Source organism: Micromys minutus (assembly GCF_963924665.1).
Source record: "Micromys minutus genome assembly, chromosome: 24".
NCBI classification, from domain to species: Eukaryota; Metazoa; Chordata; class Mammalia; order Rodentia; family Muridae; genus Micromys; species Micromys minutus.
Window position 1 is genome coordinate 34470434 of NC_137959.1, and position 126244 is coordinate 34596677.

Sequence of the window (126244 nt, forward strand, 5' to 3'; positions counted from 1 at the left end):
TGCTTTGTTTTATTATTTCACTTGGGGATGTTCTTTGCTGGCTGTGTTCATAACCCACTAGCCAAGCTCCTGCGCTGGCCAGTTGCTTGCAGCTGGCTCTGTCACACGGCAGACCATGTTGATTTAAGGATGAGAGAGAGGTGTGTAGACAATGAGGCATTCCCTTGCTTGAGTGTCACACTCAGAAATCCCATGATGATCTTAAGTGGCAGGGCCATAGAGACCCTTAGACTGCAGTAAAAGGGGTAGTCCGAGATGACACCTTCAGACACCCAGAACTGTAAAATGCCTTCTAGGAGGCATGATGACGTATGCCTGTAATCCTGGTATGTTATAGGGGGGTGCCAATGGATCAGGAGTCCAAAGTCACCCTTGACTATACAGTCAGAGTTCCAGGCCTGCCAGGAGTTCCAAAACACTGTACCTCAAAAACCAAAAGCAGGGGCCTTCGCTAAGCCAGTAGAGTTCTGGCCCAGCATGCACAAAGCCCTAGGTCTGATGAGCATGGCCCCACATAAACTGGGCATGGTGGCATATAACTATAATTCAGCACACGGGAGGTGGAGGCAGGGAATCAGAAGTTCAGAGTCACCCTCAGCTACACAGAAAGTTCAAGGCTGGCCTAGGCTACAGGAGCCCTCCTCTCAAACAAAACCCAATAAAACCAAAACAAACAATAGCAGAAAAGAACAGAAAGCGTTTTCCATTGGTTGGTCAGTTCCACAGGGCAGATGTGTTCACTGCAGGAGAGCTGCTCGCCCTCCTAAATAAGACTGGGACAAAGGACAGCGACATTCCTGTCCCCTCAGTCAGTTCAGCCATTCCTCTCACTGAGGGAGGGTACCCACTGAGGTCTCAGGTCATACTGATGGCCTCAGGGCCTGGGGACAGTTTGAATATAGAACATTCCACACATAACTTCTGCTAGAAAAACTGGACAGACTGTGATTCGTGTTGGCATCTGCAAATCTGAAATTCATTTATCCAGGTCAGGGACCATTTATTTTGCATCTAACAAGCCGGGACCTGCTATAGCATCTTTCTAACATATGGGCTGTTGATGACCCATCTCTGTACATCTGTCAGGGCTGTCAGCAAGGGGAGGCCAACTCGGCAGGATTCACACCACCGACTAGCACAAGTTCGATCACAGCTGTTCTGGGAAGGGGCACTTGGCCTGGCCCCGTCTCCTCAGCATCCCCAGTCAGCCCCTAAACCTGCTTCTCTTTCCTTCTCTCCCTCTCTCTGTGTAAGAGCGCGCACACGCACACTCATGTGTACACCCACGCTGTGAAGAGACTAGAGGTTGACATTTGTTATCTTCCTCAGTTTCTTCCCACCTTATTTTTTTGGGACAGTCTCACTGAACTTGCCAACTTAAGACTGCCTAGCCACTGGGCTCCAGAGATTGTTTGACCGTCCCTGTCTGTCATGCTTGGGACCCAGATATGAGCTGTCTTACCTGGTTTTTACATTAGTGTTGGGGCCAACTTCAGGTCCTTATGGTTATCCACTGAGCTCAGATGTGCTTTTTAAAATTTAAAATTTATTTTCATGCTATGTGTATGGGTGTTTTATCTGTTTGCTATGCATGTGCATTACATACATGGCTGGGGCCTGCAGAGGCCAGGAGTGGGCACAGAATCCTCTGGAACTAGTTACAGATGGTTGTTAGCCTCTATGTGGGTGCTGGGAATTAGATCTGTGTCTTCTGAACAGCAGCAAGTGCTGATAAGCCATCTCTCTAGACCCTCAAATCTGCTTTTTAGAGAGGGAGGGAGAGAGAGAGAGAGAGAGAGAGAGAGAGAGAGAGAGAGAGAGAGAGAGAGAGAGAGGGAGGGAGGGAGAGAGGGAAGGAGGGAGGGAGGGAGGGAGGGAGGGAGAGAGAGAGTGTGCAACTTGATAGTTCACTTTTCTTTTAGGTTTTAAAGACATGGTTTCTTTATGTAGCCCTGGCTGTCCTGGAACTTGCCATGTAGACCAGGCTGGTCTCAAACTCAGAGTGAGTCACTTTTCAGTGGCCTTTTCAGTACTAAGATGTGCCACTATACCTTGCTACCTTTTTTGTGTATTTTTGTTTTTTTCAGGACAAGGTTTCTCTATGTAGTCCTAGCTGTCCTGGAACTGTCAACCACACTGGCCTCAAACTCAGAGATCTGTCTGCCTCTTCTTGTCCTCCCTGGTGCACTGGGATTAAAGGCATGCACTGCCATCAGCTGGCTCCTTGCTATCTTTAACAATTTTAAAACTTTTATAAATTGAGGCGAAATTCACAGAATAGAAAACTATTTGATCCTGGGGATCAAAGTTCCTTGTCATGTAGCATTCTCATGATGATGAACACGAACATGTGCTTTCAACCATCATAACAGGGATCTCCTTAGGTCTTTTCTTGTCTGCTCTGTGCAAGGCCCCTGTGTACTGAGGCACATACACGAGGTTCCACTTGCTCTACTGAATCACAGACCATTGCTTCTTTCACCGTAGTCCATCCTTTGGCTGAGCCCTGGGTAGTGGAGTTCGGAAAAGAAAATTTAAATATATTCACTGTGGTACATTACCTACTTCCAGTCAAGGTACCTGAACTCTCTCCCCACGTCTCTGTCTCCATTTCTTTTTCGTTTCCTGAGTGCTAAGATTATAGGCATAGGCCACCACAGCCAATTCTGTCCTTTTTCCTAAAAGCAGATGAAAGTGAGGTCTCTGTGAAACATATACTTCCTGTACCAGGAGGAAGGATCCGTTCTTATTGCCAGTCTAGACTAAGTCTGGACAAACCCTTAGCCTTCCCCCACTCTCCACCCAACTCTACCTAGCCCAGGCTCCTCTGCCTTGACACATGGTCATAATTTAATCTCGCTGCAATTTAATACGTAAGCACTCACCTCTAAGCACTCTCTTGGGTGCTTTTTCTCGTTTATCTGTATTTGCCAGCTGTCTTCCCATTTCTTGTGAGGTCTTCCATATCCATGTAAAAACAGCACCAAAAACCTGAATGTGCTTTCTTTCCCCCCTTTAAATCTATTCTACTTTAGTTCCACAGGTTTAGCTGCAGACCCTGAAGGTAGAGGACAAAGTTCTCAGTTTCCAGGTTTTTATGATTATCAGGAATCCTGGCTTCTTGTGCCACTGCTGGTGTTTGTTAGGGATTAGAACCAAGAGTCACAGGCACTTGGGCATCGCTGAAGTGTTCTTTACAGTAGAGTTAACTGACATCCCCTTAATCTTGGCCTTTTTAGGAGGGGCCAGGTACATAGCTGCTGGAACGCAGGGCCTGGAGGGAGTATCTCAGTGGCAGTATCAGGTGGGTAGAGCAGAGTTAATACTCTTTCCTAGCAACCTTTTGAATCCGAGGACCCTAAGGCTGGAAGCAGGATGCAGCTGCACTGGAAGATGCTCTCAGCTTGTCAGTCTCATCCTCCCTGGAGCCAGGCAACACCCAGAAGTGAAGGAGCCCTCTTACCCTTAGCATAGCAGAGTTCTGATAGGAGCAAACCTGGCTACCAGTTAGCCCAGGCAAAAGACTGAGGATCTCAACAAAACACCTCCTCAGCAGGGTCTCAGATGCTGGCCTGGCGGGGGAGGCCCCAGGGCAGTGACTCCTACATTCTTGACTTTGCTGTGTCAGCAGCCAGTTCCCTTCACTCCAGACATTTCTATATTCAGAGTTTCTTGGTCCCCTGACACTTTTCCTTTCTCAGTAGGAATTTCCCCACACCCACAACATGGCTGCAGGAGCCAAACAGTGCCAAGAGGCTGTTCAGTGTGCTCTGAAGCCATATGATGTATAATGTTCTGATCAGTTCCCTGATGACTTCAGGCAAATTTCCTCCTTTGGAAAACGGGGCATTGCTAAAAGGTCATGCACAAATATATGTGTATGCATGTGTTGGAGCAGGAGACAGAGATAATAGTAAGGCACCATCAATGACTTGTTGATGACACTGGGTCTTTCTGGCCTGCTGCAAACTATCAGCTATGTCTTACCAGCACACCTATGCCCTTCTAGCTCTCATGAAGAACTTGTACCAAAAGGCAGAAGAATACTACATACTCTCCGGAGTGTGCTAGAGCCTTCTACTGTGTCCTGCCTTGCCAGACACCACAGCTACCAAATTACACACATTCAGTTTGCCACTGGAACCACAAGACAGCACAGTATCTGGAGAGCCTGTCACACCGTCTTCTCAGTCCTGTGTCCGGAAGCACCCTGGCTCCACTTCTCTCCAAAGATGTCCTGGTCCTCAGTGGTGCTGGCCATTTGGCTCACTGGCTGCATGGTACAGCTCTCATTCTAGACAGACCTGGCTAAGTGCTGGCTAGGGCCTCAGTGTCTTTCTTCCTCCTTGGCTGTGCATACCACACTCAAGGTTACTTCTTAATGTGTCCCAGTAAGGCCCTAGAGACCTTATGCAGAATTCTTAATTGGAGCACTGAGTTCCTCACAAAATAGGCAAGCAGAGTTCAGAACGAGGTTTGTTTTATTCTTGACCTCCTATTACTTTAGGGCACTCTTCCCTCCCAGTGGAGGGCACCAGATATTTGGAATTCTGATACACCCATTGGGGACATAGAGAAGACAAAGTACTGATAGGCCAGGGCAGGGATAACTCAGCTCCTGAAAGAGTCTCTGCTCCACCTGAGTGCTCTTAAACCTCTATAACAAATAGGGCCAGGGTGAGAGGCCCAGAACATGGGACCATTAGACCCACAAAGGGTACCAAACCATCCATAAACATGAACTCAACCTTTACACATTCATACAAACATTTCCTTAACAATTCCTAATTCCTGAATAAAGGGCACCACCTCCTATGGGAACCAAGTTCTGCCATTGTTCAAATAAACTGTCAGAAAAGTTTATTTATTTATTTTTGGGTGGGGAGAGGGGTTCTCCACTGAGGAAGGCCAGGTATTGGCCGAGATGGCTTAGTTCTTTGAAACTGAGGCAGGGCAGCTAACAATGTTGCTGAGAAAGGAATTCCCACTAAGATCCCTGATGTGCTTACATATGAGCAGATACTGACCAAGAGAAAACACTTAGTGACCCGTGTCTGCCTCGGGTGTCCCCATTGGTGCCCAGCTCTGTGGTTCTCACCTCTACTTTGCAGTCACCACACTGTGTGTGGCCAGGCAGAGCCGAGAGACTCCTGGCTCCTCGGTTCACACCTGTGAGAAATAGTCGCTAGTTTAAAGAACAGCCATGTCCACTTTAGGCAGTCTGTCTTGCTGGAAGTTTCTCTGTCCCCCATTCTGACTCTTCTCCTGCAGGCCCGAGAGATGGCTTCATGTTGGGAGGACTGTTCTCTCTCCTCCGGCTCAGCTTGAAATATTTCAAAATCTTTCCTTATACAGAACATAATTTTGTGTCTCTTGGACAACTTTAGAAAATGTTTTATTAGGAAAAATTGAAATCCATATCCAAGTTAAGAATAACATTGTATATACCCCTCTCCCAGGCTCAGTAACTATCAAACACATGGTCATCTGCTTTCATCTTCAACCCCCTTACCCTCCTGGGACAGCTTTAGAAAGACTGTCAGCTTCCGAGAGGGGCTGGAAACACTACATGCATACACCTGCAGCCTCCCCTGCAGCCAGAGTCCTGTGATGACCCAGGTCTGCTGTGAGGCCACCTTTAGTCTTACTGATGCCAACACACACTGGTACACACACTTTAATTTGTGCATGTAACTAAGTCAGTCAAACTGGTATCACCTGGGTCACATGTACCTAGCTGGGAGTAGACACACCCAGGAGAAACAGCATTTTTTAGAGAGCACTGAATACAGGCCACCAATGGAAAAGACTATTGTGAGGGCTGCCAGGGCTGATGCCCATAAGTGAGTCTCAGTGACCCACGGACTCCTTAATCCCGTAGGCCTTTGCTAAGAGGAAGACCCAAGTTACCATGCGTGCATGGCCCTTTATCCGAAGGATTGCAGGACATCTGCATATATGGGCAGTTGACTCATGAGCTGTTCATACTATGGCTACTGAGATGGGATGCTGGAGTACGCAGAACTGCAAGACAATTATCAAGCCAGGGCATGGGTGACACACCAGACAGACTGCAGGCGGGCCCGTCTTACAGGTATGGAGGTCCTACCCTAATGGGATGCTGGCTGGTTCTGGCTGAATGACTTCCTTCCTCACCCAAGTCTCAGCAGAGGCTATCGGTCTATCGTGATGCCAACTTGGTATGCTCCGTGTCACCTGTACAGTCCTTTGCAGATGGATGTGGACAGACCATGAGTTCAAATGTAGCTTGTAACTTCCTACACAGGAAGTCCACTGTGACCTAGTGTTCTTTGGTCTTAGGCTGATGTGACTCACACCAACCACAGCCCAGAAAACAAAGCTGTGGTAAGGCCACAGAGCTGTATCTGAGCAGGAAACAGAATTCAGTCTTTGAGGCCCACTCTCTCCCCATTCCCATGCCCTTGGAACAGGGGATAGAATTTAATGATATAGTGGCCTGGGCGGCTCGTTACTTATTCTTCTCTTCAATACTTCCTAAGCAGGAAGTTTGAGTTGTGAAGTCTAAGGAGTATAAAGAACACGGGGTCTTTGGCATCCTCCCTATCCCCATTTCTCACTCCCCAGGCTGGGCTGGGCTGGGCTGGGCTGGAACTCTGTAGACCTCCCTCAGATTTGCAGCAGTTCCTGGTCAGTCTTCCAGGCGCTGGGATTCTAGGTGTGTGGCAGCAATACCGACAAGGACATCCCTTGACAAATACAAAACCCTGAAGAACTACAGAGGTAGAAAACACATAGCCACTCAGCATTAGTTTATCCCAATGTTCCCCACCTCACATATGAGAGTCTCACACGAGAGAAAAGTTGAATGAACTGAGAACAAATGCCCAGAGACTCTGCCCAGCCCAGGAAGTCCCCTCGGGGCCTCTAGGAAAGGCTGATTTAGAGACTTGTGAGCATCAGACAGGTCTGAGATGTGACAGCTGGGCCTGGCTGGCCTTCACAGCAGAGCAAAGGGAGGGGCACAGCATCTTCACTTCACTAATCTCACAGAAGGCTTCTATTTGTTTATTTAAAGACAAATTTAAAAAAATGAATGAAACCAGGTGAGATTAAGATACATTAACCAAACTTCAACATAGAAAAAGGGACTTGCTGGAACACGACGAAGAACACTGAAAATACTTCAGACACAGAAGCGCTCACATTGTCAACAGATTTAAGCTACTACAAATTTCCCCCAGAACGTCAAGGTTTCATTTTGCTCAGCCTGAGATCCCGCTCAATTTCAAACTGCCTGTGGTCCACTCGATCCAGAAACGCTTTCCGTTCAATGTACCTGGATGAAGACAAAAGCAGCGTCAGTACAACCTGGCAGGAGGGGCCTCCTTTGCAGTTCCAACCCCAGGGGTGAGTCAGGTGACTACTCCAGACTTTCTCGCTCCATCCAGAGAAGGCCGAGATTCTGTTCAGACACGAGTGACTTTAAATTGGAAGAGGCTGGGGTTTTTGTTTTGAGACAGGGCCTCACTCTGTAGACCAGGCAGGCCTCTAACTCAAGAGATCCACCTGGCTCTGCCTCCCTAATGCTGGGTTGAAGGCACTAGCGCCCCAGGAGAGATGTCTTCACAGGAGAAAGTAAACAAGAGTTAGGAAGGCATTCACTGTTGTCACAGGACTTTAAGAACCGGAAACATAATGTCATCTTAGTCCATTCCTGATACTGGTAACACTGCCTGGGCAATTCTGGTCAAAGTTTGAATCTCCCTGAGCCTCACTGCCATCCACTGCAACAGGATGACATTGTATTTTCTGGCCTCAGCAGTATGTTGAGTTGGCAGGTAAAAGGACAAATTCTTTTTTTTTTTTTAAGATTTATTTATTTATTATATATAAGTGCAATGTAGCTGTCTTCAGACACACCAGAAGAGGGCATCAGATCTCATTCCAGATGGTTGTGAGCCACCATGTGGTTGCTGGGATTTGAACTCAAGATCTCTGGAAGAGCAGTCAGTGCTCTTAACTGCTGGGTCATCTCTCCAGTCCAAGCATATTCTTTTCAAAAAGATTTATATTGTGCTAATGTATTTCTGTGTATATGTGGGCATGTACGTGAGGAGGTCAGAGGACAACTAACTTGCAGGGGTTGCTTCTTTCCTTCCACCATGTGGGTCCTGGGGACTGAGAAGGCAGGTGGTCTCAGCTTTGCAGCAGGTGCCTTTGATTCTCTGAGCCATCTCACAAAGTTTTGTGTCTGTTTTTGTGTGCCTCAAAATGCACAACAAACAAACAAACAAACACCCCCTACCCCTGAAAATAGAAGAAACAGGGTAGAAAACTGAGTTGAATGTGGCAACATGCACCTTTAATCCCAGCCTGGTCTACAGAGTGAGTTCCAGGACCACGGAGGGCTGCTGTGGGAGTGGAAGCAGCTCAGGTTTGCAGGGCTACTTACACTGTTGCCTCTGCTCTTTCCCTGGGTATCTATTCAGTTTGGGCCAGGCTGCTTCTGCGGCATAAAAAGGTCCTTCCTGAATTCCTCTAAGCAACAAGACCTCTGCACCCACATCACACACAGGGTTTGCTTGGAAGCAGCTCTGGCTCTGCTCTGGCTCTCAGGCCAAGGTCAGAGATCTCTCTCGAGGTCTCCTTCAGTCTCCCAGACAGGGTGGGAGGGAGCCAGCCTACGCTGGCAAGCACGCTAGTCAGAAGGGAGCCTGGCTGCTTAATGAGACACAGCTGCATTTTAATGTACCTTTTCTTGCTGTAAAGTGTGCTGTGATTTGCTTTTGGGGAGGAACTCTCTGCTGCTAATTAATCTACTGAGCGAGCAAAATTGTCATTAGAAATGGGAGACATAATTGAATCCCTGCACTAATTTTTCTTTGTTGCACCATGGAAAATGTGCATCTGTCACTACAAGGTTATCACATTCACGGTGAGAATGTGACCAGCTCCAGGAGCCTGTGTTCCTCACTGAGTTCAGGCCCTGTTTGCCTGCCCTTCAGTACCCTGAAGCAAGCTTGGTCCATCCCATCTGCTTGCCAGCTGAGCCTGTGGCTTCTGATCTCCACACAAGACTGGTCAGAAAACAGTTCTCAGGCCAGAGGAGCTGAATTCGAATCTTGCCACACACTGTCTGTGCGGTATAAACTTAGTAGTTCTCAGTTTCCTAACGATATAAAAAAATGGAGGAAACAACAAAAAAGACATATACATATAGTGTTTGCACCCCCTCCTGTATTTTTATTTTGTGGAGACAGGGTTGCATGTGCTCCAGGCTGCATGCTTCTGCCTTTATCTTTGTAGTGGCTAAGATTATGTGTATGAACCCCTGTGCCTGTCTTATATGATGCCAGGGCTTTTGTACATACTAGGTAAACACTATACCAACTGAACCATATCCTCAGATCCCAAAATACTGTCTTAACAAAACAGCAAAAACATAACACCCAAACCCCAAAGCTGAAGCAAGGTCAATCCTCCTTCCTCAGATGGGCTGCTGTGAGGATAAAATGAAATAGTGTATTAATAATGCTTGGCATGGAACACGAGTTTAACAAAGTGGTAGCTAATACTGTCACTATGATTTTAGGCAGCCAGCTTCCATCAGGGTCCTGAGGACAGCAGATGGCCCAACTTGGGATGTGTGCCGTCTGAAACTAGTAATTACCATCTGGTCTGGATCAGGAATTAGGCTGTGGTGTTGAAACTGTCAATGAGGCCAGAATAGCTGGAACACACAATTATGCTGTGCTTGGGTTTGACACAAGTCTCTTGGGTCAGAGTTGTCATATTTAGTAAGTGAAAATAAAGAAGACCCAGTTAAATCTGAAATTCAGATTCCCTGGCAGAGAGCAGTGGCAGATAGTGTATGCTCCTTCAGATAAAGGCTAGAGTGGGGCCCTGGGAGAGGAGGTGTGGATACACAACACAATTTGGCAGCCTGAGGTCCTCAAGCATGGTTGCTTAGAAAATTAGCTGAGGGCCCACTGACTGTAATCAGTTGTCCCTTACCCTGCCTAACCTGGATTGGGACACATGGGAATCAGGGACTTGGTGGCAGGTGTGTCAACTGCCCTTGGAAGAGCTGGAAGAGAGGCAAACACAGGAGAGATGGTGCTCTGTAGGCATCATGTGTGGGTGTTTCTGAGCTTTCAGGCTATCTTCTGAGAGACCAGCATGGAGGAGAGATCCTTACATCGGATCCGGATGTTTACCAAGTAGGATACTAAAGGGACATAGGCAACAAGTTACAATCACAGATGCAACTCAGTTCTCCAAGGAAGTTCATTGAAGATAAAAATAGCCACTGGCAGCTACAAAGAGGATGCTGGGACAGCTTGGTCTATATGCAAGAGATAACGGCAGACAAACCTTCTACTACTGGTGCTTTTGGGTGAGATACTAATTTCTGACCTTTTGTGTTTGTTTTTTCCTTTTCTATAAAGTAGAAATAAAAAGGCAAATGCTCTTCTGTGGATGAAATGAAACTGCAGTGTGAGTGGCTATGGCTAAGGCTCTTGTTTCTCATTAATGTAATCACATCCATTACCTGCAAGGCTTCACATGGCTATTTGGAGTAGAGACTAAGACTGGAAATGCTCCCAAGGAAAGGCTGCTTTGAAGGCCACCTGAGGGTTCACCTACTTCAACTGGGCCACAGGGGCTTCCAGGAACTTTAATTGGGTTACAGTTCTAGAACAGACCCGCTGGCTGAAAAGTGCAAATGGGAATTATGGTCCTTGCTGTTTTTCTGGCCCGTGCCCAACCCTTAATCAGACGGACCCACGGGGAAATTTAGGGCTAAAGGGGTGTGTCATCTTCTCCTGCTACTATGCCTTTATGGCCCATTTAAGTAGCAGCAGAATTTTTACTTTTTTATTTATTTAATAAATTTAAAAATTTTACTTGTTTATACATAGAAGTACTCTATTTGCAGGTATTCAGCATGACAGAAGAGGGCATCAGATCCCATTGGTTGGGAGCCACCATGTGGTTGCTGGGAATTGAACTCAGGACCTCAGGAAGAGCAGTCAGTGTTCTTAACTGCTGAACCATCTCTCCAGCCCCTCTGTCTCTCTGTCTGTCTATAAAGGAAGGCTTTCTCTGTATAGCTCTGGCTGTCCAGGAACTTCCTATGTAGCCCAGGTTGGCCCCATACTCATAAAGATCAACCTGCCTCTGCCTCCCCAGTACTGGGATTAATGGTGTGGGCTACCACACCTGGCAAAGCAAGCAAATCTTTATCATCATTAACAAAATATGCTAATAGCATCAAAACCAAGGTGATATTCTAATCCTCCCTTTCAGAGCCAGGTTATACACAATAGACTCTAACATCTTTTTGAACTTCCCTGAGATTCAGAACATTGGCTAGGCAAGTGCAGGGAGCACTACCAGGGAAGAGGTCAGCACCTCTTGTCACAGAACCATGCCTGGGCCATGTCAGGCTGGCACTTAGTGCTGGTTCTCTGCATGTATTTGGTGACACACAAACAGCTCAGTATTGATCAACTTCAGCTCTTGGCAGGCAACAAAAGTACTAAGACTCAGCACATCCTGGGGTAGCCAACAGGGCAGGAGTCCTCCACTTTGGGAATGCAACTGAAAGATGCAAACTGCCAGGCCCAGGCTTGGCCCCGAAGCCAACATATCTCATGTCACTTCAAGGCAGTGATGGTCCTGAGAGACAGACTCTGACAATTCTGCAGAGAATGAAAAGCATTTTCGCAGTCCCTTCTTCATGTTGTTCAAATCACCAAATACTTGGTTCCCAAATCACTGAGCTCTGTGACCTTCAGCCTAACTGGTCACTGTGCACTGTATACACTGATCCTCTCTACTCGGGGCCTCTGCCTCAGCATCACTATTTGAAAAGCTCTGTTTTTGATGATGCCCATCGTCAGGAAATCTGTGTGGTTAGCAGAGATGGAGGAAGCCATGCTCAACACCTGAACAAAGTCAGCTAACAGGTTGATTGTCTCTGGGATAGCACTTCACTCTGCTGACTGAAAATGCTGTTCAAAAACCTATCCTCATCTGTCACGCTGGTCTTTCCCAATACTACCAGGCTGCAGAACAAAGCCGGGATATCTGTTAGCTGGTGTGTACCAGGATTTAGACACTGCAGTGGTGTGGTACCTGCTCTGAGGGCTTACTGCACACTAATAAAACCTAACAGTGGTGATGTGACTGAGGTGGTGGAGCTATTCCAGAGTGGCCTGAGCAGAGCCCTTAGCCTTCTTAGAGGAGGTACACTACAGAGGGAGGGGCTCTAAAGCTGGACTACAGCAAACAGCTGGAGAAGCAGACAGGTGGGCAGAAAAGGCCGTTTTGAGTCACTGGCAGAAAATGGTGGGTAAGTCTTAGAACTAGTATTTACTTGGGGAGGAAGAATAAAATAGCCGCCCAGGGCCCACACACCCAGGTTGAAGGGCTGGAGAAGTGAAAGCTCAGCCTGGGAGATTTGGGGAGATGACTCCCTCCAAGCTCTACTGCACATCACCGTGAGAGTATTCTTAACTAGGCTAGAACAGAAACGAATAAAGCACCCAGCATTCCAGCAAGGTCTGAGTCTGGGGATGATCAGTTATGGCAGGTGGGAGGCAAGAATTATAAGCAGAGGCCTGGGAGGAGGCAGGCATTTTGCCTATTTGCTCCATCCTGAGAGGCTTAGGAAAAGGTTCCCACTGTACAGGTGACTACCCTCGAGCCAGTGCCTGTCATCATTAGCTCTTTGTTGCTGTGAGGAAACACTGACTACAATGAACAGATAAACCGCAACAGCAGGTTTGTTTTACAAATGTGGGTCCATTATGGAGTAAGCCATAAGACACTCAGGGCAGGAACCCAGAGGCAGGACCTGAATCAGAGTGCTAGGATTAAAGATGTATTACACTGGGGCAGGGTGGGGTGGTGGGTGTGCAGGATTGAATAGGTATGGTCTCCACAGACTCTTGTGTTTGAACCGCTGGCCACAGGAAATGGCACTATTAGTAGGTGTGGCCTTGTTGGAGAAAGTGTGTCACTGTGGAGGTGGGCTGTGAGATTATATATGCTCAAACTAAGCCCACTGTGAGAGATAGTCTCCTTCTGCTACTATGAAACAAGATGTAGAACTCTCAGCTCCTTCAGAACCATGTCTGCCTGTGTGCTACCAAGCTTGCTGTCATGATGATAATGAGCTAAACCTCTGAAACTGTAAGCCACCCCCCATACCCCCTGGGTCACTTCACAGTAATAAAACCCTAACCGAAACAGCAGGCTAATGGTGTGGTTGGTGGCACAGGCTTTTAATCCTAGCATGCAGGAGGCAAAGAAAGGTGGATCTTTGAGTTTGAAGCCAGCCAGGTCTACAGGTAGAGCTCAAGAACGGTCAAGGCCACACAGAGAAACCCTGTCTGGAAAACAATAATTAAAAACCAAACCAAACCAATCAATCAACCAAACAAACAAACAAAAACAAGAGGAGGGCCTGTTTCCTTACACCTGGCATGATTTACCTTATTTTTAATTGTTTGTGTGTGTGTGTGTTTGTGAGTGCAGGTGCTCACGGAAGCCAAAGGAGGGTGAGCACCTGCTCTCTCTCTCTCTCTCTCTCTCTCTCTCTCTCAGTATCTTCATTAACCTCTAGTTGTTGCTATTGCTATTTTTGATTCTGACAGAAATAGAATTCTGTGCATTCTTTTTGTGATCCACTTCTTTCAAAACTGATCTATTGGTTTTTCCTGCTTTGACCTTCATTCAAGTAGAGTCACAGCCTACCACCTACTCTCTGTGACTCATCTGTGTCCATTCCCATTGCTAGACCATGGGACAGACAGATGATATTTGATGTCACTGTAACACTACTGACAGACCTTTGAGTTGTTCCTTGTGTTAGATGGTGTTCATATTGTTGGCACATACCTGCAGTTCTCCAGGGAATAAAGTTAAAAGTGAACTGAATTATGAATAGTATCGTTATTACAGACATGGCTAACTCTAAGAATCCTGAGCCGATCACAGTAAGTGGTGCTTCCCAGTTTAACGATCTACCTCTCTGATGTTTATCACACGAAGAGTCTGCCTTTTATTTATTTATTTTTTTTTAAATATTTTATGTATGTAAGTATACTGTTGCTGTCTTCAGACACTCCAGAAGAGGGCATCAGATCCCATTACAGATGGTTGTGAGCCACCATGTAGTTGCTGGGAATTGAAATAGGACCTTTTAACCACTGAGCCATCTCTCCAGCCCAAGTAGAAGTAATGCCCTTGTCTTAAAATCTACTTTGTATAACATGAATGTCAGAGGATCAGTTTTCTTTTGGTTAATTCTTGCAAAATCCATCTTTTTCTAACCTTTTTACTTGCAACATTTCTTCATTCCACACTTCACAATCTTTTTAAAACAGTAAATTATGGTTTGATATTTTAAAACTTAATCTGTTAATTTTTAACTTTTAGCTGGAACATTTAGTTTATTCACATTAAATAAAAATGTGAATGATCTGATGAATGCAGTATTAAATCTACCATCCTAAGTGCTGAAGTGATGGCTCAGCCAGTACTGCTATTGTTGAGGACCCAAATTCTGCACCTACCTACACTGGGTGGCTCACAACTGCCTGTAATTCCAGTTCCAGAGGATCTGAAACATGGGCACATTAATTAAAAATAAAACAAACCCCTAAATCTATCCATCCTATTTTTCTTGCTGTTCCCAGATTAGCCTAGAAACCAAGGATGGTCTTGAACTTCTGGTCCTTCTGCTTCCACCTCCACTCCAAGTCCAGTGTATGTGGTGCTGGGGACTGAACCAGTGCTTCATGCCCAATAGGCAGGCAAGCGCTCTACCAATGAACTATACCCATCTCAGTTTTCTCCTCACTTAGTAGACAACTTTAGTTTTTTTATTATTATTTTATGTGTTTTGCTTAAATGTATATTGAAAGAGGAAACTGATGGATGGCATGGCCCTCCAGTTCCCCACTCTCCTGGGTAGAGGAACTCCCAGTTCAAAGAAAAATGAACGAAGAAAGTGGCAGTTGTCATGGCCCTCCAGGCCTCTACCGCCCCCCCCCCCCCAAGTACAGGGATGCCTGTCCCAGTTCAAAGAACAATCACAGATGTACATTCGTATTGAATAACTGCACCCACACTTGTAGCCAATCAATCAGCCGGAAAATCAATACCCAATTCTGTTGTTCTCTCTTTTAAATTTAGAAAGACCCCTTGCAGTTTGGCCAATTCCCCCACACACTTTCCCAATCATGTAAGGCCAAGGCACAAATATTCCCACTTGTGGTTTGTTCCTTTATAAACCTGATACCTTGAGCCCGACCTCACGGCCATACCCCTATCTTGTTGCTCTAGTGTTTGCATCAGATCCCAAGTCCTTGGTGTTCTTCCCAGGGGTCTACTGAGTTGTGCATAACATTATCTGTGCACCATGTGTGCCAGGTGCCAGTGAAGGCCAGAAAAGGCATCAGATCCCTTGAGATTGGAGTTACAGACTGTTGAAAGCTGCCATGTAGGAGCTGAGACTTGAACCAGGTTTTCTAGAAGAACAGCCAGTGCTATTAACTCCTTACTGAGCCGTCATATTTCTAGCCCATCTTTAAAGGCCTTTTAAATCTTTTCTTTTCCTCTGTATTTATTAACACTCCCGAATCTCTAACAGCACCTCCTTTACTTTTGTCAGACCTCTATCTGCTTGAACACAGTGAATATTTGCAACCCACATAATCAATACTCAAGAGAGGCAATCCGGGGTAGAACACTCTGGCCCTTCTGCTATTTTAGATCCATGTGCAGAACTGAATAGCTGAAATAGTCTGGCCTGGATCTAGTGGTTAAACAACCTCATAATCTGTTTTTTTTAAAATAAAACATACTAGATAGTATCCAGGTTGATTTAAATAATATTAAGACACATTTAGAAAGAAATAATTCCAGGGCCAATGAATTGGCTCAATGTGTAGATATGCTTGCTGCCAAGCCTGATGACCTAAGTTCAATCCCTGGAACCCACTATGTAAGGAACAGCCTGAAACACATCACGTGTCCCCCCTCTTCATAAATAAATGTAAAAGAGCTGAATCACTCAATGAAACAACAACAACAACAACAACAACAACAAAAAAAAAAAAAAAAAAAAAAAAAAAGGAAAGCAAAATGCTCCCAGGTTGGTTCTCATTTTGAAGACTAAGAACTGGGTGTGGTGTGCATGCCTATAATTTCACTCAGCATAGGGAGGTTGAGGCAGGGGATTGTACAGGCTTGCTTGGGTCCACATAATGAAACTTCACCACAAGAAAAAGAAATACAACCCCCAAATTAGCCCCCTCCACTTGTTCTTATTATAACTTAGCATGTGCACCTGTTTATTATTTACCCACCCGTTTGTTTTGAGGCCAGGCTGGCCTCAAACCCAAACCTATCTACCCCTGTCTCCCAAATGCTGAGATTAAAGACTAATTAATAACTTGAATGACATGCACTTATTATGTGCACATCACATCCCTATTAGTAATACACATTCTGCATTATCTCCTAAGACCTGCACATCTGGAGTGAAGGTGTAAGATTTTTCCAACGTTACTAGCAAAGGAGCTGAGACAACTGCTATGGTGAAAGAGAAAATCTTACTGGTAAGGACGGGGTTGATGAAAGGCCTGGACATATAAAGGACCATGCACTGCCTCAGGCGTGAGAAATGCTGACCTGCCACAGGCCTCTGTTCCTTGTTTCTTTTGCACTCCCTAAACTTAATGAGCCCCATTTTTTTCTACTCACCCAAAACAAAACAAAATACCCCATGCATGAAAGCTGGATATGGTGGCTCTTGCCTGTGATGCCAGGACTTGAAGGACTGAGACAGGAGGATTGCCATGATTTGTGAGGCTGGACAAGGTTATAGAGTGATATCCTTTCTCAACAACCCCACAGGGAAAACAAACAAAATAAACATCATTTATGGCTTATGGAATCTTTTCTTTGTGCTATAGAGTGGATGGGAAATGGTACAGCAATGGCCTCTTACGTATCATACAGGCTGCAGCAAACTACCATGCTCAGGATCACAGTAACACAGTGGCACAAACTAGCACCAAGCTACTCATGATAATGTGACAGTGTCCTGGCACTCGAACTAACCCAGATTAGCTTAAGGCCAAGTGATTCAGATCAGGACAAGCCAGTCACGGTGAGCCAGACCCTGTCTTGTGAATAAGCCAGGCAACTTACATTTCACTGAAGCTGTAATTCACTAAGAGTCCTGGGAACACTGCTGCTCACGGATGGGATCTGCCTCATCTCAGAACAGAGAGAGCTTCACCAGTAACTGAAGCATGGGACACCCTATTTGCTTGAACAGTCTTCAAACAAACTGCTGCAGAGCTCTCAGGCGACGGAGGACAGACCCGCTTCTTACCCTTCTTTCCCTCGGTTATGGATGGCCAGTTCTTCACCAATTCCTTCTTCCTCCTTGAAGCTCTCCCAGTCCAGTTTGGATTTCTCAAGGGTGCTCATTTTCTGTTTTTTGGCTCCAATTTTCCCTAAAAGGCTGCTCATACCGCTTGGTCTTTTTATCCTATGGAAGAAAAATGAATGAGAACTGATTTGTACATCAACAGTGGTTTTATGTTGCTGATGGTGTGTTTGGCTTTTTTTTCCCCCTTTTCTTTTCTTTTTTAATTTTTGGATGAACATGAGAATCTTAGATTGAAGCCATTTATCTCAAAAGAAGCCATGCTTGTACCCAGGGCATTTTCCTTGCTGTGTGGCAACTACAGGCAGGGCATTACCCTAATATGCCTTCCCTACCTGAACATACACGAGTGCTCAGCTGAACAGCTGACAGGAAGCCCTCACCCTTCAGACCTCCTTGTGCTGTGCGGCAGGTCTCTGCTTGTAGGGAGGGAGGAGAACGGTGGGGTTCAGACAAGGCTTTGAAATCACACACACGCATAGGCTCAAATTCCAGCTCTGCCTCAGTGACTCAAGGCTAGCTGTTCAAGTGCATGTGCCTTGGTTTCTCAATCTGCACTGAATGCTTACTCATGGATGATGAGGAATTGTCCATGCAAATGGCCAAAAGAGCATCCGGCATAGGGTCAAGGTGCAGTTAACTGTTGGCCACTGTGAATCACTGTCCTTGTTTGTGCTTTGAAGCCCCAGGAGACTCTTCAACAGAGTAAGAAACAATTCCCAGTACATATGAGCAAGGAGTCACAGCACTGTACAAGGGCCTTTTAAAGGCAACTGCCTTTCAACTTCTGTAAGCTGGGGCCTGTGTTTTCCCAGGAGGTGGAGAACATCCTGAAAGCAGAGATCGTACAGCCTGTGCTCTACTTGCTGGTGATGCTATCTATCATGGGCTGTGGGAGAAACCCCGAATGCCAAATTCAAGTCTTGGCAGGCCAAATGTTTCCAGTCAATGCTAAATGAACAAGATAAGAGAAAGAGAAGCAGTTAGAGTTTGTAAGAAGATGAGGGAAGGGGAAGAAAGCATAGAAAGAACATGGTCTAAACAAACAAACAAACAAACAACCTATCTTTTGAGGGATGGGGCAGGAATGTGCAGACCAGAGGACAACTTTGTGGCCTTATTTCTCTTCCTCTATCTGGTAATCATCACTAGACTCAAAGGCTTGTGTTGTTGGGTGCCAAGAGCCTTTGCCCACCAAGCCATCTTGCCAGCCTGCTTTTTGGTTTTATAAGAGTTAATAAGTTCTCTGCTGGAAGAAACCAGAGGTTCCTTTCTGTTTCACAGAGATAGGCAAGAGTTGAGGTGCTCAAGCAGTGCTCACTAACAATGCCAGCTTACTCTCACAGTGCTTTCTCTGCCTCTGCCCATCTGACTTGGGTTTGGCCTGCTGTAGTTAGTGCAAGTTGCTGCAGGTATAGTAGTGGTCTGCTAGGCTAGTGCTGGGGGAGTGTTTCTGAGCTGATCTGGTAACATTCTAACCCATTCCTATGTCCTCAGCCAACAAGTCAGTGCTCACACTAGACATAAGACTTGGGAGTCATTCTCACTCTACCGACACTGGTCCAGAGGCTGTTAGCATCCCTGTCTAGGTCACACCCCCTAATACACTGGACTCACTAACTATTAAGATCAATTCTGAATGGCTAGGCAGGCATCACTGTCCTTATGTTGAGTTGGATAAATAAGCAAAGTTCAGAAAGGTTAAATAAAAATACAACAAAAGGTCAAAACAGCAGACAATACAGACTCAGGACAAAGTGGGACCTCAGGACTCAACTATCTCCAAGATGAGAAGCTGTTTGAGTTTTCCGTGAGCAATTTTGTTGTGCTTGAGATAATTCTGAATTAGACCAAACACACTGTATGCATATAAGGGGACACTGGTCCTTTGTGTGTGGCAGTACTGACCTTCTGTAATGACAAAGTTCATTGCAAAGTGGTAAATACTGTCCTGTTAAAGATATATGTGTTCCATGTTCTATTTGCTCTGTGCTCTCAGCAGGACTCACTGCTCTCTGTAGAAACTCTGCTGCTGCTTATCCTCTGTGAAGTCCTGGCTACTTGTCTGTTTAAGAAGCCTGGAAAGGAACTGAGGAAGCCCCTAATGAAGAGGTTGGAGAACTTGTCAGTAGGGTTGTGAGAAGGCACAAGACTGGCATTCCTTGCGACCTTTAACACTAGTTTCAATAACCAGGCAGGCACCCATGGAAGAGTTTTGGGTGAAAAGGTACTTAGAATCATCATATTATGCATTAATTACAATCATTCACAGAGACAGCAGCTCCACTGTGCTCGGGATTAGGAACACAAAAAAGCTATAAGGCCTGATCTTTGGCTATGATGAGAAAGAAGTTAGTAAAAAGAGTAACAAATAGGCAAACTATGACCATTCACTAAAAGACCCCAAAGAAGAAATTGCTGAGGGACTGTTTAATTTAACTTTGTTTCACACTTGGGTTAACCAAACTCCACTTTAGGGAGAAAGTAACCTGCCACAATCCACAGTGGTGGGTCTGGGACTAGTCCAGTGCTCCTCACACCAGCTGCTGTGCTTGACCTTACTGTATGAGAACACAGACCCTCTAGCTGCAAGCACACTCCAATTCCTTTTCTTTCTTTCTTTTCTTTGACTGACTTTTATTGGATATATTTTATTTACATTTCAAATGTTATCCCCTTTCCTGGATTCCCCTCCATATCCCTTATCCCACCACCCCTCCCCCTGCTTCTATGAGGGTGTTCACCCACCCACCCACCCACTCCCACCTGCCTCCCCATCCTGACATTTCCCTACACTGTAGCATCACGCCTTGGCAGGACCAAGGGCTTCTCCTCCTACTGTTGCCCAACAAGGCCATCCTCTGCTACATGTGCAGCTGGAGCCATGGGTCCATCCATGTGTACTCTTTGGATACACACTCTAATTTCTACTATTGCTCAGTCAGAGAGAAGTATCTACTTTCCCTGTTGTCCTGAAGCTCACTGTGTGCGGGATCCTTGCCTTCCCTTTTTTTACTTGAAACAGAATCTCACTGTGTAGCCTCAGCTAGCCTGGAACTTGCTAAGTACATACAGCTGACCTGGAACTCAAGAAAGCTACCTGCCTGTGCTAGGATTAAAGGTGTGAGCCACCACACCCTGCCATCTTACTCACCCAGTCTCACCCACAGGGAAGCAAAAGGCTTACTCACAGTGAAAGTGTTGGATGTTTAATTGACAGAGTCCCAGATTTGGCATAGTTACTCAACCAAACAAAAATTTCCCCTCACAACAAGAAGACTTAATAGTATGCTTGAAATGACAGAGTAGAAAAATTAATTCCAAAACTGGACCAGCAAGGACAAGACCTTGTTGGGAGCACTAGTGACCTTTCCTCATACAGAAACATACAGAGTTGGGCTCAAGTCTACACCTCTCATACCAAAACTGGCAGAACCACTAATACACAAATCATCTGCTACAAGACTGTTTGGCAGGTTTACTTTTTCCTTAGCGTCTGTCATCTGTTTACAAGGGAGGGGCACACACACGAACTACTTCCCAGGGTCATGCATAGGTCTGGCACCTTGTACAAATGTGAGGAAAACTCCAGCTGAGAATTTCCTGTTGAGGGCACCTCACAACTGAGTTGGGAAGCAGAAGCTTAGAAGGACGTTCAGACCCACCAGGAAAGGGCTCCTATCAGCAAACGGTGGTGAAGTTTCTCATCTTTACACTAGCACAGTGTTCCTCAGACAGACTGCCCTGTGGTTAGACAACCCAAGAGGAAGGGCGTTTGTTGGTGTGGTTGATTTCACACTGGTTTTCTCCCTGAGATAGGGCCATGCAATATAGTCTAGGCTGGCTTCAGATTTTTAAAATATGGGATTAGGGCTGGAGAGATGGCTCAGTGGTTAAGGGCACTGGCTTCTCTTCCAGAGGTCCTGAGTTCAATTCCCAGCAACCACGTGGTGGCTCACAGCCATCTGTAATGAGATATGATGCCCTCTTCTGGTGTGTCTGAAGACAGTGACAGTGTACTTACATATAATAAATAAATAAATCTTAAAAAAATAAAATATGTGATTATTTTGATGGCCAAAGTCCTGAACTTCTATCTCTTCAAAAAACAATGCTATAAGCCCCTTTCCATGTGCTAAGTGTGGCATCTGATCCGTCCTGCTGTGGTCTCAATACCAAAGAGACCAATGTAATTGTAGCTGGCTGGGGATCATTTAGAATAAAGAGCTCCCCCTAGGTAAGAGCCATCCATTTGCAGCCAGTAAGACATGAACTACCCTCCCCAAAGCAGCAAAAGTGCCTTAGCCACAGTCTCCTTTGGAGACAATTAACAGGACCTGGGTGTTCTCACGTGACAGCAACATGCCTGGCCTGCTGGATTCTCATCACGCTCCAGAGACAGCTAATGCCCCTCTCCTCGGTGCAGAGTAGTTTTCTGCTAATCTGTTCTGAGACCAACCAACTCAGTGGTTTGCGTCTACACAGAGTGATCTAGTTTTGTGCTCACTATCTTGCCTAGTATAGAGTTTTTGGATGGAGTCTCAGTTTGACCAAGTATTAGGAGACTGGGCCCCTTTTTGCTTCTTTCTTGGTACACACAGTGCATGTCATGCCTGGTTCACATATTTAATACAGAAGGATAAGTCAGGTGACAGAATGCTCCTGTGTTCAGCACTGAGTAAACAAGGCAGAATACTGCCAGCCTGGGTGCACAGTGAGACTCTTTTTCAAAACAAAAACAAAACCAAAAAAACCAACCAACCAACCAACCAACCAACAAACCCAAACAAACCCAGAAACAAAAACAAAAAAGCAAATGGATATGCTTTCCCAGCAAGAGTGTGAGCTGTAAGGAACGGACGGCTCTTTACCTTCCTGCTGTTCCCACTTCTGAGCAAGTTTATGACAGAGCACACCTTGGTTCTTCAGAAATCAAGATTCCACTAAGCTAGTGTTTCTGTTTGCATGTAAATGCTTAAAATATATAAAATAGACACTGATTTTAGCTTCAAAGCTGAGTTGTTGAATTTGCGTCTAACCAAACCCTAACTTGAATGAGACACATTCAAATTAATTAAGTAAAGACAGAATGTGACACACACCTATGATCCTAGCAGGACTCAGAGGGTCAAGGTGACAGTCTCCTATAGATGAGCTCCAAGCTAGTTTGGGATATACTAAGTGTGGGACAAGAGGGAGAAAAGGAGACAAAACTGGAGGGAGGGAAATCTCTAAATACATGCTTCAACATGGATAAACCATGTAAACACTACACTAAATGAAAGAAAAGGTCATGAGACTGCAGATTACATGATTCCATTTATATGAAATGTCCAGAACAGGCAAATCCGTGCAGACTAAAACATCACTAGGTTAAGAATTTCCATGACAGAGGGGAACGGAGAGCTGACAGTCATGGCGGCTGTTGTGGCTGGAATATGAACTACCCTCTCCACACCCCCTCCCCTAAAGGCGCAAGTACTAAAAAAGACTTAGTTTCCAGACTGGTGCTGTTGGCAGGTAAGTGGATCACTAACCTAATAACGGATCGATCTATTCATAGCTGATAGAGCTACTAGGAAATAGAGCCTAGTCAGAGGGAGAGGGTCACCAGAGGCATACTCTTCATTTACTTTGAAAAACCTGACACAGACCTGCTATGTTGCTCAGCCTGGACTCAAATTCATGTTCCTCCTGCTCAGCCTCTTGTGTGCTGGAATTACGGAGGTGTGCTTCTAGCTTCAGGCATGATTTTTCACAGTGTAATTTTGTCCCTGGACTTTTTCTTTCCTTTCCTTTTCTCTCTGCTTTCTAGCTACTGAGGTGAGCAGCTTGTGCCACCATGCCTTTCTGCCAGTGTGCTGGCTAACCTGACACAAGTTAGAGTTATTTTGAAAGAGGGAACCTCACTAGGAAATGTCCACACCAGACTATTGTGTGGGCAAGCCTATGGTACATTTTCTTAATTGATGGTTGATGTGGGAGGGCCCGGTTCACTGTGGAAAGTGCCATCCCAAGGCTGGTGGCCCTGGATGGGACAAGAAAGCAGGAGCAATTCAGTGAGTAGCACACCTCCATGGCTTCTGCCCCAGTTCCTGACTCCAGGTTCCTGCCCTAACTTCCTCCCTTGACATCCTTGGATGACTATGTTTTAGAAGTACAAAGGAAATAAACCCTTTCCTCCCTCGTTGGTTTTGGCAATAGATAACTAAGAGTGTTGGTGTCACATATCTGAAAGTAAGCTGACCACAGACTGAACTTCTGAAACCACGATGGAAAACACACAACTCCAAAATTAAATAAAGGGCCGGCAAGATGGTTCAATAGATAAAGGAGCTTACTGCTTGATCCCTGAACCTACGACAGTGGAAAGAAAGAACAGATCTATCACCCTGAGCACACACACAAAATACATAAATGTAAAACATTTTTTTACCTAGTAAACCTTTCCTTCTTGAGGCCATTTTTCTCAGGTATGCCACAGCAATGAAAGCTAACTAATCAGAGGGGTATGGGATTCCTTTCTGGGAATTCCCCCTGGGGTGTTCCATGGAAGCTGTGGGAAGACATGGCTCATTTTCCAGATTCTGATTCTAAAACTGTGCTGCCAGACACAAATCCTGAGAAGCTGCCAGAAGCCGGCTAGCTCTACTCTCAGTGGGGACAGTCTTCCTCAGTAAAGCTATTCTGGAAAATGTAACCTTTTCTCTATACACTGAACTTAATTTCTCATCATTCAGGGAAAATAAAAGAAATTATTTTTGATGTAAAAATGTTACTCAGATTCACAAAGTACCTTAAAATTGAATTATCATGTGGCTAATCAGAAGGCTTTCAGGCCAGGCATGGTGGCACATGTCTTTAATTCCAGCACTTAGAAGATAGAGGCAGGCAGGTCTCCATGAATTTTGGTCCAGCTAAGGCTACATAGTGAGATCCTGTCCCAAAAGTGAGTCAGCCAACCAACCAATCAGCCAGCCAACCAATCAGCCAGCCAGCCAGTCAGCCAACCAGCCAGTCAGCCAACCAGCCAAAGAAACAAAAGGCTGTCTGGCCCATGGTTTATAATGACACTCAATGATGGAAATGGGCATCAGTCTCTATTCATACTTCCCTGATCTCAATCTTCGATGCTAAGGAGGGCTGGGCTTGGCTAGTTCTTAGAAGGAAGCAACAGGAACCAATGTTAGTCAGCAGTTTTTGGTGCTTGCCCTCCACCCCCACACCATCACTTGTTTTTATAATATGAAGATAATTTAGAAAGGTCATGGGAAATGGTATAAAACTTTCCGGTTTGAAAATGTCAAAGTGAGAGACCAGCACTGTCATTATCTGAGTAAGTCTTACTTAGATTCACCAATTAACATTTTGCCACATGCCTTTTTAAAAAAGCACACATTTCCTTTGCGAAGATAGTATGGAGCTATTTCAAAGTAATAATCCTCACGCCACAGCACTTCTCAATACTCCAGTTTGCACATAAGACACTCCTACATAAACTCAACACCTCATTTCCACTCAAGAAACTTAATGCTGATATAGGCTCTAATGAGGCAACTTCTAAATTGTCAGTAGTGACAGTCCCTGGTCACAGCACATTTGGAGGTGTCTTAATCTCCTTTCAAACTTTCATCTCCAGCAGCCTTCTGTCTCCTGGCCTTGGTGTCATTATTAATTTTTAAGAGTCTACTCTGGCTGTCTCACAGACTGCAGCTCACTGGGTTTATCTGTCTCTCAGGGACAGATTGAGGTTAAACATTTTTGCTGAGGTCAGAACAGACAAGAGGTGTTAAGTATGGTTCTTATGGTCAGGGATGGCTGTAGCTACATTGCCTCCCTCTATTGAGGGTTAATGTTCTCAGAAGCCCACAAAATCCTGGTTGCTTATTTCTTCCAGTACCACATTTTGTAATGCCCAGCCACATCTAAACACACATGGTACAATGAACAGTACAGGATCCTATTAGAAGGATTAGCACACCGAAGATCTCCAGGATAACAGGCTCTGGCCTCTGAAACTCTGACACTCGTAAGGGCAGTACTAAAGGAATGGCAAAGGATAATGAGGTTACTAGCAGAGCCCTAGGCTGAACAGTACAGCAGTGAAGACAGAGGCTCTCAGGCCAATACAAGAGAAATATACCTCAGTGTATAAACCACGAGGGGGAAATGATGTGAAGTTGGTGGAAAGGCAGAGCCTGACTCTCAGATATCTGGGAAATTCAACTCCCAAATTTCCCTTGCCCATTCCAATGTAGCTCTACTCATTCCCAGGGAAAGATAATTCCACAGTCCTCCCAGACTCTGCTCCAGCAGCTTCCTTCCTGCAGTCATTCCCAAGGTGGGGGAAGGTGAGGGTAGGGGAGCCTCATGGTAAACAGGGCAAGGCATGCCACAGTTTCCTGGCAGTAAAAAAGGAAGGGAGAGGCGGAATCTCTGAGGGGAAATATCCAGTTCAATGGGAAGAAGATTGTGAGGAGCCGGGGTGCTGTCCCTGAGGCGCAGATCTCTGCTGCTTTCATTTGTATCATCACATTAAGCTGGACAATGACAAACTGACCAACACACCATTTTCACTTCTGAGATGGAATTAAATTATTAAGCACAGCTTCTAACAAAGATCATGATGACATTTTGCTTTATGCACAGTCCTGTGAACTCAGTGGAGGAAGACACAGCTCATTTTCCAGATACTGATTCCATATGGGCTGCCAACCAATCCGAACAGCAAAGCTAAGAGGAGTCCAGACAGACTCAGAATCTGGCAATTAAAAGGAAATGATCTCTCTCCAGGAACAGAGTGCCTAGCTTTCTGCTATGACCCTGCCAAGCCCATGAAGGTCAGACATGTGCTGGTCTGAGGGACAGAGAAATATACGCACACAATTATGACTCCTGTTAGGACAACAACATGGCTGAACACATCTCTCTAAACTAGCCAGGGTGAGAAGCAAAACAGAAAACTTATGTGTCTCAATGATGGGTTGCTTGTCTATCTGCTGAGTGAGGACTTGGCATATTTCCTAAGCCCTGGTGTTGTGCTTTTTCCAGTACTTTCAGCATTGCTTCCTCCCCCAACTCTGTCTCCTTACCACAAACTAACCCTGAGGAGGCTGAAGATATAGCTCAACTGACAAACAACTTGCCTAAAATGCAGAAAGCCCCAGGTTTAACTCCCAGTATCAAGTAAACCAAGCATGCCAGCTCATGCCTATAATCTTAACACTCAGGAAGTGGATGCAGAAAGATCAGAAGTTCAAGGTGTCCTTCAGCTACACTGAGTCTGAACTCAGCATGTGATATATGAAGGTCTCAAAACAGAGCACTGAACAACCAACACTGGCCAATATTTTAGAAGATAGGCTTAGTGGTGCATGCCCGTAACTTAGGGCTTGGGATACTGAGATGAGTAGGAGTTCAACACCAGATCCATCTATAAAGGCAGCTGGCTTGAGGCAGCGTGAGCTGCACTGGTCCTCAGTAAAAACAAAGAAAAACCCAGATGTCAACATGAGATAAATTTAAAACTCATAGGCATCTCCAAGGTTGAGGTCACGTCCAAATGTCAGGACATAAGGTGGTCTCCTTCAGTCCCGTACCATAGACACCTCATTTAAAACAGGCCAGTCTGCCTCTTATTAGGAACAGAAGGCACACTAACCAAATGGTATTAAATGAAACTTATATGACCTGGCTCATATACATGATACAGCAGCATTCTGTCTGGGGAGGAATGTGGCATGTGGTTTGTTTGTTTTTGAGACAGGGTTTCTCTGTGTAGCCCTGACTGTCCTGGAACTTGCTTTGTAGACCAGGTTGCTCTTGAACTCACAGAAATCGCCTGGTTCTGCCTCCAGAGTGCTGAGATTTAAGGTGTGAACTACAACCACACAGAGAGATGTCCTTTTATTTGATGAGCAAGCTTGGGACTGGCAAGAAAAAAATTTTCTTTTTCTCCCTCACTCCCCTCTTTCTCCCTACTTCCCTCTTTGCTGAACTCAAGAGTGGTTTTCATGGATGGTAGACACAGCCAGGCCATCTGTAAACCACAACATTGCTTCTTTAACGGATGGAAGAATTTTACTCATTGCATCAGTGACTCCCCTTCCCCCAAATTCCCATCTTTAACACAGAGAAAATGGTTGAACACAGCCTCTGACCTATCGTTACATGTTAAAGCAGCTTTGGGATAAACACATTAGATGGTTCTCTGGAGGCTCTGTATGATGGCTCCATTAGCATCCAGGCCTCTCAGTGCACCTGCTTTTGTATTTGTGGTCAAAACATCTCCAAAGGTGTCGACAATCACAGGCTGTCACTGGTTGATAGATAGGCCATCAAACAAAGCGAGCAGACCCACCAGACAACTAAGTCAACTAAGAGGCTGCTATAAAAGATTCAAGTGTGATTGACCCTGCTGTGGCAGCACATGCCTTGTATCTCTGTGAGTTGGTGGTCAGCCTGGCCTACAGAGCAAATCCCAGGAGGACCAGGGCTACACAGAAAAACCCTGTCTTGAAAACAAACAAATGAACAAACAAATAAGAAAGACAGAGCACTCAGTTTCCTGTTTGTCCCACGAACCTGCCGCATGCTCCGAGGAATGTGGCACCATACTCCCTTAATGAGTGTGGCTCTCAGGGCTTCTCATTACAACGCTTCAGTGCACCTTAAAGGAGCCTATGCCGGCTCCTCTTTCCTGGGGGACCAGTGGCTTTGTGCTATCTTCCCTCCCTGTCACCATGAGGCCGGGCTAGTAATTCTGCCATCGATGTTCTCACATTCCAGACAGGAAGAAGACTGAGCATGACCATTGACACGGTGACCTGAATGATACGGCTCAATGTGGGCACTCAAGAAAACCAGAACTCAACTCAAGCTTAGCTGCAATCACTCTGAACAAACATCTCCTGGGAAGGAAAATGATAGGAATCATCCAAATATAAGATACTATCCTTATGTTCTGAAACCAGCTAATACTTATTCTCAGAGAATACTTTACAGAGTCCATCCACTTAAGGCAAACAGTGTGGGCTTTTTTTTGGTGGTGGGGGGGGGAGTAGGTTCAAGATGTGGTGTCCCTGTGTAGCTCTGGCTGTCCTCAAACTCAGAGATCTGCCTGTCTCTGCCCTCAAAGTACTGGGATTAAAGGAGTGCACCATCATGGTCAGCACAATGGTTTTTGATATATTATTATAAACGAATTTTAGAATACTTTGTCATCACCACAAAAATCCTCATGGTGAGTGTGGATAGGATGGCACAATGCCTGAGAACTATTTGTATAGCAAAGTTCTAGGTGTTATCAATACTACCTTGGGTCTATGCTTTTAAAACACTGGTTACTGTGGCTTTGCAGCCAATGAAGAGAGTTATTTATCCCACCCCGAAATTACCATATATTTATTTGCACTCTAGACAAGTTAACTTCTTTGAATCTCAAGCAACCAGTTAGTAAAGTCAGAGTAATAATAACTACATTGAAGGGTGATAACTGACCCAGAGATATGACACTGATAAACTCTTTTATCTATGGAATGCCTTCAGTAAGCCAAACCCCTTGTGGGCCACTGGAGACAAGAGTTCTGCTTTAACCCAGTCTCAAGAGACAGATATAAAAACAAGCAGTTACTTTCTTAAAAAACTACACACAGGAAGTGCATCTGAGCAGGACAGGGACTGAAAAGATGAGGAAGGAAGACTGCGGAGAGGAAAGCAGTGTCTCATAAGGGCAAGAAGAAATGTGCCAGAAGCAACAGAAGGACAACGATCAAAAGCATCTATGGTCACATCACAATGCTCAGCACACTACAAAAAATATGGTTTTCCAAATGTATTCATGTGTCGTAAACAAGTGCACTCTAAAATACACACACACACACACACACACACAAATGCAAAATTTTTAAATATTTATTTTATGTATATGTGTGAGTCTGTTCACATTTTGAGTAGGTCTTGAGGGGCTCTAAAAGAAATTTTAGATCCCATTGGAACTGGACATTATAAATATATATACAGTTGTGAACCTGATATGGATGTTAGGTACCAAATTCTGGCCCCCAGAAGAGCAGTGATGAGACATCTCTCTAGTCCCCAGATTTAAACTGTTTAGTGGATTTGGGATCTAAGGAGTTGCCTGTTTTGCTTTTTAGAAGGTAAGCAAGGTTTATTTTACCCACCCACCTCCCAAAAAAACCCCTTGAATTTCAAACCAAGAAAAGTCTATTGTGTAACAGCCCCCCCCCAAACCCCAGAATAGAGTTTTATGTGAACTTGATCTGATTGTTTATTTCAGTTTCTTTAAAGATCTTTGGGAGCTTCTGACAGTGAACTTTTGGAAATTTTTTCTAACACTCAGTGGATGATGTCACTTCTAACACATACATACTGTCATGCTCTCAGGACACAGAAATACTCTATCATCAGTCTGGACTCTTCTGTCTAACTTGGTATAACACACCCAACTGCCCACTGCAGTCTCCAAGGCGATACTATTAGACGTGTCTATCTAAAACCTTCCCTATCTTAGCTGAAGTCCTATCTTTTGTTTCCTTGACCTCTACTTCATGTACCAGCCCATATGGGCCAGGTCTCAAGTCACCCCTTCAACCCAGGCTCCTCTCCTTTTAGGGTATCCTTTTGGTTAGCTTTCTAACCTTGCCTAAAGTCTTTGTTGGAGAGAACACTGACTATACAGTGAACACTTAGCTTTCACTCTCATGCTCCTGATCCATCCTTTCTCTTCATTTTCTATTTTCTCTACACTCTAAACTTTCCTGCAAAGCCTACAACTTACTTATACTTATGCAGTACATATTTACTTAAGCAGTATATATTTACTGCATATTTTCTTTTTATCTCCCTCTAGGAGTGGAAATTCCACAAGGGCTGAACCAACTTTTCCTTGCCCATTCCGTTGCTGAGGATCAAATCTATACTGTTAGGCACTTGAGATAAATACTACATTAACATGCTAGTCCCTTGTGAGTTTTGTTCAGATGTGACCTAAACACTTGGCACACTTCCCAGTCCTGCTATGTACTCAGTAAATATTTGTTAAAAGAACGTATGAATTTTGAGAAATAATATCAATTTTGTACATCATGCATAAACTCTCATAAGTGAAATGCATTTAAGAAAATCTCTAAATTGGTTAGGGCCTTTGTGGCTGTCCATCCTTAGCCATTTCCAGTGCAGCTGTGGACTGTGAATATGTAGAGGAAAACAATTTGTTTATTATAACATATGACAGACATTTCTGCATAGTTGTCAGCAGCTTGGAATTCACTGTGGCTGGCCTGCACCATCCTGAGGTCTGCAGAATGTTCTGACATCTTGTCATAAACTCTAATCCTAGATGCCTAGTTACAATCCCATAAATGACAATAACTAAAGAGGAAGAGTAGAAAGGAGGCTGATCAATCTTTTTCCTTCTTCTAGGACAGAATTTACAGAAAGTGAAAGAAATGTAGATTTATTTTATGTGAAAATAGAACTCTAATAACAATCATAAAACCAACTGATCAATTCCTTATTGTAGCAGGCCTTTTTCACTTTGACAACACAGCTGAACTACTTTTCTGGTGTGTGTTTTTTTGGAGGGGCAGTAGGGCTTGTGTGTGCTGAGGGTTAGTGTTGTATGTGGGTGTGTACATGACTGTGTTGCTAGCAATAGGACACTAAATAAGCATTCTGTCCCCAACAATGTGTCCTCCAGCCTTTGGGAAGCATGGTTATTTTCAATGTTACATATAACTTGATGAGTATAATTGGACCAATTAGCTAACTCAATACTTAGACGACTGCATAATTTCTTGTCAGACTCTGCCAGAAAGAATCACTCAAGTTTATAGATTTGCTACAGGCAAAAGACAGCTTCAGAAAATTGAGCATTTCCTCCAGCTATGCCCAGTAATATCAAAGTGAGAGATTCATACAAACATTAGCTTCCTATTCTGTGGGGATTTAAGCTGTATACACAGCAGAACAAAAAAGGCATGACACTAGCTAGGAAGAGGTGCAAAAAGAAACTGATGTTTCTCACTGGTAGGGATCCTAGTTCCCACTAAGGGTCTCAGGGATAAAAAGTCTGAAAAACTTCCTAAGATCCAGGCATGGTGGCTCAGATCTGTGATCCTAGTCCTTGTTAGACTAAACATGGAGAATTACCACGACTTAGAGGCTAGGCAAGCTACACAGCAAAACCCTGTCTCAAAAACAAACAAGAGGACAAAAAGAAACCTTCAGAGGAGGAGGGGTAAAATGAGGTCATACAGAAAGACCCCCAAATTCTGACTTGCTCTGCACTCTCAAGAGCAGCCCTGGAAGCTGGAAGACCGATGCTAGCACATTATCTCCCCACCACTCTGAAGGGGGGATGGCACTTCCCATTCCACACACTTCAGCTCTCACAGGCCTGTTGCTAAAGAAGACACTAGAAGAGTAGATCACAACCCGAAAGATAAACCTAAAAAGAGGAAGTAACAGGCAGGCGAATAGAACAAAGACTAAAGAACTGAAGAGGAAAAACTTGAGGGGAAACCAAAGTATTTAAGAAAGATGGACAGATTACAGAATGTAAGGGCTAGGATTATGGCTTGATCAGAATACTTGCCTAGCATTTGTGGAGACCTGTTACTCCATCATAAAAAAAAAAAAAAAAAGGCGCTAAAATATCCAATGAAGGAGAATATAAGTCTATAGCAAGTATAGAGTAGAAATTAGTAGAAACTTGTCTTCAGGCAGAAGATTGAACATTGAAGAAACTGAAACAGAAAACCAACCAATAAAACGTACATTATTTATTAAAAGAAATACCCTTTAGGTACTGAGCAACACTCACACAAAGACTGTTATGAAGAAAAGGTGCTGAGGGAGGAAGCTAGTACAATATCCAACCTCCTTGTCTCAAACATGAGGAGCAGGCAGCTGCTTACTTTTTCTACTTTGAAAACAGATCCAGGGCCTTCTACATACTAAACATTCATTCCACCCAATGAGCTACATCCAGCCAAGTTGGAGCTTCTTAAAAACTAGAAGAAAATAATGTGTAAAACTTCTAAAACAAGAAATGGCACTATGAAAGCACATTATTTTAAAATATGGAAGAAAACACATTCATACACAGGAAGCAACAAGTTTTAATTAAGTGACTGTCTCTAGGAAGCAGAAGCCAGGTTTTGATCACGTGACTGGTATGGTATAATTTGGCTTTTCAAACTATACATTTGTATGATTTTGATTTAAAAAAATATCAGTGGGAGCTAGGGAGGTGGCTCCACTGTTAAGAATATTTAATGTTCTTTCCAGTAACCATCTTCCAGGCACTCATCCTTACCTTGCCTATAACTTCAACCCCAGAAGATCCTATGCCTTCTAACCTATACAGGAATCTACACATGCATAGTACATACTTGTATACGAATGCATGCACACACACACACACACACACACACACACACACACACACACACACACACACACACACACTCCGAGTGTGTGTAGAGTTTGTGGCACAGACTTTCAGTTTTAGTACTCAAAATGCAGAGACAGGTAATTGTTATCTATAAGGCTAGCCCAGGCTATTCATAGAGTTCCAGGCTAGCCAGGACTACATAGTCCTACCTATATTAAATAATATAAATTTTTAAAAAATCATTGATAGTCAATTTTGATTAGCCTTAATGCCTCCTTTTGGGGAGAAGATGTTGCAGTGTGCCTCAATGGTGTAGCATATGCCAGGTATACATGAGTTCAATTTAGCATCCACCTAAAGAGGAAAATCCCGGGAGTCTGCCCCATGTGTCTTCCTCATCTTCCTAATTTGAGGCTGACTTTTCTCTTCTCCTGCTGCAGTACTCAGTGCCCCGCTTGCTCTTACTAAACACCATGCTTACGGATCTGCAATTCTCTCCACAGCATCAAAGTTCCCAAATGAAGCTGCTTTCACGGCATCTGTGCATCTTACTGCTCAGTTAGTTCATTTGTTCATTCACAATGCCCTGTATCCCTTCCCACTGTGCCAGCAGCCATCCTGAAGCCAGGGACACAGTGTACCCAGGTTCCTGTTCTTGGGAGCTCTGGCTCCTCACATTGCATGATAAACAGAATACCAAGAACTTCTACTGCCTGCTTCTCCCTCCAACACTGATACATATTGTTTAGTGTTCCTGAGAAGTCTAAGAACCACCCCAAAGGTGGCTGTGTGGATGAAGGCTGCCAAGTGTGTTTCATTCTTAGAATCCATACAGTAGAAGAAAACTGACCCCATAAGTTGTCCTATTACCTTCATGTGTGTGCATACAAGTAGAAACATTCTCAAAAGAGACCCCTCTAGGGACCCTTTCTTCTTCCCTAAAACACCCTTTAGGAGAAAGGCCCAGCCTCTACACATCACCAGGGATACACTAAGGGGTGAGGACAGCATTTAAGCATACTCTTTGCTGAAGCACAAGTAGTTACCTAAACATTAAAGCTGAATGAACATCAGCTGAACTGGCCATAACTGGGTGTGGTCACTAAGCAAGAAGCAAGTTTTAAAAACAATGAATGTCTAGACTTAAGATTTGGGAGTGGCCAGGATGGATAGCTCATCTTCTATATCTGGCTGTGAATCCCCTTTTCAGGCAAAATTTACTTAATTTATTGCTCTTTCTCCATTAAAAAGTAGATGAAGTAAACTCTCATTGAGTACAGCACTGGAATGAAAAACGTAGAATGTTCTTTCAGTACCTGACAGAAAAGGTTTTACAGAATCCCACTTCTTGGTAGATGACTGGATACTCAATAACTGATAACCAGAGAACAAAGGGTAAATTATCTGTGACAATGACTCTCCCTCTACAACTAATGAGGTCCACTCCAAGTACACTGTATCCAAGCAGCACACTTTTGCTCTTATTTTGAAGGCTGCCTCTCAGACAGGCCATCCAGTCTCCAGGAAAAAAAAATTAAACAAATTCCAGCTGTGAGAACACAAAGCTGGTCTTGTTGACCAGGGCTACTTCAGTGGGCAATGCTGGAGCACCATTCGGCAGCTACGAGGGCTGCTCCAGGAGGTAGGAGCTTGCAAATACAACTCACCACTGATGTGATGATTCACTCCTGTACTACCAGCATTTAGGAGGCTGAGGCAGGATGATCAATCTAAGGCCAGCCTTAGCTCCATAGTGAAACTCCATCTCAAAACAAAAGGAGAAGGAAATGTCAAAGGAGCAGTACTGTGTGGTCTCTGTGCCAGTATTGACCCAATGGAGGCCAAATAGACTGTACCCCAAGTCAGGCACTGATGGCAAGGCAGAAGGGTGATGAATCTTGAGTCTTTTCTCTATACCCTCCACCCCCATACTGAGACTTATATACAGGAAAACAGGCTGGCACTCACTCAGTCTACCACAGAACACTTCCATTCTGAAAATTTCTCTGACACTTTCCTATCTCCAGCAATCACTCTTCTGACTCCTTTCATATGTTTTACCTCACTTTGAACTACATGGACATAGGGCAATGTGGTGTCTATCCTTGTGCCGTTGCTGTCTTTCACCAGTACAACGCTCTTCAGACGCAGGAGTGACGCTAGTAAAAAGTCCTCACTGCCACACTTTGCTGATCCATCCTCCCAACCCTGGACACCTAGACTATTTGCACTTTTACACTATTAGGAATAAAATAGTGTAAGTAAAATAGAATGGTTACACGAAGTCTTTAAAATCCATACATTCTTACTTCTTTTGAATGAAAACAGAAGCAGAATTTAGTGTGGACTAGGTGCACATTAAACCTAACAACAACACCCAACAGTTCTCTAAACTCTCCTAAGTGCTTGGCTCTTCTGTATCCGCACCAACATTTGGTTTTCCTCATCTCATCAACTAACATGGAGGGTGACTTTCAGTTCCTTAAAATCTCTTAATGATGAACATATTTTTGTGTACTTAGTTATCTATCTTCTTTTATAAAGTCTATCAATTTTTATTTAAAACATTGGGTTAAATTATGCAGTCAAATTATATATGCATAGATATGTATGCATATAGCAAAATATCTCCAGTAAAAATTTCCTGTCTTTCTGTGCCTACTTATGTTCTTAGTAATATTTCTTGATTAGCAGGAGACATATCAATACGGCTACTGGATCAACATAAGAGGGAATCAATAACAATGTCACAGACTTAAAGAGCACATTGGGGCCAGTGAGACAGCTCACTTGCTGTGCAAAGTGGCACCCTTATTTTGATCCCCAGAACCCACATAAGGTTGGACAGAGAGAACTGCGTCTACCACATTGTGCCCTGACCTCTATACATATTGTGGCATGTGAGTACACACATGTGTGCGCATACCAATAATACAACTTAAAAAAGGAAAAGGAGGGCTGGAGAGATGGCTCAGTGGTTAAGAGCGCTGGCTGTTCTTCCAGAGGTCCTGAGTTCAATTCCCAGCAACCACATGGTGGCTCACAGCCATCTGTAATGAGATCTGATGCCCTCTTCTTGTGTCTGAAGACAGCTACAGTGTACTCATATACATAAATAAATAAATCTAAAAGAAAAGGAGTACTTTTCTTTATATTTAGAAGTAAATTGTAAAATACAGATGGTATATATCTCTATGCATATACTCAGCGCTCAGAAGAGGTTGGTAGATCCAGGTTAGCCTGCACCATAAAGACAGTCTCAATGACCCACCCCACAAAAGGAAAACTGTCTAAGGAAACTCAGAACATTATATTAATCCCACTGCCTATGTACAAACTAGTTCTAAAAAGTTAAATCTTGATGTTGCCTCTTTCAGATACATGCTGTGTTTGCTTCAGGAATAAAAAACAAATGAACAACAACAAAACCAAAAAGAAAAACAAAAAACAAAACCCCAAAAACCACAGGTGATGGCTACATGGGGGCACGTCTCTGTCAAACAGGGATCAAGAATTGAAGTTTTGAAATGCTATTGAGACTGCTGCCAAACCACAGTGGCAGGGTTTTAAAGCCAGAAAAAGAGAAGAAAGGAAACACTTAAAAGCTTTCACACCACACTGATTCTAATCTCCAACACTGCTCCTCTCACACACAAGCTGATTATGCATAAGGATGAAAGTTATGGAGGTTAGAGAAAGGTGTGACCATGACAAGGCTTCTGGGCTACACTTCTAATTCAACTGCTGTGTGGACTGCCCCCTCCCTGGAGAAAGCATGTGTGCACATGTTCCCCTTCTGTAGCCGAGGTACCAATTTACCTCAAGAGACATTGAGAGCTTTATTCATAATTCAGGCTTCACAAGAACCTGTGTGGAACAGAAGTACTGGATTATCAGTTAACTCATGATCCTCTGGGAAAGCCTAGAGCTGCTGGCTCCCCACAATGTGTGCAGCACCTGTCACCTCTTTATAGCATTGTATCCACTCAAGACCCTCCTCCCCACTTAATCCCAACAAAATCCTTTAAAACAACAAGATGAATACAAAGACCGGAAGAGGATGACACTGAGGACAGAACTGTCACTGTAACCTCACCTGTACAGAGAAACTTGCAGTACCACTGGCATTTCTAATACCATGAGGTAAAGGCCCAAGACAGTCTACAAGGTTGACTGAGGTAAGCAGAAGTCAAAGCAAAGGCACAATAAATCTCTTGCCTTTTCTACTACTTATGTTCACTATGGGCTAGAGGCGCAGCTCAGAGGTTGAGTCCTTGCTGATCATGAGAACCAGAGTTCAGATCCCAACAAACATCTCTAACTTCAGTTCAAAAGGATCTAATGACCCCTTCTGGCCTTGGCAAGTACCCAGTGCCTATACACATACATAGATGTGCACGTGCAAACACATACACACATAACATAAATCGAGAGAGAATATCTCAGTTCAACAAACTGAAGTCTGCAGACATAATTTTAAAATGAGCAAAAAAATAACCTAGTAAAACATCACCAACCTGTTCCTGACAGAGCCCTTTCACCCAAATATTCTCATTTCTTCAAAGGTTAAATGTTTTATTATATTTATTTCTCTTACTGTGTAGTATGTGCATATACTTGCATGTTTTGGGTGGAACCCAGAGGACAATTTTCAGAAGGAAGTTCTCTCCTCTACCATATGGCTCTAAGGGATCAAACGTAGGTCATAAGGCTGGATGGCAATCACTTACAGTCTGTTCCCCACCAATACACAACAGACAGCCTCCCTCCTTTAAAGGTGAATGCCACTTTTATGGCACAGAAGGACTGTAATTTATCCTGCTTACCACTGCTGAGGAAAAGGGGATGGTGTGGTAGAGTCAAGTCACCGAGAAAAGATGTTTCAATGTACAGGTGGCCTACAATAAACAAAGACCTTGAAAAAGCAGTTTATTCCTTATGACCTGAATCTGAGGGTTTGGGGATGGAGAGATGGCTCTGTGGATAAGAGCACCAGCTGTCCTTCTAGGGGACCTGGGTTTGATTCCAAGCACCCATCTAGTGGCTCACAATTGTCAGTAATTCTAGTTCCAAAGGATCTAACACCTATTTCTGGGCTCTATAGGCACTGTGTACACATGGTACGTGGTATTTGGATACAATGCAAACAAAACCCCCACACACATAAAACAAAACAAAATCTGGGGAGTGGGGGATGTTTTGTTTCATTGTCTTTTGGCTTTTTTGGTGGTTTTTTTTTTTTTTTTTTTTTTTTTTTTTTTTTTTCTTGAGACAAGGTTTTCTTTGTGTAGCAGCCCTGGCTGTCCTTGAACTCACTCTAGACTAGGCTGGCCTCAAACTCACAGAGATCCACTTGCCTCTGCCTTCCAAGTGCTGGGATTAAAGGTATGCACCACCACACCTGGCTTTACTTTTTATTTTATTTTGCAAAGATGCTAAAATTATGTTAGAGAAAAAGACAGTCTTCAACAAATAATGAGAGGAACCTGGGCATTTACACACAGTAGAATCAGTTCTTATGTCTCACCCTGTACAAAAAGCAATCCCATAGAGACCAAAGACCTTTATGTAGGAAACTTATAAAACATTAGCATATAAAAACACAACTCAAAAAACTAAATAGCAAGGAATCAAAAAATCCAGTCAAACAGGATAATGGAATGAACAGTTCTCAGGAGATGATATGTAAGCAGCACAAACCATGAAACAAGCAAGCACTTATTAAGCCCTAACCCACCTTTACCACCTTGAACTGTGCAATTCGGTGGCTTGTTAGTGTAGTCTCAGTGAATATATTCATCTCCCCAAAGGAACCCCCCCATCCCTCCCACTTCCTTCCCTGACCCCTCCTCCAGCTAGAACTGCCTGCACAGCTGAGGGTAATCTTATGCTCCTGATCCACCCATTCAAGTGCTAGGACGGCAAGTGACCACCACCACGTCTGGCTCTTCCTATGCTGGGAACTTTTCCTCTTGTGGAGTTCCTGCTTCTCTCTGCTTTCCCACAGCTCATACTGGCTGGAGATTGGGACTTCTGAGATAATATTCCTTACTCTGTTTCTTTTTAATCATTCTTACCATTCCTTTATGCATTATTATTTTTTTATACAAGGTCCCATGTATTCCATATTGGCTTCAAACTTGCTAGATAGCCTAGTGCTATGCTGTGCTAGTCTTGGTATTCTCAAAGATTTAGGTTTGATCATAAACCTAAATACTGCACAGTAAAAAAAACAAATAAAAGAAAAAAATGGAATGAAAATTTTCACTGCAAACGGAGTAAAAATTCAAATAAGAAATCCAAGGCATAGAAGCCCACTTCTCTGCCACATGGATTCTTTTCTCATTTCTGGCTCTCATTTGCTCAATAAGAGTTAACTCATAAATTAGAGGAATGTTGTTTCAGCTTTACAGAAAGCTTTTAAGGACAGGGTCAGTGCAAGGACCAGATTTTTCATGAATTCATTAACAAGACAGGTCACTGTAGCCTCAGGGTTCATTCATCAGCAGGAAAAGCTCTGCTGGTAATGGCTAGTTGCTTCCTGTACATCTTGAAACGCACAGCAGAGCCCTGGTCTCCATTGTGAGTCTGCTTCCTGACTGGGAAGGAAAGAAAATACTTTCATGATGACTATTCTTTTCTTAGGCTGGTGTTACATTTGGCCAAAAGACATCATGGGCAAGGACAGGGCTTCTACCCCCCCTCCGTCCTCGGGTACTTTCTAATGCTCCCCTTTCCAGTTAATCGTGTTCTGATGATGCTTGTCTTTAATGAACTGTGTACATGCTGACAGCCATCATTAGGAAATGTCTGCACTAACTCCCCCTGTTGCCCTGGCGTCAGCTCCTATTCTCTGCTTGCCACTCTTGACCCTCCTATTCCCACTTCAATGTGAGATTCAAGGCTAATAAGGAAACCCAATAGGTTTTCCTATAACATTCAGAAATGCTTTGTTTTATAATGTCGAACCTCAGCATCTAACGTGAGAAAACCATTCAAAATTGCACATGCTGTCAAGAGAAAGCCAGGTGTTTCTCTCTGAAGTAAGAGACTGGCAGATTGACCAAGGGCTCCAAAACACAACTCCTAGACAAGCCTCTTGGTGCTGGATAGGACACAGAGAGCATGGTGCTGACACTCAGGCAGGAAGGTTTCTCTCAACTTTATATCCATAGCAGTTTGGGCAGGAAATGGGAGACAGGGTGGCTGTGGGAAAACTGACCAACAATACTCATACTTTTCCGAGCTTTGGACTCAGCATTTCTGGAGAAGGCAGAGTTCTTTCCTCTTCCCACTTTTCATTTACCCTCACTGCTAAGATCCTCTTTGCATGCTCAGTTTATTTCTCAAGTGGTCAAATAAAAAGGTACCATGGATCCATGGCAAACAGCTCTGGCTAGAAGAATCAAATGTTTCAATCTTGCATCTCTGCTTTGGCTCTTGAACTTGCTGAGGTTCATTTCCCTACAAATTAAAAAAGGTCAGTTCCCCCAGTCTGTTTTACATCTAAAGTCCTGTGGCCTTTAACTGACAGACATTCTAGCTTAGAGCTTTAAGGTGTACCCTGTCCTTTGGTGTCCCAGCCCACAGCATAATGGTTCCACTCTCCAGCATGCTGCAACGACTGCCACCCCTCCTCTGGATCCGTGGATAGAAGGTTTAGAGTTTACGGCCCTTGGCTGACAGCAGACGTTGAGAAAGGTCAGGCAGACCACTCCGTGAATGAAGTGTTAGCTGTGGAAGTGTAAGGACTAGAGTCTGGATCTCAGGACCTGAGTAAAGGCTGGCAGGTGTGGCTGTATTTTAATCCATGAGGATCAGATTACCGATCTCAGAGCAAACTGCCTCGCTAGACTAGATCAAATTAGCAAACCCCAGGTTCAAAATAGATCTTGCCTCATTAAAGTGGAGAGCATCTGAAGAAGCTACTTAATGTCCACTTTGCATCATCACATGTACACATATGTCCATGCGCTCTCACACACATGACCATGCACATATGCACATAAATACACATGTGTAGATGCTTAATTTTAAAAAAGACACAGAGAAAAGTAGTGCTTTCTTACTTATTATATAGAACACCCTAGGCGTCCTGAGAAACTGCTCTTCACTAGGGTGACTGCCCTTCTGGCCCTTCTTTTTCCATGAAGAACAGCTGCAACTTTGGTGCTCTTAACAGCTTTAGCAGCAGCAGCAGCAGCTTATTTTACTACCAGCTGATGCAGAGACTACAGGACTGGCAGGAACTCACTGCTCTCATCACTTTCCATCCCTGCTGGTGGCCAAAGAACAGGGTTAAGACTCCTGCCTGGCTCCTCCTGTACAGCACAGCCCCCTGTGACCCTTAAATACAGTTCCTTGTGTTGTGGTGTCTTCCAACTATAAAATTATTTTTGTTGCTACTTCATAACTGTATTCTTGCTACTGTTATAAACTGTAATATAAATATCTGGTATGCAGGATACCTGGTATATGACCCTTGTAGAAGGGTCACGCAACCCCAAAGGGGTCCAAACCCATGGGTTTGAGGACTCCTGCTCTAGAGGGTAGGTATCTGGGTTGAAAGTCAAGAGCCCCTTTTCATCCTGGAACAAAACAGATTGCATTTCGATGTCTGTCATTGGTTTGCACAGAAGGAAACACCCCCACCCTAAGCATAACAGTACAATAATTAGGAGAACAAGAACGGTTCCCTACTGTGCGTGGCCTGAGGTGGAGCAACATGGATTGCAGCAGGATTACACGGAGTGTAGTTCAATAAACTTAAAACAATGGCTCCAGTGTGGATGTTTGGCCTTCATAATAATGGCCTGTGGGGACTTTGCCTAACTTAAAATGTGCTGCGTATTCAGGGTTTGCTAAATACAGGCCTGATGTGAGTGCCGAAAGGTCTTGGCTCTTGACAGGAAGAAACAGGTGAACACAGACGCAAATGCAAACTGATAAGCCTCAGGATTAATTTGCCAAACCTCTCTAAGGGAACCCTCCACTGCACGGATAGGATGCAGGAAGCAACAACTACATCATCTACAATAGTCATATTTTGATTTTCCAAAGTAGCTCTAAAAACTTCTACCAAGAAAGAGTCCACAGTCCTAAAGAGTCTATGCCATCCACTCCCACTCTGGAAATAAACCTCCTCTACTCCCCGAGGCTCCACTGCTTAAAAAGGAGCCGCAAGTCTTGTTAGTTAACAGGGCTTCCTGTCCTGAAAGAGGACTTAGCTTGTCTTGGGAAAGTGCATATGGCCTCATCTCTCCTACCTGACAGCCAGCGGTCAGGGCCACAAGTGAAGTCTGAGAGCTCAAGTATATTGAGCTCAAGTATTAATTCTGAGATAAGGTCTTACTTTGTAGCCCAGGCTGACTTCCATCTTACAGAAATTCCCTGCCTCAGCTTCCCAAATGCTGTGATTACAGACATGTACCACTACACAAGGCATTATATCTTTATTACAAATAGAAAATTGAATTAAAAAAAAAAAGAAAGAAAGCTAGTGAATGGAGAACCTGTCACAAACTGGTGAAGATCCAGGAGCTCTGGCAATTTACTATATGACAAAACTCATGTGGATCTAGAACACCGACAGCTTTAGAATGAAGTAAACAAGGAGTGGAGATCCTGAATATTCTTATCTCACTGGAAGGTACTCAGTACATATGCTGGTCATGGAATTTCCTACACAGACCTTATCAAGTTGAAGAAGTTCTATTCTGTTCCTAGGTTATTGAAAGTTACTTTATCCTTCTTATGGTTGAATATCATTCCATTCATAAACATGCAACACATTTGGTTTATCTGTTGGTAACGACCAGTAATGGTAATAATTACGAACTACGTTTTAGCACATTTGTGCACCAAGTCTCTGTGTGGCTGTTGTAATTTCTCACAGGGATAGTAAGTGAGTGGAATTACTGGGCCACATGGTATCTGTGCTAGCTACTTTTATGTTAATTTGACAATGGTGATTGTCCTCTGATCTCTACACATCACCACACACACATACACAAAACAAATACACAGTTAAGTTTAGCTGAACTGGTGTCCGTCTGGTTTTAGACTTGTTTCCCCTCATCACTGGGATTCTAGTCCTTGAGGACAGGAACTTTGTCACTCTTCTCTACATCCCTAGCAGGACACATTCCAAAAGTACTCTTTTATTTCTGAGCAGCTAAGTGAAATAAAAAAGTGAAGTGAACACACACACACACACACACACACACACACACACACACAGAGAGAGAGAGAGAGAGACAAAGAGACAGTCAGAGAGACACAGACCATAAAGAAGCCAATTTCACCTTAGAATGCAGTGGTAGTTTGTTGAGTGCCTGTTACTTCCCCAGCACAGGAGACTATGTCAGGGAAGAACAGAAGCTCTAATGCATGATGCCAAGTTTGAAGTCACATGAGCAAGAGACAGACAGTACTGGAGGTGTCGCATGTATATGATGTGATGCACCCACAATCTCCCGATTCTGACAAGTACATTATGGGTCTGCAAGACAATGAGAGGTGTTCACAGAGAGCACGCTGCTTACCATGGCAGTTTTTTTCTAAATCTATAATCCACTTATGTTCTTACTGTGGTAGGAAAAGGAGGAAAGTAGTGTTTTAAAGCTGCTGCCTTTGGGCCAGCAAGATGGACTAGCGAGTGAATGTCTGTGCCATAAAGCTGATGGCCTAAGTGAGTTTGATGCTTAGGACCCAATGGTGGAAGAGGGAATGAACTCAGGAGCTGTCTTCCGACGTCCACACGCATGTCATGGCACAAGTGTTCACATATATACACATGGTAAGTAAGTAAATGCTGATTTAAAAAAAATTAAAGCACCTTTCCACAGCAACAGAATATCCTACACTAGAACAAAACCAGGATACTTGTGGAAAAACTGATAAAATGCGCAGTTTGATTAATAGTACTGTCCCTAATGTTAATCTCTTAATTTTGACAAATTTAGTGCCATGGCCATATTAGGTGCTGACATGTGAAAGCTAAGTGAACGTGCTTAGGAACTTTTCTTATTTTATGCTTTTCTGATATAATCTATGATGCTTACTCAAAATAATTCTGAAACAGAAATCTTGTTAATCTTATTTCTGTAAGAAATGAAGAATAACAGTTAAATAAAACAAACTATACATTTGTAAGAAAATAAATTAAAATTTAAAAAGCAATTAGTTAAATCTTGGTTCTTTTTGTTTTGAGTCAACATATTAATATGTTAGCCTCCATTAGCATGGATGTTGCTCTGTAGATCAGGCTAGCCTCAAACTCGGTGATCCATCACCTCCACCTCCCAAGTGCTGGGATTAAAGGCCTATGCCACAATGCCTGTTTCAAAACTTGGTTTATTTTTCCATTTATTTTAGTTTGTTTTTGAGACAGGGCTAATCATGTAACACTGGCTGGCCCTGAATTATAAAAATCTACTCACCTCTGCTTCAGTTCTTTCTTTGAAAAGATTTATTTTATTCGTGTTCATGTGTATTATGTACATGTATAGGTAAATACCTGTGCAAAATTCTTTTGAATGCAAAAAAAAGGGGGTTAAACTCTCTGGAACCAGACTGATTACAGGTGGTTTTGAGCTACTAGACATGGGTGCTGGAAACCACGCTTGTGTCCTCCATAAGAACATCAACCGCCTTACACACTGACCCATCTCCAGGCCCTGAACCTTGATCCTTAAGTAGGTATCCTTTTTTTGTTTGTTTGTTTTGTTTTAAATATTTGTCAGTGGAAAGTAACCAAAAAGCATTTCTGCTGCTAACAGAGGTCTCCGAAGAGAGCATTTATGCAACTGAGCTGTAAGTTGAATTACCTGCTTAGGCAATGGAGCACTATTTCCTTTTAAAGAGTGACTGGCAGATGAATTAGACTCATTCACAGTTATAGACTTGACGGATGTATTCTCATTTCTGTCACGTCAAGGAAAACGCTAACAGCACTGGTTGCCAATGACAAATTGTGAGCTTTAGCATTTGAAAAACTTTGTACATGCCCATGAGCTGGACAACCTCCCAGTGCTTTAGATTTTCCAGGAAATTGGCAGTATAATAATCAATGCTATTTACTGAAGCTAGCCAGTGACGTCAGCCAACATGAGAAGAGCAGCACAGTCCAGCGACTAGGTATTTCCAAATGATGATAAGGTGCTGCAGGCCATGCTGGTGAGAAGCTCCTCAGGCTGCAATGAAACTGTGTCAAGTGCAGGGACAGGGCTCAGACTATACTCTGACCTAAGCCCCCAGGAAACCAGCACTCTCCAGTGTAGCTCAATAGCACAAGACAGCCAGCATTATCCAACCTGCTAAAATGCTTCTTTCTCAACTACTCATCTGCAGAAAGCAATCTGTCGGAGGAGATCACAGGCTCACACAGATGTGAGGCTAGCTATGTTGTATTAAGCCAGACATTAAAGAGATGTACAACAATGCTATCTTTTTCTAATTAAAAACTATATCATGCTAACATGCAACAGGCTTATCCTTACTGTTATTAAAAGTGAACTGCAAGCTGAGTATAGAAGCACATCCTTATAATCGCAGCACTTGAAAGGCTGGAGGACGGTTGCAAACTCATGTGCTGCCTGGTTTTCAAGTGTTATGTTCAGGTCAGCTAGGACTAAACAGTGAGATCTTGCCACAGAAAAATGAACAAACAGAAAAGAATATCAAATATTTTAATTTTCTCTCAACTCTAATTTTGTTTACAATAAACAAATTAAAACTCAGCCAAGGGCTGGAGAGATGGTTCAGTGGCCCAGATAGCACACTGTTCTGCCGGATGGCCAAAGTTTAGTTCCCATTACCCAGGCTGCTCACACTCCAGTACACCTGCACACACCCAGAGACATACATAATTAAAAATAATAAAAATAAAATGTGTAAAACCTGCTCAATAATTCTGAAACGTGGAAAGAGGCCCGAAGAACAAAAAGATCAGAACTGCTGATTGAGAGCAATGCGCACATTAGCTTCTCACACATTAGCAGGGAAGCCAGGTTCTATTAACAGGGAATAATTCACACCCACAGTTCTAAAATAGCAAAGCTCTGTGGAAGCAACTATGCTGTTGATTAAGTGTTAGAATCTAGTTAGTGCATTAGCACCAAGCCCTGCAAAAAGACTCAGGGGAGGAGAGGGAGGGTGAGACAGGAAGGATAAAATGGCCATTTTGAAAACCATTCCACCAGTCTTCCCTGAAACAGTGAAGTTAAGACCTGTAAGCTGTCATCACTACACCAAGATTAACCAGTAGTGCTCACCTTCTGCCAGATTCTCCTGCACGGGTTGACAGCCAGCAAATCTAGACATTCAGGATCATTAAAAAGTGTGCTTTGTTTATTGTGTCAGCTCAAACCTCCTCAGTGAGCCACTTTATAAGAAAAGTTGTCTGCCAGTGTATGAGTATAGTCCTGAGACTTAGAAGGCTGGAGCAGAAAGATTACTTGAGCCTAAGACCTGGAGATCAGTTCAGGCAATATATCAAGACTATCTCAAAACAAACAAACAGACTACCAGTGAGTTTGAGGCTAACCTGGGATACATTGAGACCCTGTCTCAAAGAACAGCAATCAATAACTGTCCAAATATTTATTTTGTGATTAACTCTCCCTTCCTACCATACCCCTCCTACCCCTGTTCCACTTTGGTGTGCTGGGGATTAAACTCAGGGTTTTATGAGTTAAGCAAGTACTTTATCACTATGACTCATCTTTAGCACACACTGTGTCTACATGCACACACTGTTCTAGATTGTGATAGACCCATCATGGCCATTGACTCAACACTGTTACCAAATGTAAGGTTGTGGGGCACGTCTAACTTCCACTGGTTACTAGCCTGGGAGGAGGGGCAAGTGATAAAGAAGGGTCTCACTCAACACAGTAGATGTCTCAGAGCAGAAGACAGAAATAGCATTTTGCTATTCCTTCCCCTATGGATTCCCGAATGGCCAAAGAGTCATCTGTCAAGCTTACATACCTGCATATGCATATGCCTTTTCTAAAAAACTGGGTCCATCATTTTTGTCAAATATCAAAGGCCTCATTTAAGATATAAAAAAGGGTAAGACTTACTTTAAATGTAAATAAACATTATAGTGACAGTAAGTATCTAAGAAATCAGATCAGAAATGACTTCTGAGGCCAGTGGTGGTGCACACCTTTAATCCCAGCACTCAGGATCTCTGAGGCAGATGGAAAAAAAGAAAGGGGAAGGGAGGAAGGGAGGGAGAAACAACTTCTGAAATCCAAACTTTCCTGATTGATTTGTGGTGCTCTTCCTGAACACCCCAGACCACCTAGGTGCTTTTATTTCTAGCTTTCCCAAACAGCATGTGCATACAATCACTGTTGCCTTGTAGGAGTCTATAGTAACTCTCTCCTCACTAGATGATGCAATTATTGATGAGGAAATGCAAACTAAACTCTAGGAACAGCACTGCACGCTAGAGTGGCTGACAACTTTACAACCTTCTCACAGTAAACACTGGAGTGACAGGTCAGCCTGCTCTGAAAACCACATGTACCACCTCCTTACCTTAACATTCACACACATTCTAGACAAAGCCAGAGCTTTCTTACAATTCTTTAAAACTTCTAGCTATAACTCAATGGGTCATGAATCAACTCAGGAGGATGTTTTAGTTAGGTTTCTTTTGCTGAGAAGAGACACTATGACTAAGACAACTCCTATGAAAGCGAACATTTATTTGGGGCTGGCTTACAGTTTCAAAAGTTCAGTCCATTATCATCATGGTGGGAAGCATGACAGCCTGTAGACAGACATATGGTGCTAGAGGAACCAAGAATCCTACATCTTGATTGGAAGACAACCAGAAGACTATCTTCTGCAGACAGCCATGAGGCTCTCTTTCATACTGGAGCATAAACATAGAAGGCCTCAAAGTCTACCTTAGCAGTAGATTTCTTACAAAAAGGCCATGCCTCTTAATAATGCTACTCCTCTTTGTGGCCAAGCATATTCAAACCACCACAGAGGTCATAGCCAATATTTAGTTTTTTGTCATGGTATGGTAAAAGAGAACACTTAACCCAATTCAAACACAAACCTTATAATCTTGTTCATCTTCTTAATAAAGTTGTCTTACATAAAACAAACCTAAAAAATGGCCACCAGGACACGATGTGAACAGGAAGTTGGGAGACTATGAATAACTGAGCTGGGTGCAGTGATGCATGCCCATACCTAGCTCAGGCTGAGGTGAAACTTGGGGCTCCAGAGGTGGTGCTGGAGCAAAAGCACCTTCAACCAGGTGTGGGGGTGTATACCATTGATTCCAGCACTCAGGAGACAGAGGCAGGCGTATCTGTGAGTTTGAAGCCAGCCTTGTCTACTTAGTGAGCACCATAACAGCCAGGACTACAAAAACAGACCTGTCTAAAAAAAGAAAAGATAGATACTGCTGATACAGAAGCAGGCAAGCCAGGGCAAGCAGAGTGGGTTCCCACTGCCTAGATTTTATAGCCTCCTTATGTCAACATGGCCCTGCATATGCGTACCCCTGACCCTGCCCAGTAAACTGTCAGAGGTAAAATGTTGGGTGCAAGCCACAACTCACATCTCTGTAAACAGCCACCAACATTAATGGTAGAATCACCCTTCTATAAATATCACAGAACTTGCTTCTTTCAGACAAGAAAACTAAAATTCTCATTACAAAAATTTAGAAAGGGTAACCTTTTCTTCTTTTTGCGACAAGAAATCTCTACACAGCCCTGGCTGTCTGGAACTCACTATGTGATAGTTCAGGCTGGCCTCCAACAGAGATCTGCTTGCCTCTGCATCTTGAGTGCTGGGATCAAAGACAGGTACCACTGAGTCTGGCTAGGGATAATCTTTTAAAATGCTCCAATGATGAAAATCACTTTATTTTCATAATACACAACAGAGTTCTCAGGCCCCTACACCTCCATAAACTGCAGAACAACTCTGAGCACATAGCCATGGCATGGGCTGGAAGCATACTGTAAGAAAACCAAGCAAAAAAAAAAGCCTCTCGAGACCAGTTTCCATCCATACAAGACAGAAAAGTCCAAGAATTTAATGAAGTTACTGGTTTCCTGTGGTGCTTCTGTTTAGATCAAACATACTCCACTTCTTATCTTATATGAACTTTAACAGTTGTCAGTGGTCAGACGGGACTGTCCTGGGTGGGAACTGCTGGCTCCTGTTTCTGTTTCTAGCACCCAGGCGTCAAGGCAAAGCAGCTTTCCGAATGGGTGTGGTGCTTCATGCATGTAGTCCCAGCACTAGGGAGGCTGAGGCAGGACTACCAATGTGGGTTACACAGATCTGAGTTCAAGGCAGCTAGGCTATGCATCAAGACTCAGTCTCAAAAACAAACAACACCAATAAATAAAAGAAAGAATCCAAAGAAAAGAAAAAAAGGAAGAAAGAAAGGAAAGAAAGAAAGAAAGGAAGGAAGGAAGGAAGGAAGGAAGGAAGGAAGGAAGAAAGGAAGGAAGGAAGGAAGGAAGGAAGGAAGGAAGGAAGGAAGGAAGGAAGGAAGAAAGAAGGAGGGCTGGAGAGATGGCTCAGCAGTTAAGAACACTGACTGCTTTTCCGGAGGTCCCGAGTTCAAATCCCAGCAACCACATAGTGGCTTACAACCATCTGTAACAGAATCTGATACCCTCTTCTGGTGTGTGTTAAGAGAGCAACAGTGTACTCACACATATGAAATAAAATAAATATATCTTAGAAAGAAAGAAAGAAAGAAAGAAAGAAAGAAAGAAAGAAAGAAAGAAAGAAGGAATCCTTCATACCTAACAGCAAGTCTCCACGCAGGACAAGGGTCAACGCGCTCTGTGGCACATTGCTTTGGACAGAGAGATGAACAGGATACAGCTTCAGAAGTATTGATAGCAGTAAGATGTTGATATACCTTAAAGCAGAACTTTGACCAAACACACTTTCAATTCTGAAAGTAAACTTCCTGTCCTTGAGGCACAGCTAATGTTCTAATACTAAGCTACATAGCCAACCCTAAAAAAAAGTTTTTGAAGTCCAGCTGGTAGCACACACCTTTAATCCTAGTACTCATGAGGCAGAGGCAGGTGGGTCTGAGTTTGAGGGTAACCTGGTCTATAGAGTGAGTTCAAGGATACCCTAGGTTATATAGCAAAACTCTGTCTTGTAAAACAAACAAACAAAAAAACCAAGAAAACAAAAAAGGTTTTAGAGACAGGATTTCATGGAATTAGCCTAGGCTGGCCTAAAATTTTGCTGCACTCTTCTGAGGGTTATGATTACAAGTGTACACCATCCTAACAACCACCCAGATGACTGGTCTTTAAACTTATGAAGTAATATTATTTTGATATTAATATATATTAGGAAGTTAACAAGTAAAGATATGGGTGGGCCAGATATAGTGCGGCATGCCTGTAATCTTCTGGAGTGTTAAGGCAGGTGAATCCCGAGTGTGAGCTCAGTCTGGGTTCACAGTCAGAAGACTGCACTCTAAAATAAAAAGGAAGAAAACTGTGGGTATAGCTGAGAAGTAGCTTGCCTAGTTGTAAGGAAGGCCTGGATCTAATCCCAGTATGGGGGGAAAGGTACTGTTAAAGCAAGTGTGGTTTTGCTTTAGAAAATATGTTCACTATAAGAAAATGTACAGCACAAGAAAAAAATCCAGTCTTCACCCATAACACAAACTGTGAGCCTGTGGGCTGAAGTACCTTCCATAAGACTATCTGTTGTTCTTCATTTCTTCCCTTACAATCAAACCTGTATTAGTGCTGTGTAGGATGTGGTTCTGATGCTTTGAGCAGGAGTCTGGGCGTGAACGCCAAAGTCCTGTTCCTCAATTGGTTCTTGATGGATCAATAAAGATGCTATTGGCCAATGGCTGGGCAGGAGAGGGAGGGACTTTGCAGGCAGGCTAGAATAGAAGATGCAGGAGAAGAAAGGATTTGCCATGCTTTAGAGAGAGAGAGCCACCAACCATGAGAGATTTTGAATGGAGTGGCCATTGGTGGTTTCCCCAACTAGGCCTGGGGTAGCAGACAGGAGATTAGAAACACAACTAGGCTGAGGTCAGATTTAGGGTGCTGAGCAAGGAGAAGGTAACCGGGCATTTAAGCTGAGGGCAGATTTTTAAGTGCTGAGCTGGGAGTGAAAGTAATGAATGGTACCAGGCTTAGATGTGCCTGGCCACTGATTTAATTTTAAGCATATTAAAAATAAATGTGTGTGCATGCATGGGTGGGTGCATGCGTGTTTTGTCTGAGGGTTTGGGGTGGCTCCTGGGTGGTGGTTAGTAGCACTGTCTGCCCAGAACTTGAAGCATGATTTAAGAAACTACATGCTATTGTGCTATTTGTCAAAAGGAATCACTTACTAGGAAACCATAGTTTGCTGTGGACCTTTACACTTTTGTGTGTATATTTCTTGTTGTTTTTGTTGTTTGTTTTTAAGTATGGTCTTATTGTATCTTATTGTATCGATGTCTTATTGATCAAACTCATCAATTCTCCATTAAGAGGCCTCCAGAGAGCTGGGATTGTGGGCTGAGTCACTAGACACAAATCCCATTTACTTCTGACAGCAAAACTTCCATCCCACAGGGCTGTTTTAAACACAAGTGCTAATTCTTCTTTCAAACAAAGATACTACATGGAAGCAGAGGCAAGAGGCTTCTCAATGGACGTCAAAGGCTGTAGCACAAGGTCTAGCTGAGATTCTGTTACTATGGCAGCTGTAGATCTTGAGGTAACAGACAGTCTTATAGTTTATAAAATTATCGAATCTGAAATCTGGCCTGCTCCTTCTACAATCCAGTGTCATGTCAGCTAAAATACTCAAGAATCACAAGAAGCGGGGGAGGGGTGGGGTTATGGAGGAAAAACTGGGAAAGGAGAAAACATTTGAAATGTAAATAAAATATATTCAATAAAAAAAGAAGAAAAAAAAAAAGAATCACAAGAAGTCAGAGCATCAGGCCCATAAGCAGGAATACAGTGCTTGGTATAATGTTCTACATTATATCCCGGACAAAGCTGAAGTCTGAAGAAGGAAGGAAAGAAGGAAGATGTTCACCGTGTTCAAAAAAAGCACTTAAACATTCTGCACACACACAGTGACCACACAATCTTTACAACAGTCGACTTCACACCTGAAGTCTGAGAAGCTACATTCCATGGTTAACTCTGTCTGGGGTCTATGCAGAAACAAGAACAAAGGCTGCAAGCATTGAGTCCCTCATAAAAGGCTGGAGCCCAGCTTGATGATAGAGTGTTGCAATTTCAGCATCTGTCAGGCTGAGGCAGGAGGACTTCCTCACTTTTGAGGCTAGCTTGAACAACATAGTGGGCAGAGAGATGGCTCAGTGGTTAAAGAGCACTGACTGCTCTTCCAGAGGTCTTAAGTTGAACAACATAGTGAGTTACAGATTGCCTTGGGCTACAGAGTGAGATGCTGTCTCAAAATACAAAACAAAATATCAATCTATTCCTTAAAGCATCTTTTTTTTTTTTTTTTGGTCAGAAGATAAAGGTTTTACTTAATAATTAACCTTAAAGTGGCTATTAATACACAAAGCAAAATAGATTCAAGAGGTATTTGAAAGAGAGTGCATTCTACTCTCTGCTGCCTCTGAACCAGCAAAGGACCTTCCACGAAGCCTCCAAGAACTACCGCTAACTCTGCAGTTCTCAGTGTTGCAGGGACCTACAGAGACCTCACATCTTCCCAGAGAGCTGAAAACCACTCTTGTGACGACAATAAGACAATATTTCCCCTTTTCTCTTACAAGCTATGTTGACATTTTCCATAGATCATATAACTCTGACATCTAGTGGAAATACTAGGGATCTGTGAACGAGCCATTCTCTATGCAGATACTAACAAGATTTAAAAAATATAAAATGCCACATTTCATAGTCTTTTTTTTGTTTTACAAAATACACACAAAATTATGCTAGCTACATTAACAGGGGATGAGTTTACCGTTTTATTACAAAAATCATGCTTTAAATTTTTCTGTTTTAATAGTAAATGTCAGTAGGACGATCTATATGAATGAATACAAAGGAGACCTAAGAACAGTTTGAGAACCACTACTAACCTTAACATTCATATGCATGCATTCTCATTCTTTCTCTCTCTCTCTCTCTCTCTCTCTCTCTCTCTCTCTCTCTCTCTCTCTCTCTCTGTGTGTGTGTGTGTGTGTGTGTGTGTCTCCACTCACTGTGTGTGGAGTGTGTGAGGGCAGGTACCTGTGTATATAGGTTGAGGACAACCTCAGGTGTCTGTCTTTATCTTCAGCCTTGTTGTGAGATCTCTTCATTGCTGATTAAATCAGGCTAGCTGGATGTCAGCTTCTGGGGATTCTCTTGTCTCTGCCTCCCAGCCACAGATGAGCTGGGATTACAAAAGCATGCTACTTGTACCAGGCCTTCCATTCTGCAACCCCCCAACTCCAGTCCTTATACTCGAAAAACAAATGCTCTCCTTCCAAGCCATCTCCTAAGCCCCTAAGCACTTACAACATGTATGCTAAGCCAAGAAAGAGGCCTCATACATGCCTATAATCACAGCACTTCAGTGTAGAGGCAGGAAGATCAGCAGTTCTAGGCCAATCTGAGCTACATGAGACCTTGTGTCAATAAACAAAAGGTGAACATGGTGGAGCAGGACTTTAATGCCAGCACTTGGGAGGCAGACACGGGTGGATCTCTGTGAGTTTGAGGAAAGCATGGTCTGCGTGGTGAGACTCTGCCTCAAATAAAAACAAACCAAAGAAAGGCTGGCAAGATGGCTCAGTGGGTCTACAGCATGTGTCATGTAAGCCTGGCAACCTGGGTACAATCCCCATGTGAAGGTGGAAGGAGAACGTGACTTCTGCCAGTTGTTCTGAGTTACACATGTGCATGTGTACACACTGTATCATACACAGATAAGAACTTAGAACAGGTCAGATAGGTTTCGGTTTCTTGTTCTGTTTTTTTTCTTTTTCTTTCTTTCTTTTTTTTTTGGAGACAGGGTTTCTTTGTGTAGCCCTGTGTAGGCTCCAAAATTTCCATCTAGAGAGCGACAAGGAGCTAAGAACCTAGAGAGTAAGAACTCAGCACTCTAGCTGTAGCACTGGCTGTATACATGGGTTTCTTATTTGCTCACTAGTAACTGAACACTGAGGGCTGCAAACACACCCAGGTTCTGACCAACCTCAGTAAACCAGTCAAGTGGCTTCAACTACACAGGTCGGTTCTCTAAGGAAGTAATGCACAATTACCTACTGAAGGGTTCTGGATCCAACCAGAACCAGAACACACACTAGAAAGAACAAAATCTCCAGCCAGGAACATTTTATTTTTCAGTGCTCTACATGCAAACTGCTACCTAAAGATGGAAATTAGCTTTATCAACTTAAGAGAAGGAAAACAACACATGATCTCACTGTTTAAATCAGATCCCAGGCTTAATTCCCTGCCCAGGAACAGACACAGTCCTGGCTTGGAGGTGAAGCAGCATAGTCTGCGTGCACCTCCCTGCAGCGACTGCTCTCAGCTGTCCAAGTACATTATCAGACCTGGGTTTACTCTGTTACATTTGCTGAGAGAAAAAGCAAGCACATTTCCTAGGCCGCATTCACAAAAATAATACAGGCCCCAAAATAACACCTCATTTCATTCTCTCTTTGATCATATACTTACTTGACTGAGTATCTGTCTGACCTCAAGCTATGGTACAAATGTGAAAGTCAGAAGACAACCTGCAGGAGTCTGTTCTCTCCTTCCACTATGCAGACCCTAGACAGAGAACTCGGGATGTCAGACTTTGTGGCTAATACCTTTACCTGCTACGCCATCTAGCCTGCCCCTACCTGATCTATTCTTGTTTACCCTTATATATTCATACTCCTATAGATACGTCTCTGAATAAAGTAGCTGGATTATTTCTTTAATATACCGGAGAATTAAAATCCATACAGATATATATTCATTATTAAATGCTTATAGGAAGATGTCTTAGTTAGGGTTTTATTGCTGTAAAGAAACACCATGATCACAGCAACTCTTATAAAGGAAAACATTTAATTGGGGCTGGATTCCAGTTTCAAAGGTTTAGTCCATTATCATGATGTTGGGAAATAATCCATCTACCAAGCAGGCATGCATGGTAGAGGAGCTGAGTTTTACATCCTGATGTAGAAGATGTGCCACACTGGACATAGCTTGAGCATAGGAGGGAGCCCTCAAAGCCCACCTCTACAGTGACATACTTCCTCCAACAAGGCCACACCTCCTTATAGTGCCATTCCCTGTAGACCAAACATTCAAGCACATGAGTCTATGGGGCTAAACTTATTAAAACCACCACAGAAGGTCTAGAACAAAAATGTACAACAGAAATATAATTTAAAATTCTACAGTAGCCATTCTAAATAACCTTACTTTTAATTATTTACTTAACCTAATACATCTAAAATGTTATATCAAAAATATAAAAATTGAAACTTGATTATTCTCATAATTAATTCCTCAAACTTCAGTTTATGTAATACTTCCAGCATCTCTCTTTTAGACTAACCTCTTCCCAATGTTCCACAACCACGCATAGCTTAGAGACCACTGCATCAGACAGCAGAGGCCTAAAATAAGGTAGCCTACAGTTATCCATAACTCTAGCTCCAAGGGACTTGACCCCCTTTTCTGGCCTCTGGGATAGCACCCACTTACATGGTGCACATACATCCACGGAGAAAAACACTCATACACATAAAATAACACTAAAATCTAATAATGTTCTAAAACTGAAAATTAAAAAGATGATGAGTAAGACAGAAGGCAGACTTTACACATATGTACACATGCCAGACAGTCATGTGAAAAGACATCATCAGTACAAAATTTCAAGGCGATGCAAGCTAAAATGACAGGAAATACCACTGCATACTTACTGAAATAAAAGACAGACCACACCAAAAGTAGACAGGATATGGACCAGTCAGAGCTCTTACACAGGCCAATGGCAAAATAAAATAGGACGACCATCCTAGAGAATTGTTTTCTGTTTGTTGTAACATTTAATACTTTAACCTGACTTGGCATGCCCCTTCCTAAGTATTTATCCAAAGGAAGTAAAAATGTTTGACTATGGAAGACCAGGAGACTAAATGTGGTGATGCATGCCTGGAACCCCAGGCAGAGGCAGGAAGATTAGGAGCTTAAGAGCAAGTCAAGACCTGCCCTGCCAAGGTTACACAAGACATCTCCATACTCCCCACCCCAATCCCAAAAATGACTTAAATAACCATGCACTGGTAAGATGGCTCAATGCATAAAGACACGTTCCAGTAAGCCTGACAATCTGACAATCCCTGGAGCCCACAATTATGGAAAGACAGAACCAAATCCCTAAAGTTCTCTTCTGGCTTCCACAAATGTACACACACATACACACACACACACACACACACACACATGAGAATTTTAAAACATTATAAACAAATAAAACCCATACGCCAGCCCACCAGTAGGATGGATGGGCACAGCCTGCTACTTTTATACAATGGAGATGAGACAGGAATGAACTACTAATACACATACCAAGGAAAATCTCAAAAGCACCAAGTCAAAAAAGCCAGGGACAAACAGCAAAATAATGTCCAAGTTGCTTCCATGAAGTTCTGAACCAGGGAGAACTAACACAGGTGTCAGGTGCAGAGGTGCAGGACAGGGTACAAAGGAACTTTCTGGGGTGATGGCATAAAACATCCTACATACAACTGTCAAAACCCACTTAGCTGAACAGTAAAGGGTCCCTGTGCTAACTAACCTACTTCCTGTCTTGAAAGCTACATGCTTAGGGCCAAAACAGTAACAATCAACAGATGCTGCTAAATCCACAACGAGCTTACATACAGATGAGGAGCAGAGTATGGAGAATTCTCACTCAAATGTTCTTTTAGCACATAGTGCCACGGCCCCACACAAATCTCCTCTTACTAGTTAGCGATTTATAAATGATATGAATGCACACTAACCACAACTAAGACCACATGCGTGTCTGTCTGAAATCTGATTTTTAACCAATGTCCAAATTAAAAAAGAGAAAGAAAGAAAAAGGAAGGAAGAAGGAAGGGGAAATGAAGTATGAGAGAGAAGCTATGAGAAAATACAAAAAACACTTGCAGGGTTAGGAAAGAATCTAGTCAGTTGAATCTCAAGAGAACAGAATATGAAGCTATCTACTATGCTTGAACTGAAAAGGAAAACAGAAGTAGAGATGTTTTCCTAGGCATGGTGTGACACACACCTTTAATTCAAGGAGGCAGAAACAGGTGAGCTGAAAGTTAGGGACCAGCCTGGGTTACATAGCAAGCTTCAGGTTAGCCAGGACTACATAGTAAAACTTGTCTCAAAAAAGAAAACAAACAAAAAGAAGTCATGCCTCCCTTTTCACCCTCATGCCACAGCTTCCCAGACATTCCCCAAAGCTACAAACTGGTATTTATGTTACAGTGCCTTAGCAAAACACAGTATCTGACCAAGCAGCTCAAGTGTCTCAGCTCAAGTCCCTTATGCTATATCACCCAATGACTTTATTCACCACAGCCTAAACACTTGGGTAATGGGGGCACTACACATCAAAAATCCCTTCAGCACACTTTAATCTGGAACCTGTGTTACAGGGGAGAAAACAACTTAAGGGCTTTCCTGTTGTCTACAAGAGAGCCCAAGTTAAGCACAGGAAAGGCTGACAGAATACCATGTGTTTCCTGCCTAGGAAACAAGGCTACCAGGCACATGGCAGGGGTTGTGTGTATTCCAGTAAGGATGTGCATTCTGAAATGTTATTGTGGAAACAACATTTCAGAGAGACAAGTTGACACGAAAGGAGGGAAATAGCAGAAATTGCAAAATAGGCCTGTGGGGTGAGTAAAGAACTCCCTACATGTCTATGCTTGAACTAGGTGATTAAGCTGAGGCCATTCCAATCGCATTTTTGGCATTGCAAACTGTTTCAGACTGAGCTACTTGCTGGACACAGTTATGGCACCCACACCAGCCTGCTGCTATGACCAACACTCATAAAGAATAGCAAGTCTCCAGAGACAAAAGATTACTTGTTGCCTTTTTGTAAAGATGATGATGAAAATCATGTATGCATATATTATGGCGAGAGGGAAAGGGGAAGAGGGAAAGGGAGGGGAGATTGCTTGGATCACTTCAAATTTCATCAAATGCAATTCACAACTCAGTACCAGTTGTTCAGTGTGCTGGCTAGTTTTTATGTCAACTGGACACAAGGCAGAAACTTCAGAGAAAAAGGAATGTCAATTGAGTAGATGCCTAAAATCAGGCTGTAGGCAAGACTGAAGGGCATTTTCAATAAATGATTGGTGTGAGAGGGTCCACACCACTGTGGATGGTGCTACCTTGGGCAGATGGTTGTGTGTATGTATATGAGAGAGCAGGCTGATCAAGCCATGAAAAACAAGCCAGTAAGCAGCACTCCTCCACGACCTAGGCTTCTGCTCCTGCCTCCAGGTTCCTGCAATGAGTTCCTTCCTGACTGCTTTCCATGATAGGCAGTGGCATAGAAGTATAAGTAAAATAATCCCTTCCCTCCCCAAGGTGTTTTTGGTCATGACATTGTTCATCACAGCAACAGAAACCTAAGACACTCAATAACATGAAACAACCAACAGGGCATCTATGAGGGACAGCTAAGATAAACTAAACATTTGCCACATAATGACCCAGAAATAGCAGACAGACTAATCACTATTCTAAAAACTCACAAAAAAGGAACTTCTGCACTTAAAGGAGGAAGTGAAAAACCACAGTAGTGCACATGACCAGACAGAATGACTGAGGGCTGAGAGCGGGTTTTAATAACTTCCGGGCTTGGGTTTTGTAAACCAAATCAAAACAGGGCTTGTCTTGGTATTACAGAGCCAGAGAGCCGAAGCCGAAGCCCTGAAGATGAGGACAAAGCTCATGTAATGTCGCAGGGAGCACAACTCTGAAAAGGAAAGAGCTCAACTCTGCTCAGGCTGTAGGAAGATGCATCTCTTCTGACACGAATCAGCAACGAATTGGGGATTCAAGACTATAATCTTTACTACAGTACGTTAGTGTTCCAGGGATTCTGAACCACAAATTTACATTCAAAATTAGCCTAAGCCAAAGCTCAAACCAGGGCATCAAAGAGACATAAATTTACACCCAGTTTTGAAAAATGCAGATTAACACCTCTCTTTAAAGAGCATCATCATAAAAGAAAAAGCAGAATAGCAGTGTAACCCAAGAACTTCCTTCCACACAGAACCCTCAGCTAGAAGTCACAAAGGAAATATACTTAAAATGATGACACACAGAAAAGAAGACTTTTAGAATAAGATCCCGGGCTGCCGAGATGGCTCAGTGGTTAAGAGCACTGACTATTGTCCCAGAAGTTCTGAGTTCAATTCCCAGCAACCACATAGTGGCTCACAACCATCTGTAACGTAATCTCATATCCTCTTCTGGTGTGTCTGAAGAGAGCAATAGTGTGTTCACATACATTAAATAAATAAATAAATAAATAAATAAAATCTTAAAAAAAAAAAAAAGTAAGATCCTAGCTGGGAATGGTGGCACACACCTTTATTTAATCCTGGCACTCAGGAGGCAAAGACAGGTGATCTCTGAGTTTGAGGCTGGCCTAGTTTACAGAGTGAACAGTGAATTCCAAGATAGAAGGGTTACACAGAGAAACTCAGTCTCAAAAAAAACAGATTAAGGTGTCTTAGTCAGGGTTTCTATTACTGCACAAACATCATGACCAAGAAGCAAGTTGGGGAGGAAAGGGTTTATTCAGCTTACACTTCCATATTGCTGTTCATCACCAGAGGAAGTCAGGACTGGAACTCAAGCAGGTCAGGAAACAGGAGCTGATACAGAGGCCATGGAGGGATGTCACTTACTGGCTTGCTTCTTATGGCTTGCTCAGCCTGCTTTCTTATAGAACCCAGGTCTACCAGCCCAGGGATGGCACCACCCACAATGGGCTGGGCTTTCCCCCTTTGATCACTAGTTGAGAAAATGCCTTACAGCTGGATCTCATGGAGGCATTTCCTCAACTGAGGCTCCTTTCTCCGTAATAACTCCAGCTTGTGTCAAGTTGACACAAAAACAGCCAGTACAGATCCCATGAAAAAGAATCAAATTTGAAAACTAAACAGGGATTTCTAAAATGTGGAGAACTCAATTGAGTTAAGATTGTGTTGAAGGAACACTGAAGGCACAAAAAACAAGCAAAAGGCAATTCAGAGATGACAAGGTGGACATCAGAGATTTTAACCGGCTCCCAGACAGAATGGAAACCTACTTGCCCAGTAGGAATTCCAGGAGACAGAATGCAAAGGTCTTAGTCAGAATGCCAGATAATTTTCCAGCCAGAGAAAAGTCATAAAATCTCAGATCTAAGGATCAAACCAAAATCTCCACCCAAACTGAAAGATAGTAATGTAGGCAAAGGGACTGAGTCCCAAACAGAATAACTTAGAAAAAAGAAAAGCTGGCTGGCCATAAAAGACGGAATTCCTTAACATCAAGCTAAAGGATCTGAACTCAACAGGAAACAAGAAGGGTACATTTTGGGCAAGTAACATGATTTCAACTGAACCATTTACTAATTCTCCAGGTACTGACATTTTGGGTGGATGCAGGGAGAACAACTGTGGGTTTTCAGTAAACTTAGGAAATAAGCACCTTTGCGACCAAAGGAAAGCTTTTGGTGAGACTTTAGTATATTCTAAAGACATGTTGCAAAAAGTAAGGTGTAGAAAAGGACTTAAGGAACTAGAGATGAAATGTGCTGTGTGGCAGGAGGGAAAGAATAGGAATATTCAGAGACTCATTAAGAACAAAACAACAGAAACTGAGGAAAATTTAAAAAAAAAAAATCACCTTACTTCACTAACCCCACATCTAATAGAGGGCTAATATCCAAATAAAAAACTCAAGAAGCTAACCTCCAAAAAACCAAACCCCCAAATCAAAAAATGGGGTAGAGAGCTAAACAGAATTCACAACCAAGGAATCTCGAATGGTCGAGAAGTACTTAAAATAATGTTCAACATCCTTAGTCACCAGGGAAATGAAAACCAAAACAACCTCACACCAGTCAGAATAGCTAAGATCAAAAACTCAGGTGACAATGCATGTTGGAGAGAATGTGGAGAAAGAGGAACACTCCTCCATTGCTGCTGGGACTGCAAACTGGTAAAAAGCGCTCTGAAAATCTGGCAGTTCCTCAGAAAATTGGAAATTCTGGGAGTGAGGGGTGGGACCCTCTAGAAAGTCCCAGAGACTTGGTATGTGAGAGACTCCAGGACTCAATGGAGGTGACCTTAGCCAAAATGCCCAACAGTGGGGAGAGGGAACCTGAAGAGACTGCCTCCAGTAGATAGGGCCCCAAAAGGAGGGAAGAGGTTACCAACCAGCATCAAAATTTCTGACCCAGAATTGTTCCTGTCTAAAAGAAATCCAGGGACAAAAATGAAGCAGAGACTGAAGGAAAGGCTGTCCAGTGACTAGGCCAACTTGGAATCCATCTCATTGTGGGGGTGGAGGGCATCAAAGCCTGACACTATTACTGATGCTGTGCTGTGTTTACAGACAAGAGCCTAGCATGGCTGTCCTCTGAGAGGCCCTACCAGCAGCTGACTGGAACAGATGCAGAAACTTACAGCCAACCATTGGACAGAGGTTGCGGACCCCTATGGTTGAGCTAGGGGAATGACTGAAAGTGCTGAAGAGAATGGCAACTAACCCAGACCCCTGGGAGCTCCCGGAGACTAACCCACCAACCAAATAGCACACAGGCAAAAGACTGCCTTGTCTGGTCTCAGCTGGAGAGAATGTGCCTAATTATATAGAAACTTAAGGCCCCAGGGAAGGGGGATGCTTGGGGGCAGGGGGACACATACTCAGAGGCAAAGGAGGAAGAATGGGATGAACGACTGGGAGGGGGACTGGGAAGGGGGGCAATGTCTGGAATGTAAATAAATAATTTTTTTTTGAGGGTGAAAGGTCAAAATTTTTCATTGTCTTCATAATAAAATCAGCTCAGAACTGGATCACTTGGCCCTTTCTCTTCTTGTCACCTCCCAGTTCAAAATGCTTGCATCTCTTAATAGCCAGCATCCTCTTAGATCTGCAGTTAGGCTCAACACACTCCAGTCTCAGCACGATCTTCTTTGTAGTTTTAGCCTTTTTGCGGAAAATGGGCTTAGTCTGCCCACCGTAGCCACTCTGTTTCCTGTCGTAACGCCGCTTTCCCTGGGCATACAAAGAGTCCTTGCCCTTCTTGTACTGTGTCACCTTGTGGGGTTGGTGCTTCCCACATTTCTTGCAGAACGTCCAGCGGGTCTTAGGAACGTTCACCATGTTTGCAGGAGCGCTATCAGCTCAGAAAGTTTTTTTTTTTTTTTTTAATAATTTTTTTAAAAAAAGGACCAAATTAAAAGAACTTACTGGATTGGGTCCAGGGTGGGGGCAGAGAGGATGAAGAACTCTGAAGTTTGGGCCTGTGTGAACAAGAGTACAGTGTACATTCCTCCTTGCTCCTAGACACACAGAAGGGCTGTGCAGGTGGAACTGCTGGACTGGAAAAAGGCTTTTGGCAAAGCTACTTAACATCTGGGCTCATCCAGAGAAGGGAGAGAGGGACCTGCCCAACAATTACCATAGTAAAAGAGACTTTCTGCCAACTTTGACTATGGGGTAAACTCCTTTTTCTTCCTCCACACTTCTCAGACAGCAGGAGTGAACGAAGGGCTTCCAACTGAAATGAAGGCATGGGGAGGTGTAGGCTTCCCATTCATCCTCAAGTCAGCCAATGCTGTACGTGCACTGCAGGTACAGCTAATCGTACACTGTGCTTTGCTGATCTTAAACGTTCAGGCTTCCCAGTCAGAGACATATTCTAGCATAGACTCTGTCTCCTTCTCACCCTTTCACTTCTTTAGGTTTTTCTAGATCATCTGTTTTCAAAGTTTTAAATTCTTTCATCTTACATCTACGATAGCTTGCTTGGATAGTAGGGTTTTGCAAGAACCTGGATCATGTAACTGGATACAGCAAATGCAGCTCAGTCTGGTTTTCATCCTTAACAAAAATAATTAGAACGCAACTTCTCAGCCTCTCCTGTAAGAGAAATCCCTAATTGAAATTAAAATTTAATATAATGAGAGGGTAAAATTATTTTCCAAACAAAGTAGAACTGAAAACAAACCAAACTATAATTTAATATATCTAGCTACATTAAAGAAAGAAAACAGAAGAAATCTCTTATCAAAGACTATCTAATTACATAAACAAAAATATATGACACCATCTAGTCTTAGGACTGCTTTGTGCCCTTGAGAGCTTGCTTTCTCAGGATTAATTCTGCCCTCTAGTGCATGCTCAATGCTCTCTGCTGTAACTAACCAGGAGACTCCACCCCTAGATGATTACAAAGCTCTCTTAATAAAGGTCTTCACCTCCTTCTTCACAAACCCATTCTACACGTGCTGAACGGCTCCAAAGTACTTCGCTATTTTTCACACCATGAGAAGTGTAGCACAATTAAGACCATAAGAATACGACAAACATGGTCCATAATACACAGACCTCTCCAGCTCTCTATTTTACTTTTTAAAGACTTACAGATCTTAAGTTGCTATGTTATTTTGCTCAGACAGGATTTGCTAACATCCCTGGCTTGACTAGATTTTGTTATGTAGATCAAGCTGGCATCAAACCATCAGCAATCTGTCTTCTTGCCTCTGGCTTCCAAGACTTCAGTCACCACACCCAGCTAGAGTTTGTTTGTTTGTTTTAAAGAACAGTTTAAAAGCACCTAAGGAGGTTGGAGATGCTCAGTACTTGAAAGCACTAGCTGATCTTGCAGGGCACACAGGTTCAGTTCCTAGAACCTACATACAGGTAGCTCATAACTGTTTCCTTAACTCCACCCTCTAAGAAATCTCACATCTTCTGACTTCTGTGGGCATTAGGCACATGATACACAAAAACACATACAGGCAAAATTCCTATATGCATAGATGAAAAAACTTTTTAAAAATTAACTTGTTCTAGCTACTATCTAATCCACAAATTCTTGTAGGAATATACTCGAGAGGAATGAAAACACCCAACAACACAAAAGTTTGTACGTGAATGTCCACAAAACATTTGCAATAGCCAAATGTAAAAACCACCCTAAATCCATTAATTAGCACCTACATAAACAAAATAGAATATAATCTCACAATTACATTAGTCGACAAAGGACATAAAGAAGAGTAAATAAATTATAGACAGATGCTGCAACTTGAACCCTGAAGATATGTTAAGTCAGAGGAGCCAGAACGGGGACTGGGGAAGAACCTCAGTGGTTAAGAGGACTCAATGACTTCTGTTTTGTTTTTTTGAGACAGGGTTTCTCTGTGTAGCCCTGGCTGACCTGGAACTCCCTCTATAAACCAGGCTGGCCTTGAACTCACAGAGATCCACCTGCCTTTGCCTCCTCAGTGCTGGGATTGAAATGGCTTGACTTGCTTGCTGCTCTTACAGAAGACCCAGGATCTGATCTGAGTACCCACATGACAACTCATCACCACCTATAACCCCAGTTCCAAGGGATCCAACACTCTAGCTCCCACAGATACACACACACACACACACACACACACACACACACATGCAGACATACATGCAGTGCAGGCAAACACTCATACATATAAAATATATAAATACATCTTTAAAAAAAAAAGGAAACTGCAGATGAAGACAGAGTAACTGGCAGCAGCTCTGGTGTCGTAGCTGCCCATTACTATGAATATAACCTGTGAGTGTGCCAGAAACTCAGAATGGTATGGTTCAAATCAAAAGATTACAGTGTCACATTTAGTTTTATCAAAGCTTTTTGTTTTGGGCCAGGTTTGGTAATACACACCTGTAACCCCAGCACTCAACGGTTGGGGCAAGAGGTTCACAGGCTTGAGGTCAGCTTAGCTATATAGTAAGATTCTGCAATTAAAATAAATAAATATTCTACTTACACATTTCTAAATGAACAATGCATTGTATGTTTTCTTACAGAAAAATCACTTTCCAATTTCTCATATAATCAGAGGTCACATTTGCCAAAACATCTATTTCCCTTTATTATTAATAAGTACCAATAAGCTTCTACTCATGACATCCCAGACAGTTGTTGGGACCCTGCTGAAGGTCTCTTTTCTTGAATTGAACCACTCAAAGGACTCAGCTCTGGAGTGTATGCAAGTTTTTAACACACATTCAACTGTAAGCAAAATATGAATATAACTAAAAAAGCAAAACAAAACAACAAAAAAAAAAGCCAACTAAGTGAAATTCTAGAAACATTTCCTCCCAATATTGTAGCTATGTTTGATTTCTATTGTTTTGAGAGAAACAGTCACTGTTCTTTATCAAAGCTCAATGATTATGCTTATTTAAAAACTAAAAATAAGCTAAGTTCATAACTACCAACTTCTGAGGACTCTGGGAAAGATCACATTAGCTGTTTGGACAGAAAACTATCCACAAATGTGAGGCTCCTGAGACAGTCAGCGACACAGACAAGGACAGACCACTGGATCAGGCATTATTTACTGCTGGTCTTCACAGAAAAAAATCTCATGCAGTTCAAATGGACCATGGACTCACCATGTAGTCAAGGCTGCCTTGAACTCCCAGATCCTACTGCCTTTACTAGGTACAAGGACCGCAGCCCATTGCCCAGCTTATCAGTGTGAGACTTCATCTTCATATGGCTCTATGACAATCTTTTCTGTCTTTGGACAAACACTGCCTAAGGTTTATACCACCAGGAGGTTGTTTGAGATTCAACAACAAAGCCTTTTATTCTGTGTCCAAGAGGCAAGACAAGACAAAACCACACAGGAAAAACAACTCAGTGCTTATAGCAAGGACTGTGAGTTCTGATGAGACTAACAGAGTAATGTATGTTTGCCTGGAAGAAAAGAGCAAGTGTGGGGTTGAAGCCCAGCCAGCTACCAGCTGGTAGAAGTTACATGCAAGAATTCAGTGTGCAGAGGAAGAGGGAGATCAAGAGGCTTGGATGATGAAGCCATGGGAATTTAGACACACTTAGCAAGCATTGTGCTTTCTGCTACCAAATGTAACCTCCTGATACTGTCCCCAATTAAAGAGGGTTTGCTCTATTCCTGACACACAAACTCTGGCTTTTTATAGCCTGAGCAGCATGCTATTTTAAACATGTGGAGGAAATGCATTTTCAGTTACAAACATTGGCTCCTCAGCATCTGTCCTTATTTGTTACTGAAAGATGTGGGACAGGATGTTTTACTCTTCTGCACTGGTTTTCCTGTATTGCTTAAATCTGTTTAGAGAAAATGAAAACACATTTCTATAAACTGAAGCAGTTCCCAACATGTGTGTGGTGTGTGGTGTGTGGTGTGGGGGGCAGGGAAAACATTCTACTGTATTACTTTTCTTTTATATATTGGATGACTCCTGCAAATTCTTCCCTTGAAAAGATCATCCAATCCAACCTGGAATCTGTTGCAGGTTCTAACATTTCCAATGATAAAACAAGTCTACTTTCAACTCCCAAGGCATTTTGGGGTTTCTTTGGCATTTCAAACAGTTTTCTGAGACACAGGCCAGAAAAACAAGCAGATTACCCTCGAAGGGCCACTTGAGATTTTAAATGTCCTATTTTCGTGCACTTTTACTCAGATACTTAGATATTCTATACTCTGGTATATTCCATTATAGCTTTCAAAGAAGTTCATTAGCATAGATTTCATTTGCCCTTTTGGAGTTAGTCGGTCATTAATCTACTGAAAAACAATTCTCTAGAACAGCTGCCAGGTGTAGCACCTTTTCCAGGCTCCCTCTACCCCAGCTCTTCTGTGCACAGCCTGAGTTTCACTCCCTCCTCATTGAGGTCAAACTCTTCTCAGCCCTTTTTTCAGTGGAGTCTCCATGTGGTCTATGCCAGGACTGCACAGCTCAGGTTTGGGAGGAATCCCGCTCAGTCAACTTAAAGAGACTGTCCTTTGCTGATATCAGCCCAGCTGCATTTAGGAAGAGTCTGCTTAGCCGGTCTCTGGGACAATCAATACTGCTGATATGTAGCAGAAAAGGCAGTTAGCAGTATCTGAGAGAGGCCTCTCTTCCTTTCACCCCATTTTCTGGGTCTCCCTGGAATCACTGCTCCCATAAATAAATGACTTGCATGCAAACCTTTGTTTTGGATTCTACTACTAAGTAAGTGTACTCAGAGCCAGGCTAAAGAGATGAAAATTTGCCTACACAGTTTAATAAGAAAACCTGGTGGATTTTTATTGGGAGAAAAGAATGTAAAATAAAACTTTCCCGTTTGTCAGGCATGGTGACACACACATTTAATCCCAATACTCAGGAGGAAGAGGTAGGTGATTTTGGTAGATCTGAAACCAGCCTGGTCTACATAGTTAGCTCGCAAAGTCATGCCTATATAGTATAATGCTATATTAAAAACAAAACAAAACAAAAACAGACATACAAACACCAATTTTCCTGCTCACAACAAAGGTGACTGTTTAATGAAGTGACAGTTCCCAACTAAAAGGTCACAAAAGTCAGCTTAGGAGCCTGGCCTACCCAGAACTCTCTGCTGGCTGGTCAGAGATGCCCCTGTGATGAAGTCTATGGTCATTTCCTTAAAGCCTATCTCTCACTTACTTTTTACATATGTTAAAATAGGAACTTTTGCTTTCTCGAAGAGAAAATGAAGTATGGAAATATCAAACAAAGCAAACTATCAAAGTTTCTTTTTTTGAAATAATTTTTGACTATTTTCTTTGAGATGGGGTTTATTCTGATGCCTAGTTAGTCTTGAACTCCTTGGCTCAAGTGATCTACCTACCTCAGTCTTCAAGTGGTTGGGACTACCCGACCTTCTGATGTTCCTTTGCTATCAGAGGGGCTGGAACTAAGTACTCAATTCAAAATTTATTAAACGTTCTGATGAACTGCTAAGATTGTCATGCAAAAATAGTAATATTTAGGTAAGCAATTTACATGTTCAACTTTGTGGTTAACTTCTTTCAGGCTGGGATTATTAAATAAACAATCCATGTAAGTTTTTCTATCAAACTCCATCTGGGCAAATACTTCTGACAAGGCAGAGTTTCATTCCCCATGTCACAAAGGAGTGAAGACAACTGCAGTTAGAAACAGGTCCTCACACAGAAAAGTTTTCCCACTGTGCCAACTACACCTGGGACCGAGGCAAATACTCACCCTGACCCAGCAGGGAGTGGTGTTGCTGCTGAAGTGACGAGAGCCTGTGGTTTTTCTTTCTCTGTTTGCTTGAGGAAAGACTTGGCTTCCTTAGATGTAGCATCTACTTCCTTAGTCACCCTATTTCAAGGAAAGAGACAACAAACTTAAATGGGATAAAAAGCAAAAATCGGGGGGCTGGAGAGATGGCTTAGCAGTTAAGAGCTCGGATTGCTCTTCTAGAGGACCCAGGTTTAATTCCCAGTGCCCACATGGCTGCTCACCAGTGTCTGTAACTCCAGCTCCAGAGGATTCCCCCTTATACAGACATACATGCAGGCAACACCAATGTACATACAATTTAAAAAGGAAGCAAAAATTATAGCAAAGGAAATAAATGAAAACTAGGAACATACCACTGAGTTTTCAATAAATTGTAGCCACTGAGTCTTATGATTAAAGTTCACTTTAACAGTTCTATAATAAGCATTTTCCCAGACTGACACAAGCCAAACTACAATGTAGTTCACTGTTTGCCTTCAAGTCTCTTCTCTGCCAGCATGAAGACTCCAGCACCAGCCGCCACTCAGCTCACTGGTTACCAACACTTATCTACAGAGACCCCGCCTGCATTCTCCCTCACTTACCAGATCAGCACCAGCTCAAAGGACCAATCCACACTGAGATGGAGATGAGATACAGGGACAAAAGCATTGCCATCATGTCAAGAAGAAAAGGAAACAAATGGGAATATCCCACAGAAGGCTTCTTCCTACTCTACACCTAAAACCCCAAGACAAAATGCAATTTCTTTAAACTGGGAAAATTAGAACTACCTAGGGAGCGGCAGAATGCAACATGGTCCTACCTCATTTCAAACTGAAAAAACTCCATTGGATGAAAAATTCTAAAGGATGAAATAAAGATACTTATTTAAGGTGCCTCATATTCTAGGTAAAGTGAGGAGAAATATATAACACCTATTTTGACATGCCAGAGCAACAAAAACATTTGAGGAATTTTGCTTAAATTCCAATCTACCAGTGGGCAGATCCAAAACTACAGACAGTGTATTATAAATCGTCAACCAAAGATTAGCCAAAAATGACAAAATAAACCCTATAAACCATATCTGCGAGGGTATACTAGTCTCTACCACCTTCTAGGATACTCTCTGCTGCACTTAATACTGAATGTTATATGAGTGGCACAAAGCTAAGCCTGGAGCCAAGATGAGACAAATTCCGGCTAACGCGGAGACACACCAGCAGTGCTCCAATGCTTACCTTCTGCTGCTTACTGCTGATACTGGGCAGGTTTGCTTTACAGCACTATCGTCCCGACAGGAAGCTCATTCATATCCCTAAGGATTAAAACTGAAATCTAAGTCGTTACTGTACTTATTCAACTATCCAGAGTCTACATAGCAATGCTAGTAAAATTCTGCAGCAGATGGTATTTTCCAAACTGGTTGTCACACATTTCCTGTCCCATATGCTCCTCCAGCATCTTAAGCAAACCCCTTCCAACTGAATGGGTTTTATGACTGTCTCACCTAAGGGAGTTCTGTGCAGGTGGCTCTATAGGCCTTCTGAAGCCTTTCTTCTCTGAGATTCTGTCTTTAGAACTCCATCCACTCTACAGCATAGATCACATGGAAAGATGTCTGGGGAATCCTTCCTAACGTCAAGGTATCTGAGTCCTTAAGCATCGGGACAGGAAGTAAGTGGTCTTTATGATAGTCCCAACACTGGTTAAAGAAAACAAGAGAGGCTGAGCAACTGCCTACCGAGACCTAGCAGCCTCTGGAACTGTGAGAAACTGCAAACGGCTAGCCGCTTCATGCAAGCTAGTAAATCTTAGGGTCATCTGTATTGCTGCTAAATCGGTACCCAAAGTAGACCTACATCAAAATCTTGGGCTTAATGCAGAACTCAAAATACTAGACTCAAAATAGATCCTCAGGTTTCCTTGTCTTGTACAGAATCTTCAGAAGACTTTACTGTCCACACCCTACCAAAGTCCTACTAATAGTGACAAATAAATGTGACTAAGTCCACAACAGTAGTAAGTAGAGTGACAACAGAGAAAGACGTCCATCTAGCTTTCAGAAAATAACACACCAGCTGGGTATGGTGGTATATGCCTGCAACATCTCTACACTAGGACAGTGAACAGGAGTGCGGGAGTTCAAGGACATCCTCAGCTAAATGAGATTCTGACTCAAAAAAGAGCAGCAAGTCTGGAAGTACTAACTGGCTTTGGTTTCCTCTGATCTCTGAAGCTTGTAGCCATGTGGAATGGATGTCAACAAGAAAGCCGATTTGTTTTACAGACCCCTAGAAAGGCTAATTAAATTTAACGATCAAAGGTGGAAGAGAGGCTCAGGCAGCCACAACCAGCTCAAAGTCTGCATTAGGAACAACAAAACCTCTCTTACATCAAAACACGGGCTGTGTCCCACCACTGCTGATCCAGAGGGATTCAATACATTTAGAAAAAACGAAAACCACAGAAGGACAGGCATGAAAAATAAAGCCCCATCTTAAAATTAAAGGAATCAATGCAAAGCCACCCTTAAAGGCTGTGTATGCCAGAGGGCTGAGGAACAAGGCCAAGAGCTAACCAACCCACAATGTTCGTAGTACTAATAGACACTTTACCGTTATGCTACTGAGGCACAGCTGCTACCCAACTACAGTACAGTCTAGTCTGAATTGAAATATTATACACATCAGAAAAAGAAAAAAATACAACAAAAAAGTCTAGAATTGAAGGATGAATTTCAGCGAAGAGCCACACAGTACTCGACAGACACAGCCAGCCAACTTTAAAGATCAGCAACATAGCTGAGCTTTAAGAATGCTAGGATATGAAGAACAAGTGGCCGAGTAACAGAGAAGAGAGCAGCAACCATAAACTTGTTTGGCTTTGTTGTTCTTGTTTTAGATCAGGACTGACAAGACTGAGATACACACTTAGGTAAACATGGTCTACACACATAAACATATGATTTCTGCCATTAAAAACTCACAGTCCATCAACACAGCCAACCATAAAGGTGACATGACAATCCACGGCACACACCAAGTCACAGAGTAGACATGGGAAAATGTAAGCATTGGGAAGACCGTTCTTGACCTCCTGCCAATGCCTACAGCACCCACCAGGAAACTCTATGTAGCCTGAGTTCCTTCTGAAGCAACCTGATAGTTGACACAAAGTAACAGTCCCTAGAGCAACATCACTCTTTCTGCCATTTTGTTTCCCGAGACAGGCTCTCACAGTAAGCTCCAAGCTGGCCCTCTGCTGTGCTCAGCCTCCCCAGGTGCCAGAAGTAACTTCACTTTTAGGAAGCAGTAAAGGATTTTGATATCAATCACAGTACTTTTAAGTAGGAGAATGGTTAACTTATAATCATCTCATGTGTGAGAGGGACTCCTGATAGGAAAGGGTTTATTATATTATCAGCAATAATTCACCTGTTTTTCAACAGAAATTCCTTTTAACTTCATTTTTGACTCATTCAACTTCCTGAAAAGTCCTTATTTGGGTGGAATTTTTCCATGACTGGAGTTTTCCAAAAGGTGAGTCATTTAGGAAAGTCTGAGCTCACAGGGTTAGCTGGCTCTGCCATAGGAAAGGTTAAGAACAGTCGGTCATCTTCCTCCCTTTCCCAAGGCTTCAAAAAATTACAGTTCTCACTGAGGAAAGACAAACAAAACAGCCAAATCCTACATTTTGTCATTACACAAAGTCAGAGAAACTAAAAAGACTAACGTTGTGCCAATACTACCTCTTTCTTACACTTAGACATTTCTCCCACTAGCTCTTTCTCATTTCTTAAGTATGCAGTGATGCTCTTGAGACAAAGACAAAAAAAAAAAAAAAAAAGGAAAGAAACAATGATGTCAAGAAATTAAAAGATATGCTCAAAGACAAACACCAAGTTTGTGCCTGGGCAGTCAAAGTTTAAATCTCCTAAGATCCTTCAAGAAACCTCCTTAATGTATCTTACATAACGTGCTTTTTAAGAAGTCTTGCCAATAGCCTAGCAGTGGAGACACACACCTTTAATTCTGGTGCTTGGGAGACAGAGACAGGTAGATCTTATTTCTAGGCCAGCCTGAGAAATCTCTCAAACACACCAAACAAAGTCTTACCAGCATAGCAACTATTAACAGGTTTAAATATATATATATACATATGTATGTATGTATATATAATAAATATGTAAAGTGTATAATATAATTATGTATACTATATCTGTATATAAACAATTATACATACATGCCCAGGTTGGCCTCAACTGTGCTGCTTCCTCTTCCCAAGGGCTTATACAGAAGTAATTACAAGATAAGCTTTGCTAGTCTTTTTCTTTCTTTTTGTTTTTTTAAAAATTTTATTTATTTATTTATTTATTTATTTATTTTTTATTTATTTATTTATTTATTTATTTATTTTTTATTTATTTATTTATTTATTTAATGTATATGAGTATATGCTGTCACTGCCTTCAGACACAGAAGAGGGCATCAGATCCCATTACAGATGGTTGTGAGCCACCATGTGGTTGCTGGGAATTGAACTCAGGACCTCTGGAAGAGCAGTCAGTACTCTTGACCACTGAGCCATCTCTCCAGCCTGCTTTTGTATTCTTTATGGTGTTTGAGAAGACACTCACTTGTTCTGTTATATAGTCCAATAATAATGTTTTAAATTAGTGTATTTTACTGAGAACTATAAATAAAATGCATGTGTTGAGTGTGTAGTAAATGAAAAGAAAATGTTCTTATCCTGTTTTATTTGACAGATGGTGCTGCCCTCTTCTGACAAATTGTACACATGCAGGATCCCTGAGTACTTTCAATAGTCACAAAAGTAGAGAGAAAGCATGTCTTTAATCCCAGTACTCAGGAGGCAGAGGTGGACCTCTGAGTTTAGAGCCAATCTGGTCTCCAGAATTAATTCTAGGAAAGCCAAGGCTACACACAAACTGTCTCAAAAGACAGACAAAAAAGTCAAGAGTAGAATCACATGAGTGTAATCCCTACACTTGGGAATCAATAGACAAGAGAATCAGTTCAATGATGTCAGCCTGGGCTACATTAGACTCTATCTCAAAAAAAAAAAAAAAAAAAAAAAAACAAGGACATATTAAATGATAGTTTTTATAAACAAATTTATGAAATTCATAAATTCATTGGAAATTTACTGATTTCTCAAAGCAACAGTGATTCAGCTGATCTTGTTCTTTCTGAAGACCTTCCTGTAAACACTACATTACATGTGGGAAGTAATCCAAGCCAGCACAGGCTCTGCAACCATCTCCCCATGTTGTCCTACATGGAACTTGCTCTACAGACTTGGCCAGCCCTCAACTCTACCTCTAAACGTCTTGTTTGTTTTTCAGCTTGTACTCTCCACATTTTTAATGTTTGAGAATTTAACATAGGCATTTAATGTGCTTGCCTAAGTTTATTCCCATTCCCTCTCTTCCAATCTCTCCCTTAACCACCATCTACCATATCCACCCCCAACTTCCTTGTGTATATATTTTTTTCTTTTCTTAAAACCCACTGAGCCCACTCAGTGCTGCTAATATATGCCTGGGTGTAGGGAACCTACTGGAACATGGGTAGTCTCTCAGGGGCTACATCTGTAAAGAAAGCTGACCCTTCCTCTCTCAGCAGCCATCAACGGCCAACAGCTTCTTAGCTAGTTCAACTCTGTGATCCATGTCCCATGCTAGATGATCTTGTGCAGGTCACTGACTTCTCAGGTGCAAATGCCCTGCTGTGCCCACAAAAGTTTCATTCTCTTCTTTTTCTATTTTGTTTTGTTTATTCAGACAGTTCCTAGCAGTCCTGAAACTCATTCTGTACCCCATGCTGGCCTCGAACTCACATAGATCTATCTGCCTGCCCCTGCCTCCCAAATACTAGGATTAAAAGTGCACATCACCACCTCTGAGCCAGATTTCTAAACACTGATGGCTTACTGTCAATGTTCTGCAATTCCATATTGGATACCTGCGATATGAGTTTTAGAGGCAAAATCCATTACCAATTCACATCATCAATAATTATTTAATAGATGTCAAAGTGATTAACTGCCAAGAGTGTCCTTTAACTCAACACTGAGGCTGGGTCTGAAGGACACCTAGTACTGCCAGCACAGCAGCTTTGTTTAATGCAGTGGTTTTCAACCTGTGGGTCACAAGCCTGGGAGGAAGGGAGGGAATCAAACAACCTTTCACAAGCATCACATAGCAAATATCCTGCTACTGGATATCTGTGTTACAGTTTGTAACAGTAGCAACATTAGGTATGAAGTAACAACAAAATAATTTTATGGTCAGGATCACACCAACATGAGGAACTATATTGCTAATGTCAGGGCATCAGGAAGGCCAAGAACTACTAGTCTAAGGTGATGAACTGGAAACTAAACATACAAGGCAAGCAATAATCTAAATTAAAGTGTGTTCTCCAATACAAATGGTCTCGAGCCTTAAAACACCAAACGCACTCTTCAATCTTGAACTGGGTCCTCACTGTGTAAGAACAACTACAAAGAATATCAGCAGAATAACTGGGATCTAAAAGGCTGTAACAGAATCATACATAGATCTACTCAAAATATAGGCTTCAAAACTATGTATACTGGTGAAAAATGAAAAAAAATCTTAAAAAAACAAGTCACCTGTTATTGACCTAAGACGAGGCAGAGTAACTATGAGAATAGGGACATCTGTTGAACATGTCACATTATCTTACTTAGCCATTATGATCAATGCATGAGAAAGAACAGAGATCAGTCCATTTGTCAAGGTGAGTCATTTGTATCAAGATTTGCCAAGATGGCTCAGTAGGTAAAGGCTGCCAAGTCTGGCAAACTGAGTTGACTCCCCAGGACCCCATGGTGGGGAGAGAACCAACATCACAAGCTGTCTCTGGCCTTTACACACATGCTGTGAGGAGTGCCCACACCCTCACATAAGGACAGACAGACACTGAACATGGCCGAACCTGAGTGACAGAGTGTCGACCATGTGGGTGCTCACTGTAACATTGTCCTAAAGATACTTCACAAAAGAAAATGCTTTTGAGAAAAATTTTTCAAATGAGTGACTTTGGTATTGGAGAGATGACTCAGAAGTTAAGGCTCTGGCTGCTCATCCAGAGGTCCTGGGTTCTCTTCCCAGCACCTGTATAGTGGCTCAGAACCATCTGTAACTTAGTTCCAGGGTATCTAACACCTTTTCTGACACCTTCAGGTATGTACATGGCACACAGACATACACCCAGGCAAAAGACCCACATACATAAAATAATTTAAAAAGCTTTGCTGGGCATGGTAGCTTATGCACGTAGTCTCAGCACTTAGGAGGCTGAGCAGATGGAATATCACAACTTCATCCACTTTGGGATATATAGTAAGCTCCCAGAACAGTCTGGGCTACAGTGAGACCCAGTCAAACATTTTAAAAGTTGTGCTCTGTACTCATACTATTTATAAATCTGAAAATACAAAACCTCAATTTTTCAAAATGTACTTGCACTGGACAAAAACAGGCAACACTGTGTATTAGTGGGTTGCATTCTATAGATCAACCAATATAGGCAGAAAACATTCAGGAGAAAAATACAACTGTAAAGAACACGCACACATTATCATTCTTTTCACTAGTCCCTATAGACTGTGCTACCTTTGTGGATTTACGTTATCAAGTATTACAAATCAGATATTTAATGTACAAAAGAAGTTGTACACAGGTACTGACACCATGCCATTTTATATATGGGACATAAGAATCTGAGGACTCCGGCATCAAGGGGCTCTACAATCTATACCCCACACACAGAGGGAAGACTATAACTCCAGGGAAACAGGTGTTGCTTCTGAAAGCAGTAAACACAGAGGAAACTGTATTATCAGACTGTATCCGAGTCTAATCTGTACTGTCAAAGAAAATAAACTTACAAAATTATTATTACAAAACTATTGCTTGAATTCTGTTCTCACCATCTCTAAGTTATAGAACTACAGCTTTTACATTATAATTTTAAATAAATGAGGGACTGAAAAGTCTAGGCATGTGGTTCCTACTTAAAACAGCCACCATAACTCAAAAACCAACCAAAATACCAACAAGCTGATCATAGTGGCACAGGACTTTAATCCCAGCACTCAGGAGGCAGAGGCAGGTGGAGCTCTATGAACTTGAGGTCAGCCTGATCTACCTAGTGAGTTCTACGATAGCCAGGACTACAGAGTGAGATCCTGCCTCTAAACAAAGCATCCAGGAGGCTGAACTACTCAAAAGCCTCTAAATTAAACTGCTCGTATAAATTAAGATAAATAAACTCATAAACCAGCTCAAGTAATACTAAGGGGACAAAATGGTCCTGAAACCATGTCAGTCCTTGCCTGACCTATGCGATCTCACCAGGGCTGCGATCTCACAGAAATGGAAGGAAGTAAAAGATTTACCCAAAGCACAAAGCATGGCAACGTGCAAACAGAAATACAAATCTCCAAATGCTCGTACTCAGCCACTACAGCATGCCAGGCGGGATAAGGACAGATGTGAAGCAGAACTTACAGCATCGTAAAAGCACTACTTCCCAACCGCGGAAATCTTCTTACCTTACTTCTTCACCAGCAAAGTCAAACACCTTGGTAATCTTCACCTTTTCTGATTCTTTAGGTTTCTCTAGCTCATCTGCTTTGACCAACGGTTTATTTGAACTAGTCTCTTCAGTCTCCTCTGCCACCTAAAAAAAGTAAGAATCAGGTCTGTGTAGCTCACACTTTTAAGCCCAGCACCCAGGAGGAGGCAGAGACTCAAGGATCTCTGAGTTTGAAGCCAGAGTGGTCTATACAGAGCTCCAGGCTAGCCATGGCTACACAGTGAAACCCTACCTGGAAAAAAAAAAAAAGAAGAAGAAGAAGGAAGGAAGGAAGGAAAAAAGGAAGGAAGAAAGATAGATACCACTTTCACCAAAGTCTAAGACTAAAAGAACTGTCTGAACATGTTGCTTAAGGTTGTTCTCTCAAGTTTCATCTCCAATCAGTTAAACACTATTGGAGGGCCTGGAGAGATTTATAGTTAAGAACACTAACTGTTGTTCCAGAGAACACAGGTTAGATTTCCAAGACCCATAAGGCAGCTCGCTCATAGCCACCTAAAACTCCAGTTCCGAAAGCTCTGATGCCCTCTTCTGGCCATCATGGGTACTACATGTATGTGGTGCATAGACATATAAGAAAATCATCTATACACATTAAAAATAATATAAAATAAAACAGATATGAAGCTGGTAGGATAGATGGCTCAGCAGTTAAGAGTTTTTGTTGAGGGTCTGGTGATGGCTCAGTGGTTAAGAGCACTGACTGCTCTTCCAGAGGTCCTGAGTTCAATTCCCAGCAACCACATGGTGGCCCACAACCATCTGTAATAAGGTCTGATGCCCTCTTCTGGTGTGTCTGAAGACAGTGACAGTGTATTTACATAAATAAAATAAATCTTAAAATTAAAAAAAAAATTTTTAAAAAGGGTTTTCGTTGAGAAACTGAGCTCAGTTTTTTGCACCTCTGTCTGGCAACTCATAACTACCAGTAACTCGAGCCCCAGGGTGAGCTAATGCCTTTGGCCAATGTAGACACCTGTACTGACATGCACAGACTCACATATATGAACAAGTATATACTCTTTTATTTAGTTGTATATGTGTGGGTAAGCCACAAGTACACAGGTGCCTTTGAAGCAGAAAAGGCATCAGATACCCTGGAACTAGAGTTACAGGCTTTTGTGAACTACCTGACTTGGGTGCAAAGAATGAAATTCAGGACCTCTAGAAGAGCAATAAGTGTTCTTATCCACTGAGCCATCTCTCCAGCCCAACAAATAAATTTTCTAAGTTTATAAAGGTCTGCTGGAAATTTACCTGATGAAAACAGCTCATTTTCCCCCCTACTTTTAAGAAATGCTTTGTTTTTCCTTAATGAAGTCACTATAAAAAGACATCTAGTTTGCTTTTTGATTTGAGATTCAAATGTCAAGTCAGCTCCTGGGGAACTAAGGGTGTTTCTGGAGAGGTGTTTATCTCATCAACCTCTAAGCTTACCTTAACCTGTGAACTTGGAGCTGCTTTTGACTTTGGTCCTACATCATTAAGAAAACTGGCCCACAATTCATCTTCCTTCTTCTTCCTTGCATTCTCCGACCCAAGGCCTCCTTCTTGCTCCTCTTCATCGTCTTCACTACTTCTACCTCCGGAGTCTTCCTTGCCATCTTCCTCTTCATCTAACAAGAGGCCACTTTGTTTTCTCTTCCTACTCACCAACAGCCACCCAGAAAAAGGAAGACAAGACAGAATGCAAAGTCATTCACTTCCTTTCCTCAACCCACAGATCACCTTACACACCTCAAAGTTTAAATCTGGAATTACTAGTAACACAGTAAGAGAGATGGAAAAGATAAATTGAGATTGAATGTTGTAGAAATACAATTTCTGTATGTGCATGTGTGTGTTCCTGAGTGCATGTATGTGCAGTATATGCACATTTGCTTGTGGAGGTCAAATCCTGTGGAACTAAGTTCACTGGCACTTGCAAGCCACCATGGAGATGCTGAGAGCTGAACCAGGTCCTCTCCTAGAGCAGTAACTGTTCTTAACTACTAAGCCATTTTTGCAGCCCTGACTAAATTTGTTTTTAAGTAATGTTTATTCAGCAACAATGGTAAAATTTAGAATTATACCACACAGTGGAAAAAGAAAATCCACAAGTTTTCCAATGCTTTCAAATTCTTAGCATGTTACTCTTTGAGACTCAGAAACAATAAATCAATACCCTAGGCATTCTCAGAGGTTTAAATATTATTTCTAACCATCTTCACACTCTATAATTTGAACAGCTGAAATTCTTATTCAAATAGTAAAACACATTGAGCCTAGCAGTAGTTACAAAGTTTAACTATATCCTGTAGAATTATTTAATGAAAATTTAAAATTCAGGTCTCCCAGTAGGTAATAGCCCCTCATGGACTCCTACATGGACACTCCCTGTTAAGAAATTACTTTGCATTGCAGAGCAATTAAAGGATTTACATAACATACAGCGCATACACTTTAACCCCAGTATTCAGGAAAGCAAAATCTTGACTATCTCTGAGGGATGGAGGCCAGCTTGGTCTACACCGTGAGCTCCAGGACAGCCAAGCTCATACTAAAAACAAAACCTAACAGACAAAAAACAACACAAAACAAAACAAAAATTCCCAACAGCTTAAAAGAAATTACCTAAGATTATCTCACTAGATTAATCTTTTCAGAAAAAGAGTTCTACAAATATACGCACTAAATATCTTTAACTTCTAAAGCCACCCCATTTGAAACAGTCTACTGCCTCTAAAATTCACTGTTGCCATTTTCTTCCAAACACTCTAAACAATATAGCACTTTCATGCCAACTTCAAAAGAAATAAAAAGAAAATTTAAACACAGAAAAAGAAAATGGGCCCAAGGCTTATAAACATATAATTATACTATTTCAACTTGTGGACATAATATAGCACTCAGTCACTCAGTATTCACTTTCATTTTTTTCAAAAACTGCCATCTGCTTTTTGTTTCAATGCCCAAGACAGAAACAAGAGCAACAGATGAGTCCTATAGAAGATGTCTTTGTCTGAGTTACAGCCCATCCTAGTTTTCTAATTTGTTGTGGGTCTGTAATTCAGAACCTATTTGGGAATAGGGAGTGATTTTAAAGTTCAACTGAAAAGAAATTAATTGATTAGCCTTAAATCAAACAATTCTACCCCTTTAAATCTGACTTAGAAAATCCTTGTACCGTGGGCTGGAGAGAAGACTCATCATTAAGAGTACTGAGTTCAGTTCCCAGCAACCACATGGTGGCTTATGACTGTTGGGATTCTGTAAACCCCACCCCTCAGTTACCTAGCAACAGCCAGGTATACCCCACCCCTCAATTACCCAGCAGTGGCCAGGTATGCTCCGCCCCAGTGACCTGACACTATAAAAGGAGCTGCTTGACCCCTCCTCTCTCTCTTGGCCTCTCTTGCCCTTGTGCTCTTGCAGCCTTCTTCTTCCCTTTCCCTTCCCCCTCTCTCCCACGTGCTCATGGCTGGCCTCTACTCCTCTACTTCTCTCTCTGCCTCTACCACCCTCTTAACTCTCCCATGACCTGAATAAAGTCTATTCCGTACTATACCATTGTGTGGCTGGTCCCTCAGGGAAGGAATTCGCAACATGGGCCCCCCAGAGGCATCTCCCTTGCCCTTAGGCCTCGCCGCACCTCCATGGGCCATATGCCCCCCACTCTCTTCATCCTTCCCCTAACATTGGTGCCCTGTGACTTTTCCTTTCATTGGTGCCCGTCATCTTTTCCTTACAATGACCATCTGTAATGGGGTCCAATGTCCTTTTCTGGTGTGCATGAAGACAGCGACAATGTATTCAAACATATAATAAACAAATCTTAAAAAAAAAAAAATCCTGCAGCCTTTTCCTGTAGCAAAGATTATACAATCTAATTGTTCATCAGTAAGGGGATGAAGTCAAGTCTCACTATTCATAAAGTGTAACACTATAGTCCCTGAAAGAACGGGGTGTGTCAAATGGACTGCCATGCTACCTTTAAAACAATGCGCTAAGTGAGAATCGCCACAGACAAAATAGGCTTAGGAGTAGCCCAGCCTGGACAGCATAGTGAGACCTGTCTAAGAGTGTGCATGAGCATGACACACAGTGTGCTACCATTTTTACTTCTAAACAAAGAGAACAGGAAATATGTACCCAAACTGAGTATGACAGCATCTAAGGTAACACCTTTTCAGGATAAGACCAGAGGGTGTACCAGCAATGAGGATTTAACCACATGCACATTTTACTTAGTAATTTTTAAAATTAAGGCCTAAAACTTTTTTAAACTGCTTAAAGGCCAAGATTTTAATTTCAGAATATCAACAAATATTTCCCTCATACAGAAAGGGGTTTTAAAACCCGAGCAATAGGGGGCTGGAGAGATGGCTCAGTGGCTAAGAGCAGTGACTGCTCTTCCAGAGGTCCTGAATTCAAATCCCAGCAATTACATGGTGGCTCACAACCATCTGTAATGAGGTCTGATGCTGTCTTCTGGTGTGTCTGAAGACAGCAAGAGGGTCCTTATATGTAATAAACAAACAAACAAACCTTTAAAAAAAATGGTCAGTCTATAATCCCTACAATTCTGAAGGTTGAAGCTGGAGGCTAGCCTAGGCTACACAGTGAGCTCCAGACCAGCCTGTGCTATAGTGTATGCACACACAAATGTTAAGGAAGGGAGGAAGGGAGGGGTGGAGGGAGGGAGGGAGGGAGGGAGGGAAGGAGGGAAGGAGGGAGGGATGACAGGCTGGGTGGTGATGGCATAGGCCTTTAATCCCAGCACTCAGGAGTAAGAGACAGGTGGATGGATCCCTGTGAATTTCAGGGCAACCAGGTCTGCAGAACAAGTAAGTTCTAGGACAACCAGGGCTACACAGAGAAACCTTTCTCAAAATACAACAACAAAACAAACAAAAAGACAGACAGACATCTATGAGAGCACTCTCAGACATAAAGACTTCTCATGAGGTCTGCAGGGCACCATCACCTGGCTGGAATGCTCTGAGCCTTCCTTCTTTTCCCTTTGGTTTTCTCAGTCTGCTCTTCACCATCCACTTCATCTTCCTTCACTAATTCATTGACATCATCTTCACTGTACTCTGCACCTGAAACCACAGAACAGGCTGGTCAGACGATCAGAATGAAGATGTTTCACAAAATATTAAGAACAAAGTCTGAATCAGGTATGGCCTTGCACCTGACTCCATACTCTGAGGTGGATGCAAGAGAATCAGAAGTTCAAACTTGTGCTTGGTTACCAAATGAGGTTGAAGCCAGCCCGGGCTACATGAGACCCTGTCTCAAACAAAACAAAAATCCTAAAACAGCAGCAACAATAAAACAAAACAAAAACTTTGTTCCCCTTTTATGATAAATATTTTTAGCCAGATGTGGTAGCCCACACCTTCAATCCTAGCACTCCAGACACAAAGGCAGGTGGATCTCCATGAGTTTGAGGCCAGCCTGGTTTACAGAATGAGTTCCAGGACAGCCATGGCTTTATAAAGAAACCCTGTCTTGAAAAACAAAACAAAAAAATTGAATATTTCTGTTTATTGAATTATGCAGAACCAATGTCACTATAGTAGCAGTGAACATCGCTGAAATTAAAGTGGTAGTTTTAAAATATGATTTACAATATAAAAGATTTCCTGGATAGGAGAAAAAAAAAAAAAGCTTATTTCAGGCAAGTAAAACAAAAGGTGGAAACAGAATATCCAGCTGTACCAGAAGTCAGGACAGCAGTTAAAGCTACTTAAGCTCAAGGCCAGCCTGGTCTACTGGGCTCCTGGAGAGCCAGAGCTACACAGAGAAACCATGCCTAAAAGAGACAAAACAAAACAAAAACTAAAAAATCAGGGCTGGGCACAGTGGTGCACACCTTTCATTAGCACTCAGGAAGCAGAGGCAGGTGGATCTCTGTGAGTTTGAAGCCAGCCTTGTTTACAGAGAAAGTTCCAGGACAGCCAGAGCTATGTAGAGACACCCTGTCTGAAATGAAACAAAATATCTCAAGGAAAACAGGAAGATCACATGTTATAAATTCCATAATTGAGAAGTACAGAAGGGGGCTGGAGAGACAGATGGCTGGTGCAGGGTTAAGAGCATAGATTGCTCTTTGAGAGGTTCCAAGTTCAATTCCCAGGACCTGCCCAGGCTCAAAGCCACATGTAACTTCAGATCCAGAGAAATCCAACTCCTCTGGCCCATGTAGGTGCCTACACTCCTGTGAACACACCCAAACCCAGACAGAAAAACACAGAAACACACCACTCCTCTAGCCCATGTAGGTACTGACACTCCTGTGAACACACTCAAACCCAAACAGAGAAACACAGAAACACACCACAAATTCTAAAACAGAAAGTAAAAATTCCAGTTATATCAAGCTGTCAGCTGATAACAAATTATAAAAGTGACTATATGGATCATATTTATTTTTCAAACTTATTATTTGTTGACTAAAGTCAACATTGCTGGCATTTGGACACATCACAAAGCTCTAGGTGTGGACTGGAGACATGGGCTCAGTGGTTAAGAGCACTGACTGCTCTTCCAGAGGTTCTGAGTTCAATTCCCAGCAACCCAACCACATGGTGGCTCACAACCATCTGTAATGGGATCTGATGCCCTCTTCTGGTGTGTCTGAAGAGAGCTACTGTGTACTCAAATATAAAATAAATAAATCTTTAAAAAAAAAAAAAAAACTCAAAGCTCTAGATGTAGCAGCATATGCATGATACTTCTTTTAAAAAAAACTTTAAAATGTATGTGTTTATGTGAGTGGGTAGGGTTATGTATGTGCATATGTGGGTGCAGATACTTGTGGAATACAGAGCTGGAGATACAGGTGATTGCTAGCTATCACAAGTGGATGCTGGGAACCAAACTTGGGTCCACCACAAGAACATCTCACTTTCCTAAACTCTGAGCCATCTCTCCAAACTCAGAGTAGATAGACTTCTTAAGTTTTGACAGACAAATATTTGGTTCATCTTGGAATCTGTCTTAACTGGGGTTTCTACTGCTGTGATAAAACACCATGACCAAAAGCACCTTGAAGAGAAAAGGGCTTATTTCATTTTACAGTCCATCATGAAGGAAATCAGGGCAGGAACCTGGGTTCAAGAACCATTGCAGAGGCCATGAGAAAATGCTTTTATGACCTGCTCCCACAGCTTGCTCAGCCTGCTGCCTTACAGCCAGTCCAGGAGTAGCACCATCCACATCAACCACGTCATCAAAGTGCACAGGCTTGCCAACAATCCAGTCTGCTGGGGGCATTTTCTAGTTGAGGTTCCCACTTCCCAAATGACTGACTTGTGTCAAGTTGACATAAAACCAGCTAGCAAGGAAGTATGATGGAATGGGGCTAAGAGTACCGTCCTTCACAGAGAACAAATGAAGAGAACTCCATGCATTAGAACAAAAAGCCACGTAAAAACAAAAATGCACGCTCCAAGCTACACATTTTCTTTCTGTTTGCCTTCTTTCCAAGAGTATTTCTGTTTGGGTTCAGTCTTGTTTTTGAAACAGTCACGTACCCCAGGCTGGCCTCAAACTTACAACGCAGCTAAGACTGGACTTGAACTTCTGATCTTCCCACCTCTATCTCCCAAATGACAAGATTACAGTGTTACATCCAGGAGCCAAGTAACACTGCCCACAGCTTCTTCACAACAGAATCTTCTTAGCTACCAATGGGTCTTATTAAACTAAAATAACATCATTCCATGATGTGATGCAGGCAGGGATCCTCAGGTTCTCTCTCCCACACCACCATTCCCACCTCCACTGTCCACGGTTTAGCTCTCTCCCTCATCTCCTCCTTCCACCACAGAATGGTGTTCAGAGGACGGCCTATAAACATTCTTCAATGCCTCTCTGCAGTCATGAGAGGAAGGTTCTCTCTCCACACCTTTCTCACCTAGTTGCTGTGGTATCCATTGTTATGCCTATGGCTGATGTAAAGCTGCCAGTTCAAAGCTTACAGGGTGTATACGGAGCAGGAGGAAAGCGTGAAAGGAGCCCTGGGGGGCACATGCTGCTTGGCCCTCTCCAGCTGCTGCTCACCTCCCAGAGGCAAGGTCCTGTGAGGAAACTCTACAGGGAGACACCCAAGTAAAGCCTGCTTGGCTAGCTCTTCTTTCGTTCTCTTTTTCTTTCTTCCTTTCACCAGGGTCTCACTAAGCACCTCACATTCATCTCTGAGCCTGTCTGTCTGCCTGCTTCTACCTCCCAAATGCTGGGATCAGAGACGTGTTAGTACACCTAGCCCTCAGCTACTATCCAGACTGGTGGCCCTGGACTATTTGCTTATGCTTTCTGATCCTCAGCCTTTTCATCTGTAAAATGGACAGTACAAAAGCACACACTCTGAAACACTGTGTGAGTTAGGAATGAGTTATCACTGAAGTGTTTTAAAGGTATGTTCACAAAAAGGGCATTCGTAAATGGAAAGTAAGCTAACCTCTTACTGAGGTAAATCACTGAGGTCCTTCTCTGAGCTTCCTTATGACTGAGAGCAGAGAGCTAGAGATGACTGTACCTTCTCATCATTCCTACTCAACGATATCATAGAAGTATCAAGTACATGTCACACAAAAGAAACATAAGAGTATCACAAAAAAATTCAGCCTTGACATCATTATCTACCTCGAGAATCCTGTGGCATCTACAAAGCCCCCCAGAACTGATATTATGGGTTTAACAAGTTTGAAAAATAAAATACTTTAGCATGCCAAAATATTGTATTCTCATGTTCTAGCAACCAATAAGCAATTGGAAATAAAAGGCCTACGTAGATATGACACCACCTTCAGACTGGTAGAGAAGATTGTTACGTTATCAATTCTCCCCAAACTGACCTACAGGTTCAGTACAATGTCCAACAAAATCCATACAAGCATCTGTGGAGTGATGGGGGCTACATGAACCATAAGAGAACCTGTCTGGGAAGAGACAAAGTGCCGGAAGAAGGGGACAATAACTATGACAGTATGGAAGGTCTAACACATAATAACTAAGATTCCAGAGAAACAAAACAAAAAAATTCTGGGGAGAAGCAGGCTCACTGATGGCAAAGTCATGCCACAGTCTCTGAGGATGGTGGTGACAGTGATCTATAGCATCAGGAAAATGAGAGCAAAAAAAAAGATTCCTTCTGAAACAAACAGATCCACTGGGGATCAAACCTAAGATACTGCTCATTCCATACAAGCCCTCTATCTCTGAGCTGCATCTCCACCCCACAAGACAGACTTGCTGGCAACAAGCAATTGAAGCAACACTGTTAAAATTCTTATGGAAAATTGCTTCCAACCTAGAATTCTATTATCTACCAACATCAAACAGGCCTGAAGTAACTTTTAGACATTCCAGGTCTTGGAATAATGTTTCTACCATGCATCCTTCCTCAGGAAGCCACTACATATTCTCTTCTCATTTTGGTGGAACAAAGCAAAAAACAAGACCATGTACAGTGAATACAAGGAAATCTGAGGCTGGCAAGGTAGCACATACCTAGAATCATTGCATACATAGAGGGAGAATCAGGAACTCAAAGTTACACCAGTTACATATGGACTTCAAGGCCAGCCTGGCATAAATGACATCCTTTGAGAGAGAGAGGGAGAAACAGACAGGTCACCAGACAAAGAGAGACAGAGACAAACACAGAGAGACAGAGAGAGAACATGAAAATACAGAAAAGGAATAAAAAAGACCCAAAAGAGTAATAATAATGCTAAAAGACCCAAGAATTAAGATTCCAAAAGGCAGAGAAAAACCATACCAAAAAGATCAACTTCCAAAAAATGGAGACAAAAACCCAAATATGCTAGAAGATGATTTTGGCAATTTTGAAAACCTAGAATCAAATTAATGGTTTAATTAACTAATTAATTAAGCACACAGGCAGCTAAATTAAAACAGGGAACAGCAAGATGGCACAGAGGATATAAGCACTGCCACCAAGCCTGACAATGGAGCTCTATCGCTGAAAGCCACAGGGTAGAAGAGAACCAATTCCTCCATGTTGTCCTCTAACTCCAACATGTGCACTTCGTCTCTCTCTCTCTCTCACACACACACACACACACACTCCCCCCCACACTCTCCTTGTAAGACAAACCAGTCGTTAATACCAAAGAAAGGTAGCCCAGTTAAAGCAATCACAGACTATCACATGGCTCAGCTATGAACAGGGTGTCCATACAATCAGCAAAAAAGATAAACATGGATTACTTATCTAACCAAAACAGGTACAATGGCAGGTTGGAGAATCGAAGAGGGCCTAAAGGTTGAAGAATGGATGGTGGAAACAGGATAATGATCCCTGGGTGCTAAATGAGACTCCTCTGTGTGAATAAAGTCTAGGGAAACTAGCAAAGCCAGACTACAAAAGGAAAAAGCAGTCTCCTTAAACGGACTGAAATATCTGACATGACGTTCAACAAGCATACATGCAGGCAAAATACTCATGCACATAAAATCCAATTTAAATCTTGGCAGAAGGATACTGAAGAGATGGTTTAGCAGTTAAGAGCCCCTGCTACTCTTGCAGAAAAGACTGGAATTCCATTGCAGTGCCCATGACAAACACCTGTAACTCCACATGTAACTGATGTAACTGCAGAGGATCTGACATTCTCTTCTGGCTTCCTCAGGAACACACACACACACACACACACACACCACAGGCACATACATATGAAGACATATACATGAAATTTAAAAAGTTCTTCCTACACACTCCACACCCTGTGGTACCCATGTGCATGCCTTCCTGTGGTGCCAGAAACCAACATAGACTGTCAATCGGAAGAAAGCTGTCCACAGGTCTCTCATTGGGCTGGAGCTCACAGAATAGCCTAGAATGGCCTGCAGAAGGGCATCCTCCTGTCTCTTCCCAGCTCTGTCAGTATCATGTAGGTGGTGAGCAGTTACAGCAGGCATTTTTACCACACGACCCTGTAAGTTGAATTCAGGCCTCCATGCTTGCAAGGCAAACCTTTTGCTAACTGAAGCAACTCTCCAGACTCACTTCCTCTCCCAGGACAGGGCCTGGAATTCACAATGTTGAGCAGACTATTTTCACACTTACAGCAATCCTCCCGCCTCAGAACTCACCAAGTTTCTGGGTTACAGGCTTATACTACCATACCTTGCACAACATCAATAAGAATGACTAAGGGGTGTATGCATGTGAGTATGTCTGAAGGAAGACGTGGGCATCTTGTTCTAGGGTCTCAGACTTCCTAATGTTGTGACCCTTTAGTAAAGATCCTCAGGTTGTGGTGACCCCCAGCCATAAAATTTTGTTGCTAACTTAATTTTGCTACTGTTATGAGTTGTAATATAAGCATCTGTATCTTCTGATGGTCTTGGGCCACCCCTGAGAGATAACTTTCTATACCTTATTTTTTGATACAGTGTTTTTCACTGAACAGAAACTCACTAAGCCAGAGAGATGCCAGGATTGTGCCTGTCAACACTCAAAATGCCACAGTTAGAGGCACCCACAAGATACCTCCAGCTTTTACCTGGGTGGTGGGCATCTGAACTCAGGATCTTATGATGCAGAGCTAGCTTCTCATCCACAACCCCTAGAGCTGCTTTTCACCTGAAACGCCACTGGAATAAATATCTTTTAGGGAATGCTTAAGCCAGGTTGAGGTACAAGATGAGGAGGTTGTATGTTTGGGTATTAAGAGACATTGGGGGGCTGGAGAGATGGATCAGCGGTTAAGAGCACTGACTGCTCTTCTAGAGGTCCTGAGTTCAATTCCCAGCAACCACATGGTGGCTCACAACCATCCATAATGGGATCTGATGCCCTCTTCTGGTGTGTCTGAAGACAGCTACAGTGTATTCATATAAAATAAAAAAATAAAATAAAATAAAAAGAGAGAGAGACATTGGGCTGGAGTGCTGGCACAGAGGTTAAGAACAATGGCAGCTTTTTCAGAGAGCCACTTTCAATTCCTAGCCCCCCATTCACCAGTCCACAATCATCTATAATTCAACTTCCAGGGGACCCAACGCCCTTTTCTAGGCTCTGAAGACACCAGGTATACACAAAATGTACAGATTGATGTGCATTCAGGCAAAACACCCATACAAGTAGAGTAAATAAAATGAATGAAAATTTAAAGACATTTGTCTGGATCTCGCATAAGCTGGATTCTTAGTGTGCTCCTCTACCCCACCTTCCTTTCTACCCTAAGAAAAGGAGACAGCTAAGCCATTAAGAGTGTGGGCCTCACTTCCAAAGGATCTGACTTTGGTTTCGGAGTTGGGCCGCTCACAACTGAGTGTGCCTCCATTAACTGGGAAGCCAACACCCACCTCTGTCCTCTCTGGCCACCAGAACACACAGCCATAGACACACAAATAAAAATAATAAGGGGCTGGCGAAATGGCTCAGCTCTACAACCACCTGTAACTCCAGTCCCAGAAGACCTAGGCATGCACATAATGTACGGAGACATACATTCAGAAAAAGCACTGATATACACGATATGAAATGAATCTTTCCAAGTAAAACTTTTTTTTTTTTAAGAGCGCAATGGGTAGCTATTGCAAAGAGACAAAACACATGATCACATGAACTTTCTAACAAGCCGATCCCTTCTGAACCTAGAGGCGGACAATTCAGTCTCGGACGTGGAGGAAGCTGGCAATCCCCTTAAAACAACCTCCAATGTCCGGGTCCGCTTCCAGAACGCTTCAGAGAGATACAGTAAGCTCAGCCTGCCAGCTTCACGCGTTTGTTCCCGCGCCCCGAGGGGGGCGGCGGCCCAGGAGAGCAGCTGGGCAGAACCGACACACGCGTGTTCCAGGACGCCTGGGGGCCAGGGTCCTGAGGACCGGAACTCCGGAGCCCACGCGGGGGCCTCGCAGCTACGAGGCCCACGCCCTGGAGACCAGGAGAGTCTCGAGTGAGGCGTGAAGCGTGGGAACCACCCTCCTTTCGCCTCAGGGCGAAATCGCTCACCCGACGGCACGTAGTCCTCATCCTCGTCCGATGTGGAGAAGTCTTCGGAGTCGAATTCCTCCATACTGCTGTCACTTGGGGCCTGCTACCCACACGACTGCGGCCACGGCCCCAAAATAGCGAAGCTCTAGGGCGAGACCATAGAGGTACAGGACCAGCAGCTAGGGCCGCCCTAGAGGCGAGCGCACATGCGCAGACAGTGCCACATGGTCAAAAACGACACTTCCGGCTGGTGCGGTTGGTCATTCTATACCCTCCGGGCCCTTGTGGGATAGCGGACCCTCCCAGAAGCGATGCATGCTGGGGCTTGTAGTTTTCAATGCTACCTTGCCTTCTTGATGGAGAATCGTTTATCTACGGAAATAGTTTTTATTCTTGTCTTTTTATTTTCAAATTTGCCTACTCGATTTTTTTGTAAGTCTAAAATCAATTATTAAAATGTTACTCCCGGACATGCACAGTGATTAAAAACTGAGAGTCGAAGAGATGCTAAAGTTCGCAGCAACTTTTAAGCAAGGCTGAGGCTCCGCCTTCTCGACTCAACTTTCTCGCTAGAATCCAATCCTTTAATGCAGTTTAGTGCCTTTTTCCCTACAATTTTTTTTTTCTGGGTGACTTTGCTGTCTAAAATGATTCTCAAGAATACTACTGAAACTCTGTCTAATATTCTAAACGCAAGAAAGTTGCGACATGCCTTCCTGAGAAAATCTGTCTGTAAGCTACATTCAGGCCTGAGTAACAAGTACTGTTGGCAGTAAATCCAACGTTAATGAATCAACAATCCGGTAATCACCTAAAAGAGAAAAGGAAATCCACTTATCCGTGAGGGAAGCCTCTGCACAAAGTGCTAAACTAACACCTATAATGCATAATGAAACAACGGAAAGATGGGTGGAAACGCAGTTAAAGTTGTGAGTTTGGGAGGATTAGAAAGACGGCCCAAAGGTTAACAGTACTTGTCGCTTTTGCAGCAAAACTAGGTTCGATTCCTAGCATCCCCAACATGGTGGTTCATTACAGCCCTGGTTCTGACCTCAGTGGGCACCAGGTATGATGTGCTTAGTACACTTACATACACCCATGCAGGCACTTACACATAAAATAAACAAAATTTTGAGAACTTTGTGGATTCATGAGATGGCCTGTCAAAACCATAAGCTGAAACTTGAAGCCAAAGAATTTTCATTTTTATACCTCAAACGCTAGCTTTCTCAACCAGCACCTTGATCAAGGTATATAATTACAGCTTTCAAGGCATCTGATACAAGAAAGCTTTACACTAAGCTTGAGAAGGATTTGTTTCTTTCTTGTTTTTTTCAAGACAAAGGTTTCTTTGCGTAGCACTGGACTGTCCTAGAACTCTCTCTGTAGACCAAGGTTTGCCTCAGACTCACAGAGATAAACCAGTCGCTGCCTCCTGAGTGCTGAGATTAAAGTCGCGCTACACCACGCCCAGCTCAATTAGGAGGATTTTTTAAGGCCAACAAGAAAACCACCAGGATGAACTACTGAAGGTCCCTCACTAAAAGCAAAGTCATGGGTTACACTGGCATTGCTTGGGATGCTATTAAGCCAACTCTATCAATACCTATTGGAAGCGTGTTTGGCCAGACTGTAGAAGCCTTTGATGTTACCTCAAAACAAACCAAAACAAAACAAAAACCTTTGATGAAAATATAGTGCATACTGTACTGAGAATAATCGAATGGAGCACATGAAGCAGGAAGATGCAGAGGCAAGCTTAGGGAAATCAGCAGGACCACCAATGCTCTGGATGAGTTGGTAAAACGTGGAAGCTGGCCATGAGGATGGAATGGGAATCAGCCTAAGAGCTCACAGCCGCCAAAATATCAGCATGGAATACTGTCTAAAGGAGGGCGGCATAAACGAATGTGACCCAGCGTTCGACTGTGGCCTCAAATTTAAGCACGTCACCTCCTCTGCATTTGGCTCTTACAATGAGATGCTTAACAGAATGAGACAGGAAGCCCAGTATGGTGGCACATGATTTTAAGTCCAGCATTCAAGTGGCAGAGACAGGTGGATGATCTCTGTGAGTTCGAGGCCAGCCTGATCTCCATACAGTGTTCGAGGTCCGTCATCACTGCATATATAGTGATACTTTTTTTTTTTTTTTTTTTTTTTGAGACAGGGTCTCTCTGTGTATCCCTGACTGTCCTGGAACTCACTGTGTAGAACAGGCTAGCCTCGAACTCAAAAGATCTGCTTGCCTCTGCCTCCTGAGTACTGGGATTAAAGACTTGGGTTTGTGCCTCCACCTCCCAACTGTGATACTCAATTTTTAAAAAATAAATTAAAAAAGAAAAGAAAAGAAAAGGTAAAGGAATGAGGCAGGAAGCAAAGTAGAAAACGATGTAAAATTTTCAGGCCGGACTGGGAGGGAGGGGAAAGTATGCACGTCATCACGTCATCACGTCATCAAGCCATGAGACCCAACCGCCTAGGGTGGAACTGCCGGATTCTGACTGTCCGGCTTTTCCTCTCTCTTGAATAAGCTCCACCTAGTTGTTCCTTGGTTTTCAGGAAGCAAGCCAAAGTTGAACGGGTTAGCCACAATGGGCTAGCTAGCTCACTGCATCCTGCAGTACCGCCAAGCAGCAAGTTTTTTGTTTTTTTTTTTTTTTTTTTTTAAACTTTTGGTTCTTGTTTTACTCTTTATTCTCCTTTTTAAAAAATATTTATCTATTTTATGTATATGAGTACACCGTAGCTGTCTTCAGAAGAGGGCACTGAATCCCATTACAGGTGGTTGTGAACCACCATGTGGTCGGTGGGAATTGAACTCGGGACCTTTGGAAGAGCAGCCAGTGCTCTTTAACTATTGAGCCAGCAAATAGCGAGCTTTTAATGTTTTTATATATAAAGTTTTAAATGCTTACTCTTTTGATTTTTTTCAGAGTTCCTTTGCGCATGTAACTGTGTTCGCTGAGAACTAAACAGTATGTCATGCTTTATATACTATTTCTCATACCACATGACTGACTGAAAAATACAGCTGCAGGACAGAAAAGTTGTTGGGAGTAAAATGCATGTTCTAGAAAGCGCCCTCTATTTATAATACAAAGCATCTGAACAAAACCTGACATGTCTGTGTGTTGATCCCACCAAGTGACCAGAGACTCACAGGGACCTGACCCAAGGGCATTCAGTATTTGCTAATTCAGCATCAGACAGCCTTTTATAACATAGCTATTGTAACTTCAAACTACCGTGTTGTAGACTACACACAAACACATTAATCTTTCCTTCAGGTGAATCCATAAAACTGTATATAAACTACCATTTTTCAGCTTAAAATAACCTCATGATCCACTATGAGAAACAATGACCAGAGACAAACTCAGGCAAGCCATTGAGGGTTATTGGCTACTTGTGTGAAGAAGCATGTGTTTTCCAGCCCTAAGTTGCCTCTTATGATGCTCTTGACTACAGAGTCTGGATCACCCACTTCTAGAACCATTTAAAGGCATAGCTGTGACTGAAGGGCAATCTGGTACCAGCACACTCTTAAAGAAAATGGGTTTATAGAGAGATACAATCTACACATCAAAACTTTTCTCACTGTGTTTGTGTAGTCCCTACCCCATCAGTGTTAGAACGTTTTCCCCGTTAGCATTCATTCCTCTTTCCGCCCAATCACCAGTATCTGTGGATTTGTATGTTCTGGACATTTTATGTAAACAGAATCACACGGTGGGTGGGCTGTTGTGATTGACTTTTTATACCTTAGCATGGCAATTCCCAAAGTGGAATTGTGCCCTCTAGAATAATACTTTACCTTTGGGGGAACTTTCCAGGCTTTTGTCTAAGGGGCTTCCCTACACATAACAGCAGCAGCAGCAGCATATGAGACACCCTTTATCCACATCCTTGTCAACACCCTATGCTGTCTTTGTAGATTATCCTGAAGCTGTTTGTATTTTATTGTTAATTCCACTTCCCCAAGAAGGACTGCTCAGTCACATACTCAGGAGGTGACTTCATCGAACCTTCTCATTTTAATTAGTAAAATAAAGGAAAGCCAGTGACTGGGCAGGGCGAGGGAGGTAGAGAGGAGAGAGGGGGAAGAGGATGGATGGTGGAGGTTGTGGCAACATGGAGGTTCCCAAGGACCAGCTGGACCCAGGTGGCGTTAAATAGCTATGAACATTAAGGCTCTTATAGATCTAATATCATATAAAAAGTCAGTTTGTATCTTTGTCTATTTGATGTAATCTCATTGTTTAGAGAGTTTGTGGATTGAGACTTGAATATATAAACCTGAATGAAAGGCTATCGGGCTGTAGAGTTGTGTTTATGTGGGGTTTTGGGGTAGAGAAACACCCCAGGACAGAGGAAGAGAACAAGCAGTAGAAAACCTACAGGGGAGGGAGTTGCTCAGACAAGTTGGGCTGTGGTGGAGACTCAGATGGGAATGGGGGGTTGGGAAGGGGAGGTGTAAAGGGCTCCATTTCAGGATCAGGCCTGAGGGGTAAGAACTCAGGGCTGGTAAAGAGATAAACCATTTTTTATATTTTTTAATATTTACTGCAACATGTCTTTATAGACTATAATATGGCATCTTGGAATACTCCTGATTTGTATTTCTTTGATGACAGAAGATGTTAAATATCATGTCCCTATTGGTCATTGTATATGTTCTTTAAAAAAATAAGCATTTTTTGTCAGGTGTTGTAACACATGCCTCTAACCCCAGCACAGCTGATGATCTCTGAGAGTTCAAGGCCAGCCTGGTTTGCATAGTGAGACCTTCTCTTATACATGCACAAAGTCTCCTCAGAGTCTTTGCCTGTTTTACAACTTTTTTTTTTTTTTACAGTGTAAGTACTTTCTGTATTCTGTCTGTTCCCTGTATCTCTGCGTAGGAAATACTTCCTCCAATCTTCTGAGGCCTCTTTGCACTTTTAAGGTTGTATTTATTTATGTATATAAGTCCACTGTAGCTGTCTTCAGATCCGAAGAGGGCATCGGATCCCATCACAGATAGTTGTGAGCCACAATGTGGTTGCTGGGAATCGAACTCAGGACCACTGGAAGAGTGGGCAGTGCTCTTTGCACTTCTTGATAATTCCTTTTGAACATGAATTTTTTTATTTTGATTAAGTCTATCTATTATATTCTACCTAAGAAAACCATCTAAGCCATGAACATGACTCTACCTTGTATCCTTCCAGGATCAGTTTTCAGTCTTATATTTAGGCCTATGGTTTCTTGAAACAGACATTTCTTTTTTTTTTTTTTTTGGATGTTACTTTTTTAATAAGCAGAACCCACATTACATCATTTGTTACAGGGAATAAAGGACAATAGCTCATAACAAGAAAGCTTTTTCAGTCACAAAATAACCAAAGGACAAACACCTTCCCCTAAACCTTTAGTTAAACTCATTCTTCTAATCTCAGCTCTACTACCCAGATCAGCCTGCTGCTTTGAGACTGGATTCCTGCCTTTAAATGCTACACTGGTTAGGTTCTAAGTCTTTTAACTTGTCTTAATGAAATGACGGCCCCTAGCTTAGCTAAGGAACCTAGACAAGTCTTCCTTGATTTCAGCTTCATCCCAAGGCCCATGAATATTTTCCTTAAAGAGCTGCAGGTGAATGAGGTAGTACGGGCAGAGACATGAAATGGAAAAGAGCAAAAGAGCAAAGAGTATGGCTCCCACACCACTAATGGACAAAAGACCTCCAAATGCTGAAAAGGCAAAAAGCAGAGTGACCCCTACATAGCTCCGCGGAGTATATGCCTTCAGTTTTTTCTGTAACATGGGCCACAGTGCAAAGATCTGGATGGCAAATGTCACCATAATGAAGGCATGTAGTGACCGTGGGAGGCGTGAGGCCAGGCAAACAGAAGCAAAGATGGCCATGTTCAAGGACAGTGTGCTGGATACGATAGCAGCATTGGCCCCGTAGTCAAAGAAGATAAGATGGCCCAACAGCATAAAAACTGACATGGCGTAGATGGTGTCTGTACTGACAGACTCGGTCAGGGTCTTCAGCACCGGTGAAAAACCGTAAGTGAAAGTAATGAAGACCAGGGTACTCTTCAGGTCGGCCCATCGGGTCCACCCACTCTTCTTCCTTCCAATACCTCCATCAATAAGATCAAATAGCACATACCCAACCAAGGAAGATGCCAGCCCAGTCCCAAAAAGCCACTGGGGAGCCAGAAGACCCTCATCCATGTACCACCAAATGACTACAAAAACGCAGACACTGCAGAGCTGCTGTATCACCACACTGGACTCAAACACCACAGCCCAGTATTGGTATTTCCGGGCATAGATGTTTTTCCGGAGTTCTTCCAGGAACCTTTGGTCAACATAGTTATCAGGGAATGGCTGCCGCTCATATAAAACCTTCTGCCACTTGACTTCTGAGGTGTCCTTTACATGTTGAGCACACATTATCTCATCCTCCCCTGGAAGCCAGGCGGGCTCAGTCTCCCTCAAAGACGACCATGAGATTCTGGTTCTTGATAAAGTTGTAGATTAAGACCTCTCTGGAAATGCCATGCTGATACCCTACAGAACTTTCCTTGTTTACAAAGGCTGTAGTCCAGGCTAAGCCTGTAATAGATGAGTTTGTTCTGTGAGTCAAGACAACACAGCTAAATTCCCAGCCGGCCTGCCCCGCCCGCCGCCGCCCCTCTCCCAGCCTTGGCTCAGCCGGAACGGCCCGAAGCCCAGACATTTCTTTTTAAAACTCTTTGTTTGCTTGGGTTTTTTGATTTTGTTTTTTGAGAAAATTACATCTAAAAAAAAATTACATCTGAATATAGTGGTGCACACCGTTAATCTAAGCAGAGGCAGACATATCTCCAAGTCTGAGACTAGACTGGTCTACACAGTGAGTTCGAGGACAGCCAGAAAGAAGACCCTTTCTCAAAAGAAAAAAATCTTACAAGACAAAGAATGGATAAGTTACCCCAAAATGAGTGACCAAACTTGCTGAAAACAGAAGAGGCATATTAGTCACTGAGGACATTAAACTATAGAGTTCTTCCAGTAGACCATTGAAATTGTAAATTATTTGTGTACTACTTAGCCATTCTAGTATAGGATCATATAAAGGCTTTTTTCACATGTACGGTGTACATGCATGTTCTAGTGTGTGTGTCAGCATATATTCACGTGGAGGGCAGAAGTTAACCTTAGTTGTCTCCCTCGTGCTATGTTTAGTGAGGTGGGGTCTCTTAGTGAACCCTCAGAGATCCCTGCTGAGTGCTGGAATTACAGGGGGAAGATGAGGAGGAGGAGGAGGAAGAGGACAAGGAAGAGGAAGAGAAAGAAAGAGGAGGAAGAGAACAGGAGGAGAAGGAGGTAGTAGTGGTAGTAGTAGTAGGTGGGGGGAAAGAAAAAAGAAAAAGCAACTCCAGAGCTGAGTGTGGTGATATACCTGTAATCCCAGTACTTCAGGGGCAGACAGGAAGACTGCCACAAATTCAAGGCCAGTCTGGGTTTCTTGAAGAGTTGGAGGTAGGTTACCCAAGTATACATAGCAAGGCATTCCCTCAAATGGAATCTAAAAACAAACAAAAAAATTGCAATCCCAACTCAAAGAATTCAAAGTAATTCTTTATTGATAATAAACATTTATACTAGCATTAGAAATGTCAGTAGAAAAATAATATTTAAATAAATCTCTAATGTACAAAGATTTGATCATTTTGACTATAGCAGTTAAGTGCAATAACCTAATATAAAAAGTTAAACTGATTTTGATCATAACCAGCCTTACACAGTTACACACAAAAGAAATACAAGTTCACAAAACTTTCTGCGTGTGGACCAGTAATGGCACCGGGGCTTCACATTCCAGGAAAGAGTTCCTTGGGGAAGGTTGGCATGTCCCACATTGTCACAATAACTTAAGGGGAAACAAGAGCAGTCACAAAGAACACTGGAATCAAAAGCCAACATACAGTTTAAAAACCTAAAGGTCACGGGAAGGACGCCATTACTTGCATGTACTGCTGCTTGCTACTCCCAGCATTTCCTAAGTGGTATCTGAGTGCAAAAGAAGTCTGTATCCCAGAGATACATCTTGCTCAGAATCATTACGCCTTTCCTTTGTACGCAAACTTAATTTTTACCCCAAAATCCCACTAAGGCATCAAGAGACCAGCTTTTTTTTTTTTTTTTTTTTTGGTTGGGGGCTGCCTCCTAATCTCAGAACTTAAAAGAGAGGGGGAGACACAGATACAGGTATCAGGGTCCAAGAAAGTCCTGAAAGGGAAGAAATTCCACAAGGTGATGCATTCAACATAAGCCATGGCAAATAACTGAGTTTGAGACAAGAGGAAGAAGAGAAACTGAGATCCAAGTGCAATGCACTATTTACCATTCAAATGGTTTCTTCCTGAAAACTTTTCAAGCTACAGAGCTCAGTCCATAGAATCTATGTAAGTTTATCCACAAAAGAATGCTTCCCACAGCCCACTTAGTGGCGCATGCGTTTAGTCTCAGCACTTGGGAGGCAGAGGCAGGTGGATCTGTGTGAGTTCGAGGCCAGCCTGGTCCACAAAGTGAGTCCAGACAGCCAAGGATATTATACAGAGAAACCCTGTCTGGGAAAAAAAAAATGCTTCACACACATTGGGACAGATGTAATTTGAAGAAACATTTCAAGTTCAAGTTTTTGTTTTTAAAGCTGATGAAACACATGGAAACACAAACACCCTAACTTTTGTCTTGGTTGTAAATACAAATAACCTAACATTCTAATCATGGATGAATATATTCATGGGTTATTTTTTTAGGGGGAACAGCCAACTACCCCTTCACCTACGTGCTTAGTGCATAAAATCACATCCCAAAGAATGCTTAGTAATACAGGCATCCTTCCAGTGACGCTGTCAGCAGCCACAAGGCCCGGTACAATATTCCAGTTTCCCTGGCTGAAGGGATGTTTTTCAAATTCAAAGTCCCTTGGACTAAAAATGGAAATCTTTTGTTGGGAGAAAGATTTGTATATGAAAAGCCATTTATTTGCGTTTTAGTTACCCACCAAATCTGATGCGTCACTATAGATTTTGGTGGTCAAAAAAAAAAAAAAAAAGCCAATTATTTCAATTATTTTTGGACCCATCCCTGCGACTTCCCCTGATGCCCATTACTGGGCAAACTGATCTGCTTGGCTATTTTATTAAATTTTATAATCACGTGTACATGGGTGCCAAGTGCCCACAGAGGTTCTTCTGGCTATTTAAAAAGAAATGTTAGTTACATTTATGTATTTACATGTGCATGTGAACAGCACATGGAGCTGCATCTCTCCTTCCACCACGTGGATCCTGAGAACCACCTTTCATGCTGAACGATCTTGCCAGCCCCTCCTGGCTACTAGTTAACCAGAAGCTGAGAGCATATTGCTTTAAGGTAAATTTATTTCCTCATAGGTTGTGAGCCTTAATCTCACAATGAAAAAGAAATTTTTAAATGTCAGTTAATCACCAGAATCTACTTTGAAGGCAGGTAACAACAGGGTTGTTGTATTTTATTGTACTTTATACAAAACCATTGAAATGCTGAAAGCTGCGTAAGGTCTGCACCAATTTCCCCTCTGAAGGTCACGGTTTGGAGGCCTTTTTAAGGAAAAACAAAGGAAGTAGAGTTAAAAATTAAAATTGCTAAAATCGAGTTTAAGACTACTACTCTTTAAGGATATAAACTCTCTTGAAGAAAAGCAAGGCGGCTGGAGGGGTTATATCTCAAGAGGAAGCTTTAGGCACTTTCTGGGAGTGGAAACTCAAATACTGCAAGAGCGGCCGCGGAGCCTCTGCTCGGTAAACACAGTGTGAGGAAAACCAATGCCCACCAACCCTTCAGCCGCAAGCACTGCACTAGCACAGACTCACCAAATCAACGAAAACCACCAAGAAAAACTCTCACAGTATCCTGACAGCATCTCATCCGTGCCTCAATGTCCAAAGAGTACCCTAACCTGCCTGGATTTGAAGTTCAAGTCAAGCCACTTAAGAAAGTCTGTGTGTTTTCAGAGACGGTAAATAAAATGGATAGTGTTGAAGATGACAAGGTATCACGGACAATCTTTGGGAAAAGAACCTCGGTTAGAAATGACAGTAATGCCTGTTGTCCCAGCGACTCAGGAGGCTGAGGCACGAAGAGGCCTTGAGCCCGGGACTTTGGACCAGCCTGCGTAACAAACCAAGACCCCGTGTCTTAAAAAGCGCAACAAAACAACAAACCCCAAACCTCAATAAGCTAGCTTATTTTGATCAAATGGTAAATTCACATCTCTTGAGATATATTAAATAATCAGAGGTCAAGACAGTTATCCATAACATGTCACATTGTCAGTGGTCCCCTGCTTTTGACAGTGGAACCAAAGTTGTTGCTTTGAACTCTACTCCAGTTCTTCTTCCCGTTACATTCCACCAGTTTGTTCTCAACCAACCCAAACCAGCCTGGCTTACTGCCAGGACGCCAAGCTTTCAGTACAGTGCACCCTGCCCCCTTGACATCTAGCAGCATTCTCCATGTTGCTGGGAAACAGCAAAGACGCATTTTTGCAAAGGAAGGATGCAGACTCCCAGGCACTGCTGGCTTAGGTGATGGTGTGTGCCTGTAGAACTTCTTAAATTGCCACAAAAGAAGAAAAGCCTAGGGAGCTTGTTTTGGCTGAGGATGATGAGTGTCCACAGGGGTCTTCAATTTCTGGAGCGTCAACGAGAAGAAAGGGCTGTGGTGGTCTCCACACTCTGAGGCCTCCCACTTGCTTCCGTTTGAGGAATGAAGAAGCCATGACACTGTCCATTCCCTTTGAGGAGTCTGAACCTCAGGGATGTCATCACAGTCAAAGAGCGTATGCTATAGAGTAGCTAAGACCCGTAAGAAAGAGACTACCACCACGCAGAACGTCTGCCCGGTGCCCAGGGTGAGTGCTTCGAAGGGGATCATCTCCTTCCCTGCTGCTCGGTACACCCCAGCAATTGCTGCACCTGGTTCAAATTCAAGCGAGTTGAAAGAAAAAGAAAAAGAAAAAAAAGAAGCAATTAGTAAACAAAACCTGAGATCAATGACATTACAAAAACCTAAGATTTAAAATTTCCCCTGTCCGAAGATACTTTTTATTATTCAGTTATGAACAAAATGTTGTGTGCCCTCTGTCCTTCCTGGTGACCATGCTAACTTTCTTTATGCAGTTTGGAAGGTAGCATTTGGATTTGGACTCCCTTAGCCCGAGCAGCTCTTATTTACTGAATGATCTGAAGTGACAGCTGAGATGACAGGACAGCTCCCTCCTGGTGCAGCATCTCCCTTTGCTCTCTTGCCAGTGATCCCAGGCCTACGGTCACCAAATACAGACCAAGAAACGTTCCAGGACACAAGGGGCCCTAGCTCCACTTGCTATTATAGAGGATTCCATTCAAGGAAGACAGGAGGGAGAAATCACCACGGGATTTAAAGGTCACAGGAGAGAGGACACAGGGTCCCTTCTGTTTCCCTTCCTATAGTTACTACAACCTCCTAGAGAATGGGAGCCCAGCATAGAAACAGAAACACCCCATCTCATCTTCTACACCCTATATTGGCCCAGCTATCCATCTGAGGGTCACAGACACTCAGGAAACACAGACAATGAAATCCAATTATCTCCAGGTAGATAAAGGGTGTGGCTCAGTGAGGCTCAGTGACAAAGCATGTGCTTAGGGTGTACAAGGCTGTGGGTTCCATTCTCAGCACCTCAAAACAAAGGAAGACTGCATTTTTAAACTATGACAGGAGATATTATTACTCTGCTTTGAAAAGGAAACAGCATTAGATATCTGACTTTATCTGACTTTGCCTCCAGCAGCCTTCAATGTCAACAAGGTCACAGAGCACAAGTCTCATGGGGCCTCCACAACTGAGCTTTTTTTTTTTTTTTAAGATTTATTTATTATATATAAGTACACTGTAGCTGTCTTCGTACACACCAGAAGAGGGCATCAGATCCCATTATAGATGGTTGTGAGCCACTATGTGGTTGCTGGGAATTGAACTCAGGACCTCTAGAAGAGTAGTCAGTGCTCTCAACCACTGAGCCATCTCTCCAGCCCGTAACTGAGCTTTTGTAAAAAAAAAAAAAAAAGAAAGAAGCCTGAGGAATCTCACCTGGGCCCTCCAATGAGATGAGGAGGAAAGAAAGGAAAACCCAAGAGAGCAAGAAGAAACAGAAATGATCGTGTGCTCAGCTACTGTGTGCCAACTATGGCACCAGGTTCTGGGCATGCAGACCTCTCATCCTTCGGCATTCAAGGGCATGGTTGGGTACTACTGTCCTGCTTTACTGTCTCAAGGGCCGGAAATTCTGTGTGGATATTGCAGCATTCAGTGACACAGAATACAGAGAAGCAAAGCTATACACTGAAAGGAAGGAAGGAAGGAAGGAAGGAAGGAAGGAAGGAAGGAAGGAAGGAAGGAAGGAAGAAAGGAAGGAAGGAAGGAAGGAAGGAAGGAGTGAAGGAAAAGAGAAAGCCAGCCAAAGAAACCAAATGGAAATTTCTACTCTAAATTCAGGGTTTAAATTTATAGTGAAAATACATAAGGTGACAAATTAGGAATGTTACATTCCTATGTTTTACAAATACATTTATGATTATAGATATATTTTATAATATAAAGATATTATATATTTGCAATATAAATATTATATGTATCTATAATATATATTTAAAAATAGCTGGGACTGGAGAGGTAGCTCAGTGGTTAATAGCACTGGCTGTTCTTTCAGTGAACCTGGGTTCAATTCCCAGTATCCACAGGGGAGCTCACAACTGTCTGCAACTCCAATATCTGACATTCTCACACAGACATATACACAGGCAAAACATCAATGCACATAAAAATAATTCTTTTTTTATTTTTTTTTAAAAAACACACCAAAATACAACCTGTGACTACTAATGCATAGTATGGTTTTCTTTTCATCTTTATATATCTAGAAAATAAATACATATGCTTCTGTGTAAGTATAAATTTTTGAATTTTTCATTCCTCTAGTTAGGGACATAAAACAAGACGAAGACAAAAACAAAAGCGGTTTTAAAAATAGTTTGTAATGTCCATTCTACTCCTGTCTCTAGTCAGGAAGTCTGGGGGTGGGGAGCATAGGAGACTGAAAAATACACATCAGACACTTCATTTCCTTTGTGTGTGGTGTTGGGGTCGAGCCCAGTTCTCAGACATGCTATGTCAGCTTTGCCACCCCACATGCCTAGCCCTGAGTTATCTTCCCAAACAGATTTATCCTCCACCCCTAAAGGAGCCACGCCCAAAAGAGAAGTAATTAATGAAACATTCTGCAAGGCCCAGGTCAAGAGAAACTGGATCAGAGAGGTGCTGAGCTAAGCGGACATGCTTTTATTTTGCTAGTGGCCCATCTCAAAACGTTTCAAATCTGACTTGGAAAGCCAAAAGGATTGGTGAGGGAAGGGGGCTTTCGAGTTAAAAAACAAAAGTAAAACCCAATAAAGGAATACATTAAAAAAAGTAAGACCCACATTTAAAAGCTAACTCTTTAAAACTCATTGTGTATGCGTGAACACACACGCACACGCACGCGCACACACTTTTCCTTCTCCTAGTGCTAGAAACCAAACCCAGGGCTTTGTGCTTGTTATACAAGCATTCTACCACCGAGCTAAATTCCCATCCCCCTCCCCACAGCCCAATTTCTAAGATGACTAACCACATTGCAAGTTTGTGACTGGTATTTTAATGTCTAACATACTTGTCAAGATTCCAGCAGTAATTGGTCCCACGATGCCCATCAACAGGATGCTTACAGACATGAACCTACCATATTTGTGATGTCTGAGGGTGAAGAGGGCCAGCAGTCCAGCAGGGACATGAAAGAACACAGAAGACATCAGTGCCCACAGGAACACACCATACCACATCTCTGTGAGGGAAGAGAAGGGTAAACCTGGAGTCACCAGCTTTCTCAGTGAGGCACTGCCAAGGAGTTCAGTCCCAGCCCCTGTACCCACCGTTCTCATTCTTGTCAGCATGAAGTTGTCTCTGATGAGTTTTGCTGTTAAAATATTTGGTTTTGTTTGTTTGTTTTTAAAGTTGGGTGGAGAAACCATTTTTTATTAGATTTATTCATTTTATTGTATTATGCTTTGCATGCATGCATGCATGTATAAATGCATGTATGTACATGTTTGATGTCCATAAAGGTCAACAGAATACAATGGATCACCTAGAACTGGAGTTACAGATGGTTGTGAGCCACCAGTTGGGTCCTGGGATCTGAACCTGGGTCCTCTGCAAGAGCAGCAAACGCTCTTAACCTACGAGCCTCCTCTCCAGCTCCTTGTTTTTGTTACTGTGAGACAGGGTCTCATCATGTGGTCCAGAATAGCCTCATACTCAGTTTGTATCTGAGGCTGACCTTGAACTCTGGTCCTCCTGCCTCCCTTGTGTATTATAGGCATCTGCCATCATGCTAAGCTTTATTGACTTTTAAAAGACTTTAAAAACATCCACTCACAAGGCTATCAGCTGTTTAAATACAGCAGGACTTATTTAAACTCACTTATAGGGCTTGTAGACACAGTAACAAGGGGCAGCTCCAGAGGCAGGAAGGGAGTCCTCACTTGAACCTGACACTGCTGGTTCTGGCCCAGATCTGACTTGCAACCTCCAGAACTGAGGAAACAAAAAACTGTTGCAACAGTGTAGCCTGTGGAACTCTGTTACAGCAACCTGGCTATAACAAACAGCCACACACTCACTCATGCTTCTGAAGCACAGGGCCTACCCAAGGAGGGCTGCCAGGATCCCACTGGTACCATTCTGAGCTGTGGAGCCCAGCACACAGGGGACAACCACCCACCTATGCCCCCAATCCCCAAATCCCGCCTACCCCCACCACCCCAAGCCATATGTGTTAGCTACTTCAGTGCCCACAGATAGTACTACTTAAAATACTTTGGGAGGGGGAAAAGGCTTTATTCCATTAAACGAGTAGTTTATAAAAATACTCTCAGGATGATTACAAAACGTTAGAAGCTATCACAAACTTAGATCTATAAAGCACTTTAAAAAAAATACTAAGTGATTTCTTTTTAATCTACTGCACCTTAATTTGCCAACTGTTTTAACAGCTATTTATTGATTGATGTAGAGTTCTTTTCATTTCGACACACTGCCAAAAACGTTTCTCTGTCTTTCAGCATGTCATTGTTCTCTGCTTCAAACCAAGTGCAGTATCAGCTGGGTCTTCCTTGGCAGCTGTATTGTTAGTTTTCTGCTGTTGTAACACAATCTTTTGGCTCAAGGTTCTGTGAACTTGGAAGTCCAAGTCTGAGAGGCCACATCTGTGGGAGCCTTATTTTTAACCCCCCCCATGTGTGTGTGTGTGTGTGTGTGTGTGTGTAAGTATGTGTGTGTAATCACAAGTGTATGGGCACACATGTGTAGGTAAACATTGCCATTGAGTGCCTCTTTGATTGTTCCCTTTCTCGTATTTGGAGGCAAAGCCTCTCGCTGGAATGCAAACCTCACAAATTCAGCCAGTCTAGCTAGTCAGCTTGTTCTGAGGATCCCTTCTTTACCTCCCAGATGCCATGACTACAAGTTGGCCACCATGCTCACACAGCATTTAGTATTGGACACTCAAACTCTGGTCCTGGTGGTATCAAAGCCCTGGGTTCAATCTTGAACAAGAAACATACATGTGCATACACACAGAGCTTTCAGACAATGGAGAGCTGTGTCCTCCAGGTGATACTGAATTAACAATAGGGCTTGCTGAAGACCAGCTCTCTGTCTTTAACTCCCCACACTGGGTCATCCTGGCCCCAAGATCAACTCCAGTCTAAAAAAAACAGGAGTGGGGTGCTGGACAAGCCAGCAGCCATCCTTTCAGCTGGTTCTTCTCCAACCTTATGTGCCTTTGTAAAGCTGGGGTTGGAAGCAGACCACATCTGTCCCCCTGAGGACTAGAGTGGACTAGAGTCTTGTTCACTCCTGTGACTCCCTGCTGCAAATAGGCCACCTGGATGCTCCTGGCCCATCAGTCTACATCAGTCAAGGGTACACTTCTTGCTTGCCAACTGTCTATCTGCCAGGAGCTCCATTTTACTATACCCTCGGCTCTAACAATGACTTACTCTCAGGACAACCAACTGTGGCCTGGCACCTCTCTTGTGATTCTACTTGTCTTGGTCATTGTTCTATTGCTGTGAAGGGACGCCATGACCAAGGCAATTCTTCTAAGAGAAAGCATGTTAACAATTCCAGAGGGTTGAGGGCATTATCACCATAGTAGAAAGCAGACAGGCAAGGCACTAGAGCAGTCGCTAAGAGCTCACAATCTGATCCACAGGTACTGAGAGAGAGAGAGAGAGGAGAGAGACAAAGACAGACTGACTGCTGGGCCTGATGTGGACTTTTGAAACCTCAAGCCAACCCCCAAAGACATACTTCTTTCAATAAGGCCACACCTCCTTATCCTTCCCAAATAAGTTCCACCAACCAGGGACTACGCATTCAAACGGAAGAGTCCATGAGGGCGGGGCCTTCTTTTTCAAGCAACAGCCAAGGCTGGCCTTGAATTCAGGCCTGAGGCCAGGATGATTAGCCTCAATTTCACAGCCATCCTGCCTCAGTCATCCAAGTGCTGTGTTCACAGGTGTGTCCCATCATACCTGATCACTTGTGGAAACAGCACTCCCTCCCTTGACACACTCCAGCCACTTACTCTGCCTCTCACCTGTCCTCCCAGGCACAGTGTCCTTCCTTTTCTCCATGTCTGCATGGACTGAGTAGTCCATAGGGAGGGCTTTTGTTTTGTCAAGGCCCTTCTAACAGACACCCCAACTCAATGGGGCTGGAGAGATGAGTCAGCAATTATGAGCCAGTGCTACTCTTGCAGACCAGCGTTCACATCCCCAAACCCACACTGGGCAAATATACCTATAACTCCCAGAGACCCAGTACCCTCTTCTGTTCCCTATGGGCACCTATACACATATGCTCGGACACATAAATAAAAGTGAATCATAAGGGCTGGAGAGATGGCTCAGTGGTTAAGAGCAGTCAATGCTTTTCCAGAGGTCCTGAGTTCAAATCCCAGCATCCATATGATAGCTCACAACCATCTGTAATGGGATCCAATGCCCTCTTCTGGTGTGTCTGAAGATAGCAACAGTGTAATCACATACATAAAAATAAATAAATAAATCTTTTTTAAAAATTGTAAACAGGTATATCATAATCAGTAAATACTTATTCAATAAATGCATAACTGACTTGTCCAAGTTGGACCTATGCTGGGCTCCAGCAACAGCATGATCAAAATATCATTGGATTTGCTTAATTTGACATTAACTTAGTGAAACTCTATGTTCAGAGAATGAATGTCATTCCTGATTATTACAAATGACAACTAAAAGCCAGTCATGGTGGTGCAGGCCTAGGATCTCAGCACTAGCAGCAGGAAGCCTCAGGTTCTCTGGCAACCTCAGCTACATAATGAGACCTTGTCTCAAACAAACACAAAGAGACAGCAAAAGAGATCTGAGCAAGTTAAAAGGAGAATTTGGCAGAATCCTAGATGTCTAAATTGCAAAAGCGGATTTAAAAAAAAAAAATCAATTCAAAGCTTTTTAGTGCAGAGAAACCACAGAATATTTTAGGGCAATGATCTGGCATGAGTTAGCATAAAGTACAAGGAACTTTTTCTATGTGTCCAAAATAAAAATCAGGCTCAGGACCCTGAATAAGATTCCTAATAAGAGGGCCTCAGTGTCTCAAACCAGGGTGAAAACTCCAAGTACCCACTGTATCCAGAATTCCAAATAAAGATGAGACACTGTAAGGAAGGGATGTGTTTACGATGCACTCTGGTCAACCTGAGGTCAAAGGCTATCTGTTCAGCATTAGCCTTGTGCTTAGCCCATTGTGACGCTATCCATCCATGTTCATACCTCCACTCTGGGGCACACACTGGCCGGAAGGGAGACCTGATGAAACAATGAGTCCTGGTAAATGGTACTCTTAAGTCTCCCAGCCATAGAAGGAGTAAAGCCCAAATACAAAATGCAGATTAGCATTTTCAGGAGAGAGTCTGGAGAGATGGCTCAGCAGTTGGGTGCAGTTGCTGCTTTTCCAGAGGACCTGGGTTCAGTTCCCAGTGAGTACCAGGTCAGTATCAAAATGAAAAACAAAAAGCTGACGTAAACAAGAAGGGCTGCTCTAGGATAAATGAGACCAAAGAGTCAGGACAACCCAATTCAATATGTGGTTTTATTATTATGTAGCTCTGGCTGATCTGGACCATGCTATGTGGACCAGGCAGGCTTCCAATTTGCAGACATCTGATTGTTTCTGACTCCAGAGTGCTGGGGTTATGGTTGTAAGTCTGAACCCCTGGTAACATCTGACACTCGATTAGCATCTGGACTTAAAGCTTCTGACTGGCTCTCTTTTCTCAGCACCCAGGCCAACTGCCTTTTTTCTTTCTTAGTAGAATAACTCTTTCTCTCTCCAAATGAAACCAGAAACAAAAGGAAAAACCAACCACAAAGGAGAAATGGCTCAGAGATAAAGACTGCTGCTCTTTCAGAGGACCCTGGTTTGATTCCCAGCAACCAGGTCAGACAGCTCAGCCACCTGTAACTCCCCGCCTCTGGCCTCGGTGGACACCTGCACTCATGTACATGTACCCAAACACATGCACATATTTAAAATAATTTTTTAAATAAAAAGGCTATTTGGTTAACTGGAGAAATTTTTAAATAAGGCCTGATTAAGTGACATCACTTTATCAGTGTTATGGATTTAAGAAGTGGTGTGATTTAGGGACACTGTGACAGGACACACCCTTGGCTCAGAAGTTTTGAGCTTAAGAATCATAAAGTGTGTCTGCAGTACAGGAAGTTAAAATGTGATGTGAAAAACACATGTACATTGATGTGACAAAGGCCGTGAGTACCAGAATAGTCCTGCTTTGCATAATGAGATTTCCGTCAACACAAGCCAAATATACAACTGTGGCCCCATAATCTCAAGTAGCCTGCCATCTAGGCTTGCCTGGCTCCATCTATGATGGCCTCACGACTGCCTAATGAGCCTCAGCTTTTAAGCAGGTGTGTGACCCAACCTGAGCATATGGATACTTATTTCTGTGTCTCACGTTCTCAGGTTTAGAAATTTTCCAAATTGGGAGAGAAATAAGAAAATGAGTAAGAACAGACTGAACCCCAGGAAAGTACGAACCCTTCATTTTTTTTGGAGAGGGTCTCCAGAATGGTATGTGTGATTATTTATTTGTAATCACTGTCAGGTGTAACACTAACACTTCTGAAAATAATCTGAACTTCCAGACTCTCCGAGTGGGCAGGATCACAAGCTAACATCTTCAGCTGCCACAAAACACGAAGATAATCACCTTGTCAGCTACTACACAGGCAGGTCCCAGGTGTCCACCAAGAGGCGCCTGGCAGTCGCTACCCAGTAGATGAGACTCAGAGGTGTCTGGGTTGAGGCTGCAGTCTGCAATCCCACCTGTCCTCTTTTACAATGACAATGAGGAACTCTTAGCAGCAGTGTCCTAATCTCCGCCCCAGGGCCCCGCCGCCTCTGTCGCCTTTAAAAATCCAAAGCAAATAATCATGCCTTCCCCTGAAGGCCTTTCTTAATGATCCCAGGGGAGGTAATTCTCCTCCCCACAACTTTCTGAACTGTAGCAGTTCTACGGTGTAACTGTAACTTTAAAAGCTCGCCAGGCAGAAAGAAAGCGACGAACGCGTAGGAGCTAAGAGCAATTTTAGAAGTTGTGTCTTAAGTATGGAGGGGGAGCACGCAACAGGTTTGAGCAAGTGATTCCTCCACAGACAAGCTGGTGAGGAGATGGGTGTAGGAGAGTCGGAGGACAGGGTCAGCACACAGGCTCTCAGAGGAAGTATACGAGCAGTCCCTAGGGCTGGACAGCCATCGCCCCAAGTGCAGTTCCGGAGCTGCCTCGGCCTCGCTCGGGGAGGCAGGCGACAGGTGCGCAGTGCGCAGGCGCGGGGCGGGGCGTACCTGGGAAGGAGCAGAGCGAAGTGGAGTTGGGGCACAGGGTCCCGTTGCCCACCCGCGGCACGAGCTTCAGGCTGAGGATCTGCTGCAGGAGCCCGGCTGAGCCGCCCCCGCCGCCGCTCCCCTCGCGCTCCATCCCGCCGCCATCCACCACCCGGAGCGCCGCGGAGCACCGCACCTCCACAGCCACGGCGTCACCTTTGGCCGGCCCTCTTCTCCCGCCCACTCCAACGGCGCTGCTATAGTAATCGTTTCTCCTTCCAATCAGAGGGCGCAGCAGATGGAGGGGGCGGGGCAACGGCTGTTCCCGCCCCCTGGCGATGCGTTCGGTTAGAGAAACCCCCGGCATGCTGCGCCCCTAGTGGCAAACCTCACTTGCTCCATCTGGGTGCGTTGGATTCTGCCCTTCGCTTTAATGGCACCTTTAATGGCACAAGTCCGGTGAGATTGCTCAGCAGGTAGAGGCGAGGCGCTTACCACCAAGTATGAGAGATTTGCCTTCCATCCCTAGGACTCACATGGTGAAAGTGAGAACCAGCTCCCATCAGTTGTCTCTTTTGACCTTAACACGTGTACTGTGCACATATACATACACTCACATAAATTAAAAAAATAGTATAAAAAGATACAGCACATAAATAAATAAATAAAAATGAGATAACCAATAACCTATTCAAATTTCTCTGTAGGGCTGAATATGTACTGACAGAGAACCAGCCTAGCTGCGCAATACCCTAGATACCAACCCCAGTTGCTTAGCGTGTCAAAGATAAATTCGCTGGAAAGTAGTGGTGCGCGTCTTTAATCCCAGCACTCGAGGAGGCAGAAGCCGGCAGATTTCTGAGTTCGAGAACAGCCTGGTGTACAGAGTGAGTTCCAGGACAGCCGGAGCTACACAAAGACAAAACCAAAACCAGAGCAAATACAAAACAAAAGACTGTAAGTTCAATTTCCAAATAACCAATAAGCAAAAATAAGACATTAAAAATAGACCAGAAATTTTGTAAGTCACTGAAGTTGAAACGTTTAGGAGCTGAAAGGAAAAGCCCTTCTGAAGCCAGCAAAAATGGCTTAGCAAGTAAAGGTACCTACTGTCAAGCCTGGTGACCTGAGGTTCATCTCAGAGGCCCACATGGTAAAAGGGAACCCACACCTGCAAGTCGTCCTTTGACCTTTATACTCCATGGCACAGGCTCCCACACACATATTGCCATGACTATCCCTGATTGTAAACTTGATGGTGATAATGAACTGAACCTCTGAAACTGTAAACCAGCCCCAGTGAGATGTTTGCCTTTATAAGATTAGTAAAACCCTAAAACACTGGCATTAGAGCCTATTTTGGTATTCCAGTGTATACTGAAGACAGCGGAGTCATCCAGTCTCATGGAGTAAACAACTCCTGAATTTTTGGACCTTCCATTGGTAGACAGCCACTGTTAGATTAGCTGGACCACTGCCTGTAAACCACTCTAATAAATCTCATATATATATATATATTCATTAAATAAAGTCAATAAATAATTTAACATTCATTAATAAATATAAATATTTAAGTTCTTTGGATTAGAGAATCCAGGGTAATACACATATATAATAAATAAATTTAAAAACCTTTTGAGGCAGCTGTTTTTCTTGTTGATTCAGATGTCTTGTCAGCATTTTAGATTTCATAGGATTTTTGCTTTTGCATGATAGATTGAGCAATGCCAACAGCCTTTTCCCATAAATGTGCTATATCCAAGGAATGCCCAGATGTTACTCATCTCTCTCCCAAAGAAAAGAAGTAAAAACAAATGTTGGGTTGGGGATCTAGCTCTGGGACAGATGTCATGCCTTACCTTACATGACTGCAGCTCTGCATTTGATCCAGAACTACACAAAGGTCCCTGTGGTGGTTTGTATTTGCTTGACCTAGGGAGTGGCATTATTAAAAGGTGTGGCTGTGTTAAGTAGGTGTGCAACTGATGGCATGGGCTTAAGACCCTCATTCTAGCTGCCTGAAAGTCAGTATTCTGCTAACAGCCTTCAGACAAAGATGTAGAACTCTCAGCTCCTACTGTACCATGCCTGCCTGGATGCTGCCATGCTTCCACCTTGATGATACTCCACAATTCCTATTACCTTTTTGGTTTGTTTGTTTGTTTTGTGAGGAAGTCTTGCTACATTGTCTTGACTGGCTTGCAACTTTCTGTGCAAACTATGTCTGGCTTCTATAACCCCCCTTTTTTTCCCTCCCTTCCCCCTTTTTTTCTATTACCTTTTTAAGAGAGACAGAGAGACAGAGACAGAGAGAGAAGGAATGCCTGCTTGCACAGCACACACGTAAAACTGGAATGATACAGAGATTAGCATGGCCCCTGCATGAGACAGACTTACAAATGGATGAAACCTTGCATGTTTTTATAAGCACGAGAAAGACTCTAAAGGAACAGAAGTTGCTCTGAAAGCGAAGGGTGTGGCAGCTCACGTGTGTGATCTCAGATCAGGGAAGAGACAGGAAGATTACAGGTAAGTGCAAAGCCAGCCTGAGCTAGCTCAAGTCGGGATGTGGCCAGAGAGGTGGCTTAGTGATTAAGGGTGCTTCCAGCTCCTCCAGAGGACCTGCCAGGAAGCTCACAATAGCCTGTAACTACCCAGAGGACCCGACACCCTCTCTTGGCCTCTGAGAGTACCTGTACACACATGTCTCTCACCCCCCCCACACACACAAATACATACTTTTTATCAAATGCAGCATCATCTATGAATCAAATTAAGAAACAAGAGCTTAGTGTAGACAAGAAATAAATCAATAAAATCATTTTAAAAGTTACACTGAGGGGGGCTGAAGAGATGGCTCAGCAGTTAAGAGCACTGACTGCTCTTCTAGATATCTAAGTTTAGTTCCCAGAACCAACCACATGGTGGCTCACAACCATCTGTAATGCGATCTGATGCCCTCTTCTGTGTGTATGAAGGCAGCTACAGTGTACTCAACATACATAAAATAAATCTTTTTTTAAAAATTACACTATGAAAAATACTAGGCAACACACACATAAAACAAAAACCCTGTCTGGTAAAACCAAAACAAAGTGAACAAGAAAACAAAAACTAAACAAAAAACCAAAACTCTTGTTTCCTCATGGTATGGTGAGTTCCAGGCTATCTTGGTCTACAGAGTAAGTCAATATCTCAAAAAACAGATGAGCCAGTGAGATGGGTCAGTGGATAAAGACATTAGCTACACAAAGATATTCAATTGCATCTGATCTCCAGAACCCATGTAAAGGTGAAAGAAGAGAACCAACTCTATAAAGTTGTCCTCTGACCACACATGTACCAATATACACATGCATGCACACACACACACACACAACACACACACACACAAGCACATACACGCACCTATACACACGTGCATGCTCACACACACACACACACACACACACACACACACCTGCAAACACACACCCGTACATGCACTTACACACTGGCACACACATATCCATGTATACCATAGTCATGGCTTTTTTTGTGTGTAAGAATGTTTTGCCCATCTGTATGTCTGTGTACCACATGTGTGCCTGGTGCTCATGGAGGCCAAAAGAGGGTGTGTCAGGGACTGGATTTACAGATAGCTGTGAGCCAGCCACCATGTGGGTGCTGGGTAGCAAACCCAGTTCCTCTGGAAAGGCAATCTGTGCTTAACCACTGAGTCATCTCTATTCCACTGATAAAGTTGAAAGAGAGAGAGAGAGAGTGCCAACCACGAGGAAAAAGTAGTACCTAAAGCTAAATCAAATAGCTTATAAAGGTAAGGACAGCCCATCTGATTTGGGCATAGATATCATAAAGAGTCACTTGTGGTGACACACGCTTGTAGAATATGCAGAAGAAACAGAGGCAGAAGGATCAGGAGTTGGCTGTCAACTTGTGCTATGTATTTTGTGGAGCTTGATGGCATTTGGGAGACCAAATAAGGTAGATAGATAGATCTCTGTGAGTTCAAAGCCAGTTTGATTCACATGCTGAGTTCCAAGACAGCCAGTGATATACAATGAGGCTCTATATTTAAAAAAAAAAAAAAAAAAAAAGTTAGGATCTGGAGGTGGTGGTGCTCGCCTTTAATTTCAGCATTCAGGAGGCAAAGGTGGGTGGACCTTTGAGTTGGAGGCCGGCCTGGTCTAGAGAGTTAGTGCCCAGACAGCTAAGGTCAAATGGAAAAACCCTGTCTCAAAAAACAAACAAAAGTGGTCCTATTAATTCACTTCAGTGGGGTTGGACCAGGAAAATTCTAGTTCAAGCTAAGGAACAGATTGGTCAGCAGAGGGCAGTGTAACAAAGGCCTGCCTGGGAAGGGTTGGGTAACCCATTCCCTCCCTTGATTCTGGCCAGAAATTTTTTATCATTATGACTGCTGGTGGGAAATGCTAAATCAAAGCCCCCTGGAAGCAATCATGAAGGCACATTTATAATCTTGAACAGGATAAAGACTTCAAAGAAAAACACAAAACCCAGAAGCCATAAGGAAAGAATTCACTTGTAACCTCATGTAATTAGGCAGCTCTTAATGGAATCAGAATGTAGTGATCTGACTTCATATACACAAATGCACAGCCCAGTGAGGCACTTTGGGTTTTGTTTTCTTTGGTTTGGTTGGTTTCTTGGTTTTTCAAGGTGTGTAGCCTTGGCTCTTCTGGAACTCTCTCTGTAGGCCAGGTTGGTCTTGAACTCAGAGATCCACCTGCCTCTGCCTCCCGAGCACTGGGATTAAAGGAGTGTGCCAGCGAGTCAAGTTTTATAGGTTAGAATGTGCAGCTTGAGTATATCAATTGCATCCCAATAGAGCTCTGCGAATTGCTGTTTTGGGTTTTGGTTATTTGTTTTAAATTGTGTGTGTGTGTGTGTGTGTGTGTGTGTGTGTGTGTGTGTGTGTGTGTGTGCCACCAGCATTAGGATGAAGGGGTCAAAGGACAACTTTAAGGAATTGGTTATCTTCTTCCACAGCCTGGGCAATGAAGACTAAATAAACTCAGTTCACCAAACTTGGCAGCAAATGGGTTTAGTTACTGAGCCATCTGACCTGAATTTTTTCACAAAGCTTTGTTTTTTTCTCTCTTTTTTTTTTCTTCTTACTTTATCTGTGTGTGTTTCATCTGCCTGAATGTGTACTATGTGTGTGGAGTCCCTATGGAGCCTAGAAGAGGCTCCCCGGTTTCCCAGAAACTAGAGGGACAGATGGTTGTGAGCTGCCATGCAGGTGTTAGGAACTGAACCCAAGTCCTCTGCAAGAGCAGCCAGTAGGCTCTGCAGCACCTACTAGGTAATTTAAAGCTGAACTCAGTGGTTCTCATCTTTCCTATGGCTGCAATGCTTTTATTCCTCATGTGACCCCCAACCATGAAATTACTTCGTTGCTACTGTGTAACTGTACTTTTGCTACTGTTACAAATGGTAATGTAAATATGTGTGTTTTCCCATGGCCTTAGGCCACCCACAGGCTGAGAATCACTATCCAAGACACATGCTACAAAGTAAGTAGCATGGCTCCAGGTGAAGCAAGGAAGCTTTTGCACATGGGGCTCTGGGAGCAGAGTGCCACTCGTTGACTTAGGGACATCAGTAATTGTCACCTGTCTACTAGTTGGTCTATAATAGAGTGTGGTTCGAACAATAGGATTTTCCACACCTGTCACCCAGGTGGTGCACATACATACATGTAGGCAACCCCCACATACCATGAAATAAAATAAAAACATGTTTCCTAGGCAAACATTAAATCTGAGCTGAAGGTAATTAAGAAATGACAAATACCACCAGGTGTGGTGGCCCAGGCCTTTAATCCTGGTATTTGGGAGGTGAAGACCGGTGAATCTGGTCTTCACTGGAGTCCCTGCAAATCCAGGGCTACATGGTTAAGACCTTGAGCAAACGTTGAAAAGAACTAGTATCATCCGGCCGGAGAAATAGCTCAGAGGGCAAAGGTGCTTCTATGCAACCTGACAACCTCATTTCTATCCTGGGATCTCCCAAAACTTATCTTCCCAACACTCCATGCCCCACAAATAAATAAATAAAAACAAGCCAACAAATGTAATAATAAAAACAAGCTAATAAATGTAATAATAAAAAATAGTGAATGGCAAAATAACCTTTCTTTACCCCCTACACTTTTCCGCCTATAGACAAGATCTGACTGTGTAGCTCAGGCTGGCCTGGACATCACTAGGTCCTGAAGTTGACAGCGATGAGATCACAGGGTTGAACCATGGGAAAACCATGGAGAACTGCAAACAAACAGGACACTGTTCATTTCCTGTCACAGATTTGTCTTCCACAGTACCCCACTCTGGCGAGCCTGAAACTGTTTTTCTAATTCTTTTTCCCCCCTCTCTCTGAACACTTCTGTTGTTTCTGATTTCTATCATATTTCTTATTAGTGTATATGCATGCAGGTGTCTACATGTTACAGGGAGCATGCGGAGGCCAGAAGACAGCCTTCCAGAGCTGGTTCTTCCCTTCCACGGTAGAATCCAGAGATGGAACTTAGGTCATTCTGTGGCAAGTCTTTTACCCACTGAGCCTACCTTGCTGGGCCTACAGATTTGTTCTTCTGTGGCTTGGTGGAGAGGGAATACTGGGGAGTGATCCTAGACCACTGTGTAGACTGCAAGTGCACTATGACACCACACCCTGGCCCTCACTATTCTTTTTAAACATGCTAGCTAGGGCTGGAGAGATAGCTCGGCAGTTAAGAGCACTGACTGCTCTTCTAAAGGTCCTGAGTTCAATTCCCAGCATCCACACGGTATCTCACAACCATCTGGAATGAGATCTGGTGCCCTCTTCTGGTGTGAATGAAGACAGCTTCCTGCCATGATGGCCATGGACTCTAACCCTTTGAAACCGTAAGCCCCAAATTAAATGCTTTCTTTTATAAGTTTCCCCAGCCATATTGTCTTATCACGACAATAGGAAAGTAAATAAAGCATGAATGTACACACACACACACACACACACAAGGTTCCAGGTCATTATTAGGCAAATAATGAGTTTGAAAGCCTGGGGTACATGATCACATGTCCTATACTTTGTCCTAAATTCCACCAGTTATTGAAGACCACACCTTTGCTGAGGATCAGAAACTAGCAACCATGTTAGTGACAATGTTGTGGAGTTCCTGGCTCAGGGTGTGCCCCCATGTGATTTACGGAGCTTGGTGTGTGGACTCAAATCTACTTCCTTGTCCTCCTCTCTTTCTTTAAACATTTACTCTACACTTGCTGGCTCTTGTTTCCTGAATTTGGGACTAAGCTTTCTGCATGCACAGCATCCCTTAAATGAGTCCTTTGCTATCAGAGCTGGGTGTGGTTTACAGGAACTATTCTTATTCTGCTTGGAAGGAAGAAGGCATGGCAGAACCACCCTTAGGCCATTTTTTCTTCTAAGCTCCCATTAAGCCTGAGTTCTAGGCACCCCATGAGCTGTCCCCACTGGCCTCCCAGACACTGTGGACTATGCTTGGCTTGCTGCCCAGACCTCTCTAGCTCTCTCCTCTCTGCCTTCTTCTAGGCTCCTCCAGGATATGCTTTTGATTTTCGGCTCTGGATCCAGGATCTTAGCAATTCCTCTTTTCCCTAGCTGTCTTCCTAGGGGGAAAGTATATCTAGGGACTATTGCTGATAGGAGACAGATCTATGAAAACCTGAATTACCCACTGAAACCCCAGAGCAAAGAGCAAATCCATTGAGCCATCTCTCCAGCCCATCTTCTGACTTTTTCAGATGCTTTTCTAGGGGCTGGAGATGGCTCAGCAGTTAAGAGCACTGACTGCTCTTCCAGAGGTCCTGAGTTCAATTCCCAGCAACCACATGGTGGCTCACAACCATCTGTAATGAGATCCGATGCCCTCTTCTGGTGTGTCTGAAGACAGCAACAGTGTGCTTATATACATAAAATAAATCTTTTTAAAAAAGAGATGCTTTTCAAACACGATAGAGTCTAATCTGGATCACGAAACGTATTTACAATGTTTATTTCCATAATTAGGGTCTTTCATCCCAGGACAAATCAAAGGTTCACTAAAAAGTCATCCTCTTCGGGCATGGGGGTGTATGCCTGGGCTCCCTCCTACAGGGTCAGGCAGAGAATCTAAGGGGAAACCACAATGGCATCCTCTCTGATTCCTCCTTGACCATACACATAACTGTCCAAATCCTTGATAGATTGAGAGGCCAGGGCATGGGGATAAGCAGAGGTCAGGGTAGCAAAAGAGAGGCAGGTGTATAAATTTTAGGAGCCAGCCTGCAGCAGCGCCTTCCCTCCACTCCTGACCAGGCCTGGGACACTATTCTCTGCTATGGTATGACCAAAGAGGGGAGAAAGTTAAAGAGAAAGGAAGTGTTTTTAGTAAGAGTCTGGCTGCCTCCATGACCTAAGGAAGTGGGCATGGCTTTCACTTTCCACTCGATAGTATTTAATGGGAATCCAAATCTTAAAGGACCCAAAGACAAAGTGTAATCTGGACAGAAAGCGATGTGGGATTTGGACTCCATCCTTTCCTAGTACAAGGCAAGACCACTCACGCTCCCAGCCACGTGTTTTTGGGTTCTCCAAGCCCTTTCTTACTCATACTCCAATAGACCCTAGCGTCAGAGCTGGGACTCTCCACTACTAAGATTCTGGTTGCTTATCCGTGGGCGACGCCCACTTGAAACTGTCCATGCCTCTTGGCAGCAGGAGGTCCAGAGAGAGATCCCGTTGCTCAAGCTCCGAGTACACAGGCCGGTAACCCAGAAGCTGCAGTGCACCGGCGCACAGCTCCTGGACCCGGCGAATCTTCGCAAAGGGCAGCGTGTGGCGCCAGGCCTGCGATACACTGAGCGCATCCCTGGATGTGGTCTTGAAGGCTTCACGGCGTGTGCCTGGCCCTGAGCCATGGGTGATGTTATGGATCCAAGTCTGGAGCTGCGGCGTGAGACCCAGGCCAGTGAAGGCATAGAGTTCACGGATCACGCCAAGCGGGTCCCGGGCCAGATCTTCATAGCGCACCAGGCGGTAGCGGTCTTGCAAGAAGGGCGGCGGCTTGTGCAACGCTACCTCAGCGATGCGCACATGGCTGCGGCACACCTCACTGACCACGCGCAGCCGGGGGTCCGCCTCCACCCACGTGCCGTTGGTACCCAGGACGATGCCATTGTCCCGTGCCAGCGCCTTGGCTGTCTGTTCACGGGAGCGTAGCACCGCCCGCGGGTCGCGCACTAAGTGCACGATACGCAGGTTGAGCGCAGGGTCGCTGAGCAACGGGTAGAGCACTTGCAGGTTAAAGAAGCGCACCTCCTTGAGCACTACATGGCTGTAGGAGTTGCAGGCTGCCTGAGCCAGTCCGAAGGGCCGCGTTGCGCACAGAGGCTTACACACCTCCTCGCTGCTAATGTTGCCACGAGCAAAGGCGTCGCAGACCGGAGGTGAGCACAACGCGCGGCTCACCGCCCACTGGAAGAGATCCGAGATGTTGCGGCGCCAGGGCAGGTAGGCGTCGAACACGTCCATGTCGCATAGGAACACTGAACGGATCAGGTCGCGCACGGCCATGTGGAGCGCGGGGGCACTGCCCTGCGACAACGCATCCCACACGTGCCAAGCTGGCTCCATCAGGTAGAAGACATCGGGGTGTTGGCTGAAGAGCTGGCCCACGAAAGACGAGCCCGAGCGCCACGAGGACAGCACCAGCACATGCACATGCTCACGGTCTGTTGGGGACAATGGCATTTGCCGCGAGACCAGGAAGACCAGGATGCCGGTCTGTACTATTAGGAGCGAAAGCACCACGGTGCTGGAGAAGCGGGATAGCCTCATGCCTCTGCCTAGGGCCTATAAAAAAGGAGGGGCAAGGGTTAGGAATTCTGGCTTGAACTTGCGTCCCAGGTCCAACTTCTGCCCAGTGCAAGCTGCACTCTATGTGTATCTGTAGGAGAACCCTAAACTACTCCTCCTGCCTCTGGCTCCTAAGTGCTGGTATTTCAGGTATGTGTTACCACACCTGGTTTAGCAAATACTACTTTTTCAAACAAAATTCCTGCCTTTTGCTTAAGAATCCCTCTTATGCTAGGTGATTGGCCATGTCTAAGCTGCCCTGGTTTTTCAGCATCCTGCCTCTTTATTTCCTGTTCTGTGAACTTAAGGACCAGGCAATCTCACTGAAACTCTATGTCCTCATCTGTTGAAAGTGGATAATACAGTCACAATTGAGCATCTGGCTTCCAGAATTGAGGGGGTGGCTGAAGGAAGCTTAGGGGAAGGAGGGTGTATTAACTCCCGTGGTTAAAGACGGCGGTGTGCTTCTGTGTGGTGTCGTCAAAAAAATTTTTTTTTTAAATTAACAAGCAGCACATTTTTGCTTTTAAAAAATAAGCACGGCCTGGTAAGATGGCTCAGCAGATAAAAACACTTACTGCCAAGCCTGAGGAGCTGACATTAGATTCCTGGAATACACATGGTGGAAGGACAAGAGCCAATTCCCAAAAATTGTCCTTGTCCTCTGACCTCCACAGGTTCACCACACAGAGACAGACAGAAAGACAGAGAGAGAAATAAAATAGACAAGAATGTCATCGCCATCACGGGGGGGGGGGGAGGAGTGCTGAAGCTAGGATGGACTCTAGACAGAAGGTGTCCTGTGGAAGCCATGAGTTTCAGGAGAGCCCAGTGAAGTGGGAGGCAGCGTGGAGGTAGGGAAACAGAGAGGCAGAGCAGAGGTGTGCCCATGGCAGGCTGCCGGCCCTTCCCCCGCCGAGGGTACTCACTGCTGTCTAGGTCTGGGAGAGCTGCTTGCCTTGCTCACAAATCCATCGGAGGTACCTGGAGGTTCCTTGAGCCTGTGGACACAGGAAGAAGACTAGTCAGAGCTGGAGAAGGGAGATAGCCCTGCTCACAGAAAGTTCTCCCAGATGGGGGCTGAGCAGAGGCTTTCCTGCTGGAAGAGGAGAGGGGGCTGGCTTTGAGTCCCCAAACAGCCATGTGGGAGAGAGCAAGTGATATGATCCAAGCTTCTAACACCTTCTGGAAATCTTTATTAAGTGTTGAGAATGACCTTGACTTGTGTGACTTTTTGGTCCTCCTTCCAAATGTGATGGCAGACATGCGTCACCATGCCTGGTGTGTGAGCTACGGGGGAAGTCGGGGGACAGGGGGGAACAAACCCTAGGCTTCATACATGCTACACAAGCACTCTTCACCAAACCCCATCCCCGTGGCTCCGAACTCTTTGAACCCTTTGCCTCAGTCTCCCAAGTGCTAGGATTCCAGGCACCTGGTACCATGTCCAGCTGCAAAGACATTTAGCTTCTCAGGGTTGCTATGAGGAGAGAGGGCTTGGCATGGAAGATCTCTGGGGAAATGAGCCTTCCAGAGGTCATTTATCTATCTTCTAAGATAGATTTGCCTCTGGTGTCTAAGGTCCTAGTTTCCCTTCTATGTACCTTTTGCTTCTGCAAATGATGGTAGGCTTCCTCTCTTTAAAAGGGAGAGAGTGGAAGATGTCTCCTTGCTTTTGTGGCGTTTCTCCCAGTCCTCACCTGCTTCCCTGTGAATATTGCCACTGTGGAGGAGCTGAGGTCTAAATTGGGAAGCCATCCCTTCCAGGTGCCTGCCTCTCACCAGGAGGTCTTGGGAGTAGGCTGAGAATACTTAAAAGCTATCTTTCCTGCTGACTCCAAGGGTCTTCCTGGATCACACACACCCAGCCCTAGAAAACTCAGAAGACAAGGAATAACCCCCGTCTACAGGAGTCACCAGACTTGTCAACAAGCACTTTGTGTTTGTGTTCACCCAGTGATTTATCTTAACTACCCCTGCAGTAGACTTTATGATCTTTGATGTTTAGTTGGAGGATTCAAGACTTAGAGGGGGAGAGGAAGGCAGGACCCTAGTAGCTCAGGACTCCAGTTTGTAAGTTCCTGAGCTTCTAATGGCAGTCTGAAGGTCTATCTCATTTCCAATTATTCTCTTGCTTTCTTTCTCTCAAACCAAAGAGAAGCCTGCCTGGCCAGGACTTTGTCTTGACCCAAGCCAGGGTGTTTGTCACTTGTGTCCTAGGAAAGCCAGAGCTCTACTTAAGTGACTCATGTATCTGACCCTGCTACTGAAATTCAAGAACCAGGAAGAACTTCAAATAGCTGCCCAGGGCCTCTCAGAGCCCAGGTCCTACCTGGGCTTGTCGCTTAGTGTTCCCACACAGGTTAACTGCCAGAAGGTTGGAGGCAGTGATGGGAGTTTTTATCTTTATGGTCAAGTTTTACCTTCTCAACATTCCTAGGAGGCAGAGAAAATTATCCTAGAGGAACACCCAGTCAGCAAAGAGTAGCAAAGGACTGTTGTAGCTTAGGGGTAGGGTGTTGGCCTGGTGCTGATGGTGGGTGGTGAAGTGGTAGGGTGTTGGCCTGGTGCTGATGGTGGGTGGTGAAGTGAGTTCAATCCCCAGTAGTCCCTCCTACACTTGAATAAAAACAAACGAGACAAAAATAAGTAAATTAAGTCCAGGGATGTGTATGTGTGTGTGTGTGTGTGTGTGTGAATATATATCTTGCTTAGCAAGCATGAAGACCTAAATTCATATCCCCAGAACCCTCGGAAAAGTCAGCGTAGTGGCCTATTCTGAACCACAACATTGAGGCCAGCCACTCTAGCCAACAAGGAAGTTCCCAGTTCTCAAAAAAAATAAGGCAGGTCTCTAGTTTGATCCCCCTGCCTCCATAAACCAAGCAAAGTGGCAAATGCCTGTATTCCCAACCCTTACCAGCCGATGCAAACAGAGTATAGCCGAGGTCACCCTCTCTTGCACAGAGGCTGGAGGCCAGCCTGGTAGGCATTAGCAAACAAATAACACTGGCCATCTGAGGTAGTGTTGAGCTCAGGGGACAACCAGCTAGAGTCTGTTTGGGCCTTTTGCCATATATGCTTTTTTTTTTTTTTCTTAAATGCCTGCTATAACTTTTGGTTAAGTCTGTATTAAAAATGTACAAGACATGCTTTTAAAAGGCAGTAGACAGCTACGACACACGAAGTCCTTAAGACGGTGTTTCCTTTCAGTAAGTTTCTTATCTTTGATAGTAAAATGAATGAAAACTACAGCTGTTAACTCATGCTGGTGACTTAGCACTTGGGAGGAAGAAGCAGGAGGATTGTTTGAGGTCATTTTCGGCTACACGAGACCGTCTCAAAAAAGCAAACCAAAACCCAAATAAAAGCTATAATAAAGCCCCTACAAGATGGCTCGGTGGTTAAGGGCACTGGCTGCTTCTCCAAAGGATCCAAGTTCAATTCCCAACACCCACATGGACGCTTACACCTATCTGTAACTCCAGTTCCAGGGGATACAACAGACACATTTAGGCAAAACACCAATGCATATAAAATAAAAAATAATTTTTAAAAAGCTATAATAAAATTATTTTCTTTGGTATTAGAGCCCCTTATCTGTGAAAGTTACAATAAAGGGAGTGAGAGATAAAAATAGAAGGACTGTGGGAAGCAGAAAGAAAAGAAAGAACTTGGAAGGCCAGAGTTTCAGGACAGAAGGTCTAATGCAGAAGAGCCCCTGACCATGGAATTGACAGTCTAACTAATAGGGTTTGTGGGGAGAGAGAGAAGAGAAAGAGTAAGTTTCAGTGTTAAGAGTACTTGCTGCTCTTGCAAGGTCCTTGACCATGAAAAGACTGGGGTTTGGTTCCTAGCCCCCACATTCACAATTTACAACCATGCATAATTCAGGTTCCTGAGGATCTGGCTCCCTCTTCTGGCCTCCATAGGTACCACACATGCATATGGTGCACATTCATGCATTCAGGCAAAACATCCATACCCATAAAACAAAAATCAGTCAATCTAAAAACAAAATAACAAAACAGGAGGGATGAACTCATCTATGAATGATCAAAAGACCAGCAAATGGCGCAGACACCCAAACTTGGAAGGGTCATGACTGTTGACTGTTTCTTTCCCAGATTCTGGTCTAATCCATCCCCTTGCTTCTGCCAAACCATCTTGGATGGTGCCTCAGGACTATCTAAATCTGACTGCCCATCTGCTCAGCTTCTCAAATATGCTGCTAATTCCCATTCAGAATACTGCATTTGAGGGTTCACCAAAAGAGCTTCCAGGCCTCAAACCCTCCCTTGGCTCTGTAGTCCCCATCCCTGGCTTCACATAGAATGTTCAGCTTCCTCTGATTACCTACTGCCTGTGTCTCTCAAGGCAGGACGCTCTGCCTTATGCTGCACTCCAGTTCTTTCTTGCCTACAGGCAGTATGAGGGTTGGGATTGTGGTTTTGGATTTTTCTCAAGAGTCTGTGTGTAGGATGATGTCATTATACAACAAAGCCAGTCCAGCCTCATCATTGGAAGGGTAGGCAGGGAAAAGTCTAGAAGAGGAGAGAAGGAGAAATCGAGAGATTCGAGAGGAGGCAACATGGAAGCAGACATGGATGTCTCTCTTGGTGCATCTCTATATGGATAAGGTTGTTATGATTATTTTATAAAGGATGAAATTGTTCAGGATCAATTGACTTATCTTAACTAGGTGGGCAAAATATATGATACTAATTGGATCCGTGTGTTTTGTTGTGTTCTTTGATGTGGTAACTTAATTGAGTTCAAAGAGGGTGTAGTGGTGGGACGCACAAAGCCCGCCACAGAGTTGGAATGTGTGTGTGCAAGGCTTGGCAACAACTCGCCAAGGGAAAGTGAGTGAAAACAACACGCTGGGGCAGTTGTGGACCACCCGGGACAGAAACAGCTAAGACAGGCAGGGTGAGCCGCCTGGGAAGGGAACCGTGTAGAGAAGGTGGCTCTCGGATCATGTGACAGAGTCCCTGGGCCCCACACTGGACTGGCTTCCATGGAGTGAGACCTCGGAGCCAATAGCAACAGAACCTTATTTAATAATTACTACAACATCTGTCGGTTCTCAGGGATCTGGAATGGGGCTTGGCAGTGCATGAACAGTCTGTTCATGGCTGCGTGTACTAGACACGCTTTCTTTGCAAGACAGCCTCTAAACTAGGCACAGTGGCACATATGCCCATAATCCTACCACTTGAGAGATGGAGGCAGGAGGATCAGGAGTTCAGGGCTAGCCTGAGCTAAATGAAATCATCTCAAAAATAACAAACAAAACCGCCACCAACAAAAACCCAACCAGGCAGTCTGTAGATTTTCCACAAGGAAGCGACGCTCATTCATTCAAAAGTGCCCAGGCTTTTGTAACAGGGCCCTAGACCTCAGTAGGCCCTGAGACATAGCACAACTGATTCCATGATGGAAGTACCATTCAGGCTGTAGAACTCAGCACACAGACAGCACCACCTGCCAAAACTAAAACAAAGGCCTAACCCACCAAAGTCCATGGTTCTGGGAAAGTCTCTAAAAGCACTAACCTTGCTTTTTTGGCTTCTGTTGTTCTGCTTCTGGCTAACTTCTTGCTAACTGAAGTATGCCAACCGAGGACATGGTCTTTGTGCTTAAAAGCTCACCCTGAGAAATGCTCGAGGCTACGCTGGGGTCCTAAGCACCCAATGTAGTAGCTGGCTGGCTGATAAAGACTTCCTATTGTAAACCTATGCTGAACAGTCTTCTGGAGACCTAGCAAGATGCCAGAAACCAGACTTTGAGACACAGAGGGTGTCAGAGCCTCTTGAAGCAAGGGAGAATGCAGGAGTAAGGATACTCCTAGGAGGTGTGCAACCTGAGATGTTCTGCCTAACACCTCGGAAGGGTGTGACACCTCCACCCTAAAGTTAGAAAGTCACCAGGTTTGCTACCTGCAGAGGTAGAGTCTGGTTAAGGTGCCTTCAGTTTGGCCATAAATGACAGGTACATGGCTGAAACCATTTGAAATGTCACTGGATTCCTCTATGTGTTTGTGTATGAACATACAGTAGCCACCCATTTTTCGTTTTGTTCCCCCCCCCCGTGTGTGTGTGTGTGTGTGTGTGTGTGTGTGCCCACTCCTGTTGGGGACCCCAATCCTTTTTGGCTCTGCCAGGTCACCCAGAGAAATCCCTCCCGAACCTCCCCACGTCCCACTTCAGGAGCAGGAGTGCTTGTTTTATTGCTTGACTCCTGCTCGCTGTCAAGTTTGGCCCGTGTGGCAGCAGGGAAGAGCAGGGCCTCTCACTGGGGGACTCCTAGCATCTAAGAAAAATGCACAGAGAGAGGGAGAAATAGTTTCCCCAAGTGAGCATTCCCCCTGCTTCACTTCATGGTTACTTTAAGCAACCCCTGGGGAAGGGGTAAAGTTTCCCTGGGCTGAGCCCAAAGGAAAAGAGAAAGTTCAATTTCTTTCTCTTTCATGATTTATGT

At 43.4% G+C, this 126244-nt stretch overlaps 5 protein-coding genes across 6 annotated transcripts; all 5 read right to left on the reverse strand.

Moving 5' to 3' along the window:
• Nucleotides 1-7031: 7031 nt before the first annotated feature.
• On the reverse strand, nucleotides 7032-90006 carry CFDP1 (craniofacial development protein 1). The gene is made up of 7 exons (XM_080936962.1): nucleotides 89840-90006; nucleotides 81830-81947; nucleotides 78301-78508; nucleotides 76820-76947; nucleotides 68189-68308; nucleotides 17399-17557; nucleotides 7032-7318 (listed from the first exon to the last, which is right to left on the reverse strand). The coding sequence occupies exons 1-7, from the start codon at nucleotides 89901-89903 to the stop codon at nucleotides 7228-7230; spliced, it is 888 nt and encodes a 295-aa protein (XP_080793088.1). The 5' UTR covers nucleotides 89904-90006; the 3' UTR covers nucleotides 7032-7227.
• LOC308436434 (large ribosomal subunit protein eL42-like) lies at nucleotides 61918-62307 on the reverse strand. Its single transcript, XM_080937347.1, has one exon. It carries the CDS (start codon nucleotides 62288-62290, stop codon nucleotides 61970-61972), a length of 321 nt encoding a protein of 106 aa, XP_080793473.1. The 5' UTR covers nucleotides 62291-62307; the 3' UTR covers nucleotides 61918-61969.
• Nucleotides 90007-95216: 5210 nt separating the features above from the next.
• On the reverse strand, nucleotides 95217-96268 carry LOC308436102 (phosphatidylinositol N-acetylglucosaminyltransferase subunit C-like; the record flags this gene model as incomplete). Its single annotated transcript, XM_080936895.1, has 1 exon — nucleotides 95217-96268. The coding sequence occupies one exon, from the start codon at nucleotides 96266-96268 to the stop codon at nucleotides 95375-95377; it is 894 nt and encodes a 297-aa protein (XP_080793021.1). The 3' UTR covers nucleotides 95217-95374.
• Nucleotides 96269-97490: 1222 nt separating this feature from the next.
• Nucleotides 97491-110085, reverse strand: TMEM170A (transmembrane protein 170A). Of its 2 annotated transcripts, none has more exons than XM_080937310.1 (3): nucleotides 109904-110085; nucleotides 103668-103769; nucleotides 97491-100824 (listed from the first exon to the last, which is right to left on the reverse strand). In XM_080937310.1, the coding sequence occupies exons 1-3, from the start codon at nucleotides 110034-110036 to the stop codon at nucleotides 100694-100696; spliced, it is 366 nt and encodes a 121-aa protein (XP_080793436.1). In that variant the 5' UTR covers nucleotides 110037-110085; the 3' UTR covers nucleotides 97491-100693. The 2 variants fall into 2 exon arrangements, with proteins under 2 accessions (XP_080793436.1, XP_080793435.1); XM_080937309.1 differs by having other exon boundaries at nucleotides 103599-103769.
• Nucleotides 110086-118446: 8361 nt separating this feature from the next.
• LOC308436075 (carbohydrate sulfotransferase 5) lies at nucleotides 118447-119758 on the reverse strand. The gene has a single exon (XM_080936864.1). The coding sequence runs from the start codon at nucleotides 119741-119743 to the stop codon at nucleotides 118559-118561; it is 1185 nt and encodes a 394-aa protein (XP_080792990.1). The 5' UTR covers nucleotides 119744-119758; the 3' UTR covers nucleotides 118447-118558.
• Nucleotides 119759-126244: the final 6486 nt, after the last annotated feature.

What these genes read in the sequence shown, in the direction of transcription:
- LOC308436434 (XM_080937347.1), bottom strand. Translation starts at nt 62,290, where the DNA reads ATGGTGAACGTTCCTAAGACCCGCTGGACGTTCTGCAAGAAATGTGGG.
- CFDP1 (XM_080936962.1), bottom strand. Translation starts at nt 89,903, where the DNA reads ATGGAGGAATTCGACTCCGAAGACTTCTCCACATCGGACGAGGATGAG. An exon ending in GCTCAGAGCATTCCAGCCAG is followed by an intron (nt 78,509 to 81,829) that starts GTGATGGTGCCC and finishes GTTGGTGAGTAG; the next exon opens with GAAGAGAAAACAAAGTGGCC. An exon ending in TTTGCTGGTGAAGAAGTAAG is followed by an intron (nt 68,309 to 76,819) that starts GTAAGAAGATTT and finishes TCCTTGAAATAG; the next exon opens with GGTGACTAAGGAAGTAGATG.
- TMEM170A (XM_080937309.1), bottom strand. Translation starts at nt 110,036, where the DNA reads ATGGAGCGCGAGGGGAGCGGCGGCGGGGGCGGCTCAGCCGGGCTCCTG. An exon ending in TTCGCTCTGCTCCTTCCCAG is followed by an intron (nt 103,770 to 109,903) that starts GTACGCCCCGCC and finishes CTTCCCTCACAG; the next exon opens with AGATGTGGTATGGTGTGTTC. An exon ending in TACTGCTGGAATCTTGACAA is followed by an intron (nt 100,825 to 103,598) that starts GTATGTTAGACA and finishes AATTTGAACCAG; the next exon opens with GTGCAGCAATTGCTGGGGTG.
- LOC308436075 (XM_080936864.1), bottom strand. Translation starts at nt 119,743, where the DNA reads ATGAGGCTATCCCGCTTCTCCAGCACCGTGGTGCTTTCGCTCCTAATA.